This window comes from Panthera pardus, unplaced genomic scaffold (assembly GCF_024362965.1).
Source record: "Panthera pardus isolate Hobbes unplaced genomic scaffold, ASM2436296v1 HiC_scaffold_11, whole genome shotgun sequence".
In the NCBI taxonomy this organism is placed as follows: domain Eukaryota; kingdom Metazoa; phylum Chordata; class Mammalia; order Carnivora; family Felidae; genus Panthera; species Panthera pardus.
Genome location: NW_026526666.1, coordinates 91,808,485 through 91,951,202, shown reverse-complemented (window position 1 = coordinate 91,951,202; position 142,718 = coordinate 91,808,485). Strand labels below are relative to the sequence as shown.

Below are 142,718 nucleotides of genomic sequence, written 5' to 3'. Positions count from 1 at the left end.
GAAAAAGAATCTCAGTATGATACAGTGAGAAAAGTATGGTAAATTAGCTGTGCCTTGAAATGAAGATAAGAGAGTTTGAGGGTCAAGAATGTGTGTTCACAGGACAGGTCAGCAAACCCCAAAGCCACACCACTTGAAAAGCATTTTCTTGTTAAGACTCAGAAATTCTCCTCTTATGCGCCTCATACAGCTCATTTGAGAATATGTTCTTAGAGGCAGGAGCATGTCTGTGATGGTGGATGGTGGACCTGGGAGCCGGTAAAGTACTTAAATTATTTTTCATGATAGCTAAGGGGTTTGTAAAGCATGTACCTTCGGCTCTAAATAGGATTCACTGAAAGATACAATGCCAATCATGAGTAAAATAAAACAACCAACGGCTTTAATAAAATAATGCTGGTTGTCTGTGAAATCCCCATTTAGTCTGGATTTAACTTGACTCGTATGAGATTCCCCACCACATTCTTCCCCTCTCTATACTGCAAACTCTTTGAGAGTAGGGACCACATCATAATCATTTTCTCGGGTCTTGATGGCTTGCCCCAAGGTCTTATCCAACTTAGTTGTTGTACAAACATGTTTTAAACTACTGGAGAATAAATGTTGCATTCCACAAATGGAGCATCGAGGCTTATGAATGCACCAGGAAGCAGTGAGAATGGCAAGGGTGTTTTTCCTATCACTGGGTTTTTATCAACCAAAGGGGAAGGGAGGAGAGCAGCAGCCAAGAGTTCCATTTCAACATAGACAATTTTCAACCTCCTGAACTAACTAGGAGATTGAAATCTATTCCGAACCTGCCAGAGAACTACACTCAGAGCAGTTACAAATTACCAACTCACCTCAATCCCTTCGAAGGAGGAGTCAAGATACACTGCAGAGCAAGGGCAATATCAGAGCCATCTATCTGCACTGAGTAGATCCAATTCTCAACTCTTCTAGGGACTAAAAGTGGAGCCAATTGCAAAGAATCTGGCCAGAGAGACTGGGGTGACCTGAGGCCAGGAAACAGCAAAGCTTGAACTCTTTCTTAAAAAAATTTTAAGTATTTATTTTTGAGGGGGGGGGGCAGTCAAAGAAAGAGGGAGACAACAGAAGCCGAAGCAGACTCCAGCCTCTGAGCTGTCAGCACAGAGCCCCACGCGGGACTTGAACCCACGAGCCCGTGGGATCATGACCTCAGCCGAGGTCAGACGCTTAACCCACCGAGCCACTCAAGGGCCCCTTTAACTCTTCCTTAATAAAAACCACTACAAATAACAAATGCGAGTTCCTATGAGCTCACATGTGTGACGTACTTAAAAGCATGGCAGGTGCTTTCGCTCTCGCGATCTCATTTGATCTCCCCTCGACAATCTCGTGAATAAGCAGCACTTAGCGCAGTGACCGGTAAGCGCTTAATCAGTAGTCTCTGAACGCACTGGGCCACACAGGAGCCGAGCGTCCCACTACCCAGATGAGGGACCCAGGCTCAGAGAAAAGAAAAGGAAGCGAAGTTCTCTCCAGGGCTCCCGGGAGGACAGGACTCAGTCTGCGCATCTGCAGAATGGGCGCGGGCGCCCAGCCGATTCTGAGGTCGGGCCCACGACGTCTGAGAAGTTCTACATCCCACGTGCGACACAGGGGGCCCTTTCGGGTTCCACATTTTCCAGAGCTTCCCGGGGTCCCCCCCGCCCGCTCCCGCTCTGCTCCCCACCCCGACCCGTAGACCCTTGCGCGCCGGGTCCGCGGGTGGGGGAAGGGCGGCCTAACCCTCGGACCCCGGAGCTCTCCAGCTGCTGCAGGCTGGTGCAGGACTGCGCCTGCGCAGGACGCGCCTCCGTTCTCGCCCGGGTGGGAACCCGAGGCTTGAACTTCTGTTCCGGGGCCAAACTCCCGGGCCGCCCTCTCTCTAACCCTGATGAGCAAAAGCAATCGCCCTAACAGACGGTTAGAGTACTACTCCCAACTGCTAGTTAGAAAAAGGAAGTCAAAGTCTTGGGAAAATAGTAGCTCCTGGAGAGGCAGATTAAGAGTCAGACTGCCTGAGTTCAATCCTGACTTCACCACTTACTACCTAGGTGATCTTGGGCCTCGGTTTCCTCGTGTGTAGATGTACGTTTTAAATGTTAATCGATTGGGGCGCTTCGGTGACTTAGTCGGTTAAGTGTCCGACTTCAGCTCAGGAAATGATCTCACGGTTCGTGAGTTGGAGCCCCGCGTCGGGTTCTGTCTTGATAGTTCGGAGCCTGGAGCCTGCTTTGGATTCTCTCTCTCTCTCTCTCTCTCTCTCTCTCTCTCTCTCTGCCCCTCCCCCGTTCATGCTCTGTCTCTCGCGCGTGCTCTCAAAAATAAATAAACATTAAAAAAATCAAATGTGTTAATCGATGTAAATCGCCTACACTGGAGCGGCGTCTGGCACACAGTAAGCATTATATAAATGTGATATTGTATTATCCCAAATAGTTCACTGGACAAACAGGTTATCGATACTACCCTTGAAATAGCGTTTTTGAGGGGCGCCTGGGTGGCTCGGTCGGTTAAGCGTCCGACTTCGGCTCAGGTCATGATCTCACAGTCCGTGGGTTCGAGCCCCGCATCGGGCTCTGTGCTGACAGCTCAGAGCCTGGAGCCTGTTTCCGATTCTGTGTCTCCCTCTCTCTGTGACCCTCCCCCATTCATGCTCTGTCTCTCTCTGTCTCAAAAATAAATAAAACGTTAAAAAAAAAAAAAAGAAATAGCGTTTTTGATATTAACATGTGATGATGAGATTTGCTCTCCTCTCTCATAACTGCCAGGAAGCCTTCTCTCCTTCACCTGAATATTTCACCATCCCTCCTAATCTGCTGACCGCAGGCATTGTTCCAAAGGAAAGGGTCTTAGGTTGTGCTTACACATACAAGAAAGCCTATAATTCTGATGTATTGGGACACCGAAGTCGGTTGTCACTCGACATTTGGCTAGTGATTGCTCTTGTAATATTTCCTTCCTTTGTACAGTTTTTTTTTCAATAAATACAAAAGCCTTACTTTGACTTCAGAGTCTGTGGTCTTACTTTCCACAATATATGTAGTAAATTGCAAAAATCCCCCCAACCCTACATGCATTCATCTTTGCAATATGTGTTTGCTGCATTTCCCACTGAAAGATGGAGTCTATTTCTCTACCCCTTGAATCAGGGCTGGCCTTGTGATATGTTTAACAGAATGAAACAGAAGTCTCACTGTGGAAGTTCTGAGCCTAGACCTCAGAAACCTTGTTAGCTCCCACCCTCTTTCTTCCTCACTGGTAGGATGACCAACCATCCTGATTCTCCAGAAGTTTCCCATGCCATGGGACTTTCATTGCTAAAACCAAGATAGTTCCAGGCAAAGCAGTATGGCTGGTCACCCTACTTGCTGCCTTGAAGCTGCCATCATCCTTGAGGATGAGATGCCTTGAGGAGAGAATGGCCCGGTCAACATCCAGCACCACAAGCATTTGGTTTTTCCAGCCCTAGTCTAGTTGCCAGATGATAGCAGCCATGTGAGTTAATTCAGATGAGACCAGCAAAACCATCCAGCTGAACTTATCTCACACTTCTGTCCTACAGAATTGTGAGCAAATGCAATGGTGGTTGTTTTAAGCCACATAGTTTTGGTTTGTTAAGCAGCAACAAATAACTGATATGATATTGTAAACCCTTAACTAAAGGGCCTTATACTAAAAGCCTAAGGCCCCGCCTACCCCAGTAAGAATCACAGGTGACTTAACCACTCCTTTTGCTGTGTCCGTGGATGCTCCCCATTCCATATAAGAAAGCTTTGTCTCACTTTCTTACTGAACAAACAGATAATTAGTACACTAACTCCTGAATCGTACTTTTTGGAAGGTTCTTCAGCATTAAATATTTCAGCATCTGAGCATGCATTCTTTTGATAAATATTTTTTGTGCATCTATATCTGTGTCAGGCATGTCCTTGGCATTGAGGATACAGTCATGAGCAAGTCATGTCCCTGCCCTCTAGTGGAAGAGACAGATGCCAAAACAATAATTCTGTAAATATAACATCAGGTAATAATAAATGCCACAAGAAAACAAAAAGCTCAGTGTGAAAACAGACAGGTAAAGGAGAAGAGCCTTGCATTTCAAACAACAGTGATAAAAATGAACAAGGAAGAATTTACCAAGGAAGAAAATCTGTAGCTGTTGTCCCAAGTTTAGGAGATGCCAGGGAGCTGTTCTTTCAGCACCTCTCCCCTTGGCTAACACCTTTCTTCATTGGGCATTTACTCTCCCCTTGGCTAACACCTTTCTTCATTGGGCATTGGGTGTGGGATATTCCTCTGGCAGAGTAAGAGGGAAACAAAGATAAATAAACCATGGGTCCTTCCCCCAAGGGAATTATACCTGGAAGCATCACAAAAATGCACAGTACCACAGCACATTAATTTTGCTTGTGCCACCCCAGAGCAGGGAATCATAAAGGTTATCTGTTTCCTCACCAGTGCTTGCCCACCTCACCTGGTCACCTTGGCACTCTCCAGGAAATCCTGATTTCTTTTAGTTTCTTAAATGTTTGTGTCCTTCCTTCCTGAGGACCTTTGCTCATCCCTCAGCCTAGAATGCTCCTCTCCTCCTCCTTCATCTATTTCCTTTAGGTTTTACTAAGATGCCATTATCGTAGGGAATCTTGCCACTGCCTGCTCAGACTGTCAGTGTACCAGTTAACTATAAACAACAATGCTGCAAAATAAAGGACCACAGCTATCTTAGCAGCTTGCATCAATGAGCATTTATTGAACTCACAATGGTGCGGGTTAGCTAGAGGTTAGCTGACCTGAGTTGGGATTGGCTGGGCAGCTCTACTGGTCTCAGCTGGGCTTTCTCATTCATTGCTTTAGAGTACATTCATCTCTTTGTTGACCAACACATGTACATTTCTCTAACAGGGAGTGACCTGCCCATGTCATGTCACGTCTCTCCCCTCCTTTGCCCAATTACAGATTTCTTGAAAGTCCCCCAGCATAAGGATCATGATCATCATACCTCCCATATCACTCAAAGCATATGGTGTGGTTCCTTGAATGGTGTTTAAATTATCATGTGCTAGAAAAATGAATGGTTTGATGCTATGTACTTAGTATTCAGGAGATCTCGTTCATGAGATTTTTTTTTTTTGAAAACTCAGTGCTTGAGCATGGTTTATGATTTTCCTCATATTCCTCACAGATGCATGGAAGAAAACTGAGCCTTCCAAAGATGAGTTTACTTAGCCTGTAATAGGGCTGCCCCAAAAGCTGTCCGTGCACACGAGCATTGGAGTTTGAGAAGTGGCAGCAGTGATCCCCCCATGGTTTGGTGGGATTTCAAGGCACCATTCACAGGAAGATTAGTGGACTCTGTTTCAGTTCCTACAGGTTCATGGGTAGACCTAAAGTATTGTGAGTGTCTCTCACCAATCTTCAAGGCTCATGGGTCAGCTAATCGAGACTCTGTTTAGCTAGAGTGGCTCCCCTGGGGTGACTCTGCTCCACCTGCCTCTCAGCCTCCTCGTGGGAGGTGTATTTTCAGAATGATGGAGAGGCACAAGAAGGCAAATGGGAACACACCAAGACCTGTCAATACCTACACTTGCAATTGGCTCACTGTCATCCCCATTTCATCTCACTAGCCGAAGCAAGTCACATGGCCAAGCCAAAAGTCAACGGGATGTGGAAACACACCCTGTGGCTATGGGAGAAACTTCCAAAGTCATGTAATAAGGTTGAAACTACAAGGAGAAGCAAAGAATTGGAACCAGGGGTGCAATTTGCCATAATCAGTTTCCCTCTCACATCCTTTCCAGGCACCCTCAACTTCTCCACAGGGCTCACCACACTTAAAATGATGTATGCATTTATTTGTTTGATGTTTTACTCTCCCACTACAATAAATCCCACAAGGGCAAAGAACACATCAGGATTGTTCATTTCTGAATCTGCCACAGTGCCTAATGCAGTGCTTGGCACATGACAGGTGCTCAGTAAGTATTTGTCGATTTAATGAATGTAAGTGGCAGAAACAATAGTGGGAAGTGTTCACAGGAGGGAGAAATAATTTCTGAACGAATTAAGCAAGGCAAGCTTCTTGAAGGAAGGGGCTGTGAGTTAAGAAATGCATTTCTCTCTGGCTCAATTCCACTCCCTCTGACTGGTCCTCAAACAGTGATTGGACTTCAAGTGTATTCATTCCAAACAGCGGAGTGTTGGCTATCACCCCCCTCCTTTGTGCATGGTGATGAGGCCTTTGGGAAGGTCCAGAGGCATGGCTGAGAATGTCCTGGACTGGAGCCACAAAACTCTGGGTTCAAGCACTAAGCTTCCCATTCACACCCTCTCTGTTTGCCCCTTTGTCTTTAGCATCCTGCAATCCTTCCTCCTCGTGGTGAGGAAACTAATTTTGTTAAAACCTCTGTATCAAAGGCTTCTAATGGCCCATAGCATCCTCAGAAGGGCACTTCTGCCTCCTGAGTCAGCCCCATTTCTTTTTTTTTTAACGTTTTTATTTTTGAGAGAAAGAGACAGAATGCAAGCAGGGAAGGGTCAGAGAGAGGGAGACAGAATCTGAAGCAAGTTCCAGGCTCTGAGCTGTTAGCACAGAGCCCGATGTGGGGCTCGAACTCATGAGCCGTGAGATCATGACCTGAGCCAAAGTCAGATGCTCAGCCAATTGAGCCACCCAGCACTCCAAGTCAACCCCATTTCTTGACTTGTGCCCTGTCACCACCTAAGCTCTAGCAGTACTGTATTACCTTCGATTTCTAGAAAACACCAAGCCCATTTCCTGCCTGGAACTTGAATCACACAGTCTCCTCCACCTGGAACATCCTATCCCACTCTCCTCCCCAATTCTCCTGCCCCCTTCTACACATCCCCAACCTGGCACACCCTTCTCTGCCTTCCATTTATTATGACCTCTGGAAAGTTTTGCCTGACAGGTCTATAAAACTTATCTCTTCCTCCTTCATTTCTGCCTCTCAGACTTCTCTTATAGCACATGAACTACTATTTGAGGGTGCTCGTATGACATAGTGGTTAAGAGTGTGGATTTCAAATCCCTACTATGTCACTTGCTTGTAGTAGATGATAGACCTTCTTTTACAAAGTGTGAATTGAATAGGTTAAAAGCACTTAGAATATTGCTGGCATAGAGGTGATGGTCCTTCAATGTTAGCCATTGTTTTCTCTTCATTTTCTCTTCTCACCATGCTTCCTCTCTTGCCTGGGCTGCTAGGAAGCTCTGAGAAAGTGATTGTAGTAGTCAAAACATCTCTGATGACCTCCTTTGGAGAGCTTTTTGTCCAGTTATGGGAGACAGACATTAAACTGATAATTGCATAACTAAACAGTGAGCCCCAGCATTGCTGGACACTGTGAATAAGGTATGAAGCGTGTCACTTGGAGAAACTGAACTGCTTGAGGGGTAGTGTCATAGGCAGAATAATGACCTCCCAAAGATGTCTACCACCTAATCCCCAGAACCTGTGAATATGTCACCTTACATGACAAAAGAGGCTATGTAGATGTGATTAAATTAAAGATTTTGAGACAGGAGATTATTCTAGATTAGCCAAGTGGGCCCAATGGAATCACAAGAGTCCCGACAAGTGAGGGAGGGAGGCAGGAGAGTCAGAGTGAGGCAGCATAAGAAAGACCTGACGGTACATTCCTGGCTTTGAGGATGGAGGAAGCGGCCATGGCGTAAGGAGTGTGGGTGGCCTCTAGAAGCTGGGGAAGGCAAAGAAGTGGGTTTTCCCCCTGAGCTTCCAGAAGGAACAGCACCACCCTGATTTTAGCCTCTTAAGGTCTGTTTTGGACTTCTGACCTCCAGAACTGTCAGCTAATAAATTCATGTTGTTTTAAGCCACCGAGTTTGTGGTCGTTTGTTATAGCAGTCATAAGAAACTGACATAAGTGGTCAGCTGAACCATTTTTGGAAGAAGGGGAAGAAGGGAGGGAGGAAGGGAGGAGTTTAAAACCAAGGGAGGCGGGGGGCGCCTGGGTGGCGCAGTCGGTTAAAGCGTCCGACTTCAGCCAGGTCACGATCTCACGGTCTGTGAGTTCGAGCCCCGCGTCGGGCTCTGGGCTGATGGCTCGGAGCCTGGAGCCTGTTTCCGATTCTGTGTCTCCCTCTCTCTCTGTCCCTCCCCCGTTCATGCTCTGTCTCTCTCTGTCCCAAAAATAAAATAAACGTTGAAAAAAATAAAAAATAAAAAAAAAAAACCAAGGGAGGCGGAAATAGTTAAAGGAGATGGTCTCTAGGGTGTTTTGCAGCCTAGCAGCCTCTGATGCTATCACTTGCACTGCTTTATTGCAAAAGTCACCTTTAGCCTTCATTTTAAAACACTCAAAATCAAACACCCTGGTGGCCCCAGGGCTCTCACAAACATATGGAATGGAGATCCACATGGACATATTGGCAACACTTTAAATGTAAATTAATATTTTAATATGAGCCTGGCTCTGGTACAGTAATCCTCTGTGCCGCCTAGCAGACCATGGGGGAAGCTGTGATTGGTTTGGTGGGGATGCCCAGTCATCTCTGTACATAGAGGCAGCACATCTGGGTCCTGCACTGCCTGGCAGCGGTTAAGACAGGACGGAGCCGGGCTGAACTTTGCTGCCGGGCAGGCCAGTGAAGGAGGAGGTAAAGCCCAAGTACAGAGACGGCTGCTGTGTGAACAGAATGTCCTGGAAAACGGCCCACCCTCAGGAGGCCTATTTAATCTCGTTTGAAAATTTTCTTTCCAAATTCTCCTGCTCTCTACATCAGCAAAGTCTGCTCTCTGGATGAAAACCGCTCCCTACTTGTTGTTTGCTGCATTTCCTCTGCCAGGAAGGCGCTGCCCCAAACGGGGAAGTCGAGTGGTGATTCCTCTGTCTCCTTCCCGTATCTGCTTTCAAATGGCCTCCTCAGAGAGGCTGTCCCCGACCTGTCTGAGCTGGGCCAGTCCTTCTGTCATATACCAAATTTGTCACTGTTGGAAGAGTCCTGTTTATTGATCTGTATGTGATCTATCTCTTTCTTGCTTCTTCTCCCCATCCAACTAGAATGTTGGCCCTTGAAAGCAGTGATCTCATCGCTCTGGAGTGCTGCTGAGTCCCGCTGCCTTCCCCCAGTCTTACTCCTACCCAGTGATCACATCCCCATTTCTCAACCACCAAGTAACGGACTGAACTATAGCCCCACAAAAACTCATATGTTGAAGTCCTAACCCCCAGGGCTTTAGAATGAAACTATGTTGGGGGAGAGGGTCTTAAAGAGGTAATTAAAGTAAAGTAATGTCATTTGGGTGGGCACTAATCCAGTATGACTGATGTCCTCATGAGAAGAGGAAATTTGGACCCCTTCACAGACAGGGAAGACCATGGGGGGGGGGACACAGAGAGAAGAAGGCCAGCCACCAGCTAAAGAGAAAGGCTGGGAACAGATCCCTCCCCAACAGGTCCCTGGTGACCTCAGAAGGGCTCTACTGACACCCTGATCTCAAAGTGCCAGCCTTCAGAACTGTGAGGAAACAGACTGCTATTGTCTAAGCCGCCCAGTCTGTGGTGCTTTGTTACAGGAGCCAGAGTAAACTCATACACACCACCACGAGGAAAACCAGGAGCTTGCAAGAAAACCCTGGATGGAGTGTCTGTGATGGGTTCTTCTTTATCATTTAAGGTACTAGCAGCAAGTGCACCACACACTCAAATTGGATAATTTTGGGTGAGTTTAATAAAAGGACCATTTGTGGAGTTGCAGGCAGAGTGTGGGACAGCATGAGGGAGAGTGAAGGATGCTGAGGCTGGCAACCATGGGGAGCCATTACTATCTCTGGGCTGCTGGGGAAGGGGCAGGGAGAACATTCTGTGGAAGCAGAGTTGCCCGAATAAAAGCTGTGGCCTTTGGGGACTAGCCAGCTGGCTGGGGAGCTACAGGGAGGGGGGCAGGGAAATGAATACCCCTATATTACTCTCTTCCCTTCCTTGCCAGTCAAGGCTCAAAAATGGCAGAAGTCATGGATGCGGTCCTTGTGGTCCAAACTTCTGGGGGTACAGAGCAGTGGAGAGTAGATCTGGAGGGCCAAATGGAAGTTTCCAGCACAGCACCCTCTTTCCTCCTTGCTGTCTAAACATTTATCTTCTGCTTGCTAACTCTGCAGAGAAATGGAGCAAACCCACATTCACCTTCAGCTCCTGCAGTCTGGGAATGCCATTTCTAAACAACGCTGTCAATACTGAATTTCATCAGAGACCTCCAAATGAGTCCGTGCATTGAGTTTTATCTCTGCTTTATTGGCACTGTGTTCTGAGGAGGGTTGCATGGTTTGCTGAACACCTATTAAGTGTCAGACAGTTAATCACCTTAGTCCTTACAAGAATTATAAGGTCGGAGTATTATCTCAGCTTTCAGATGAGGAAATGAGGCTCAGAGAAGGAAGCTGATCAAGGTCCCTGGCCATCAAGTTAGCAGAACTAACTGACCGGAACCCTGAGATGCCTCACTTCAGTGTCTGTGTCCTTCTCACCCTACCAGATGCTTTCCAAAGAGACAAAAAGGCTCAAAGAAGAGCTAACAGGTGAAAAAAAACACTCAGAGTAACAACAATTCCAGACACATATTGAGTATTTACCATCTGCCTGGGCACCCCAATTCATGGGAATCATCACATTAAATCCTCAAAACTATTTTAACAAGCTCTGTGCTCTTGTTATCTCCATTTTGAAGATGGACCTTGAGTCTTCCAGGAGTTAAATGACTTGTTCCAGGTAAGTTATGTGCTCATAACCTGAACCCCAGATGGACTGACTCTGGAGGCCAAGCTCTTCAAGAGAATTACAGTTTCAAAGAATCAATTAAGATGAGCAAGAATTTAGGAGATGGGTGCAGAAGGGAGACCTCCCACCCCTGCGCCCCGTGCATGGGAACCACAATCAGCACAGATTACCAGCCAGCATACGGTAATGTCATTGTTTTGCACCAAGTTAAGAGTGGGAGAAGCAAGCACAGCAGGAACTGATCAGGGAATCTTTCAGAAAGAACCTGCTTCCTCAATGTGCACAGACTATAACTCTAACTCGGGTTTCTCATCCTCCACACTACTGACATTTTGGGTGGGATCATTTTTTGTTGTGGGAGGATGTCCTGCGCACCGCAGGATGTTGAACAGCATCCCTGGTCTCTCCCCTCTAGATGCCTGCGGTTGCCCACTTGCCCAGTGTGACAACCAAAAACGTCTCCAGCCCTTTCAGATGCCACCTGGGGGAGAAAAATCACCCCTTCCTCCATTGGAGAACCACTGCTCTGGCTTGGAATGAAGGTTAAGAGCAGGAGAGAGACTTAAGCAGAAACTCTTCATCTGGAACCCCCAGAAGTAAAACCTCTAAACAGAATGGCTGACCTCCAAGAATAAGGCAGAACCCAGGACAAGGAAGGGCACCAAGAAGGCCTCGTGGTTTGATGGAAGGAGTGAAGTGCAGGCTTTGGCATTGGACAGGCAGGTGCGTCACTTATTACTATGCAATAGTGGACAAACTGCTTCGCCTTGCAGAGTTCTGGTCTCCCAAGGAAGGCACATAAAAATACCCACCACACAGGGTTGTTTCAGGGATCAGATGATGCATCTAGTGGTCCTCACATGATTGGAGTTCATAAAGTTAGTTTCCCTTCTCTCGTTTCCTCAACCAGCAAAGCCAAGTTCTGCATCTGGGTCATGTGACTGCTATCCAACTTCCTGCATACATCTCACTCTGATGAAGTCCTTTCTCGCCCTCCAAACAGCTGGCCAAGGATGAGTCACCACCACAGGAGAGCCATATCCCAGAGAATGAAGGGGGAGGGGCATTCTAGGCAGAAAAAAAAAAAACCAGCTTGTGCACAGAGGGGAGGGCATGGAGAAATTACTAACTATGGAATATGCAGGAATGCTGAGTGGTCTGGGGGGCTCTAAAGCCTGCAGCATGCAATATCCCAACAGCTGAGGCTGAAAGAGATTGGAACCAGATTTTGAATGGCCAGGCTCTTACGGTTGGTCTGCCAAATTCCTACTCATCCTTCAAGACCTGTCCCAAAGAAGGATAAATAGAGCTAGTTATATGTGGGTCTGAAGCATTCAGAATGGAATAATCCCAAGAGCTGGGGCTAACAGGGAGTTTGAGACCAAATTTTGAAAGGTTGGGGCCTTGTTCTATTTACATGGCAAACTATTGCCCCATTGTCTTCAATCTCAAATGTTGAAATGTTATCTTCTTTGTCATACTGACCCAGCTCCCCCAGGTAATCCACATACTCTCTCCTTACTTTTCTGGGCTCCCACCATGTTTCTAACACTATATATGTTGTACTATAAAAGACTGTTTTTGTGTCTGACTCTGGACATCTTCATGTTCCACACGCCTAAAACAGAGCCTACATGACAGATATTGTCAGTGGCCTACTGACATCCATCCTTCCCGTCTTCCTTAACAGAATCCCAACAAAACAACATGTTTAATTAAAAATATTCACCTCCCCAGGCTCCCCTGAAGTTCAGGTGCCATGTGACCCAGCTTGGACCAATGAGAGGCAACTTGAGTTCTATACTGTGGGCTTCTAGAAAAGACATTGCTTTCCTGATAAAGGGCCAGACCCATCTGGCTCTTTGCCTTTGGTCCCTTATACCCACGCACTCTCATCTCATTTTCTTGCCTATAACCTTGGACCCCACACCTCAAGGTAGGGCAGCCATCTTGTGACCATGAGGATGAAAAATCACACTGGGGATAGCTGAGCAGGCATCTGGAAGAATCCTAAATCCTTAAGGACTTCTTCTTTGAGTAGCTGTGAGCTCCTAGGATTTTCCTCTTCTGAACTGGTTGTAAGATATAAAAATCAAACCCCAGTTTGATGACTCTACTGGACAGGCTTCTGCTACATTCTACATGCAATCCTAAATGCTATAACTGGATGCATAAGCAATGCTTAGTGAACTTTGATGATCCAATTGAATGGCTAGATAGCTACCCGCTCAGGTCAGACCATTTAGCCTCCACTAGGCCAATAAACATGCATAATGAATACACAACTGTGATGGAATCCTTAGGATTGTTCTTATTGGGTTAAAAATTCTCAGGGGTTCCCAGTATCCCTAATATGGCAAGGACCCCAGGGATTTCACCTTCTGGGGCACCGTCTTTCTTTTAAATGTTTGTTTGTTTGTTTGTTTGCTTGCTTGTTTAGAGACCATGAGCAGGGGAGAGGAAGAGGAAGAGAGAGAGAATCTCAAGCAGGCTCCATGCTCAGCTTGGAGCCTGATGCAGGGCTCGATCTCATGACCACGAGACCATGACCTGAGCCAAAATCAAGGGTCAGAAGCTTAACTGACTGAGCCACCCAGGCACCCCAGAGCACCACATTTCTTAAAAGAGGCTAATTTTGGGGGGCCTTGGGTGGCTCAGTCAATTAAGCAGCTGATCTTGGCTCAGGTCATGATCTCACAGTTCGTGAGTTCAGCCCCATGTTGGGCTCTGTGCTGACAGCTCAGAGCCTAGAACCTGCTTCAGATTTTGTGTCTCTCTCTGCCCCTTTCCTGCTTATGTTCTGTCTCTTTCTCTCTCAAAAATAAAAAAAAAAGAGGCTAATTTTGGAGACCATTCCCAACTAGTCGATGTAAATGTAAGACTGTGGCATGAGTATAAATATTGACTTTGGGATCATTTAGACCATTCATCTTTTTTCTTTCAACACTTACTAGGTGGCTGGTCTGTCAGGTGGTAGGCACTATTCTGAGAACTGGGGATGTGGGGGTATAAGCAAAACAGCCCCCCTCAAGGAACTTACAGTCTAGTGGGAGAGACAAAGCCTCCTTGAACAACAGCACTGAAGAATACTCAATTATAAAAGGATAGAAGTAACACACAGAGAAGCATACTAAAAGGATCTGTTCTGACCTGTCTTGATTTCCAGGGAAGGCTTCCAGGAGGAGGTAGAATTTAGGCTAACATCAGCAGGTGACCTGGGTTCAAATCTCCATCTGTCCCTTACTAGCTAATGTACCTAGTTAACTAATGTTAGCTAAGGTAGCTAGCTAACTCTTCTAGGCCTCCATTCCTACAATTGAAACATAGAATTCATAATATTTTCCACTTATATTTGCAAAGCTTAAATGAAATAACGTCCGTGGTATCTGGCTCCCAGGAAGCCCTTCTTAGGCAGTTACTCTTAGGATTTTGTTTTGGTCCGAGCCCCAGTATGCTTGGCACCCGTGCTCTGGGTGGGCCAGACACTGGCAATCCCCACCAGTTCAAACTTGCAAGCCCTCTGCTCAGGAAATCACGTGTTGGGAGAGGATAAGAACAAAGGCTCAGGCCAAGGTGAAGGATAATTAAGTCCCCAGGGCTGAGTCCAGCAAGGTCTCCATCTCTGATATCCTCTGACTCTGCCCCCCCTCTGGAGTTTCTAGTTACCTCAAGGCTTGGCTGGCTGATGCCAGCCTGATGGGTGGGGGGAAGTAGCAGAAACCACCCCCGTCATACCCTGGGGAGATTCAGAGATACTGGCTGGGAGGGGCCTCATAGAGCAGGATCAGCCCCTCCATCTGGCATCACTTCCTCTGAACTCCCACCTGGAGAGCTGTGGGGCAGGGCCACCCATGGTAGGGAAACTCAGATAAGTCTGCTTCCCTCCTTTGAGCCTCAACTCCCTCATCTGCAAATAGGTAATTAGATGAAATTGTGCTTCTCACACTACGCTGCATGTTAGGATCATCTGGGGGAGATTAAAAAAAAACCCAGAACCCAGCTGTGCCCCCAACGAACTCAGAGTCTCTGGGTGGGACCGAGACATCAGCCTTTATCAGACTGTCCAGGTGATTCCAATGTGCAGGCAGGTTGAGACCTGGGCTAGACAGGCCCTAAGGGTCCTTCCAACTCCAAGGTCAGATCCTATTTCCAGCTGGGTGGCCTCAAAGATGGGACTGAAAGCCCCATGCCCCCATTTCCTCATGTGTAAAGAAAGGGCAGTAGCAGCTTACCCCTCATGAAGGTGTCATGAGGATTAAAAAGATTCATTTCTATAAGGTGCTGATAATGGTGATGGGCACCACAGAAAGCCTCCAACAGTGGGAGCTGGGGGTGTTTTTATTGTGACCATGAAGAGAGAAGAGAAAGAAGAAGAGGCAGGGACTCTGTGTCAGACCCCTACTCCCTACCGTGTCCATGACTCCCACAGCCATGAAAGGAGGGCACATTCAACTCTCACGTCCTGAGGAGCCCAGGAGGTGGGGGCATGGCTTTCGAGAATGCCCCTTGGAAGAAGAAAGGATGGCTGAGCACAGCCCATCGATGAGGGCCTGGTGTTGCACTGCCCAGCATCTCTGGAGAACTGCTAGAAGGAATCTTAGACATTACCTAGTCTAGTCCTAACTTAATCAATAAAGACTCTGAGGCACAGAGAGGTTAAGTAATTCATCCAAGGTCACGCAGCCTTGGGCCTAGCCAGGCCTCAAATCCAGGTTTTGTTTTGTGTTTTATTAACTTCGGTCTAGAAGTCATTCAAAAGAAAATAATAGCTCTCCGCAGCCTTCTCTCAGAGGACAAAATCCATCAGCATTAATCAGTCTTTTTGCTTTGGCAGGGAAGCCTTATCTCTTCCTTCTAAGCAGACACTGTGCCTACAGCTGAAAGAGCAATCGTGATAATTAATAATAATATTTTGCACTTGGAATTTTCCCCTGGCAGCAGCTGCTCGGAGAGCATCCACTCATTCAGCCACACGGTATCAGCCAATCAATCAGTCCACAGGAGCCTGTGGCATATCTGCTGCCAGCCTCTTGGCCTGTGCTGGGTGCTTGGAGGGGCCCAGCAGCATAAAAAACAGTTCCAGCACTCAAAGAGCAGGGAGGGGGGAAGGGGAGGAAAAATAAACCCCAACAAGAGGCTGTCACTGTAGAGGCATCAGGCCTTTGCAACATCAGCTTTCGCGGCATGGTAATAAAAGTCAGATACCATTACAGGAGCTTCTGTTTGATTTACCACCCTGTTTCCTTCACCTGGAACCCTGCCTGAAGTTCATTGGCCAAAGGTAACTAGCATTCATTCAAGAATAACGCCAGAGAGCACCTACTACACAGAGAAGCTTAAATGAGTCAAAGCATGGAAAAGCTCTTAGAACAAGGCCACACGTATGAAATCACCCCATAAATGCTAGCCATGAATGGTGCTGCTGTCTGTATCAGTGAGGGTCCCACTCAGGAAGCAGATGGAATGCTCAAAAGGTTTGCCAGGAAGAGAATGTAATAAAGAGGCTGTTTAGGAGGTGTGGGCAGGGTTAAGGGAAGCTATGAAGGATGGCGAAGCACCCAAGGGGCCAGCAATAGCAGAATGCTGTTACTATTCCAGATCTTGAGGGACAAGAGAAGGGGCCACGGAAGAGAGAGCTCCACAGGGGCTGTGACACAGAGAAAAGCAGCCACAGCTGGTGTGGGTGAGACCCACCACAGCCAGGCAGAAGGGAGTAGAGAGAATAGAGGCCCCATTTCTCTTTCTTCTTGCCTTCCAATCCCCTCTTGGTACTTCCAACTGGAAGCTAGAAGCTATGGGCAGCTGACTGATGGGTGTGAAGTGGTCAGCCTCTGGGGACACAGAGCAGGTCAGAGAACAGCAGATAAGAACCCAGCAAGAGGCAGTAGAAGTGGAGGGGCGGGGGGCAAACAGAGATTGACCAAAGGGAAACACAACCAATAATTCAATATGGCGGTGATGTTTTGACATGACAATACTTTCAGACCATTAGCCCTAAATCTTTGTTCTAGAATTCTGGCAATGACCTTGAGCCAAAAGCTTTAAATTTTCGAAAATGTAGATTCTTTGAAATGGAAAGTAGTGTGAAACTCTGGGAAAATTTACCCCCCAGACTTGGGTTTTGGAGTAGCCAAGGAAGGGTCCTGATAAAGCTCTCCTCATATCTATGTGAGCCTCTCTTGCAGTCATGGTCCCTCTTCTGTGGGAAATGGGGCCTTCAGGCTGGGCTTCCTTCCCCTTGCTCAAAACCATGGAGTTTCCTCTGTCTGAGGCTTTGGAGTCAAACAACCTGTCTTTGGCTCTCAGCTGTCCATGGTCAGTGGCCATGTGTCACTCAGCCCCATCTGAACATGGGGATAATAATTGTTCCTTCCTTATAGGGGTGTTCTGAGAAATAAATGACATAATACACATAAATCAGTCAGCATAATATCTGGCACATCACAGGTGCTCAATAAATATTGGCTCTTGTTACAGCCTGTCGACTGCCAGTTTTTTGAGGTCAGAGGTCAGTTTGTTCAACTCTGACCTCAGTATTGAGAATGGTGCCTCACATGTACCTAGTAGTAATCAAGGCATAAAACACAACAATATTCCTATTTTCCCCAGTGAGAAACTTGAGCCTCACAGAAGTTACTTGAGTTGCTAAAGGCCACAGAGTTATTAAGAACCAGAGCCAAGATTAAACCCAGGTGATCTGACTCCAAAGCTGTACCTTCTACAACAGTGGTGTAGCAAACATCAAGGTCACCTCAGGCTAGCGAAGACTTGCCCCAAGTGTCTGGCTCAGCAGATCTGGGATGGGGCCCAAGAATTTGTATTTGTAACAAGTTTCCAGATGATGTGGGTGCTGGACCACTCTTTGAGAACCACTGGTCTACACTCTCGGCCTCCCAGTCAGTGTCCGTCTCCTCTGTGAACACTCCTCTGATTTCCTCACACTCCTGTGAGCAGTCTGCACAATCCAGTTCCAACCTGAATGCATGACCCTATCTCACTTGCCAGATGGGATCCTAGAATGTCATCTGAATGTGCCCAAAAGATGGCCGCTGCCAGTGGGTGACAACCTTGTACCTTCTTGTCCCCACTCCCACTTATCATCTTTCCCTCCCTCTCCACCCTCACCCCTTGGGGGTAGTCTTGGTGTCTACCACACTTGTCTGTGCTCACCCAAGCATGTACATGTGTAGGTTTTTCCCATTTTTTTTTAACAAAAGTAAGTTTATATTATATAATCACTCCGTGTGCACGTGCTCTCTCTCTTTTCTTTCAATTTTACCCTCCTGGAAGAAAATTTCTTCCCCCCTCCTGGAGAATCCTCCAGAAGCAACGCTCTCTGGATGCCACTCACCGCTCTCCATCCCTCACAGCTCTGCCCCACTGAGTGACCTTACTCATTGGTGAGTGACCTGGGATAAGGAACTTGGCAACGGTAGCCCAGCTGTCTCCATGGGGACCAAGGTTCTGCATGGTTCTTGCAGTCCCTTCCACGGCCCAAAGCTGCCTACACCCTAGGAGGGGGGCAAGCCTTCCTATTCCGGGTGTAACATAAGGCAGCCCACTCTCCTGCACGTAAAGCCATGTTCTCCAATAGCAGCTTTATCTTTAGTAAAGGCAATGTTTGGGGGCTCCATCTGCCTTTCCCTCATTCTTACTTCTGGTTGGTTCAGAACGTGGGTGCAGAAACAAGGGTAGTGTTTATTAGCTCCTCTGGACGGGCAGCACTTGCAATCTATCTTGGACCTGAAGACCTGGCTCATTTTAACAGCTGATTCTGTTAGGAAGCTTCTGGTTGTAAACAACAGACGGTGCAACTCAAAGTAGCTTGAACATTAAGGGGGCTGTTGTCTCATATGGTGAGAATTCTGTAGACAGATCTCTTCGCCAACCTCTTGATATTGGGCTCATTCCCTTCCTCAAATTGCAGCCCAGCTCTGGGTCACTTTTCCTGTCGTTACACCTCATGTAATGGCAGGAGGCATGGGAGAAGTTAGACCATTGGGTCCCCATGTCCACTGTGCCATCTGCTGCCTATGCATCCTGGGGTAAGTGACCTAAACTCTTTGACCCTCAGTCTCATTCTCGGTGAAATGAGGGTAACAAGATCTTCCTTCCAAGAGTGCAGTAGAGACAGAACTAAAGCATGGAGCATGCCTAGCACAGCAAGACTCAATGCCTAGTCATTCCTGTCCCCATTTTCTCACTTACAACCTTCTCAGAGGGGAAGAGATTGAGATCAGTACTTAGAAATGCTTCAAGTTATGCCTTAACTTAGCTTTGAGTGTACACATTTACATGTGCTTTCAACCAGGTCCCAGGAACAGGCCCCTCTGGAACAAGTTAGCCATTGTCCGATCTGTTTCCCCTTGGGCCAAGGGATCTTCTTGGATCTAAAAGTGAAGTGCTTAGGTACAAAAAGCCTTTTTCTTCCTCAAGGCCATCTGCCAGCACACACACATAGCAGTTACCCTGTATCCCTTCCCTAGGGATGCCGGAACAAAGTTCCACATACTGAGTAGGTTAAACAACAGAAATATATTGTCCCACAGCTCTGGGGAAAGGAGTCCAAGATCAAGGTGTCTTCGGAGCCATGCTCCCTTGAAGGCATTAGGGAAGGATCTGGGCCAGGACCCCCTCCCAATCTGGTGGCTCCTCGGCTGGTGGAGGTATGACTCCCCTCTTTATATGGTGTTCTCTCTGTGCACAGCTTTGTATTTAAATTTCCCTTTTTTCTAAGAACACCATATCATATGGGATTAAAGGCCCACTCTACTCCAGCATGACTTCACCTTGACCAATTATATCAGAAATGACCCTACTTCCAACTAAAATCCCATTCTGAGGGGTGCTGCGGGCTCAGTCGGTTAAGCTTCCGACTTCAGCTAAGGTCATGATCTTGTAGACCATGGGTTTGAGCCCCCCATCGGTTCTGTGCTGCCAGCTCAGAGCCTGGAGCCTGCTTCGGATTCTGTGTCTTCCTCTCTTTCTCTGACCCTCCCCAGCTCACTCGCTCACTCTCTCTTTCTCAAAAATAAACATTAAAAAAATAAATAAAAAATAAAGTCCCATTTTGAGATGCCCAGGATTACAACCTCGACATATGAATTGGGGGGGGGGGGAGGGACACAATTCAACACATCACCTTCCCTATGTTTCAACAGTAACATCCCCCAAATACACCCACTCTTCTCTTCCTCTGTGTTTTTGGCTCATGACCTGAAACGCCCCTTCCCTTCCATCCCTTCAAAATCCTACCCATCCTTGAAGGCCTTACTCAAACCACCTCTTCCATGCAGCCTTCCTTCAACCCTCTGGTCATAAATAGTCCCTTTTTCCTCTCTCCTCTCATACATTCTCCCAACAGTGCTCTTCCAAGTTGGCCTCACACTTGATTTAGCTGCATGTGCTGATCCCGAATCAGTCACTTTCCAGCCGGGTGATCTAGGATCTCCCAATTCCCATGTGATCTGGGCCAGCAGCATCTGTATCACCCTGGGGCCTGTTAGAAACGCAGAGTCTCAGGCCCCACCCCAGACCTGCTGGATCTGAATAATCTGGAATTGGACAAGATTATCAACTGTTTTATATGTACCCCAAAGTATGAGAAGCTCTGTTTTAGCACCAGAAACTTATTTGAGTCTCAGTTCCATCACCTGTAAGATATGGAGATGATAGTACCTGGCTCATAGGGTTTCGGGGGAATAACTGAGAAAATGTGTGCACAGTGCTCAACCCAGCGCCTAGAGCAGAATCAGCACAAAGAATGCCGACTACAATCACTATTCGTGTTAGCATAAATTCATGAAAGAGCCAAGATCAGGATTCAACAAAGTAACGCACACAAAGCTCTTAGAACAACCAGGCTGAGTGCTCAGTAAATGACAGCTCTTGTCGCTAATCTTTGTGACCCACCCCTGCCTTCCCGCTCGCCCACCTTGAGGCAGTACCTGCTGCAACATTGCTCATCAGTGTTCATCGAGAGGAGTGCAATGGCCAAGTTCACAGGCCCATATGGAGAGGGACCCCTGGGCCTCATCAGTGCTAATTACATTCACTTGCCAATGCCAAGGCCCTCCTCCCAGGCTGCTGTCACTGAGCCAGCTGCCCTCCACTCGAATCCAAGAGATCTGGACACACAGACACAGTGGTTTCATGTCCAGGGTCCACAGCAGGAGGTGGGGGGCAGGGGGAAAGAAAGAGAAAGAGGGGAGGGGTAGAGAAGGAGCTTGAATGGTCACTGAGGGTGAAATGAGGTTGTACAATGCAATTTTGGAACATGAAACGATGCATTCCTGCCAGGAAGGGAAGGGACAGGATCCACTATGTGCTGGGAATGCTCTAACACTTTCACATTCCTGATCTTATTGATGAGGAATAAGAGTCGGGATTTTTATTCCCATTTTGTAGATGAGAAAACTGAGGCACATAAAGGTTAAGGAACTTAGATGAGGTCATCAGGGTGGTTAGTGGCTGAGTTGAGAGTCTAAGACAGGTTTCTCTGATTCTGGGCCCACTCACTGCCCTGATATAAGGGGGGCGGGGAACGGAGAGGGGGGAGGAAGACACATAACACCCATCTTGCTTCCCAGTGTTTTTCACAGCAGAACAAAGCCTAGCACAGAGAAGAAGGTGGGTTTGAGGTGGGAGAAATCTTGGAGAGGGTGCTGCTCAGCCTTCCCATTGCCCCTCCCTCTCACAGATGGACACACTGAAGCCTTGTATGAGCAGTGGAAGGAAGCACATATTTCTAGAGCCCTGTGCTGGGCTCACCAAGCCATTCTGCTCCCTATCAGCCGTTATAGGAATTAGGTGGGGTATACATTTTCCAAGAAATCCTATCGCTCCCATTTTACAGATGGGGAAACTGAGGCTGAAAACAGAAGGAGACCTACCAAGGCTTCAGAGCCAGTGAATGGCAGAACCAGATTGACTTTTAACTTGGCCTCATCCTGAAGAACAATATCCACAAAATTGCAGTCATGCGATGCTCATTATTCGCGGTGATGCCCCTAGAAATAAACACCCACTATTAAAATAGAACGTGCTTATTTGTGTACCAATTGAAAGGATCTAATGCTTCACCAGTGGTAGTTGTATCCAGAAAACTCTGGATGTGTATCTGGAAAACTCTGGTACGCACTTAATCGATTCCCCCAACAACCTGTATGTGGTAGGGTTCTCATTTCTCTCAATTTGACAGATGAGGATGTTGACCCAAGGTCACACAGCCAGCAAATTGGGGAACCTGGGACCCCTTGTTAATGATACCCCTCTCCCCACTGCCCTTGTTGGGTGACAACAGTCACCCAATGTCCTATTAACCAGCCCTTCCCTGAGTCCCCAGCAGTGACTCTGCAGCCACGGCTCTGCCAGAATGACCATCAGGGGGGCTGACAGTGGCTCTCTCTTTGCTCAATGCTCTGTATCCTGGCAGCATTTGATGTTGTCATACATGGTCCAGGAACCTTCCCCCCAGCCCCCATCGCAGTGGCTTCTGGGGCAACCCAGAATGGACAGACAAGAAATTGAGAGCACGCTTGGAAATCTGTCTTACCCTCATGTAATCAAGGTATCGCAAGGGACCCTCCCAGCAGGGTCAACCTCCTTCTCCTCAAAGGACAGTTGGACTCCTCTTCATATGACTCCCATTTCTGAACCAAATCTTCTTTTCACCACCATGTCAGATTTCTGCAGCCAAGATGGATGTTAGGGATCTTTGGCTGCATGGAACAGAAATCCACACAGGCTCACTTAAGCAAAGAAGAAATTTATTGGGAAGGATTTGGCAAAGCTTACAGATCAAAGGAAGCACTGAAACAAAACAGACCAGCCAGATCTCAAGCAGAACAAGACAGCAAGAATCCAGGCAGCAGGAACCACAGCATAAGCCTAGCCAGGGCTTTTGTGGGTGAGTCATGTTCACCCTGACACTGTCTTCGTGTGACTTCCCTGGAGACTTGAGTTCCAGGAGCCTCCTACTCTCTGTTCTCCTCTTGGCTGGGGGATGGGCAGGACACCTTGATTGACAGTCCCACAGATCCTGTCCATGGTGAAGGAGGAGGACGCTCACAAAAGCAGCATCAGAGCTCTATTATCCTGAAAAGGAGGATGGGGGTTAGGCCAGCAAAACCTAGGTATCCAATGTCATCTGCCACCTTTAGAAGATGCTGAGGGGCCCATCATTTTCACACTTCAGATGATTCTAGGTCCCTGTCAGAGCTGTCACATGAGGAGGGTTCCAGCATGGATGTTCTCAAATACCCAGCTAGACTAAAGGACAGGGGAGAGAAACTCTCTGCGGGGGGGGGGGGGGGGGTGTCTTGGCTTCCATGTCTGTCTGCCTCCAGATAACTGTTGAGCCCCTTGGTGGTGACCAGAGGCCCAGGGGGGATTCTGAAGTCTCCTACTCACTCATCCTTGATTCTCACTTTCAAAGATGGGCACATGATCCCTCCCTCCTGCGTGCCCTTCTTCGGACGTGGCTTTGCCCCTCCTCCCACCAAGAGACGGAATCTATTTCTCTTGTGCCCTCCAGTCTGAGCCGGCCCTACACCCTGCTGGTGGCAAAGCTGTGTGACACTTACCCATCTACATCTTCAGAAGGCTGACAGCTTTGGTTTTTGTACCCAGTACCCAGTGCATAGGAGATGCTACCTGTTATGGATAGAACTGTGTCCATTCAAAAGGTGTATGTCACCCCATGGTGACTATGTTTGGAGACAGGGCCTTCAAGGAAAAAATTAAGGTTAAGTCATAAGGGTGGGGTCCTAATTCAATAGGACTTATGTCCCTAAAAGAAGAAGAAAAGCCATGTGAGGACACTGCTGGCAGGCAGCCTCACCAGAAACCAGCTCTGCTGCTGCCTTGATCTTGGACTTCCAGCCTCCAAAACTGTGAGGTTTAAACTTGGCTTAAGCCGCCCAGCCTGTGGTATTGTTATGGCAGCCCAAGCCGACTAATGCACTGCTCATTAGTTGGGGGAATCTCTCAAGAATTAACCATGGTCCCTCTCCTCATTCTACATTCTATTCCTTGCAGATCTATCCTAGGACTTAAATGTCACCTGTAACTTGACAACTACCGAATTTATCTTGAATCTGCCCACTTCTCTCCAGCCCCATTGTCATCACCTTAACTCAAGCCAACCTCCTCTCTCAGTACATAGCCCGGTATTGTTATGATAATGCTGTAAAACAAACACCACCACCCCCAATCTCAGTGGTTTGCCACAACAAATATGCTTTTCTTTCTTAATGTTTATTTATTTTTGAGAGAGAGCGAGTGGGGATGGGGCAGAGAAAGAGAGAGACAGAGAATCTGAAACAAGCTCCAGACTCTGAGCTGTCAGCACAGAGCCTGACGTGGGCTTGAACTCAGGAACAGCAAGATCATGACCTGAGCCGAAGTCAGACACTTAACCAACTGAGCCACTTAAACATATGCTTTTCTTGATGATGGGCTTATAAGTCGTTTGAGACAGTACTTCCTCAGGCTACAGGTCAGGTTCTGGTCTTCTCTGTAGGTCTCCCCATTCTCCGTGGACAGCAGCTACCCAGGACATGCTCTCATGGCACATGGCAGATGCATAAGAGTGTAAGCCAAACCATGCAAATCGAAACCCCTGCTTATTACACCCACTAATATTCTACTAAAGCAAGTAGTTAAGCCCAAAGATGATGAGGCAGAAAAATATTGTTCCTCTCATAAAAGGGAAGCCATACCGAGGGCCAGGAAGGGAGGCAGAATTGAAGGCAAATAGTATAAACTGCCATTCCAGAGCTACTATGGCAGCCTCTATAATGGGTATCGTCCCAAAACCTCTGGAAGAGATATCTTTTAATGGAACATTCTGATTGGGATGCCTAAGTGGCTCAGTCAGTTAAGTATTGACTCTTGATTCCAGTTCAAGTCATGATCTCATGGTTCATGGGATTGAGCTCTGTGTCCAGGCTCCAAGTGCAGGGACGGTTTGGGATTCTCTCTCTCTCTCTCTCTCTCTCTCTCTCTCTCTCTCTCTCTCCCCATCCCCTGTTTGCATGGTCTCTCTCAAAAATAATAAATAAACATTTAAAAGAATATTCTGATTGAGCTGTTCCTCGAGCCTCTGATCACGTTCTGATCGATCCTCGAAGCCATTGATGGCTTCCCACTGGTTCTGGGAGAAAGTCCAGATTCTTACTGTTGTCCACAAGGTGCTGTGTGATCTGGCATCTTCCCACTTCTTACACCATTCACCCTGACTCACTCTGCTCCAGCCACACGGGTCTTCTAACTCCTTGCACTCATGAGGACACTCCCCCACTCTTGGCCTTTCCAACATCTGTTCCCTGCATCTGGAAATTCATCCCAACTTCCCCCATCTGCCCTCCTGGAAACCCTTCCAGCTCTCCAAGACTCTAAGGAAATGCCATTTCTTCAGGGAGGCCCTCCTGGCCCATCTTCCACCCTGCCACCTTGGATCCCCTCTTAGACATTTTCTAACTTCCTGTGATGGGCTGAGATTCACGTACTGAAGTCCCAACCCCCCAGTACCCCAGTATATTTGCAGAGAGAGTCTTTAAAGAGGTAACTGAGTTAAGATGAGTTCACTAGGGTGGGTCTTATCCAATGATTGCTGGTCTTATAAGAAGAGCAAATTAGGACAAACACACAGAGTGAAGACCACGGGAGGACCAGGGAAAAGACGGCTGTCTGCAAGCCAGGGAGAGCCATCAGAAGATACCACTCCAGTTAGCACCTGAATCTTGGACTTCTAGCCTCCAGAATTGTGACAAAATACATTTCTGTTGTTTAGGCCGCCCAGTCTGTGGTACTTTGTTATGGCAGCCACAGCAAGTGAATACACTTCCGGCACTTTCCTTCCTAGCACGAACCACAATGGTAGTGATGCGTTATTGTATACGTTCTCATGTGCCCACCTTTCCCACTAGACTGTGAGCTGTGCAGCCATACAGGAACCACATTGTCTTCTTATCCCAGGCCCCATCCCCAGTGCCTAGCTTGGTGGCTGACACACAGTAAGCACTCAAAAACTATTTGCATAAATGAATAAACAAATGAGCCTCATCTCAGGAAACAAAGCAGGGGCTTGGAAGATGGTGGCCCTGCAGACCCGCCCTGTGACTCCCCTGCCTCCACTCTTCTGGTCTCAACGAGCCTCCTGCTCAACCGGTGAGACTTGCGCTTTGATTTACTCCCTGGTGACATCATAGCCATCACCATGGCAACGCCCAGCGATGCCTGTCTGCCAGACAAAGTCGCTTCCATCAGGAAAGGGCAAATGGACACCCAGGGTGGGAAGGAGTCATTTATGAGGTGCAGCGTCAGCCCTCACAGCCCTGCATGGGCAACCGGTGCCTGGTGGGGCTGCGGCTGGTGCCACAGCATCTGTGTCCCTGTGGAGGGCAGCCAGGACTGACTTCCCTGCTGTGGGAGAGAGCTCTTTATCTTTGAGACAGGCCAGCCAGCCGGAAGCCAGTGTGTAGGTGGAGGCCAAGTATAGCACAGGCACGTCTGTCTGGCCCACCTGCATCATCTGCCCATAGCCCCTCAAACACCTGTGCAAAGCACTGGCTTCCCGGCTGCACATCACTCTTTCCTTCCTGGCTTCTTACCTTCCCTCCTGCCCCCTGTCCTCCCCACTCCCCCCATTTTCTTGTTCTTTCTTTTTTTGGGGGAGAGGGGGTTGCAAAATCTACTGAGAACCTGCTGTGTGTCAGGCTCTGTCTCAGACAGGAGTGTTCGCCAGGGTTCGAAGGGGTCTCTGCCTCATAGACAAAGGAGTGGAGCTCCCATGCCTGCCCTTTTGGAGGTATTCTGAGGCTGTGGCTGGAGGGTGGGGGCATCAAAGAGGAGAGACATGGTGCTGGTATCACCAGTGATATCTTGGGATGCATTTCTTACGGGAACAGGGTTGTAAATGGCAGTTGAGTGCAGCTGAAATATTACTACTGATCCTCCAAATATTTAGGGCTCAAATGGGATTCTGAGGGCCAGTCTGGAAATCCAGCCACCATCTTGCCTAAGCAAATGGATTCCAGATTCCAAACTTTTAGACACTACCTTCGTATAAGCTAAGTGCTGTATCTGATGGTCTCCCCTGAAGCCCTCAGACCTCCTTAATCCCCACAAACAAAGGGATCAGAAACCCAGAAGACACCACAACCTTGTCTAGCACTTACCCCGCAGGTAGGGCTGCTGGGTTGCGAAACAATTTAGTACATAACTGTTAATGCAGGCTTACATCAGGGGGTCCCAGGCTCCCACCCAGCACTCCACTGTCTGGCTGTCTGATCTTGGCCAAGGTGCCCCCTCCCTCAATGAGCCTCACTGTTTTCAGCTGGAAAATGGGGATAATACCCCCTACATTCTGGGATCATTGTGGGGAGTGGTATACAGAGGTCACAGAATACCCACCAGATGTCATAGAATCTTCTTGAGGAAGGGAGAGCCCGCCTTGCAGCCTCCCCGCTGGCAGAAGTGTCGACAGGAAGGGCGAGATGTTGAGAGATGCCTCCTGAGCTGTTGCTGGCAGAAGAGCCGTGACAATCTGCCTCTAGAAAGATCCCAGCAAGCTGCCTGGGCCAGGGGAAATCCAACTGCGATGACGCTGCCCAGACTCTGCAAGATGTTTCCTAATTGTTGATGCTCATGAGGGACAAGCAACCGCTGAGCTCATTTCTTTTCCCACAGATCTGTGGCATCTGCCCCAGCCCTTACCGGAGGTGGAGAAAAGAAGGACTTTCTGGACCTGCTTTCAGGCCGTCGACGTGCAACAAGTCCCTGGGCCCTTCCAGAAATCAGATTTGCTGACTGTTCTCTATGTTGTCACTGATACCTTTGGTGGGAAGAGAACAATACTGGCCTGTGTGCTGTGCTGCTTTTTATCTGTGTAGTTCTAGAACATAGTAAGGCATGGCACACAGTAGGCACTAACAAATGCTTCTTGGATGGACAGGTGGGTGGATGGATGGATGGATGGATGGATGGATATATGAAGTCCTGTGAGCCTAAATGAAGATTGCCTCCTTTCTGCCAGAGAATTCCAGGAGCATGTGAAGCTGGGCTGGGGGAGCAGTGGGGCTCAGGCTCTGGGAAAAACTATGAAGACCACAAAAGTAATCCATCCCCTTATGACCTTGAGACCCAGGCAAACCATTCCTTGTACATACACAAGGCATATTTCATAGAGGAAGGGACTGTGGGCTTGGGGCCAGCCTAGTCCAGCCTCTTCTACTGTAGGTGAGCACTTGGCTCTGTTTCTTCTCCACCACGGGGCATAATGGCACTTCCCTTGCAGGGTTCTTGTAAAGTTTCTGTGGAGATAATGCTAGCTAAGCAATTTGCATGGAGCCTGACACAGATACATATGCATTAAATATGTTAATGCTATTTATGATGTAAATATACCATGTCAATGTTAATACTGTACAGATACCCAGCAATAATATCATTGTTGAGACAGAGGGACCTCAGGCAAAGAGCAGATATGGGGAGAATAAGAGGTTTACCTTTATTTAGGTGCATTGTTCCCTGATGTCTTCCTTTCCCAGGTGCAATGAGTCCTAGGGAGCCAATGACAACCGTCCCCCAAGCCCTGTCCCCGAGAGAGGCAGCTGCCAGATCTGTGATGAGAGAGCCCCGCATTCCAGCCTGAAGGAAGGGAGACACAGAGAATCACGGTGTAGTCCATGGAGAGCATGATCAGACTTGGGGTCTTAAATGGGGCCTTGGCCAGTCATGATGAGGTGGGAAACCACAGAGGCCAGGAGTCCGATTAGGGGCTGGTTGCACCTGTGAAAGAGAGAAAACAAGATAGGGGTGGTGGGGAAGGAAGGCAGGAAACAGATTTGGAAAATAGTCTCAGAATATTGATTGAGCACTTTTCCCACCCCCTCTGATCTCTCCATATCATCTCAGGGCCTTCCCTCTAAACCTTCATTCTGAACCTACCCGATGGCTTCAAAACGGATCTGATCACATCAGCCCCTGATTTAAAGCTTTCTGATGACTTCTTATCACCCTTGAGATTAAGGCCAGATTCCTCAGCACAGTCTTCAAGGCCCTGCAGTGTCTGGCCCTCATCTTCTTTTGCATACACACACACACACACACACACACACACACACACGCTTTGCAATGCTCTTAGCTCTGCCTCTCCTCTTCCTCCTCCTCCTCCTGCTCCTCCTCCCCTTCCTCTCCTTTTTCCCCTTCCTCCTCCTCTCCCTCCTTCCCTCCCCCCTCCTCCTCCCTTTCTCTTCCTCCTCTTCCCCCTCCTCCTCCCCTTCCTCCTCCTCTCCCTCCTTCCCTCCTCCTCCTCCCCCTCCTGCTCCCCCTCTTCTTCCTCCCCCTCCACTTCCACCCCCCATCCTCTAATGAACACCTCTGCATTTGGATCTCAACTCAAGTAGACTTCCAACTTCCCTGATTAGGTCAAATTCCCCCCATCAGTCAAGCTCCATGGAGTTCCCTTGGTGGCATTCGTCACACTCATTAGTAGCTCCCTCTTCCACTAAAATATAAGCTCTGCAAGGGTCGGTCCTGTGTGTGTTTTCACTCTCTCCCTGAACGCCCCCTGCTTGGCATGTGGGTGTGCCCAACACACGTTGCTTGAGGGAGTGAATGAGCATCCACCATTTGGAAGGCATGGTGCTAGGCACCGTGGGAGACATCAACCATCAGGGACTTTTCTGAAGCAGAGGGGCAGCCCCGAGGAGAGAGATGTCCTTTGGAACTCCTGTCCCTTCATCCCTCTGGCTCCTCATCAGTATTCACAGCACCCGAGCGTCTCGAAGGCCAGCATCCCCTTGGCAACATTGCCACCAGCCTGGCATCATCTGATGCTTATCTGGACCGCGCTGGCTGGGCCCAGCCTCAGAGGAGCTGAGACGGATGCTATGGCAACGGCCTAGCTCCTGGGAGGGCCCGGACTGCTCCTGGGGACGGCAAATCAGACTTCTCCAGTCTCTGGAGTCTGGGCCCAGGGTCCAACCTCACAGGGACGACCTTGGTGGGAACGCATCATTGCACTTAATTGCCTCTGAGAGCCCAGGGGAACCATAGACCACTCAGTCCACATGTGGACAGTGACTGTCCCCATGGGGGCGAGTTCCCAGGTGGGCATGGAGAATCATGATTAAAGAGGTCATGGAAAGTTTCCTTGCAGGTGGGGGATGGGCATGGTACCAAGGGATGGGCCGTTGTCCTGGGTTCAAATCTTGGCTGTGCCTTCTGATTCCCTTCCCCTCTGAGTTCAGCGTCCTCATTTATACACTGGGGATCATAATAGAAACTTTGCAGGGCTATTGTGAGAACCAGATCTGTTAACAAGCGAAAAGTTCCTGCAACCTGGAAAATACACGCAAAATCATAGCTGTTTTTCTTAAATGTGTATATATATACATATATATGTTTATATATATGTATATATATGTTTATATATGTGTGTGAGCGTGTGTATATATATATATATGTTTAAGTTTACTTATGTATTTTGAGACAGAGAGTGCAAGCAGGGGAAGGGCACAGAGAGGGAGAGAGAGAGAATCCCAAGCAGGCTCTGCATCATCAGCATAGAGCCCAATGCAGGGATTGAAGTGATGAACTGAGAGATCACAAACCTGAGCTGAAATCAAGAGTCAGACACCCAACCGACTGAGCCACCCAGGCGCCCCAATCATAGCTGTTTTTATCAGCAGCGCGGCAGGTAATGTAGAGAGGGCGACATGACGACGTGTGATATGTTCCTATGTGGATACTTAATAAACTGGATGGCAGCCTGTTGAGAGTGATTTACCAAAGTTTTGGTTCTGCTACAAGGGCAGAGTCCAAGTCAGGGTCAGAGTCAGGGGCGGCTCAGCCCATACCATGCCCTTGGCCTACCTGATCTCGTCTGTCTACACAACCCACCTGTGAGGCAGGTATCATTGTCCCTGCTCTCAGGGGAGGCTTTCCAGGTCCACAGAGCCCAGGAAACTGCAATTATGCAAGGTCCGTCAGGAAATGAATTCATACGTTCTCACAAATACAAGTGAGAAGGGACAGCACTAGCTGTTAGACTACATGCTGCGGAAGACCACGGTGGCCACCTTTGCCTGACAACCACAGGCCCCAGCCTCTCCCCTAACTCCTTCCCACCCCAACAGAAATGCTCCTTGCTAAGGAGGAGAGTTGTATGATTGCAGCTGCTTGGATGGACCATGGTCCTGGCTCGACTCTGAGCATCTCTGCCAGCGTGGGCGGTTCCCTCTGATTCCATAGCGGGGCTTCGGGAACCAGAGTGGACAAGCACTCACCCTGGGCATGAATGGGCATCCGGGAGTCAAGTAGGCAAATGGACATCCGTTGGTTCTTAGGCTCCATCAAACCCTTTTTTCACCTTGACAATGAAGGCTCAGCACGGGCCAGCAACTCTTCACTGGAAGCCAGTGAAGGTTATGCTTTTTGCTCATGTTACATCTGCCATGTAATGTCTGCCAAGTGAGGGGAACAAAGAACAAGTTGTGAGAGACGGTTCTGGGCACGCCTCTTCCCCAGCACAAAAGTCATGTGGCTTCAAGGAGGCCTTCTGCTTCTGTGAGAGCCAACTCTGGAACCGCGGCTGAGCCTGACTCCCTGTTGGAGGACGCAAGGCAGTGCAGACACGCTTACTGAATCCAAATACGGTTTCATTCATCAGTGAGAGCAAAGGGCCCCAGTGGAGGCGAGTGACCAGGAGCGAGTGTCCTAACATGAATACACAGACGCACAGGCTCGGGGCTCCACCAAGTGTCGCCAGAAGTCCCGGGGGAAGTTGCCCACCACACGCCTGCAAACACAGCCATGCTAGGCCACATCGTGTTGCCTGAGAGGGCTGTGGGTACAGTTTTTTTTTGTTTTTTTTTTTTTTACCTATGCTAGAGTGCTGTAGTCCAGGGCTCTCTGGGCTGAAGCCTCAAGATGCCAGAATGGCCCCTTTCTCTCTCCATCCTCACTGTATTGGAACCAGGCTGGGGACCACGAGGAGCAGGAAGGATTTGTTCATGCAATGACTATTTATTGAGCTTCTGTGTGCCAGGTGCCATGCTAAGTTCTGGAGGTGCCCCGGGGAACAGACGTGATGTGGTGTTCATTCTCTGAGGAGCGAGTGGTCTGCAGGGGGAAACGACAAACACACAAATGAACAGAGACATTTCAAGTTGTGGGAAGAGCTGCTAAGGAAATAAACACGATGCTGTTCGCTTAGATAAACTGAGGAGGGTCTGCCTTGGGATTGGTAGTCAAGGAGGACCTCTCTGAGGAGGTGACATTTATGGCGAGCGTCTAAGACAGTCTTGCTCAAAGGGAGCGGTGGAGCACTGCCCTCAGAGGGAGCAGCGTGGTGGGGAGGACCTGAGGGCTGGGCGTGAGGAAGTGAAAGGAGAGGAAATGGCTGGAACACACACACATGGGACAAGGAGGCTGGGCCTGGTCACGCAAGGCCAGGGTGAGGAGTTTGGATTTTGAGTGTGATGTCATTCCCAAAGTGTCTTAAGCAGGGCAGGGATGTGATGTGATTTATGTTTTTAAAAGTCACTCTGTGTAAGGGCGCCTGGGTGGCTCCGTCAGTTAAGCATCTGACTCTTGATTTCGGCTCAGGTCATGGTCTCATGCTTCAAGGGTTCGAGCGCTGCATCAGGCTCCACACAGACAGCTCGGAATCCTCTTGGGATTCTCTCTCTCTCTCCCTCTCTCTCTGCCCCTACCCCTCTCTCTGTCTCTCTCTCTCTCTCTCTCTCTCTCTCTCAAAAATAAAGAAATGGACTTAAAAATACATATATTAAAAAAATAAAAATAAAATAATAAAAGTCACTCTGTGGGGAAAACAAGAGGGAAACAGAGCGGTGGGAGGATGCTGCAGAGTCTGGGGTTGGTGGAGGGGGAGCTGGGGGCCAGGTGATGGATCTAAGAGGTAGTTTGGAGGGAGAATCAACGATGCCCATTGATGGATTAACAACAGGTATCGCGAATTTTTTTTTATATAGATAGAATACATGTATAGTCATCATTCCAATGCCTTTCTCAAGCAGGAAGTGCTCCAGACCATACTTTACAAGTTTTTCCCCCTCTGGCTCTGGACACTGGCACCCAAATCTTCCTGCAGTCAGTCCTCCTGCCCCACGCAGGGCTTGTGGCCACCTCAGTGGCCTGCATTAGCTTCAGCTCAGCCGGAGCTCCATGCCACCCGAATGAATATGTATAAATTCGTATACACTACAGTGAGCAAGAAATCAGGCATTGCAGATCATTCCTAGGCTGTGCTTAGGAGAAACTGAGGTCCAGAGAGGTTAAGAGACTTACTTATGCAAGAGAGATCCTTAGAGAATTTGCTTTGATAAATAGCTGCGAATTCATTTATTCAATAAGCCCATCGAGCTTCTATTATCTATCACGGGCACTGGTGGTTTATTAACTGTCACATGCCCAGCACTCAGCCAGCCTCTGGAATTAGGAAGACAAATCGGATAAAGTCCCCTAGCCTTGCAAAGCTTGGAGTTTTGTGGGTGATAGGGAGGGATGTTTGAGGGAAAGATGGTAAGGACATCTCCAAAGGAAAGGACCAGAATGCAGTGAGTCAAGGACAGTAGCAAAGACACACCCAAACAGCCTACAGAAAAGCAAAGGCAAACAGTGTATAAATCCACTGAACACATATCTGATATGGAGCATGTACCAGATACTTCCAAAGGGCTTGGAAATACCTGTTCTTAAATGTCTTCCTCACAAGTGTGCTTAGCCCATTCACTTGGACCACACATGAAGGCAGGCTAAGGTAAGGGTCCTCCCTGGCTCATCAGAATGGTCCCGGATTCCATATTGGCTCTGAGACTATTGTTCTATGCATATGAAGCTGCCTTTGCTTCTGGGTGGCCCTGTGTACCATAAGCTCCTTGAAGGAAGAGATCATGACCTTGGATTCCTTTGCATCTTTGTCTTTCCATCTTCAACGATGACTTAAATGCTTATTATGTACTGGGTTGTAGATGCTGGAGTTATAGGACAGTGAAAATGGCAGGCATGGTCCGTGCTGCCATGGAATTCACAGCGAATGCTCAGCCAATTCTCAGCCCACAGAGGGTCCCATTGCATGGTGCTAATTGTCATCTAGAGCTTAATGACTCCCGAGTGTTATCTTCGGCTCAGTATCATCTGAGCTCCAAACTCGTATCCAACTATGAACGCTCCCTGGATACTTGATTTGCCATAAACTCATTATGTCCAGGTTTCTAGATCCTCACCCATGCCACCTCCAACCTGGTCCTCCCCACCCATCTACCTGCACAAGCCCATAGCATAGGAAGTACCCTCGGTTTTTGTCTTTCGCATACCGCCCCCCCTCAAGCTATCCACTGCTCTCCATCACCACCATCTTCTGTTACTTTTAATTCCATGATAGCTTCCCCCTTGACCTTCTCCCAGCTTACCCCGCTCCAATCCATTCGCTACACAGTGGCCGGGATGACCTCATCAATTGGAAGCAAAATCCGATTTCCCCCAGTTTATCATCTTGCTGGGACTGTCCATTGCTCTCAGGGTAAAATTCCTACTCCACAGGGACAGGCACTGCTCCCATCACTCCCCCACCGCCCGTGTGGGCCGCTCTCACTTTGTTCCAGCCAGCCTGGTCCCCTTCCCTTCCTGGGGTAACCCTCCCCGACTTTACACCTGCTGCTCCTCTACTCCTCCACCACCCCATTCTCTGAACAGCTGGCTCTCTCCTCACCCTTCACGCTTCAGCTCAGACATCACTTGCTCAGAGAAGCTGCCCCTGATTTCCCTATCTAACATCCCATCCCTCACCCTAGTGACTCTGGGCCATGCCACTCAAATTGTCCCCTTTTGGGCATTTATCAAATCTTGAATGTTCTCCTGAATGGAGAATGTAGGATTCGTGATGGCAGGGGTAGCATCCATGTTCATCACTGGGGTCCCGCACGTCTAGCAGAGGAGACACAGCAAACGTTTGTTGAATTGAAACAAACCCAACAACAACAGGAAAAGCTTCCCAGAGTGTTGTGAGAATTATGTGCCACAGTGTGTGTGAGAGAAAGAGAGAGAGAAAGAGAGAGAGAGAAAGCGCCTGGCACAGTGCCAGGCTCATTGTAGGCCCTCAATGCACAAAGTGTCCCAGGCTGGCTTGCAGATTGCAGAGCCTAGAAACACATTATCCTCTTTTCCCAGACAAAGCCTGAAGAGACGAGAGGGCAAGAAACAGAAGGAAGTACTCCAGACCACATTTGAAGGAATTTATTCTCCTTTGTTCTCCTCTTTTCCTTCTTTGCAATGTGTCTATGTTTCAAAAGCCAAAGATCACGGAACAAGATTGGTAGCTTCAGAGATTCGGCCCTTCTTTTTCCCCTGAGCAAATCTTTGCCTCCTTCCAATTTCTGTGGAGCAGCCAGCCACCTGTTCCGAGACGCCAGCATCTGTCCCAGCCCCCGCCTCTCCCTGCAGCACCGAGCTGCACTGGACCCCTGGCCAGGGCGGCTGTGTTCCTGCCCCCGGGACAGCTTTGAAGCCAGGAGCTGTCGCTGCCTGTTTGTTTGTACTGAAGGCACCACGTATGGTAACAGATCATGAATAAGAAACAGGTGCCTGATTGCAGAGCAGCTGTCTCCCGCCAGCATTGACCCCTGCCAGCAGCCATCTGCAAACTCCAGGCAGCCCACCTTCTGGAGAGGCAGCAGGGTGCAGGGCACAGGCAGTGGAGGTGGCTCAGCGAGCAGGGCCTGAGCCCCTCCACATGCCAGCAACCGTGGCCGGGTCCGGGTTCGGGCCCTGGCTGTGCCACCAAGCCAGGAGACTTGAGTAAGTCCCTTAACTCTTCTGATTGTCAGTTTCCTCATCTGTAAAGTGGGTATAATAATAATTCCAAATGGGTACCCAGGATTTATATTTTTGATAAAGGTTGCTTCCATTAAGGGTTTCATTTTGTTTCACTTGTTTGGTTGTTCAAAAAATATTTCCTGATGGCCTACCCTGTGCCAGGCCCCATGCCGGGTGTGGCATATATGGCTGTCCAGAGAGAAGGAGCCTTCATTGTAGTCGGGGAGAAAGACATACGTCAAGTGATCCCATGGTGAAATGTTCAGTTGCAGCGGTGACAAGAGCCACAAAGTCTACCAAGGACAGGTCCTCGGGGCAAGGAGAGCCTGTGATTGGGGAATTCGACCTCGAGCATCCCATGAGGAAGTGATCCTTGAGCTGCCATCTGATGAAGCACAGGTGTTAATTAAGAGAGGCGGGAAGAATGTTCTGGAGAAAGGGAACAGTTAGGACAAAACCCTGAGTCAGAAGGTAGCCCAGGGACCACGATGGTCTACGAGGAATACGGTGCCTCTGGAGGACACAGAGCGGAAACGAGGTGGAAGAAGTCAGCAGGGACCAGATCTGCGGGCGTTCCTTGTTGGCCGAGGTACAGAGGAATTGTGTCTTTATCCTGAGAGCAATGGGAAGCGTTTGCGGGCCTAACCAGGGTTTCACGAGATCGGGTTTGATGCTCTGCAGCGTTCACTCTGGCAGCTGCTTGGAGAACAGACTGGAAGGGCTTGAGGAGAAGCAAGGGCCGGAGGCTATGGCAGTGCCCTGCAGGGGATGACGGTGACTTGGAAGGGTGGTGGAGCAGGGCTGGAGAGAATGTCCAGTCGCTGGCAGTGCAGCGGGAAGGAGGGGGTTGCCATTCACCAGGGGGAGACAGGAATTACCACCCCCGCTCTGGAGAGAAGAGAATCAAGCCTCAGAAAGGGGAAGCAGTCCCCGCAAATGGCAAGTGATAGGACCTGGCTCCCGACTCAGGGGTGCGGTCCCCAGGAGACCAGTGTCAGGTATCGTTATGTAGGTGAGCCCTGGGTGGCTGGGTGAAGACTGGTTCCTGAGGCCAGAGCTGGCCTCTTCCCTGAGGCTCATGCTGCCCCGGGTGATGAGGGCAGCTTCTGGGCTGACCGGCCCTGTCCTCAGCCAAGGCCCAAGGGTGCCAGCAGCAGGCAGGAGGGGACCAAAGCTTGAGGACCAGTTTGAGACAGGACCTGGAAGGGGTGGAGAAGAAAGTTTTGGGCGCACACAGACCTGGTGCAAATCCTGCCTTTGCTCCCTTTTAGCCATAAGCCCCCACGTCCTGCCAGTAGCTTCCTGGAGTCTAACCGGGACTGCAAGCCCTTACAACCCAGGCTGGGTTCAATGAGGCCTCCAGCATCCCCTTCCTGAGACTGAGCTGCCCTATCCCTCCAAGGATGTCCTTGGGGGGTACGAGGCAGACTGTCGGGGTGGTGAGCATCAGCGATCCCTTCCCTGCAGCGGGACATCAGGGCAGAGACGGCGGGAGTGGTCTGCTCGGTGGGGAGGATGATTTTATCACGGCCATTGTTCTAACTTACCACTGAGCGATGATAAAGCACGGACTGATTGTAGTCTGTGTGAGGGTTTTTAAGCTCTCCACAGACAATGCAATTTCTCTTGCTAGACTCGGAGCAGATGGCTCCCACTGCCCTGGCCCCTCAATGTCCCTCCCAGCTTCCTCCCTGCTGGGGAGGACAGGGGCAGCTTGCCGAGAGTGTCTTGGGACAGTCTTTGGGTGATGCGGTCATGTTCATTCATTCACTTACTCAACCAATCTTTATGAAGCCCTGCTAGGAGTCCGGATCAGCGTTAGATGCTGTAAATACAGGTGTGTTAGACATGATACTGCTCTTGAGCGATGCTCATTTATCCATGACCTCATTCACTTATTCATCCAACATGGTGTTAGTTGAGCACCTACTGTATGCTGGGCTCTGCATCGGGTGTGGGATAGTGCGGCCCCTTGGCCAGGCGATCTATCTGGGATGGTTAGGCTTTCTCAGGGGGCTGGTGCTTCAGCTCCGCGGGACAAATGGAAGATAGCTAGATGGAAATGGGGAACGGAGGGATTAACACGGGTTAAACTCCAGAGGTTTGAAACAACCCAAGGTTCGAAGAACCACAAGTAGTTCTATGTGGCTAGGGGAAGGGTCCGTATGGGGGACTGGGCAGGAGCCGGGCCAGAGAGAGGGCAGGGGCAATATCAGAAAGGGCCTTGGATGCCAAGCTAAGAAGGGGACTTTTTACCGAAAGCCACGGAGAGACATTGAAAAGGTTTAGGCTTGGTTGAGAAAGGGGTAATAAGTAGAGACAAGCATCATCAGGTGTTACAAAGATCTGGTGGCAGCATGGGGATAGGAAGCCGTGAGGAGGCTGGAACCAAGGCTGGGGGTGGAGACGAGGCAGGTGCTCAGAAGACATCGGGAAGCTGAAATCCACAAGAGGTGGCTTGTCGCTTAGCCATTGCCAGAAAATGCTGCTGACCAGACCACTCCAAACCCCATGACTTACAACAACAATCATTTATTCTGGATCAGCTAAGAGTTGGCTGATCTCAGCTGGGCTTGACTGGGGAATTTTGGTCCTGCTCTGTGTGTCCCTTGCCCCCCTCCTAGGGCCAGTGCACCAATCTGGGCATGTTCTTCTCACGGCAACGAGGGCAGAGGCACAAGAGAGCAAGCCCAATCAGGTGAGCACTTTCCAAGCCTTTAGTTACGTCATCCCCTTCAACATCCCATTGGTTAAGTCATGGGCCCAAAGCCAAGGTGAAGGGGCGGGGCTATATCCACCTTTTTAGAGGAAGAACTGCCAAATCACATGGCACAGAGCAGAGATACGCAGGCACGGAGCAGTAATGGGCTGGAATGATCTCACTATTTCCTGCAGGCAGATGAGGAGCTGGGAGGGGTGGCAAAGAAAGGAAGGGGGGGTCATGAGTGTTGCTAAGAACGTGGTACATGTCAGCCCCCTGCCTCCAAAGCTGGGACCTGGTCCGTCTGGCACCCCACAGCTAGACAACGGCTGCATCCAGCCCCTTCGGGAATTAAGCCTAAGGCAGGGCTCTGCTCTGATGCGCTGTGTGCGCAGCCTGACCACCCGGCCCCGGGCGTTCTGGGGAAAGAGCCAAACCCCTGCCCTTTACCCCCCAGCCAGACCTTCCCTGATCTGTCAGCCGTGCCCTGGGTCCCCAGCTTGTGTCACTGGGGGACTAGCTTTCCCGTCTCACCCAGACTGTGTTGATTACACACCCCGGAGGCTTGTTTTCCTCTGTGTGGGCAGAAACAGTCTCACGGCAGCTTCCAATCCTGCAAACAGAGGGCTGGGTGGGAAAAGAGGTGTGTGGATGTGTGGACGGGAGGAAGCTACTGCTTCCGTTCTCCCTGGGATCCTTGGTCCCCGTCTACACATACCTCCTCCTTGCCTGCTGCCCCTCCAGACCATCCACCTGACTTCTCCAACCGCACAAGAAATGGGAAGGAGATTTAATCTCCCCTGAGGGCAACCCTGCAGCCCAGCTGGCCCAACAGGGTGACCTAGGGGATATCACCTCCCCTTTCTGCAACTGAGTTTTTGCACCTGTGAAACAGTAACATCGGTCTAGGGGACACTCAATGCTTACCTGAACACTCGTGTGATGTTAAGTGCCATCCTGTCTTAAGTGCTTGGCAAATATTAACTCATTTAATTATCATGCTGACACTTCAAGTCTCCCAATGTTACAGAGGGGGTCACTGAGGCACAGAAGGGTTAAGTGATTTCCCCCCAGGACACACAGCCAGGGAATGAGAGAGTCAGGGCTTGAACCCAGCAGGTCAGTGCCAGAGTACACATTTAACCCCCTGATAACACGGCCAGTTGCTTTCCTCTCCTCTCCGAATTTCTAGAAGGACTGGCCTCTTGGGGTCATGCTAGTCCCATGCCTTTATTACCTTCTGAGTTCCTTTTGCGGGTTGAATTGTGTCCCCCAAAATGATATGCTCAAGTCCTAGCCCCTGATATGTGGACATGACCTTCCTGGGGAGAGGGTCTTTGCAGATGTAATCAGGCTGAGTTGAGAACGGGCCCTAATCAGTGGCGGATGTCTTTGTAAGAGAAAGGAGAGGGGAATTCGGAGACAGGCACACCAAGACACAGAGACACACAGGGAAGACGTCCGAGGGAGACAGAGGCACAGCCCAGTCATAAAGTGTAGGGAGGCAAAGAATGGCCAGGAGCCACCGGGGTGCAGACGACAGGGAAGGCTCCTTCCCTAAGCCTTCAGAGGGAGCAAGGCCCTGCAGACACTTGATCTTGGATGTCTAGCCTCCGGAACTGTGAGAGGATAAATGTCTCTTCTTTTAAGTCTCTAATTTTGTGGTCGTCTGTCACAGCAGCCCTGGGAACCCGAGACACTGAGTAAGGAAATCTTGGGGCTTTAAGCAGAGACAGCTCTGGAAAACACCTCCAAGCAGGCAGGCTTCTCGACCCAGCCAGTTCTTGTCTCAGATCCTCTGTCTCCGGCCACCTCGTGTTCCTCCTTACGGCCTTATCGCCATGCACCCAGGCTGACCTTGAATCCCGGAGAATTTGGGTCCTAGAACTCCGGTGTGGGGTGGCTGAGTAGAAAGGATGAGTCTGGAAATGGCCTGGATAGGGGGGCAGAGATCTTGAACTTCATGGGGCTGAGAACCGGGCTTTGGGGAAGGCTTGGAATTCTAAACGGCTGTGTCCCTTAAGCCCTAGTCCTTGACCTGCAGGTGACTCCAGGTGCCAGGTGACAGTGCCCTGTCAGCCTCCATCTCCCACCCCTCCAGAGCACGGCTGATTCTGCCTGCCACCTGGGTGACTCATTAAGGTGTTCGATAAGACAACGCCGGGGGAAAGGCTTTAGGGGACTGCCGAGTGGCCTGGAAGTTGGTTGTGAACCCCTGTGCCCATTTCCCACTTGGCCAAGTTCCTGGAACCTGTGTCCCGCTCCTCAGCACCCTCTCCAAGCACTGGACCCAAAGCCTGGCTCACTGGGTGAGCGTAAGTACTGAACTCAACTCTGCCACGTATCCGGGTTCGTCCTCCAAAGGACAGAGGCAGCGCGCCGTTCCCCAAACACCATCTTCTACTGTCTTCGGTGCTATGACACCCCAGCAGACATTCAGAGGCAAACCAGGCTAAACAACCAGGTCGGAAAAGTTCTGCTCAGGCTCGCTCCCTCCCCTCTCCGCCCCTCCACTCCCTCTGCCCAGCACTAGCCTCCCAGATCCCTCCCTCCAGACTCTCTTCCAAAATTCTCCTGCTGGGGCCTCCCTTTCAGCTGGCTGACACCTGCCATGATGGCAAAGACCTGGGGTTTCAGGTAGACATTTAACGGAAGTCTGGGGGAACTTCAGGCTCCAGGGAATCCTGAGATGTGACTCTCTAATAGTGGAATCATCGGTTCTCAGGCTTCTAAGATCACATGTCTTGGACCTCACATGACATCTCTGCTTCGTTCACACCTTTTTTACCCCTCTGCCCACTGTCCCCGCCCCACCCTCAGACTCCACCCTCCTCAGGCAGAGAGTCCAGAAAGGGGATAGGTCTTCTGCCCTGGATGTAGCCCCTGATACGTGGTGAGGGAGGCAGGGTGGAGAGATGGGGTCAGACAGACCTGGACTTGAATTTTGGGTCTTCCACTTGCTGTGTGGCCTTAGGCAAGTTACTTCACCTCTCTGGGCTTGTTTTTGAAATGAGGAACATAGCACCCACCTCCCCGTGTTTGGCACAGAGCAGGCGAGCATGACTTTCTTCCAGGCCTTGCCTGCAGTGCCTGGCACACGGTGACTGCTTGAAAAGGCCAACGAGGTGTACTGGAAAATTCCCAGGTGCCAGAATCTGACAGGTGTGAGCTTGAATCCTTTCTCCTCTCCTCCTACCACATGTCCTTGGACAAGCCGCTCCACTTCTCTGAAGTGCAGTTTCTCTCTTCACTCTGGGATTAAGCCCCTCTTCTCAGGTTCTCATAAGGACCCCACAAGATGTGCGAGCGGATGACTGTTAGCTCTGTTCTGTACCCCCAAGGCATCTACCCTCTCAGCTTAGGACTCCTCAACTCTAGACCCCAAATTAGGTTTCACGGACCCACCTGGCAGGCCTCTTGCCTTCCAGATCTACCTGTCCTTGATGATGACAATCTCTGGGTCTCTGGGTGGTCCAACTTTGTACCCCAGAGGCCAGACCTCCAGTCTGATGACTCCTGGAGCTGTGCCTAAAAGCCTAACAATTTCCCTTGTGGCTTTGGCTTGACCAAGGGCAGGAGGTGATGGCTTGGGGACGCTAAGACGGGACAGGCATGGCCAAAGTTCTTAGCAGATGACTCACCCATGGTCCATGACCACAGTCACCAGAGCCATCTGCTTGGTGGCATCATGTCCCCGGGAGGCAATGGACCTCCAGCTTATGTCATCGGGCACTAGAATGGACTTGCGGGGGGACAAGGAGCCAGCTCTGCTCTGGTCCCAGCGACAGGGGCCCCGGGGCCATGGCAGGCCCAGCACAGGGCTGAATGGCCCGAGGCAGCCTTATTCCCCCAGGGAGGGGCTGCCCAAGCCTGTTATCACTGGCCAGGCCCTTCACATCAGTCCCAGCAGGAATTAGCAGAGGCTGCTAAGTGGCCTTCTGCTTCCTCCAGTGCTCCAGAGAAGGGGGGAGGGAAGGGGTGGGGGGGTGAGCAGCACCAGCGGTGTGAGCAGGGGGTGATTGTCATGGTTACGCTCTGACAAAACAAATGGTTCTCTGCTTCCCGCAGGCCACCTAAACAGCTATCGCGATGTGGGCATCCATCAGGCCAGCTGCCAGGGCGGCGGGCACTGGGCTTGGGCACCGGAGCCCAGCCCCGGGCACCCCCTCCAGCAGCTCTGGGTGCAGGCACACAGCCTCAGGGGCAGCGGACCGAGGGAGTATTTGCCCAGACACGTGTTGCTTCTGGGGCAGGTAAGGGTGAGTGGATGAGGGGCCGCAGGGGGGCTGTCCTGAGTGTGCGGCCAGGGTGTGTTCGCGGAATTCAGGTGCCCCTGTGTGCCAGTGGCCGCGTGAGTGTGTGTGTCTGTGTGCATCAGGATGTGTACGTCGTGCGTTTGCACAAGGGGAGGGGGCAGAGGAAGATGAGGCCGGGATGTTCCAGCATTAGGAGTGAGAGGCAACACTACCACATGTTGCTGCTGGAGTCCTCCCCCCTCCCGTCCCTCTCTCCCTCCCGCTCCCTCCCTCTCTCTCTCTCCCCACTCCTTTCCCCTCTCTCCCTCTCTCTGGAGCTCTCGGTCTGTTCCTCTCTTTCTTCTGGGTGTGATTCTCTCAGCATCTCCTCCTCCCTGTGTCTCTCTCCCCTCCGTCTCTGCCTCCCTTCCCCCACCCCCCACCCATCCCAGCCACCTGTTTCCCCCGTCTCTGGGTCCCCGTCATCTCTAGTCTGTCCTCCGGAGCCCTGGGGCTGCCAGGAGCTCCGCAGACTGTCCATCCCTGGCTGCCTGGCTCGTGCCTGCTGCCCTCCAGGTGCCCGGCGTGTGACTGTCCCCAAAACCACTGGCCAAGTGCAGCGTGTGTGCCCCCCGACCCCTACTCCTGCCTGGTAAGTGGGGCTCCAGGACGGAGAAGGGGTCCTCCAGCGGTGGGAGGTGGGTGGGCGCAGGGGGGGACCTGGCCCCGAGTGCAGCATTGGTGTCAGCTAACATGTCAAGTCCCGCTGGAAGCCGTCATTACGTCTCCTGCAGCCGCAACAGTTCAGTCCGATGCGACGCTCCCTCCGCTCCCTCCGCACCGCGCAGCAGAGGAAATTTGGCGGAGGCTTGGTGGGGTGGAAGCCAGAACCTTCCCCTCCTCTCCCCCAACCAAAAGCAACAGGCACCTTCCTGTCTCTGCTCCTATGCCTCTTTCTTTCTTTTCTTTCTTTGCCTTTCTTTCTTTCTTCTTTCTTTCTTTCTTTCTTTCTTTCTTTCTTTTCTTTCTTTTTCTTTTTTTCTTTCTTTCTTTCCTCTTTCTTTCCTTCTTTCTTTCTTTCTCTTTTTTCCTTTCTTTCTTTCCTCTTTCTTTCCTTCCTTCTTTCTTTTTTCTTTCTTTCTCTTTTTTCCTTTCTTTCTTTCCTTCCTTCTTTCTTTCTTTCTTTCTTTTTCTTTCTTTCTTTCTTCCTAGTAGTCTTCAGCAGAGACAGAGCATTCTTCCTCTCCTCCTCTGCTGGCATAGAACCCTGTTCCCTGGGTTCATCTGTCTGAGCCCAGGCAGGTCCCAGGGAACTAGGCAGAGGCACCGAGGAGGTCGGATGAACTCCCGCCTCCTGCACAGTGGAGGCAGAGGGCACGGACACTCCCTTGGTTAGCTGGGCTGGGGGCCACTGAGCACGTGTGCGTGTGGTGTGTGGGATGTATGTTGAGAAGTGTATGGGGCATGTGCAGGCAGGGGTGTGTCCCTGGAGGGTAGTGATACGTATAGAGTGAGCTCCATAAGTTGGTGGTTGTGGGGGGGGGGGAGGGGCAGTGGTGCATGTATAAATGTGATTACGTGTTTAAGGGTACTTGTGTGGGATGCCCTGTGCCTGCAGGGATTTAAGAGTGTGGGGCACATGTGTGCACACACACACTTGCACATGTGCACATGTACAGATGATTGTGGATTGAACTTGACCCAGAGGTTGCTGGGCAGGACCCCCGAGGCCTGATGCAGTTCCCTTGTCACCCAGCCTTGGTCAGAGTCCCCCTCGTGGGGAGTGCTGTTTTCCATCCAACCCCACACAGGTGGTGATCCAGGGCCTAAGGTGAGGTGGGCAGTGTTCCTGATGGGTGGACCGCAGACCCGACTGCTTTTCAGACATGAGACGGGCCAAGGTTTCCAGCCTGGGTGGGTAGGTGACTAGGGATCTGTGGCCTCGCAGAAAACAGCATGAGGACCAAACTCAAATCCAGGCCAGACTAAGCTCTCAGAAGAGATTTCAGCCATTGGCCATTGGTTTGCAGCTTGGTTGAATGGGCTGTTGGTAAAGTCATCCTGGCTCAGAGGGAAGAAGCGACACTCTGTGCCTGGTGTCCCTCACTGCACACCGTTCTGAGTGGGCACCTGCACCAGCCCCCTGGTGCAGTCCCTCTTCCTCATGGACAAACAATGCTGACTCTGGTTCTGCGGGAGGCCAGCCCTACAGGGAAAGGGCACAGCCCTGGAGGAGTGGGGACAGTGGAAGAGGCACCCAGGGGCTCCAGATCAGCAGCTCCTCCAGGACCCTGGCCTCAGGCTCCTGCTCAAGTTCAAGCTGTCCTTTCTGCTGCATAAGTGGATCCCTTCTAGCACCTCCTGGCCAAGTCCCTCCACTTACATGGCCTCGATAATGAAAGGCCAAGCCAACCCAGATTTCCCATATCCTCACCGGCGTCCCCAGCCCAGCCAGACTGGAGAGGGGCTTGGGCAATGCCACGCAGAGGGTCATCATAAACAAGAAGTCCACAGACTTCCTTTCGGTCATTGGAAACAGTCCAGTGGGCTCAGGGAATGAAGTGTGGCTCTAGGTCACCAGGGATGAACAAGTCCTCTCATCTCATTTAACCTCCTTTAAGAAAATGTGGCCACTGGGCACTCCCTCATGAAAACCCTGGCCAGTGCTCTCAGGGGGCGCTCACCGAGAAGCACGGCTGGTGCACGAAGCCCTCTGGGAGAGGGGATTGGGATCAGGGGTGCTCAGTGTGGGGCTAAGAAGGCTTCCTGGAGAAAGCGGTGCTGGGGTGAGGACTTGGAGAAAGCAGTGGGGGGAGATACGGATATATGGATGGACAGAGAGGAGTGCGGGAGGCTTTATATGGGCCGGAGGTATGAGTACATGTTGGAAGGGGCAGGAGGTCATGGCCGATGGTCAGTCAGTTTGAACGAACAGACAAACTCAAGCGGAAAGAGGGAAAAGCATGGCCATCATCCAGGCGCTGGATGCCCACTTTCTGCCAGGTTCTGTGCTGAGTATCGGGCCCCTGTCCTCAAGGAGCTTGTAGTCTCTAGTGGGGAGAATGACATTTATCAACCAGCCATGATTATGTAAAATAGTCCCCAGGAGAGGAGCACTTGGACTTGAGGCCTCCTTGAGCTTGCCAAGAGGAGAATGCAAGGGAGTTTCTCTGGGCCTGAGAGGTAGAGAAGGGGCCAGGATGCAGAGTCACACTTGTGGGTCGTCTGCTCATACGCTGGAGCAGGACAGGGGAAAACCACTTTGGGACAGAAGGCCTGAGGCGGGCCCTTAAGGAATGTTGGCCTCCATGCTGGTTACTTGCCTTATGGAAGGATGAATCTGCGAAAGAGACAGAGAAGGAGAAGCCGGAGGGAGGGAACAGTACCTCGTGTCTTCCCCGCCTTGTGTTTTCCCCTTGCCGGGGACCTTACCCCTGGTATTTTATTCAGTCCCCATTTTGCAGCTGATGAAACTGAGTCTTGGAGAGCTCCAAGCGCTAGGTTTAAGGTCACCTAGCAAATGCAGAACCATTTCACCAGGAATGAAGCAAAGGATGGTCCCGAGCTCGTGCTACCTGCCTGGTGCCAGGGCAGAAACAGAATAAGAAAGGCCTCTTTGCCATCCTCTTGGAAGAGATGTTAGGACCATCCATGGAGCAGGAGGATTAGAGCAGGATATGGCTGAGGGGGTCAGCGGAGGGAGCCTCACAGCCAGCTAAAGGGATTCGGAGGAGGTGGGACGTGAAAGGGCCCAGAGACAAGAAACTGGTAGATGGGCCAATGGGGTGGCTCAGTTGGTTAGGTGGCCAACTTCGGCTCAGGTCATGATCTCGCAGTCCGTGAGTTCGAGCCCCGCGTCGGGCTCTGTGCTGACAGCTCAGAGCCTGGAGTCTGTTTCAGATTCTGTGTCTCCCTCTCTCTCTGCCCCTCCCCCGTTCATGCTCTGTCTCTCTCTGTCTCAAAAATAAAAATAAATGTTAAAAAAAAAATTAAAAAAAAAAAAAGATGGGCCAATGGTGCTCTGGGTGGAGGGAAGTGCATAAACAAGGACACAGAGTTGGGTTCACAGAGGTCTGGGGAGGAACAAACGTGCTGCTTTTCCAGGAACATAGGGTAAGAGGGGAGGTGTAAGATAGGATCAGGCAGAAGTGGGTAAGGGGGTGACCGTTAAGGAGGCTGAGTTTGGCATGAAAGAGTAGGGCTTTAGCCAAAGCTATTGGCAGTCCTGGAGTAGGAGGAACTGGTCAGATGGGGACCCCAGGAAGACAAACTGATGAACCTGAGGAGATAAAATTTCACCTCATGAATCCTCACTGGAATCGGGGGGATCACAGTCCTCCGTTTAAAACTCTTTGCTAGATGATGAGCTTTGAATGTTCTTGAGTCCCAGGTGGTCTTAATACAAAGCTCTTCTCCCTCTTCCTGTAACCATGCTGGGAATCACACTACTGGGTCCAGGACAAGAAGTGGTTCCTTCTACAGGTGCCACTCTGGAGACAGTGAAGGATGCAAGGTGAGGCTAGGCAGCTGAGGTGGATGCTCCCAACACAGCCTAGAAAGGAACCATGGGTGAGAGAGGCTGGAGGACAGGGGATGAGTCCGCCTCATTGGCCATGTATTCCCTGTTCCTTCTTCAGATCCCATACAGGGGTCTGAGTCATCATTATCTGAGACCCTACAGATGTGAGGTTGTAGGTTTAAAAAAGAGTACCCTGATAGAAGAACGTTAATGAAATGACCACTTAAAAAGTAGTCCCTGCCTGAAATCTCTCCTTCCACAATGCCAACATCCATCCCTGGCCATCACTTAATACTGGTGTCCATCAGGTTCTTTTTGGGTTTGGGGTGGTGTCAGCATCAACAACTGAACACACAATGCCAAAGGATTGCAAAGTGGAACTGAGGTCTTATGAAGGTTGTAGGATTTAATGAACCAAGAAAGGTTCTCCTCTCTTCTCATCTCACACAAAGCCACAGACAAACGAGAACCCAGCAGAGGTAGACCAGAAAATAACAGAAGGGGAAACTGGCAACAATGAGTTCATGGTTAGAGAACTTGAATGGTCACTCTGTGATGGAGAAATGTGAAATAAGAAAATGTCATATCATGCTAGCGTATGATTTTGCACAAAAAATTTATCTCCCCACCTCTGCCGCCGCCCAATCAATACTTGATTTGTTCTTCGTTCATTGGAAGGTTTAGCACATGGCTGTAATTATAATCTCATTTTGGTCCAATATAAGATTCTATTTTCATATTTTTAGTTTTACTTTTCAAAATAAAATCCCAGTTGAAACTTTTTTTTCACTCACAATTTCATATGAAATTTTGGTCCCTGTCTTCAGTGGATTCACTGGAGTGGTCTCTTTCTGGTCCAATCATTGGGCAAATATGGAGGTCATTCATTTGTTTTTTCAGCATTAATGAGCACCTGCTGATGGCCAGACACTCTGCTAAGTACTAGGGATATAACTGTCAACAAAACATACAAAAATCTCTGCCTTCATGGAGATTATATTATAGTGGACCCACTGGGCAATCCCCCCTCCCCCATCTCTTACTCCCTTCCCAATATTGTGGTTTCTGTCTCTGGACCATCGTCTTTGCTCAGAGACCCAAACATTTATGGCTCTACTTGCCAAGTTAGATTGTGCTGCAGTAAAAAGCAGCAACGTTTTCATTCTTGCTCCTGCTGCACATCAAAGTGGGTCATGCATATTGTCACATAATATAGTCACTCTTATGTCCAGGATAACAGAGGCTCCTTGTAGACATGTGTCCCCATGATCACAGTGGCAGGGAAAAAGATATGGCCAAGTACGCAGCAGCTTTGAAAGCTTCCTCCTGGGAATTGACACACCTCCCTTCCACTCAGTTCATTGGTCCTAACAAGACACACAGCCATACCTTCTAGAAGACAGCCTACCAAGTGCCCAGAGAACTGGAAAAGTCTGCCCAACAATGTGAAGATCACATGTGGGCTTCTTCAGAGAGGAGCATCATAGCCTTTATGAGAATGCAAACAGAAAATGGGGGGAAGAAGAAGAGTTATCTTGGGTTGAATCCCTTTGGGTATCTTAGCCCCCAGCCCTGGCCACTGAATACCTCACGGCCAGTGGACTCATCTTCTGCCAACCCTGAAGCCCAGCCTAGCAAAGCAGGTGGAGAGCCTTCATAGTGTCTCAGTCAGCTCAGGCTGCTTTACCAAGGGTACCCTAGAATGCGTAGCTCAAACAGCAATTTACTTCTCACAGTTCTGGAGGCCAGAAGTCTGAGATCAGGATGCCAGCATGGTTGGCTCCTTGGTAAGGGCCCTCTTCCTGGTTTACAGACAGCGGTGCTGTGTCCTCACATGGTGAGGAGAAAGAGAGAGTTCTGGCTTCTTCCTCTTTTCATCTAATTCCATCAAGGGGTTCCACACTTATGACCTCATCCACATCTAATTACCTTCCAAATGCCTCATCTCCAAATACCGTCACACTGGGGATTAGGGCTTTGAATTTGCGGGGACACAGACCTTCAGCCCATAGCATAGAGAAAGCTCTGCCATAGGAGCTCCTATTCCCCTGTGTTACTTCCCCCTCTGAGCCTCAGTCCCTGATCCTTAAAATGGGTATAATAATCTTTATTTTGCCCCAACTCACAAAGCTCCAATTTAATTCACAGATGTGAAAGTATATTATAAATCACTCCATATAAGGCTCGATGCTCATTATTCATACTCTTATGGAACAATGGTAGATTTAAAAGGGTAAATTGGTCAGAGACTAGAACGCCCTCACTACTGTAAACTCCATCATTTTCTTTTAAAAAATTTTTTTAATGTTTATTTTTGAGAGAGAGAGAGAGTGGGGGACAGGCAGAGAGAGAGGGAGACACAGACTCCAAAGCAGGCTCCAGGCTCCGAGCTGTCAGCATAGAGCCTGACGCAGGGCTTGAACTCACGGACCGCGAGATCATGACCTGAGCTGAAGTCGGATGCTTAACCGACTGAGCCCCCATCATTTTCAATTCTTTGAACCTTGAAGGGTTTTCTAAGAGATTCTTCAAGAGCCTGTCGGGAGGTCTGACCTTGACCCGGTTTGCCCCTCACCCCATCTTCCCCCGCAAGGCCAAAGCTGCCCACTCACCTTCAAGAGCCAGCCCTGTCTTCCTCACATGGCTCCAGGCCAGCCATGATACGTACCTGTGCAGACACAGGAAGCACTTACTCTGGGCCGGGCACTGGGCTCAGTGTTTCACACGCATTGCTTCACTGCCTCATGACAGCACTCGAAAGCAGACCTGCTACTGTGCCCTTTTCACAGATCAGAAAACTGAGGCTCAGAGACATGAGGAAACCTGTCCTTGTCACTCAGAGGTACGAGTCAGAGCCTGGCTTTGAGCCTAACTGTTGAGACTCTAGAGCCTGAGCTCTTGACCTTCAGGCTGGCTGACCGGGGTGGGGGGCTCTGCTGCTGGCCTCCTCTCCCTGCTTTCTCGTCCCCAGCTGGGTTAATCTCTGGTACTGACAACCCGCTTTGTACCTGGCACTCTGAGAGGGCTTTTCCTTTGCCTCTGAACGTGAGGGATATTGTTAGGACGGACTCCATGATGGCACAGTGAGAGACACAGAGGCGCCAGAAAGAGACTGCCAGACTTCCTGTCCCAGACCTGTTACTTACTAGCTTTGTGACCTTGGGCCAGTTTCTTAGCTCCCCTTGTGTTCACCCAGATCATCTGCAGAAAAAAAAAAAGAAAGAAAGAAAGAAAGAAAGAAAAAAAAGAAGTGCTACAGGCTCATGAGGAATCAGTGTGCTAATCCACATAAACTGCTTAGCGCAGTGCCTGATTCAGGAACAGTTTGTGATAAGTGTCGGGAGCCTCTAAATCCTATCTCCTTAAGCCTGGTTGGCAGTGGGGACTCTGTATCCTGGACCCAGCTCCTTTCACCGCCTCCCCACTCCCTATTAGCCTTCCGCTGGCTCCTCACCACCTGGAGCCCTCCCAGGAAAAGGGACACAGCAAACCTTCCAGAGTCTCTCCCGCACTGTCCGCCTCCCCGCCCCCCTGAGACCCATTTGGAGGCCTCTGTGCGCATCCGCTGTGTTGTTTGCCTGTTAGCTCAGATGATTTCCCAGCGGGAGCTGCCTCAAATATGCCGACTCTGTAGGAGGAGGGCATGATGCAGATCCGACATTGCTGCTCGAAGCCTGGGGAAGGAGCCCCAGAAGGGTGGGAGCCAGTGTGGCGTGGAACCTGGCCGCTTGGTGCCGAGGATGACAGCCTCTAGAATAGCAAGCAGGCTCTCAGGCGCCCTCCCTGGGCCTTGGCACCTGGATCTGACTGGGAGGCTGCAGAACGACACAGTTAAGAACCCACGTTCTGGAACCGGAAGGCTTGGGTTCAAATCCGGACTGTGCCGCTAGCGTGCTGTGTGACCTTGAGATTCCCTTAACCTCTCTGGGCCTTGGTTTCCTCTCCTATAAAGTGAAGAGTCCAAATCCCAGCTCCACCGCTTAGGAGAGTAGCACTTGGGCAGGGGATGTAAGCACTCTGGGCCTCAGTTTCATCATCTGCAAAATGGGAATAACGGTCATGCCTACTTCACAGGGTCGTCCTGAGGGTTCCCTGAGCTAACGCATGAAAAGCATTTAGAATAACGCCTGGTGGATATTAATTGCTCCGTACGTATTAGCTGTTATTATTTTTAAAGACTTCTTTCATGTGCTGGGGAATAGAACAAGGAACAAGACAGCTTGGGTCCCTACCGCTGGGCAAGTGGGACAAAGACAGACACTAAGCCAGCCACCCACCCATCTTTGTGTCCCACTAGGTGTACTGTGTGTGGGGCCCACGCGATGGATGCTGGCAGCATGTGTGATTGCAGGGTCCCGGTCCGGGGCCCATATGGAGTGGTTGGCAGAACGGGCACCTGGGCCTGGGGACCCTGTGTCAGCCCACACAGCCTCCCTGTGCCATCTGAGGGGACAGCGTGAGTGCGGTAACCTCGCAGCATGGCCCAGGACCTCAGAGGAAGTTAAGGCCGTGAATATATTCTTCAGGCAACACCCAGGCCGGGTGGTGCAGAAAAGGGGGGTCCCTGGGGTGGCCGGGTGGCAGGTCTGGGGTCTATCGATGGCCATGACCACCAAGGAGACATACGAAACACGCAGGTGCCCAGATGCAGTCTGAGCTTGTGGGAGAGTAAGACCAGAAAGGAATCCCAGAGAGGAAAGGAAAGGAAAGCCATCCCCAACATGTACTGAGGGGAAGCCCTGGGGTGAGCCCTCTACATGCAGTGTCTCACTTGTAATCCTTGCTGGAGCCCTGGGAGATAAATCGCCACGGTACATGCCCATTACACAGAGGGCAATACTGAGTTTCTGTGGGAAAGACTTGGAAAGGAAGAGGCAAGGCAGCTTCCAGAAGCAGGAAGTAAGTTCCCAGCCTGTTATTCCACCCTTAGAAGTGTCTGGGGGAGGCACGGTCCAAGGGTGCCTCTTCAACTTCCTAGGAGCCCCCAGTGCCAGACAGCAGTTCTAGAAAGGAAATGCCCGGGGGGTGGATTCTAAAATGGCCCTTTCCCGGCGCGGTTGTTCCGTGAGCCCCTTAACAACAGGGAGGCATGGAGAAGGCCAAGGCCACAACTGTTCGGTTAGTACCTTTCATGGGCCGCAGGGATGCTGGTTGCTCAGCACAGGGGGCTCGCCTTGCACGTGCGGCCCTGGAAAGATGGGCAGAAACCGAATCCGTGTACACGGAGTCCAGTTTTCCCAGCGGTGTGGTGGCTCGTGTCTGAACGGTCCTCCGTGGGCAGAGACTCCAGGGCTGGAGCCTCACGGGGCCCCCAGAAAACGGGCATCCGGCACCTGTTCACAAGTATTCCCACCGTCACCTTAATGGTACACAACAAAGACTCTTTTCGGAAACCCGACAGCCCTCATGGAGGGCTTGGGGGACACGCAGTTTTTGGCTTAGTTATGTCTATTTCTCCCTCCTGCAGTAGGCACGGTCGCAGCCTCTTAGCCGGAAGCCTCTGCAGCCGTGGGCGGCTTGGGCCTCAGCCACCTGCAGGGCTGACTGCCCTGGACATCCGGACTGGCGGGACTCCAGGTCTCCCGGCAGGGCAGGAACACCAAGCACTGAGAGGCCGGGGTGCCCTCTGTCCTGATTAGCCCCGACTCCCCACCCCAACGGGAGACCACGGCTGGCTCTGGGATGGAATCCTACAGGCTTTGGGTTGAAATAGAGGGATTTCTCTCACTGTTAGCTGCTTTAAATGAACCCGTGGCCGAGGCCTATTCCCACCCCTGATACACTCTATCCTATTTATTTATTCATTCATTCATTATTTTTCATTCATTATTCACTCATTCATTCATTCATTGGGTAGATAGAGCACACGCCATCCATCCATTCAGGCCATCGCTGAGCACCCACTGTGGGCCAGACGGTGGGGGAGATAGTCCTTGCCTCCAGTGCCAGGAGCTGGCAGCCTCCTGGCTGGGGTGGGTGGTGGGCGGGGGGGGTGGGGGGCAGTTCAGGACCATAGGTGTGGGCCCAAGGGGGGAGGTGTAGAGAAGGAGACCAGCCTGTGAGAACCCCAGAATTCTAGAAGCTTAGGACAATCAGCGGGGCCTGAGAACCCATCGACTCTGCCCCAGCTTTGAAGGGAATACTGGGGCTCATCTGTGTGTGGGGCGGTCCTTGGAGGACAGGCTCCCAGCAGGGGCATGAAAGCATAGACTTCCTAGACAGTTGGTGACAGGAAATACGATGAGGACCCCCAGCCCAAGGTGAGTGGGCAGGGTGGCAAGGCCAGAACTGCTTGGTGGGTTCACAGTCTGTGCCTGGCCCAGGCCTGGCTGAGACCACGGAGCTGGGAAGCTCCGACCCCGTGGACACAATCTGGGGGCACCTGACCAGGGGGAAAGGGAGAGGTCTCCAGAACGGCCTTCCAGGTGGAGAAAGAAGGCCTGCCATGCTGTCTCTGGAACAATATGAGCTAGGGAAGAAAGGGAACAGGGCACGTTCTGGCTCCAAGGTCACAACCAGAGGTGGGCGCTTGGGTCGGGACCCGGGGATCTTCCCAGCTGTGCGAGCTTGATGACTGTGCAAGCTCACCCAGTCCAGGAAGGGGGCCTTGCAAGGAGACTCTATGGAAAAAAGGCCTGGAAGAGAAGCCTCCAGCCTCCTCAGGACCCGCCAGCTTCCTGCCCACCACTCATAGACATCGTCTCCTTTATCCATCCAGTTTCTAAGGAGGTGGGCACCATCATGGTCCCATTTTATAGATGCAAAAGCTAAGGCACAAAGAGGTTAAGTAAGGGGCTCAAGGTCACACGATATATAAGCGGCAGAGCCCAGCTGAGTAACTGGCCCCAGGCCACCAGGGAGTGGCCATCTCGGACACTAACCCAGGCAATGCTCTGGATCCTAGGACCCGGCTGCTACCCCACAAGCAACCCCCACTTTCCAATCCCTTTCTGGCAAGTGAGCGGGAGGCCCCTCTCCTGTACCCCAGGACCCTGATGCAGGCGTTCCCCAGCCTGTCATGATGACTGAAGACAAGCAGGGACCCCGCACTCTCTTCTCCCAGTTCCTTTCCCTGCACATGTCCCCACATCACATGTAAACCAACTCACGCCACCTGCTGCAGGTTCTTGATGGCCCAGAGTGTTCTCAGCCTAGAACGCTGCATGCCAAGTGATTCCGGGACAACTGGGGCCCAGACCACAGCCTCCCCAGAGGCATCTTCTGGGGCCCGCAGCTGGGGCGGGGGGCTGGTATGCAGGGGCCTGCTGAGCTCATGGTGGTCAGGATCACAGCAGCAGCTTGAGAGGCATCACAGCCAGGGGAAGCCCGGTGTTCTGAAGCCCGGTCCCCCAGGCTCCTTGTGCTCCCTCCTCCTCACCCTCCCTCCCTTGCCAGCCTCTCCTGTGCTCAACATGGACTGGGAAGCAACTGGGGAAGAAAAGGACAGGCATTGGCCGGTGGAAGGCTGCTTGACCACCCACCCAGCCTGACCGCTCACCAACATGCTTCCAGACTTCCCCTCTGCACCTCATTCCCCTCACCCATAAAGTGAGGGTGGGTGTGAGCTTTAGCAAGGATTACAAAGCACTAGAACCTGGTAGCCCCATTTAGAGGCCCTCCTCTGAACTGAGCCCTGTGCAGGAAGCTAGGACACAGGCAGAGAAGGAGGTGCGCCCTGTTCGTACAGCACTTGGGGTCAACAAGCATTACCGACGGGCAGTTCTAGTCCGTCCAGATGAGAGATGTGTCAGACAAGTGCTCAGAGGCCGTGGAGGCCCCGAGAAGGGCGTGTCTGATGGGCCAGGATGTTGGGGTGGGGGGCTTCAGAGAGGAGGTGACAGTGAAACAGGGCTTCGAATGCTGAACAGCACTTTGAAAGGCGAAAAGAAAGCAACCATCATTCCGGGGAAAGGCCCAAGGGTGAGAAAGAACCTGGTCGGTTCAGGGCACAGTGAGAAGGTTGGCGTGGTTGAGACACAGTGATGGAGAACTCGGCAGGAGGTGACACTGGACAGAGATGGGGACCCAAATGGGGAAGAGCCCTGGGCGGAAGGCTAAGAGTTTGACCTGCCCTATCAGACGAGAGCAATGGGGAGCCATTAAGCCCAGGGGAAAAGAAGGCTGGTGTGTGTGTGTGTGTGTGTGTGTGTGCACCCGAGGTGACAGAGTGAACTGGAAGGGAGGGTAGAGATGGTCCAGGGCAGAATAAGGAAGCAGCAGCAGTAGAAATGGAGGGGAGAGGAGGCTGGCAAGAGACGCATGGAGAGAGATGGCCCAGCCCAGGAGAAGGTGAAGCAGGAGGCAGTGCAGCCGCAAGGCTAAGCGCATGGCTCTGCGGTCCTTCTGCCTGGGTTCAGCAATCAGCCCCCTTACCTTCTGGCTGTGTGGCCTTGGACAGTCTACCTCGCCTCTCTGAGATTGGTGTTTTCATCTATAAAATGGGGATACTAAGCGTATACCTACCGCTGAGGGCTGTTGCCAAATTTTATAGAAAAAGTCCATGGAGTGATGTTTCATTCATTCAAAAACAAATATATTTATTGAACATCTACGATACCCAGGCATTATTCTCTTGGTCGTGGATGCAGCAGTGAACGGACTGAAACAAAACCCTCGCCCTCATTGGGGATTACACCCTGGAGAGCTGGGGAGACATGTCGAACGAGACTATTAATAAGAAGAATATACAGTATGGTGATAAGTGCTAAGGAGAACGCAAGGAAAAGAGGGCTCAGACGTGCCAAGATTTGGAGGTTTTTAGAACAACCTATGTGGCTGCCTGCGTGGTTTTGGAGATGGGGCACACATGGGTGGTATGTCAAGCTCAAGGTGTGGGAGTGGAAGTCACCAGCTGAGCTGGAGCAGAAGCAAAGGTTACTGAGGTGCAGGGGTCAGGAGATAAAAGGGCCGGGAGATGCACCACACCCGTGGATGCTAAAGTCACCTGGTTGATGGCAGGGTTTGGGGAGCAGAGGAAGATGGGAGCCAGGTGCCAAGTGTTTGCTAAAAGAAGGGAGAGATCAGGACCTTGGGAATGGCAAGCAATGGGCGGGTACGGAGTCAAAAGGAAACAGTGACCCCAACCACCACCACGGAGAAGGGGTTTTATAGGCAGAAGCAAAATGGTGGTTTTGGAGCAGCGGCTGAGGCCAAGGAGGCCACTGTCCCACCCTTGACACTGAGGGGTGACAAGGAGTAGGCAGTCCTTCCTGTCTAGGGCTGCAGGGGAAGCAAGGTCCTTGGCCAAGGACTCTGAGAAAATCCCAGGAGAGCCCCAGAATACAGGGGGCCTGCTGGCTCCAGAGTGGTAGCCGCAGAAGGCACTGTGGTGGGCTTGAGGGATGGGAGGTGGCCAGAGGCTGGCTCAGGGACACAGGAAAGCAGCATCCACTATGGACCGATGGGCGAGCTCCAAGATGGCGGGACCTTGGTGCCACCAACGAGGGTGTATCTGGGGCCCTGATACAAACACTGAGATGAGAGTCTAATGGATTTAGCATCAATATCTTCTCTGAGGTGCTGCTCTGGGCCTGGTGGTCAGAAGACATCTCTCCCTCAGCTGGGAGAGCTGAGGAACCCCGAAATGGCCAGCCTGACATTATGACTACAAGTTGATTGATCCATTCAACAAATATTTATTCACCACCTACCATTGGTGCAAGCACTATTCAAGACACTTGGGATATATCAGTGAGAAAAACAGACCCCAATCCTTGCCTTTGTGCAGGGAAAGTAGATTATAAGCAGCAAACGTAATGCATAGATTGTATTACATCATATTATAGTGGTGCATGCTACGGGAAATATAAATGAAACGTAGGTTGAGGGATTGAACTTGAAGACGGACGAACAGGTCGCCAGTCTAAGGGTAAGCTTCCACGAACAAGTCCCCTTTGAGCAAAGACTTGAAAGAGCGAAGGAACGAGCCACAGGAATGTCTAAGGGAAAGCATTCCTGGGTGTGGAACAGCCATTGCAAAAGAGCACAGCCAGGAGAAGAGCTGGAAGGATGTCATGTCTTCAATGGGAAGAAGGAAGCAGGCCTGGGGGGCCTGGAGGCATGCGGGGAGCCGTCAAGAGGGCTGTGCCATCAAGTCACGTGACTGGATCACGGCTTCAAGGCATCACTCTGTCTGCTCCACTGGGGATAGACTGTTGGACTACAAGAAGGTGGCAGCAGGGGAAGGTGACAAGAAGGGGTCGGATTGTGAGTCTGTTGGCTTGCAGCTTTATTTAATATGTGTCTCTCCTATTAATTTATGTCTCACACCTGGCTTGTCTCCCACGGTCTCCCCGGCACCTGGGTGATCACTGAAAGTTCGTGTCCTTGGGAAGCAGCCGACGTTCATTCATTCATTTCCCTGCGTAAATATTTATTGAGCACCTAGTATATGCCAGGCATGGTACTGGGTACTTTTCATACATTACGCAATGTAATCTTCATGGTGCTGGTGATGTGCCAGCCAGGAGCCCCTCTGCAATTTCGATGTTCGACAGAGCTCCCCTCCACGAGATTCTAAGCTCCTTTTTTTTCACAATTGTAATTATTTTTTATTTTGTTTTTTTCCTAATATAATTTATCATCAAGTTTAGCTAACATACGGTGTATACAGTGTGCTCTTGGCTTCGGGAGTAGATTCCACTTGTTGGGACGAGCCCTGGGTGTTGTATCGTAAGTGCTGAATCATGGGAATCTAAGCTCCTTAAGGACAGAGCTGTGTCTCATGTGCCCCCAGTGGCTAATTCGGGGCCTTGAATACAACAAGTGCTTATTAATGCTGGATGAATTCATGAAAAATATGCATTGTTTAGGCCCCAAGGAATCTCAAGTTCTCTCTTCCTGAGAAGAGAAGGTATTGATATTGTTAAAGGGGTGAGTTCTGAGTGAGTCTGCCCCCTGTTATCACCATCACTGTCATCCAAGCCTCCCTTCCAGGGCAAGGTGCCCCCGGGACGGGCACCAGGGACTGTGTGGGAAGATGTCCTTGGCCAAACTCCACCCCAGGATGGACTGAAGCTGAAGTCCAAATATTCTGGCCAGGAGGGAACCGGGCTGAGGAGGAGGAGGGAGGGAGTGTGGGTGGCAGCTGAGACGGCTCAGGAAATGAACCCCGCCACCGTGTTCTACCCCTGGGAGTGGTGAGGCTTTGCTCAGGCCACCAGGACAGAGAACATTCCTGAGAGAGGGTGGCTGGGGATCCAGCAGCTCCCTCCTGGCTCCTTATCTGCCTCCTGCCGTCAGTCAGCCTGCCTCGATAAGGCAGGGCTGAGAGGCGTCTGGGCCGGAACCACAAGAGAGAACATAATTATAAAGACGCTGTTGCTGGGCAGAGAGGGCGGGAGCCCCGGAGGAGCCACGCAGGGCCATGAGGAAGGCTTGCAGGGGAAGAGTTCCCTTCCTTGGGAAAAGGCAGCGCAGTAGCACGCGTCGATCGGGCTTTGCTTGGCTCGCGCTCCACAGGGAGGAAAACCTGCCTTGAACTTGACCTCAAATTTGTATTCCCCACCCTTTGACTTTGCTTCCCTGCCGGAGTCCAGCTCCTGCAGGACCAGGGGTTCCCGAAGGATGAACGGCGTCAGCGAAAAAGTGAAAAGAAAATAAAACAAAAATAAAAGTGGACACAGACCACAGCAGTGTGTTGGACTGGCCGCTTTATCGTGGCAAACGTGGCATTATATTTGCTAGCAATTTCCTTGTAGCGTGCGTCATCTATGTTTTCTGGGCTTTACCTAATTCTAAAATGTTCCTGTGTGTGATCACCCTTTAAGGAATAACATGGTTATTTTCTCATAATGCTCCCTCCTGCCCTTTGCTTATTGATTAATTTCTTACATTATTTTCATGACGTATCTATGTTTATAATCTATAAAGCATTTGCTTTGCTGTTTTCATGAAAGGTCATCTATCTCTCAACATCTCAAGTGGGACAGTTACAGGGACATGACCTCTTAGTTGTTTCCCTGAACCACTTGTGGTTTGAAGAACAAGAGTGTTCGCCTCGGTCTGAGGTGCCAGGAGGGGGCCAAGAGGGCCTTAGGAACCCACGCCTTAGGCATTCTCAGAGAGACCATGCACCTAGGAACTTATGAACCATTCTGCACCTTAACCAACTAGGTTCAATCATCATCTGGAATGCCTCCTGGGGGCCAAGTGGGCCTAGGGGTTGGAGTAACTTGTGCCCATAGATACACTCCTTTGTTGCCGGAGTGGGGCTTTCAACTCCATTTGTCTCTCCTTGGCTGGGAGATATATGGGGCTATCCTTCCTTTAGGTAGAGGAGTCTTTATAGGGGGTGGCAAGGGTTAAATGTAGGGCCACGCAATTTCCTTGTGGAACCTTATTTTCTTTCCCCAATAGTTCTTTTCCCAGGGGGCCTGTCGAGGGCAATTCCCCAACAGACAATGCCCCAGGTTCTTTTATTTAAGGTCAAATTACATAAAAGCGGGAGGACAAGAAGCTTCACTGTCAGCCGGCCACCGTGCAGTCCCGATCCGTCCACCGCCCGGGCCCTGCCGTCAGGCTGGTTGGAGAGCTCGGCTTCTGGCACTTCCCGTTCCCACCCCACCCTTCAAGCCCAGGGATTACCCAGGAGGGTCCTGGGAGCCCAGTAGATAATGGACACATCACTGCCCCGTGAAGTGCTCGGTCCTTCGCGATGGAGTGACGACAGTCATCCGTTCTCATATCGGTTTAATCAGCACTGAGGGTACAATAGGAAGCACAAAGAGACACGGCCTATCCCTCCAGGAGCACACACTGTAAATGGGATGACAGACAGCAACAAAATAACGTCACACAACAAAATGTATCCCTGCAAATGGATACATTTGCTCTCAGGGAAAGAGACTTGTCTCTGCGGAGGCAGACGAATGAAGGACGCTGGGCACAGGTGGTGTCACTTCCCTGTGGGGCAACCCTCCGCTGACACTGAAGGACAAGAAGGAGGTGACTAGTTTTTTTTTTTTTTTTATGTTTATTTATTTTTGAGAGAGAGAGAGAGCACAAGCGGGAGAGGGGCAGAGACAGAGGGAGACACAATTCCAAGCAGGCTCCAGGCTCCAAGCCCAAGGCGGGGCTCGAACCCACAGACCACAAGACCTTGACCCGAGCCGAAGTCAGAGGCTTAACTGACTGAGCCACCCAAGTGCCCCAGGAGGTTACTAGTTTAAAGGTGGTGGGGTGAACCTTCCAGGGGGTGAACAGCAGAACAAAGGTGGGAGGTCACAGGATACCTCTGAGGAATGGACTGGAAGCCTGGGAGAGTCCCAAAGCCTGGGTGCAGACGTGGTGACTGACCAGCGGGAGAGGTCAGCAGGGCCAGACTGCACAGGCCCTAGGCGGGCCTAAGGGTTTCTGTCTCTGCCCCAGGAGCAGGGTGGTAGGGGAAAGAGACCAAACCAACTGGTGCTTTGCTATGGGGGCGTGGCCACTGAGTAGAGAAATGGCTGGAGGGGGCGGTGACAGTAGATTCAAGAGGCCAATGGGGCACCTCGGTCCAGACAGACGCGGTGGTGGCTGGAATGAGGGTGCAGGTGTCAGGGAGGCGAAGGCACGATGGATGCCACCGCTTTTCCAGAGGTAAATCACAAGCCTTGGCCATGGCCTGGGGATGGGAGGTGCTGAAAAAGAGTTGCCAGGAATCACTCCCAGGCTTTTGACCTGCACACCTGGAGGGGGGGTGGCCCCTTTCACCTGAGTCTCTTTTGGGGGTGTTCCTCACTCCCCTCACAACCCCGGGCTGCTGGTGGTGGGCAGATTCATTTCAGACACCCCCTGAAATCAGAGAAGGGGGGATGCGGTGAGCGATTTCAGTTCCCTCATGCTGCACAGGAAGCAGCCTCAGCTCAGAGATTATGGGACTGACATGGGACTGACAGAGATTATGGGTCAGAGCCCAAGGCCCCGGACTCCCATCCAGAGTTAGGGGAGCACCGTCTGCCGGGGAGGATTCCAGCTTGGCCGTGAGCCTGCTTGGACTCCAGCCCCGATTGTGCCCCATCTCGCTGAGTAAGCCCAAGCGGGTCACCTGTCTTCAGGCCTCAGTTTCCCTGCTGTGACATGGAGGGAAATGAAATTCCCACTTCTCTCAGGGGTGCTTGAGAGATAGCAGGGGTCACCACCCGGGAAGCGTGTGGAGAACATGGAGAGAATAGTGTGCTGGCCGCCTGTGGGGGCTGAAGTGGAGAACTGGGTTGGGAAGGGGTGGGGGTGGGGTTTCCCCACTTCCTGTCCTTCCTGTCTCTTTCTTGCAGGGTCTGAAGGCTGAGTAGCCAGCGGGATGCCTGGGCTGCTGAACCAGCTCACAGGGGCAGCCCTGCCCCTCACCGCCTCCGATGTCACCTCCTTCGTCAGTGGCTACGCGCTGGGGCTGACGGCCTCTCTCACCTATGGCAACCTGGAAGCCCAGCCCTTTCAAGGTGAGGACCCGTGTTATGGCTGCCCCAGGGCCACCCTGCTCTCAACGTTTTTTCCTCACTTTGACACACACAAGCCGATGGACGTAGGGCAAGTCATGTAACTTCTCCGAGTCTCAGTTTCCCCATCTGAGAAATAAGAATGACATTTCTGCCCCCAGAGGCGTCAGAGCCAGTAGCAAATCAGGTCGGGCTTTGGGGTCAACCCCCACCAGCTGTCCCAGGACTGCCTGTGTCCCACATGGGCATGCCCACCCGCATCAAATGGCCAGACCCAACTTTCTCAGGGAGCCCCACAGCAGGAGAGTCGTCAAGACTCCATGCAAACCCAGGAGCTCCCACTCTTAGGCGTGGCTCACCCTGGTCATCTGTTTAGGAAAATCTCCAGAGGGTGACAAAACAGAACTTGCTGGGGACCCAGGAGACTAAACGACGGGCCAATGTCAGGATGGTCCTTTGGCATGCCACGTGTGGGAAGAACCAGCCTCTGCCCATTTCGTAGATGAGGAAACTGAGGCTCAGAGGGATGGGAGCCGGGGTAGGCTCACCATCAGCCAGGCATTGCGCCGCCCTGGTGTTCGTGGCCATGTTAAATGAGATATAGCCTTGATCCCTCTACTGAATCAGAATCTGCCTTTTAACAAGACCCCCAGGGTGACTCATGTGCTCTTAGAGTCTGGGAGGCACTAAGGTCTAAACACACGGGGCACACACTCTGGGGCACATAACTCAATAAATGGTGGCTACTTTTTCCATTTGCATGACAACCTCATGAGTTTGGCTCTACTGAGCCCATTTTACAGATGGGGCTGGGAGGCTTAGAGAAGCTAAATGTCTTATCCAAAATCACCAGGCGAAGAGAGGTGGTAGGGACTGGATTAGAACCTTAGTTCTAAGGTTCTTCTTCCTCCAGTGTCCCAGCATGCAGAATAGGTCACATAAAAATCCAGATTTCCACTGTGTCTTGAAAACTCAAAAGCCCTGGCCACATGGGTCTCATGTGCCTGCACAGTCAGCTGGGACAGGGAGCAGATGTCCCTTTTCCAGTCGCCCCACTGTTCCCACAGTTCCTCTGCTGCACTTGCCTGCGTGGCTCCAGAGCCACAAGGTCCCAGCCAGAGTCCTCTGGCACCCTCTCTGTGACAGTGAGAACCAACCATCGATCTGGCAGGTCAAAGGCTTGGGTGCCCTCCGTGATGCTGATGCAGGGTGGGGCTGGGACCCTCCGTGATGCTGGGCCCTTCCCTGGCAGGCCTCTTTGTGTACCCACTGGATGAATACACCACAGTGATCGGCTTTGAGGCGGTCATTGCCGACCGTGTCGTGACAGTACAGATCAAGGACAAAGCCAAGATGGATAGCAGCCACTTTGATGGCACCCGCATCCGAGCCACAAATGTCACAGGTGAGGAGGACGGAAGGGCCGTGGCAGGGCCTGGGTCTGGCTGGGGTCTCAAGCAGTCTGAAAGGACAACAGTGGGATAGGGTAGAGAGAGCACTAAACTAGGAGTCAGGAATCCTGTGTGCCCTCAGGCTAATAATTTACTTCTCTGAACCTCATTCCTGTTCTCTCACCTCAAAAGCAGAGTGAGGATCAAAGGAGGCGACAAAAGCGTTGCTAAGTTGCCTCTACAGAGCAGAACAGCGTGTCCATTAAGCTCAGAGGTTGTGGAATGAATCACACCAGGGTCTGACTCCCCATCCTGTTGCAAATGGTATGGGCTTAAAGAAAAAATTACACTTCATCCGTAAAATGGAACAAATAATCGTACGCATCCAAAGCCGAACAGAGACGTGATTGTGGAGACGGCAGTCTCTGGTACAGAGTAAGTACCCAAATCATGGCTGCGGATGCCTGCTATTGAGGATACTGAGGCACAGAGAGGGCCCACACAGCCTCCCTGTGCCATCTGAGGGGACAGTGTGAGTGCGGTAACCTCGCAGCATGGCCCAGGACCTCAGAGGAAGTTAAGGCCGTGAATATATTCTTCAGGCAACACCCAGGCCGGGTGGTGCAGAAAAGGGGGATCCCTGGGGTGGCCGGGTGGCAGGTCTGGGGTCTATCGATGGCCATGACCACCTAGGAAACATACGAAACACGCAGGTGCCCAGATGCAGTCTGAGCTGGTAGGAGAGTACGACCAGGAAGGAATCCCAGAGAGGAAAGGAAAGGAAAGCCATCCCCAACATGTACTGAGGGGAAGCCCTGGGGTGAGCCCTCTACATGCAGTGTCTCACTTGAACTTGTCTCAGCCCAAGTTCACACAGCATGTTAGTGACAAGTCAGGAGTTGAAGTCAGACCAAGGATCATGTGACATAAGAGACTCTTACCATTGGATCTGTGATCAAAGTGACATTTGTTCACCTGATCATTAAGACAGTCAAGAAGCTTCGAATGAGCACCCACTGTGGGCAAGACACCAAGCTGCCTCCAAGTTGTTAGGGCTGCTCGCAGTCTGGAAGAAAAGCTGTACACGCGTCGGGGGAGCCGCAACAGGAGGTGGAAGGCAGCTGTGCCAGAAGGGGTCTGCGTAACGTCCGAGGAGGGAAGAGGGTCCGACTGGGGACCAGAGAGGCTTTCGTGGAGGGGCTGGTGGCTGCGTGAGGCTGGCCAAGTAGGGGCGAGGGAACGGGCCTCTCAGACAACAGCAATATTCATGAACAAAGGCATCTGCCCCAAAGGTGGGGGGATGCTTAAATGTGGTTCTTTGAGGGGAAGCAGGGTCTGCGGATGGGGGCGTGGCCTCTGTCCGGGTTGTGTGGGTCCCAGCCCCCCACTCCCAGCAGGGTGCCAGTGGGAAGTACTCCAGCCTGGCCTCGGACCCACGTGGGTTCAGATCCCGGGCCAAAGAGTTAGTTACTTGCCTAGTAACTTGGGCGAGTTGCACCCCTCCCACCCCCACCCCCGCCGCTAAGCCTCAATATTCCCATCAGCAAAATGGGCTCTCAAACCTACCCCACTTCAAGGGGACTAGAGATAATACGCACATAGCTGCTGACTCCAGGCCTGTCACTTAGGGACCACTCTGCAAGAGGGGGTTTCCGTCATCCCTCATTCCTGCACGCCGGGGAAGGTGGCTTTGGATGAGGATTTGGAGCGGGTCCTGTTCGTGGTCAACCTGGGGACCATTGTCCCCATGGAGAACGTCACCATCTTCGTCAGCACTTCCTCGGAGCTCCCCACGCTGCCCAGCGGGGCTGTGCGGGTCCTGCTGCCTGCTGTCTGTGCCCCGACCGTGCCTCAGTTCTGCACCGAGAGCGCTGGCCCCTCCAGCCAACAGGCCCAAGGGTAAGGAGCCCTGCCCAGCCCAGGGCAGAGTCTCGGGTGGCAGCAGGGAGGCGGTGGATGAAGGCGGGGAAGTGTGGGGCCGGGGAGAGAGGAGAGAAGACAAGGCTTGGTGGTACAGTAGCCACCACCCGGATAATTGCTCCCTTCTGCTCGCTTAAGAATTTCCCTGAGGGTCGCCTGGGTGGCTCAGTGGGTGGAGCGTCCACTTCGGCTCAGGTCACGATCTCGCGGTCCGTGAGTTCGAGCCCCGTGACGGGCCCTGTGCTGACAGCTCGGAGCCTGGAGCCTGCTTGGGATTCTGTGTCTCCCTCTCTCTCTGCCCCTCCCCCACTCACACTCTCTCTCTCTCTCTCTCTCTCTCTCTCTCAAAAATAAATAAACACAAAAAAAATTTTTTTTTTAAATAATCTCCCTGAAATGCCCCGTGCTGCTACTGGCCGGAAGCTCAGGTATTTGGACAGCTTGGGATTCGAATTTCCAGGCTTTATTTTTTAATGCACTCGAGGCATTTTCTGAGCACCCTAGTACTGGTGTTAGGGATACAGAGGGCGCCCAACCAACATGGCTCCTTCCCTTTTGGGACTTAGGGGGAGAGATCATTATCCAACTAATAACGTAACGGATGCGTAGGTAATTGCTTATGTATTGCATGCATAATTAATGATGTGAAAAGTGCAATGACAGGGCTGACAGTATGAAAGAGGAACCCGCCCTGGAAGGCCAGGGGCCAGGCCAGGCTTCTCCAAGTTCCGGAGACCAATATTTCAGCTGGGAGCTGAGTGATGAGAAGGAGGTGGGCACCGACAGGAGAGTTCCTGTAGGTGAGAACAGCAGGGGCAAAGGCCCTGAGGTAGCAAGGACAGACCCCAGAGAATTGAAGCTCGGTGACACGAAATGAGGCTATAGACACTTAGGACACCCTGTAGCCCTGGCTGACTTTGGATTTCTTCCAAAAGCAACAAAAAGCCAGTAATAGGGGTTTTAGGAAGGTGGGACTGGGAAAACCACAAGCCCAGGACAAGAGGGTTTCTCTGTGTTCTGCCGTGCCCCCCCCCAACAGGAAAAGAAGGTGGGTCACAGCCTGAGGCACCTGCTGCTGAAATTGGGGCTCCTCCCTTCCCCCTCACCCCGTGGGGACTGAGGCGGGTGAGCATTTCCCATGCAGGGAGAGAGGAGGCCACGGTCAAGCAGCCAAGCAGCCTGCAGCATTCAGATGTCTTTGGAGGTCTCACATTTTATCATTCACATGTGAATTTTTAAAATCTATGCCATAGTGTCTTTGTGCCACTCTGGCATAAAAATAACACTTACAATTAATGACCGGTTGAACTGCTTAACTCCCCCCCGCCAAGTCTTGTCTCAAACCTTTGGGCCAAGTTGAAATCCGTGAAGATGTACCATATACATCCAGGACTTTCATACACACCCTGGTAGGACTCCGGGACAGCCGGGAACACGTGCCCATCGGGACACAGACAGCAGTGTCAGCAAATGTCTAGATGCCACCGACCTCAGGCTGAGCCGGGGGGAGGGTTACGGCAGCTTCCCGTGTGGAGTGAGCCTCGAGTGCAATTTTCAGTCACTACATGAACAGTAATTAAACACCTACTGTGTGCCAGGCACCGTTCTGCGTGCGGGGAATATACAGCAGTAAACCAGACAGACAAGGTCGCTGTCCTCATGGGGCTGGCATTCTGACAGCAGAAGGGGGGTGGGGGGACAGACAGTTAATAAAGAAATAAGCCCATAACATGTAATATGTTAGGCAAGTTCTATGAAGCTAAATGCTGTAGAGGCTAGGGAGGATAGACTGAGTGCTATTTTAGCTAGAAAGGACAGCTTAGGCAACATTTGAAGCGTGATCTGAAGAAAGGGAGGGTGGAGATACGCTGGAGGAAGAACATTCTGTGCAGAGGGCAGCGGGAGGGGTAAGTGCAAAGGCCCTGAGGCAGCAGCGGGCATGATGTGTTGGAGGAGCGGCCGGAAGGCTAAAACATCTAGCAGAGTGCGAGACAGGTCAGAGGGATGATGGGGAGTCAGACTGTATAAGGTCTTGAAGCCTAAGTGAGGACACCTGTTGTCACAGCACAGAAACTTGAGGCACCAGCCAGTCTCAGACCAGGAACACCAGCTTGTGTGCTGTCTTTGTACGTGCTGACATTGGCCCCAAGTCTTCTGTGTTTGAGACACGGGGCCTACCGGAGCTGGGGACACTCAAGACCTCGGTGGATGGAAGAACAAGGGGCCCAGGAGGCCCTGAGAAGCTTATCCCTGCCCGTTCCAGCAGGCAGAGTAAAACACGCTCTCAGGAGCAGCCTGCATCAAATCCCCAGGAACCTCGGAGCTGTGCACACAGAGTGACATGAGAAAAAATAAGAATAACAGATAATAATACCAAGGGTTAGTGAGGGTGCCGAGAGGAGGAGACTCCTGTCCATTGCTGGCAGAAATGGAAACTTTGCAGCCTGGAAAGCAATCTGGTAAAACACAGCGGCTGTCCTTTGACCCATGAACCCCAGAGACATTGTTTCCTAAGTCCACAAAAGGGATGCAGACCTGCCGTGTCATCTGTTAACCCAGGGAGGCAGGGAGAAGAAGTACAATATAACAGATGCCCCCAGGTGACACGCGTCCCAGCAAAGACTGGTTTGCACAGCACACCTGGACGGAGCTTAAAAAAACAGCAGTGAGCAAAACAAGGGAAGTGATGGGCCACACACACACACACACACACCACAGGGTGCTTTACAAGGAGACCTGCAGATTAAGCACGTAGAACAAAGACCTTAGAGGGTGTGACCCTGAGGGGTGGGGGATACAGTAGGGTCAAAGACAGGTGGGGGATGACCCAGAAAGAGAGCCTGGGAACTTGAGCCTTCAGCAGGTGACTCACTGAGCAACTCACTGTCATTATTATCCGCATTTAATGGATGGAAAACCCAGACTTGGAGAAGCGGCTTGGGCAAGGCGCCCCCGGCTCACAAGGAAGAGCAGGGATCCGAGACATGGTGTGACGTTGTGTGAATGTCCTCAGAGTGGAGCCAGACTCACCCGGCGAGGACACGCTCTCTGCCAAGTGCTAGTTGTGGGAGCTTAGGTTAGCCGCTACATCTTGCTGAGCCTCTGTTTTCCCATATGGGAAATGGGGGCCCTGGGGGCCCTGATGCCTCTTCTGCGGGAGGTGGTGAGAACGACAGGTGCCAATGCTTTGGGGCACCAGGCCTGGCGCCTGGTCCATCCACCGTGAGTCGTTGGGCCTCATGTCGGAGTCCAGGCTCTCCCTGGGGTCAGGTCCCGTGGCCGAGTAAGGGTGTGGGGTGGGAGGAGGCTCCTCAGCCCCCTTTCGGGCTGGGCTGCAGGGAATGCCTAGGCCACTTGGGACTCACTGTCTTCTTCCGTCTTCCTGCCGCTTCCTTCCTTCCTTCCTTCCTTCCTTCCTTCCTTCCTTCCTTCCACCTCCTCCTCCTCTCGGCCACCTCCCCAGCAAAGACAAGCATTGCTTCGGCACCCGGGCCCTGGACTCCTGGAACAAGCTGTGCCTGGCAACTCTCCTGGACACCGATGTGTCCAACCCCATGGAATACGAGTTCAACTTCCAGCTGGAGATTCGCGGGCCGTGCCTGCTCGCAGGTGAGAGAGGGCCACCCAGACCTGGATCGGGGCCGGAAAGACCTGAGGCCTGGAGGCGGGGAGGGCTTCCAGCTGAAAGCTGCCAGGGATAGAGAGGAGGGCGAGGGCAGGGAAGCTGACCCGCCCAGAAGCACATGGAGCTTCGTGGACCCCCACTTCCTGCTCCCCAACGTGTGGCCCAAAGATGAGCCTCTCCCAACGACAGGCTTCAAGGCTGCCCCCATGCCCACCTCAATGGCTCCCTTGCATAGTCAAATCGGCTGGGGGGTTTTCAGATCCCACCACCCAGATCCCACCCAGAGCTGCTGATGACAGTGGTCTGGGCTGTGTCCTGAACACCGGAATATTTAAGAGCTCCCAGACGATTCTAACATGCAACCAGAGTTGGGGACTATTGTTCTGATGGCTCCCCTCCCCAGCCCACTCAAGGTTTTTCTTGTCAATGAGTGTTCTCCCAGAGCAGCGTGATGGCATTTACAGAGCGCCCAGCCATCGAGCCTTGAGCTCTTGCTTTCTTTATGTGCACTACGAGGAAGCCACCCTTCGACCCCAGTGGATCCTGAGGTCAGGGCAGGAAGGGCCACAGACATCACCAGTCTAAGCCCCCATTTTGCAGATGGGGGAATTGAGGAGGCCTGTCCATGGTTGCACAGCAGGTCAGGAGCCCCTCATCTCTGACACGGGTCTTCCTGTCCCCAACGGAGCCCCTATTTCTCCTGAGACTCCTGAGCTTATTCCATGTTTCTGTGCCACTCAGGGGTGGAGAGTCCCACCCACGAGATCCGAGCTGATGCTGCCCCATCTGCACGCTCGGCCAAGAGCATCATTATCACCTTGGCCAACAGGCACACCTTCGACCGGCCGGTGGAGATCCTCATCCACCCCAGTGGTACTACGCGCCAGGCGGGGCCCCTGGGAGGCCTGTGGGAGGGAGGAGGCGCTGATCCTGTGGGGCAGAGATACGCCGCCAGCCCGGGAGAGGGCGGGGGGGGGGGGCAGGCAGCAGAGAGGAAACCAGCAATAGTGGCTCCTGGAAACCTGACTCTAGTTGGCGGAATTGAGTGCCTCCTGCCGGATTCTAGCTCCAGAGGCCCTGGGGGTCTCATCCACCCAATGGGGAACTTGGCCCCCAGGCCAGCTGAGCAGGTAACCTTTGAAATCCCAAGCTCAGGGAGACCCTCGCAGCTCTGAACCCTCAGAGAACAATTCTTTTGTCTCTTGAAGGCTTCATAAAATGTCAGGATCTGAAAAGATCAGAGCCCAGTCTCACCCCCATTTGACAGATGGGTAAACTGAGGCCCAGAGAAGGATGTGAGTTCTCCATGGCCACTAGGCTCCCCTGCCTGACAGAGGAGTCTTCCTGAGACCCCATGCCACTCCAGGCAGCCAGGGGTTCCCTCCCCCTCCCCACATTGGGAGTCCTCCCCACTCCATGAAGATCTTCCTCCTAAACCAAGGCCCCCGGCCTTGCCCTCCCACTTGGACAAGTGCCAAGAGTTGATCTCATCTCTGCAGAGCCCCACATGCCGCACGTCCTGACGGAGAAAGGGGACATGACCCTGGGAGAGTTTGAGCAGCACTTGAAGGGAAGAACGGATTTCATTAAAGGGATGAAGAAGGACAGCAGTGCAGAGAGACAGGTGAGTGTGGCTGAAGCCGAGTCAGCGGCGGCAGAACTGGGGTGACATCGGGGGCTCGGTCATCGAGGGACCCATGAGGATGCTGAGCAGGGGAAGAGGGTGGCTTGCCCGGGTCCCTCCCTCAGCATGCTGCTGGCACATCCTGATCACTGTTTCTGTCTGTGGCTGGGGCGCTGCTGGGACATGGATGTCCAGACGCAGCCATCACTCTGTCTCCCCGTCACCCGTCAGGCACCCTGTCCTCCTGCCTTCTGCCAGCCCACCTTCTCCTAATGCCACCGAGGTGCCTCAGCCAGGCGACGTTCTAGGCTGGTGGCAGAAACAACCTTGGTCTTCTCCAGGTCGCTTCATCCCAAGGAGCCCCCAGGTGCCCTCTCAGTCCCACCTTTACCCCTGGGCCTCCATTTTCCCATCTGCTGAATGGGTCTCCTGCTCTTCCTTCCTCTGAGATCCTTGCAACTATTACCTAAAGAATAAAGGCAGAGCAGAGAAAGCCGGAAGGAGACCCTTTCTTGCCCGCCCCCTCCCCCCATGAAGTGTCAGTGTGAGAAGGCCTCAGCAAGGGGGGGGGAGGGGGCGCAGCTGGGGAAGGCTGGTAGGAGGCTGAGCCGGCATCCTCTCCTGCTCATGGCTCTGCACACCAAGCCAGGCCCTGAATGCCAAGGCAGGTGTAAGGACGATGGCACGCTTCTTTTTCTGGTATCCCCATTTTAGACAAGAACGCTGAGGTTTAGCACCCAAGAAGAACCACTCAGCTGAGAGGAAGGGAAGACCCTTGGCTTTGGTGACATGAGGTTAAGGACTCAGAGTCAACCCTGTGGGGGCGGCTTGGCTGGGTCTAAGAGCCCCTCCCTGACTGACAGAGGACCATGGCAGAGGGGGAGGGCATGAATATGTAGACCCTTCCCTGCTCGTGCCAACCCCTTCAGCAGACATCCCCCTGGCAGGGCCTGCTTGGTAGGGGGCAGGAGGGATGGCGAAAGGAAAGGGTCAGTAGCTCACTGCCCCTGTCGTCGCATGTTAGGGACCCCACTGGGAACATCTGCCTTCCCAGAGGGGCTCCCTCACCCAGATGAGTCAGTTCGGAGAAAAGGCTGGGGCCAGGTTCTCAGAGTGGGGGTGTCCCCGAGCTCTGAGGACTGTAGCATGTGGGCAACAGTGGGGGGAGTGGGTCTCCCAGGCCCGGGGCTCTTCTGCCTGCCAAGATTAAATCAATTAGCCCCGGGAGGGTGGAAGCAAATGAGAATTTGCCACCTTGGGTTGGTTATGCAAGTACCCTGTATTCTCGTGAGCTCCAGGGATGACAGGGGATCACCCAGAGCCACTAAGAAGAGATGAGTTTATTGCAATTGGATAAAGGCAGCGGGAGGAGACATTGGTGAATCCTGAGCCGGGGTCCCCACGCCACCTCGCTGAGAGGCAAAACTCAGGTTCCCAGAAGGGGCTCTTGTCACTGGCAGATGAGGCTGTTGCTGACTTGGGCTCTGTCTTCCGGAAAGCCAGGCTGGGCAGTGGCCTTTGGCAAAGGAGCTCCACGTGGGAGGGAGAGCGTGATCCCTCACGGAGGAGGGAGGCTTGCATCCAGAAGGTGAACATCAATCATGAAGAGTGGGTATGACAAGCCGTCAGAGGCTGTGATTTAGCAAAGAGGGGGGCAAATGACAGGGGAAGACGCCACGTACAAGAGACAGATGCAGAGAGAAGCAGAGACAAGTAGAGACAGCGACTGGAAGAAAGAAAAAAAAAGCAACTCAGAGATGCACACATAGGTGCCCACACAGATTCATTTCTCATTTATTTATTCAACAAACACTATGTCCCCCAGGAGATGTCAGGCTCTGTTCTAGGCACTGGGAGGACACTAAAAATGACATGTCCTTGTTCTCATGGAGCTTACATTCTAGCACAGACTAGAAGTAAACGAATGAGCAAGTTCAAGGGCAGAGAGGGCTGGGGACCAAGAAAGAAATACCGCAGAATGATGGGATATAATGCGTGATAAGCATGGGCGCTGCTTAGCCTGGTGTTTAGAGAAAGCCTGTCTGAGAATGAGGCCTGGTGAGTGGTGAACAATGGAAGACCGTGCACAGAACTGAAAGCAGAATAAAGGCGACGCGTCTGGGAAACAGGTGCCCGGCGTTGCCGAAATGTAGTGGGCAAAAATGGTGGGGACAGGTAGGCAGGGGTCAGGCACTAGGGGGCTTCATAACCATGTGCAAGGCATGGGGGAAGCTGTGTAAGCAGCAGAACGACAAGGATGATCACACTCCCTGCTCTATGTAGAGAACAGACCACAGGGAGGTAAGAGTGGTTGACAGAGGCATTAAAGGTCCAGACTAGAGACAGCACGGTCCCAAACTGGGCTGGGGGTGGGGGTAGAGACAGAGAGAAGAAGACAAGTTCAGAGCGCATCTCAGCGACAGAGCTGACAATGCTTTGCTGAACGACGAGCTGTGGGGGCGGGGGGAGGAGGATAAGAGAGGAACCAAGGACAAGCCCTAGGTCTTGGGTATGAACACACCTGGGTGGATGATGATGTCACCTACCGAGTTGGGGAAGGGGCTGAAGTGAAAACACTGAGAAACAGACACAAAGAGGCACGCGCACGCAGACACAGTCAGACGAAGAGGCAGACAGAGGAAATGGGGGTGAGGAGAGAGAGAGAGGTAGGGCGAGGATGGAGGAAATGAGATTCGGCACAGCGTGCGTGGTGAGTCTGGAAGCAGGGTTCAGCAGCAGCGTGCCAGGGCAAGTGAAGAGAACACACAGAAAGATAAAGAAGTGTGGTGCTGTCCCGCCTTTGATGTTTGAGTCCATCTTTGTACCGGGCTCTGAGGTAAGCCCTGGTAAGATGGAAAGAGACTCAGGTATGGCCTGCCTGCAAGTAGCGTACAAGCTAGGAGGAGGCAGCCAGGTAAGCAAAACATTGCAATGTGAGAAGCGCCTGGGTCCCCACAACAAACAGCAGCAGATACAGTGATGGTGGCTCCCGTGTAAAGACACTTGCTCTGCGCCAGGCGGCAGGCTTCATGGGCATTGCACTTAGTCCATATAACTCTGTGAGATCAGTACTCTTGTCTTCATTCCATGCATGAGGAAATTAAGCAATAGTCAGTTCACCCTGAAGATGCGGGCAGGCATTCTAAAGAGGTAAAATCTGAAGACGGAGTAGGAAGTTATCAGAGGGAGAGAAGCGGTAAACCCAGGGATACCAAGTTCACAGCCAAGATGAGCCGGAGGGAGTGGCTTAGACGCTGGGGGTGAAAGCCAGAGACACACTTCTCAGCTGAGGTCCTGCACGTGTCCATCCCGTAACCACCCTGAGAAGGGGATGCCATTTGCCCCATTTTATAAATGAAGAAACAGACCCAGAGGAGGGACGTGCCCAAGATCACACACAGCTGGACGGTGAGAGCTGGGATTTAAACCCCGGTCTTTCTGCCTCCAAAGTCTATGCTTGCTGTTTGTTGCCACTGTGAAAGTCTAGCAAACGGAAGAACCGGGTACGGTCGACCTGGAAGTGTCTCTCGTGCGGAGCATGAGTGGGATCTTGACAAAACCTGGTGAGTAATGGGGGACCAGCGTGAGCCCCCAGGAGCAGCTCTGGACGCCTTGAGTGCTCAAGTGAGAGAGTTTTCCTTTCTCCTCCAGACAGAAATCATCCGGAAACGTCTCCACAAGGACATCCTCCACCATTCGGTCATCATGCTCAACTTCTGTCCCGACCTCCAGTCAGTCCAGCCGAACCTGAGAAAGACCCATGGGGAGTTTATCTTCCTCATTGACCGGAGTGGCAGCATGAGTGGGACCAACATCCACCGTGTCAAGGTACCTATAAGAGGACCCACGCCCCGGGATTTAGGGCTTCAGGGTGAACCAGCTTCCTCAGCACTCTCTGTTCCAAGCAGCCCTCCTTCCACACCTGAACTACTTTCCTAAATTACTCCGGGACTAAAAGGAACAACTCAACTTTCTAAAATCCATTTGAACACAGACACCCAAACTCAACTTGTTCCCCAAATAAAACCCTGAAATGGATGAGCAGAGGTAGAACTGTTGCCCATTTACCAAGGGATAAAGTCATCATCAATAGCTTTCCTTGGCACTCTGCAAACCTTTGTTGAGTGCCTGCTTGGGCTGAGACATCTCACCAGGTACTGAGTGGAGAGAGGCACAGAGAAGAGAGGAGGGAACTCACATAGCATCAGGTTTATGTGCCAGATACAATACCAACCACTTAATGCACAGCGTGGTGTTGAATCCAGACAATAATCCCGTGAGGTTGGCCCTCTTGTCACCATTCTCCAAATGGGAAAGCCAATCCTGAAAATTTCAGTAACCTACCCAAAGTCACACAGCTAGTGTGGTCTAAGATCAAACTCATGTCTGTCTGTTCCTACCACCTGACATCAGAGATTCATTGCACATGGCCTCAGCCATTAAGGACTGTGTACAAACCACTAGAAAATATTTGGTTCATTCTTTCTTTTTTTTTCAAGTGCCTAATATGGGCAAAGTCCAGTGCTTGGCCACCTGGAAAGACAACAGATTGTAAATGTAGTTCCTGGCCTCAAGGGGTTCACAGTCGAGTGAGGGAGCAGCCCTGCTAACCAGTCATCGCTGGGAGCGTGGTCCCACTGCAGTGGGAAGTTCTGAAGGAGTACAGAAGAGTGATAAACTTTCCCCCCCACACACATATCCAGAAGCGTTTCCTCTCCTTCAGAAGATTATTCACCTCGATTATGGCATTATCTAACTCTCCTTTGTATTTTTCATTGTGGAGATGTATGTCTCCTCTGCTGGAGTTATGAACTCATTAAGGGAAAGGACCAGATCTTTCTCATCTATCTCTCCCCATGGAGCCTCGCTCTGTACTTACCCATAAAAAGCCCCCAGTTGCTGTTTATTGAACTGGGTAAAGGCTCACAGTTCGAGGAAATGAAGGATGCGGGAACAGGAAGAGAGACAGTTCTGCTGCTGTCACCTGAAACGTCATCCCTCCCCCTAGTTTGTCTCTGGAGCAAACTCTTGTTCCCAGGGCAACAGGATTGGCAAGGAGGGGAGGGGTTAGATGGGATCTGTGATGCCAGGTATCTCCTCAGGCTTTCCACGACTAGGTTTAATCTTGAAGTATGCCTGAGCAATCATGTATGAGACCCAAGCTCCTGTTTGAGGCCTCTAGACGCTGAGGTACAGGACTAGTTTTCACCTTCTCCCCACCTTTGTCTGCCATCAAAAGCAAGAATTAGAATGGGGAGCTGTCCATAGTTCTGCTGAAGTATGCTCCAGGACTGTGTGGCCATGTGTATTTCATTCCATAGCTGTATCAGTTTTTAAGACATCTCTTCAGTTATTCTTAAGTATCATGGGATCTTATGATAGCTCTTAGCATTTAAGTCATTTTTTCCTGCCATTTTCCAGGTAAAGAAACTAAGTCCCCAAGAAGCCAGGTGTTCTCCCCAGCACCACAGGGCTAATGAGGAAGTCAAAGCCTCCCATATCTTGGATCAGTGCTCATTTTCCTTAGGTTGCTGGTAGGGTATTAGAATACTCTTTTACTGAGAAAAGCTCTCTTCTCTATGTCATTTCTGCTGCATGGCTTAATAGAAAGAGCAATGCTTGGGTTTTGGGATCAGTTCTGCCACTGACCTGCTATGTGGCTTTGGACAAGTGGCTTCTCAACTCTGGGATTCATTTATCCTTTCTGCAAAATGAGCAAGAACGATTAATTCAGGGAGGGCAAACATATGTCACACGTCCCTTTGTTCCTCTCTCCTAAGGCCAGACAGACATCAATAATTGACCATGGCATTTTTTTCTCACGCTGAGCCTGGACTCATTCTCTACACCCTTGTCATCTCAGTGGTCCAGGCTGTTACTACCAGTTAAAGGGAGTCAGTTTATGAGTGGAAATCTATTTCCTGAACTAAAGACCTTTCCAAACTTTACCCTCTAGAATTTTCAGACAATGACTTCCTCTGACTCTCCTCTCAGTCCTTTCCCCCTTTGGAGTCTCCCCTGCTCTCTTTTCCAGTTCAGCTCACTGAGCTCAAGGTCATCTCTCCACAAATGGCTTTGCATTGGCACAATCCATTCTGCTACACATGCCCCTTTTAGAAAAAGGTACAGAAATCACTCAGGCACACGCTCCTTTCCCCACTGACAACGAGGCCATAGGGGGGTTGCTTGGGGCATTAATTGTGTGCCATTAGGTAGACATTTTAGGGAAAACTAGGCTCAGGAAGGTGGGAGAGAATAGAAATCCAAACAGCCACACCAAGGGGGAAAGTTCAGCCAATTTAATTTCCTGCAGCTGGTCTCATTCTTCAGCTGCCACTCGATGCCAAAAACATGGCTTTAAAAATTCTAATAGGTGTGAGCAGAGACAATCTGTATGGATCAGCAGAGTCTCCCGCTAGCGGGAATATACATTAGTGGCTAATGAAAAAAATAAGCAGATATTGACTTCTTTTGTAGAGAAACAAAATGTATTGACACAGGCAACAAAAAGAGACGGAGAGAACGGTGAAGGTTGATGTTAATGTTTGATGTTTGTGGAGGGGGATGGGAGAGGGGCTGCAGGTCTGTGGAGCCTGCAAGGCTGTATTGCTCTGGAAGTTGCCAAGACAATCTTGCAAGTGCTTCCTTCTGGATTCTGGAATATAACAGTTTGTCTCTCTGTGAAGTCAGCTGAGATCCCTGGGGTGCCATCAATAAACTCCTTGAGGGTGACAGAGAGCCCCTCATTTCTGAGCTCTGTGCCAAGGCAGAGCCAACATGAATAAGGATCTCAGAGCTATGTTTTAAAAGCTGTCTTAGGTTTTGCAATCCAGAGCAACTTCTTAACCCTCTGAGCCTCAGTTTTCTTTTTAATGTTTTTCTTTTTGAGAAAAAGAGGAAGAGAGAGTGGGGGGAGGGGCCAAGAGAGAGGGAGACACAGAATCCGAAGCAGGCTCCAGGCTCTGAACTGTCAGCACAGAGCCTGATGTGGGGCTCAAACTCACAAACTGTGAGATCATGACCTGAGCCAAAGTTGGACGCTTAAATGACTGAGCCACCCAGGTGCCCCTGAGCCTCAGTTTTCTTACCTGTAAAACAGAGGCATTGCTATTAATATGTTTCTCATTGGGGTGGTAATAATAACCATTTACTGAATGTTTACTAAGTGCCAGGCTGAGGCTTAGAGGAGGGACATAACTAACCCAAGGTCAAGTTAGTAATGGGGCAAAAGTGAGATTTAAACCAACATACATCTAACTTCAAAATGTATCTTCTTAACCACTGTGCTGTAATGCATGTTAAAGAGATTAAATGAGATAATTAATAGAAAGTGCTTAGCACAGGATTTGGCACATAGTAATTGCTTGATATTTACCACTGCACTGTTCTATCATCATCATCATTATCAACATCATCATCATCATCATCATCATCCCCCGCCCCCACCATCTCTCCACCTTTCTTCTTTGTCATTATTTATTTCAACAGACCTTCATCAAGGTCTCCTGGTGTTGTCTAGTTAAGCAGGTTAGGACTCTACTGTTCACAAACTTCAGAGGCAAGGTGACACATGTTTGAGTTTTTGACTCCACTATTGTCAGAATGCTCACCAATGACTTATCGCACCCCTCTGTGCCTCAATTTTCTCTTGTATAAAAGGGGAATAATGTTGTGCCTGCCTAAAGGGTTATTGCAAAGATTACATACAGTAATGTGTGTTAAGTATCTCCTGGCATTTAACAAATATGAGCTGAAGAGACTGTCCCTAAGAGACTTGTCCCTAGTTAACAGTGGGGAGGGGGCCCATCTGATGCAGAAGGCCCTGGATGAAAGCCAGAAGCCTGTTCCATCAACAGTGTGCCCTGGACCCAGCCACGTGCCTCCCTTAGACATTGATTTTGTTTTTGCAGAAGGGAATGGATATTCTCTGCTCTCCCCAACTCTCAGGGTCAGCAGGAGGTGAAAGGGAACTGGCAAATATAATAGAAGGACTTTGAGAAGTCAGGCTTGCTACACGGGTGAGAAGTTTTATGATGATGGCTTTGGTCCAGCCTCTGGTCTCCCTGTCAGCAAATTTCTAGATCTGAGGGAGAAGGCAATGTTGGGTGCAGGCGGGGGGTGGAAGGCCTGCCTGGAGGCCACTTCTGGCTGGGATGAGAACACTGGTGTGTGGTGGCAAAGGTCGTAGCTCCTTTCTGAATTCTGAACATCCCTTTCTTGCCTGCCAGGATGCCATGCTGGTGGCTCTTAAGAGCCTCATGCCGGCCTGCCTCTTCAATGTCATTGGGTTTGGATCCACATTTAAGACCCTCTTCCCTTCCAGCCAGACCTACAGTGAGGTAAGGAGGGGGAAGGGCTGGGTCCAGGAGTGGATGGGTGGTGAGGAGCAGAGGAAAAGAAGAAAAAGAAGGAGCAGGTAACCCTGAGGCCAGCCTCAGAAGCCATCCCTCACGTGGCACCTCAGTGATGCCCACAAGCAGAGAACCAGGGAGGCTATCTCTGGGTAGGCCGGTTTCTAACATCTCTTTTTTTTTTTTTTTTAGTTTATTTATTTTAAGAGAGAGAGAGAGAGAGAGATCATGCACACATGTGCATGAGTGGGAGAGGGGCAGAGAGAGAATGAGAGAGAGAGAATCCCAAGCAAGCTCCATGCTGGGCTCAATCCCACAACCATGAGATCATAACCTGAGATGACCTGAGCCAAAATCAAGAGCTGGACCCTCAACTGACTGAGCCACCCAGGCGCCCTGTCTCCTCTTGAAAATAAGGAATATTTTAGGCAAAGTGTAGGTGTGCACAAAGAGGGGATACAAGGAAGGGGTGGAGATAGGATATATCCTAGGCCTGCCACTCACTGAAGCCTCTGTTTCAAGAGAACGATGGACCCATGCAAGGTTGAGCTAAAGGAGGGAATGGAAAGGGGATTGTGGAGTGAATAGGTGGGGAGGTGGGCTAAGAATAGAACTCACAAGGTTCAAACTACAATTTAGAACAAGAGGGCTGGGGCCCCAGCAGCATGTTCAAAATTGGAGCATATCCTATCCAGACCTAGGAACAGGAAGAAAGAAAGTAAGGGAGGGAGAGGAGAGAGGAAGGAAGAACATTTTTCAGTGAAAAATAACTTTATGGGTTTTTAAAATATGTTTAAAAAATTATGTATTGATTGTCCCACAATTTCTAAATCTGGATAATCAAAAAGAAAAAAATCTAAATCTCCCATGATCACATCACAAAAAAAAAGAAAGACCACTGTTATAGGCTTAGTATAAAGCCTTCCAGACCTTGTTCTATGTATTTACACACATTTTTAATAAAGATAGGATTAGACCTGCCACAACACAACAGCCTATCATAAGCATATTTCCGTGCCAGTAAATATTAATCTGCAGCATAATTTAAATGGCTGCCTAGTATTTCACTACACAGGTAAATCAGGACTTACTTAAATAGATCCCTACATTTGGGCATTTAAATTGCTTCCATTTATTTTTCTATTCAGTCATCTTTGTAGCAAAGATTCTGCACCCATCCTTAATGATTCCCTTAGGATAAATCCTTAGTTCTGTTGGTTCAAAAGGGACATATACATTTCAAGACTTTTGCTATATGCCGTTACCCCAATCATGGGAGTTGAAAGAGCATCTTCATGAATCGGGAGCAGGACATCTGATGTCCAGTGAGAATCTGTTCCTGCTGCAGTGACATCCATCTGGTACAGCAGTCCTTGGCCAGTTGAGTTTCAAAGTATTGATCCAGGGGAAGGGGAATCTGAAGCCCACGTCAGGGTACTTTGATTTCCTCAAAGCACCATAGGGAGTTAGCATCCCAGGCAGGCCAGGACTCAAGTCTTGAGATTTCTAGTGTAATGTTCTTATATCACTACACCTCCTGCCTTGCTCATCAGAAAAGGACACCTCATTTGTGCTGAGCAGTTGGGGCTTGATATGCTACCTTTTAAGGGGTGTTTATATTTTTAATGAGGAACAAAGAAAGGAGAAAGGTAAGTTAACACACCATCAACAGCATTAGGGCACTGGTAGGGGGTGTTATTGGGCAGAATCACCCCAAATGAGTCGTCATCTATTCCTCCTGTGCACGGACAGGGTTGAAATTGGGAATATGAGTCAATCCAGCGAGACCCAACTAAGATCTAGGGAAACAAAGGACTTATCCTCCAGGGGGCTTGGAGTCTCAGAGCCATATGGTGATCCTGGGGACTACCTTCCCTGCCTGTGGCACTTCCCTGCAGGAGAGCGTGGCCATGGCCTGTGATAACATCCAGAGAATGCGGGCCGACATGGGTGGCACCAATATCCTCTCCCCACTCAAGTGGATCATCCGGCAGCCAGTGCACCGAGGCCACCCACGGATTCTCTTCCTGATCACGGACGGTGCCATCAACAACACCGGGAAGGTGCTAGAACTGGTGCGAAACCATGCCTTCTCCACCAGGTGGGCACAGGCTGAAGGTCTAGGGCTTGGTTATCCTGGGTGGCCCTGGGCGGGGGTGGCTGAACCAGGGCATCATGGAAAGTGCCAGAAGGGGAAGAGAGAACTCCCAATTCCTACAGTGCTTTGCGTCCAGGGTGGTGTAGCTGACTTCAGAGTTTGCCTTTTTGCCTCAAGAGTTCAGATGGAATGAGACGCCCACACCTCTGCTTCCAAAGGGCAGCCTCGTCAGAGGAAGTCCTTCCTGCTGCTTTGACTCTGTCCTGGGGTGGGGGTTGATGGGCTATTGTGAATGTCAGTGCCTGCTGCTGGACCTCTTCCTTCACCTTCACCCTCTGCCTGATGTTAGGACCAGCTCTGAGATAGCTCTGCCGGCTCATGCTCTGTCCCTTTCCCCACCAAAGGGACAAAGGTGGCACAGAGGACCAGAAGTAGCAGCCTCTCTCCTCCCCTTCTCCCAGGTGCTATAGCTTTGGAATTGGACCCAACGTGTGCCACAGACTGGTGAAAGGGTTGGCAACTGTGTCCAAGGGCAGTGCTGAGTTTCTGATGGAGGGAGAACGGCTGCAACCCAAGGTGGGCGACAGGGGCTCAGTCTCTTCTGGTGCTGGTACCTCAGGGGTGGAGCTGGAACTTCATTTCATCCAGGTCTGAGCTCCCCGCTAGGCCACACTACACCCCAGTGAGGATCAGAGAGGTGGAGGCCACAGAGCAGGTACCTTCTGGAGCTAGTCCAAGACACTAGATCCACTGGTCTCCAGTCACCGGATCTACGTGCTCCGTCCCCTGGCTGGGCAGGAGAGGGGCTTCTGAAAGAGTCACTGCCTCTATGGATACGAGTTGTGTTTGGGGTCATTTCTCACCACATTCCTGATGGTGACAAATGGTGGCTCAGAAGAAATCTAAAGGACCCAGAAATCAAGGGGATTATAGTCTTCTCTCCATTTTCTGCACAGTTGGCACAAATAACTCAACCCTTAGAAAAACCTGTGTCAGCCCAGGTCCTCCAGGAACCAGGGACAGCTCTGGAGTTAAGAGTGCAAGAGGTTCACTGGGGGATAATATCTATGAAAGAGGAAAGAGGAAGAAGCGGGACGGAGCACTCTTCAGCCCATGATGCATTTGCATGCCTGTGAAAGGGAGGAAGGGAAGCAGCATGGAGAAGGGAGAGCCTGACTGCAGGTCTGGCAAGGTCTCAGCAAGGACCCAACGGAGAGCTCTGGAGCAAAGATCTCCCATTAGGTAGTCAGATTAGGCTGAAACATCAGGTCCACCCTGCTCAGCCATTGCCTCGGGGCTTCCAGGCAGAAGTGTGGTCTTGGCTCAGAAGCTGGAGCATTACATCTGGAGACTATCACCTAACTTCATGCCTTGCTGCAAAGAACACAGTCTTCCTCCGAGGGAGATCTGGGAGTGCGCCTTTATGGCTGCCACAATCCCCAAATCATTTTTCTCCAGCTTTGCAGTACCTTTGAAGAAATCAGCCTAGCTGGTGCTAAACCACAGCTGTCGTTTTTGTTTGTTTTTTAATTTAATTTTTTTTTTAATTTACATCCAAATTAGTGAGCATATAGTGCAACAATGATTTCAGGAGTAGATTCCTTAGTGCCCCTTACCCATTTAGCCCATCCCCCCTCCCACAACTCCTCCAGCAACCCTCTGTTTGTTCTCCATATTTATGAGTCTCTTCTGTTTTGTCCCCCTCCCCATTTTTATATTATTTTTGTTTCCCTTCCCTTATGTTCATCTGTTTTGTCTCTTAAAGTCCTCATATGAGTGAAGTCATATGATTTTTGTCTGTCTCTGACTAATTTCACTTAGCGTAATCCCCTCCACTTCCATCCACCTAGTTGCAAATGGCAACTTTTCATTCTTTTTGATTGCCGAGTAATACTCCATTGTATATATATACCACATTTTCTTTATCCATTCATCCATCGATGGACATTTGGGCTCTTTCCACACTTTGGCTATTGTTGATAGTGCTGCTATAAACACGGGGGTACATGTGTCCCTTCGAAACAGCACACCTGTATCCCTTGGATAAATGCCTAGTAGTGCAATTGCTGGGTCGTAGGGTAGTTCTATTTTTAGTTTTTTGAGGAATCTCCATACTGTTTTCCAGAGTGGCTGTGCCAGCTTGCGTTCCCACCAACAATGCAAAAGAGATCCTCTTTCTCCACATCCTCGCCAACATCTGTTGTTGCCTGAGTTGTTAATGTTAGCCATTCTGACAGGTGTAAGGTGGTATCTCATTGTGGTTTTGATTTGTATTTCCCTGATGATGAGTAATGTTGAGCATTTTTTCATGTGTCGGTTGGCCATCTGGATGTCTTCTTTTGAGAAGTGTCTATTCATGTCTTTTGCCCGTTTCTTCACTGGATTATTTGTTTTTGGGGTGTTGAGTTTGATAAGTTCTTTATAGATTTTGGATACTAACCCTTTATCTCACATGTCATTTGCAAATATCTTCCCCCATTCTGTCAGTTGCCTTTTAGTTTTGCTGATTGTTTCCTTCGCTGTGCAGAAGCTTTTTATTTTGATGAGGTCCCAGTAGTTCATTTTTGCTTTTGTTTCCCTTGCCTCCAGAGACGTGTTGAGTAAGAAGTTGCTGCGACCAAGATCAAAGACGTTTTTGGCTACTTTCTCCTCGTGGATTTTGATGGCTTCCTGTCTTATGTTTAGGTCTTTCATCCATTTTGAGTTTATTTTTGTGTCTGGTGTAAGAAAGTGGTCCAGGTTCATTCTTCTGCATGTCGCTGTCCAGTTTTCCCAGCACCATTTGCTGAAGAGACTGTCTTTACTACAATGGATATTCTTTCCTGCTTTGTCAAAGATTAGTTGGTTGTATGTTTGTGGGTCCATTTCTGGGTTCTCTATTCTGTTCCAATGATCTGAGTGTCTGTTCTTATGCCAGTACCATACTGTCTTGATGGTTACAGCTTTGTAGTATAGCTTGAAGTCTGGGATTGTGATGCCTCCTGCTTTGGTTTTCTTTTTCAAGATTGCTTTGGCTATTCGGGGTCTTTTTTGGTTCCATACAAATTTTAGGATTATTTGTTCTAGCTCTGTGAAGAATGCCGGTGTTATTTTGATAGGGATTGCATTGAATATATAGATTGCTTTGGATAGTATCGACATTTTAACAATATTTGTTCTTCCTATCCAGGAGCATGGAACCTTTTTCCATTTAAAAAAAATTTAACATTTATTTACTTTTTGAGAGACAGAGAGAGACAAAGTGTGAGTGAGGGAGAGGCAAAGAGAGAGGGAATCCCAGATTCCAAAGCAGGCTCCAGGCTCTGAGCTCAACGCAGGGCTCGAACTTACAAACTGCAAGATCATGACCTGAGCTGAAGGCAGATGTTCAACTGACTGAGCCACCCAGGCCACCCCCATAGATGACATGTATTGAACATTTATCATGAGGCAGCTACTTCAAATCCAGTATCTTGGCTAATCCTCTCAATGACGTTGAGAGTTGAAAATTACTAACTCACTTTACCAGTAGGGAAACTGAGGCCCAGGGAGGCAAATTAACTTGCTCAAGATCACTCTCCAGTCCACACTTTGACACAAGCTTCCTGTGGGCCCTGGGCTAGTCACAACCTTACTTTGGGTCTTGGGTTTTCCCATTATAATATGCTAGGCTTAGAGGAGCATTCTGGTAGTCTAAGAAGCTCAGAGGCATGTTCACTGTTGGACAAGCCACCCAAAGCCCACTGTGTCTTCTCTGCTCACACCCTCTCGTGTTCATACCCACACGATCTTTGTGGGTGCTCCTCATATGTGCATGTCCCTGCTCACGCATGCCTCCAACCTGTGTTCTGACTCTGCCCAACAGATGATCAAATCCCTGAAGAAGGCTATGGCCCCAGTCCTGAGTGATGTAACTGTGGAGTGGGTCTTCCCTGAGACCACCGAGGTCCTAATCTCACCTGTCAGCACCAGCTGCCTCTTCCCTGGAGAGCGGCTGGTGGGGTATGGCATTGTGTGTGATGCCTCCTTATACATCTCCCATCCCAGATATGTAAGTATCCTAGACATTCCAGAACCTTGCCCACAACGCCATCCTTAGCTGGAAAGACTACTGGGAACTAGGAACTAATTGGATCTGGTGTTTACAGTTGTGGGGCATGGTGGCCAGGCCAAGGGCATGTGGTCATGATGACATTGCTTGGCTAAGTGCTGTCATCGCAATACGTGGTTCTTAAGATCCCCTGCAGCAGAAAACTTGGGGTAACGTCCTTAAAATGCAGACTCCAACCTCCAGCCTGGGCCTACTGAATCAGTCTTTGAGGGTAAGGCCTAGGAACCTATATTTTATATAATCTCCTCAAGGTGATTTTGATAAACAATTCATTTCAGAATAACTGCGTTCGGGTTTCTTTCCCCAAACACTCTATTCAGGTCATGTCTCCTCAGATGAGTTTCTGTTTTATTTACATGGATAATTCTCTTGTATGTGGTGACAGACGTGAGATAAAAGTGAGGAATGTCTGTAAGGAAGGTGGAGTTCATGTTAAAACGTGGGAGATTGCCCGAGAAGCTATTTCCCCATCCATCTTCCCTCTTTAGTGAGTCTCTCCTCTCCTGCTTGAAGAATTTGTCCTCTTGTTTTATTTTTAAGCAGGAGTCACAAACTCATTGCCTAGAGGGATTGTGCAGGTATAAAATGATTGAAATGAACTTATAAAAATAAAAGGGAAAATGCCATGAAGGATAGCAGTGATCACTGAGTCCATAGAAAGTCCATAAGGAGTGATAAGGAATATGGCAAATTGGACAGCATGCACCCATCTAAATTGGGTGGTCCCCTACCCATCTCTAACAAACTGTTCCCATGCAGGAATGTGGGCTCTGTGTTAAATGTGTTTTCAGTCTTACAAGAGAAGTTAGAATTTTATGTGCAATTTCCAGATTTTAGAATGTTATAGAATCTCCTAAGAATCGTGGTCAGGGTAATGGTTAATGTGTTGTGGAGAGCAGGGCATTCAAATGCAGGGAGAAGTTGGTCAGTCTTTGAACAGTATAGACCCTTCTCGGAGGTCTGGAGGCAGCAGATCACCAGCAGACCCTACCACTAGAAGGGACCATCAAATCCCTTCCCTTTCCTTACTCATGAGAATGGCAAAGTTTTCTCCCACTCTTACCAAGGCTGTTGGGTAAGAGTACCCTTGTATATCGTGGTGGAAACATGACTTTTCCCCCTGGAAAGCAATCTAGAAATACCTAATGAAATTTGAAATACATAACTTTTCAGCCCAGAAATCCCTCCTAAGAATCTAACACATAGAAATAAAAGTGATGTAATGGATTCGTGCCCAAGGGTTCACCGTAGCAATTTTTTATGGCGGCAAAAATAAATGGCCACAAAGTGAATGCTTAAAAATAAAGAGTGGGAGAATATTTATTCAGTTAATTGTTAAAAAGAATAGTTGATATGCAGGATTTCCAAAATGATTTAAGTGCAAAATTCAAGATACTGATAAATGTAAGTAATACAGTCCAGCTTTGGTAGAATAAAAGTGACCCTCCAAAGCCCTTATGTTTTATATATATATTTATATCATGGAGAATGGAATGGAAGGAACAGATGGTTCATTCTGTTAATTTTGATGACCTATTTGGAGACAGCAGTGGCATTTAGAATGACATTTTTAAACATGTTTCAATAAATAAGATAATTAAAAATATAAATAGTATAAATGATATGGAGAGCCAATGCCTTTCACCATCTCTTAAACAGAAGTCTGCCTAAACAAATCAAGCAAGCGAAAAGCTTTCCTGTTATTCCAGATCTTCAAAGATGGAATGTCCATCACCTCCTGTCACACGCTTGCTGCCCTGAACATGTTCTTTCCGACACCTAGCCTCACTCTCTGCCCTCTTCTCTCTCCCTCCCTCCAGGACAAAAGGAGACGATACAGCATGTTGCACTCTCAAGAGTCCAGCAGCTCTGTCTTCTACCACTCACAGGACGAGGGGCCCAGCCCAGACAGCAGGGACTGTGTCAGGGGCATGGGCGCACCCTGCAGCCCAAGGCAGCCCAAAGATGCCCAGCTGTCCACCGGAGACTCCATCGCCAATCTTGGTTAGCCTGTGCTCCACTCTCTCTTCCAGGGAGGCCATGGTTGCTACATTTTACTGAGCAGTTACTATGTGCTAAGCTGTTTTATACAAACAATCTCACTGCAGCTGTGCAGATGAGTACTGCTCTCCCTATCTGCAGATGATGAAACGGAGGCTTGGCGACTTTAAGCAATTTGGCCAAATCATGAAACTTGAAAGAGGGGGAGGGTACAAACAAAGGGTCTAAGAGCTGTCTGGACCCAAAGCTTCTTTATGGTGTTAATTTCTGGTCCTAGGTATTTATTTACTTACTTACTTACTTACTTACTTTGGTGGGGGGGCTCAGGTGAGCAAGGGTGGAGAGAGAGAGAATCACACGAGGGGCAGAGAAAGAGAAGGGATCACTTACTAAGGCTAGGCTACCCAGCACAGATCTGGGAAACAAAGATACCCCAAATGTGGACTCCTATCCTTCAGAAGCTCTCCACCTAGTGAAACAGATACAACTGGCCCTAACTCTGATAGAAGTAGAGTGACAGGGACCACAGGAAAGTTTAACAAGCTGTGAAGGTCCCAAGGAAAGACACATCGGTAGAGGATATCAACAAAGACATAATGAGGGCACTGATTCTTAGAAGCGGGAAGAGAGGAGATTCCAGGCAGCAGAAATGGACCTGAGATGTGGAAGTGTGACACCTAGAAAACACATACACAACTGATTACTCATCTGGCATATTTGGAGCACATAATACATTGAAAAAGGAGCAGAAAGGACAGTAGCTGGGTAGATGGATTGGGACCAGATTAGGCAAGGCTTTAAATGCCAGGTGAGCCGAGACACCTGCAAATCTTTCACCAGGCAAGAGGTAGAAAATGCAAGATGTTTCTAAGCAGGAAAGGAGCATACAAGCCCCTCTCTCCTTCCCCACTGTTCTCCACCCTGACGGCTCCCCTGTCACCACCCTACCCAGGTCTGGACTTCTCCCAGCGACGGCGGGCATATAGCACCAACCAGATCACCAACCACAAGCCTTCCCCAAGGGCCACCACAGCCAGCGACCCCACAGTGCCTGCCAGGAGATACCCACTGCGGAAAGCCAAGCCGCAGGATCTCACCAACCAGACCAGCACAGAGGCCTCGTGGTGGCAGATTGATCTGCAGGTACCGAGCAGGGCAAGTTGGAGCTGGGGGAGACCATAGATGGGGAGAGAACTGTGTGTCCTGCTTCAGCCACAAGGATGGGGCCTTTTCTGCCACATCCTATTCTGCCAAACAAGTCACTTCCTCTTCATTTTTCTGGATCTTCACCTGCCTGACCCCCTTTCTAATAATGGTACCCATTGGCCAGTGACATCACTCATTCCGTGTACACAAACACCTCCCAGCCAGCAGGGAGCATCGAGCGGGTGGGGGAGCTGACCGCCCCCACTCTGTATGGATGTGGAAATTGAGGGCCAGAAAGGTAAAGTGACTTATCCAGGGTCACATAGCCAGTCGGGGGACTGCGACCCAGGACCCTCTCCCTACAAAGCCCCTGCTTCCCTCCCTCCATCGCACTGCACCTTCTGCAAATCCCAAGTGTTGCACATTCACCCCTGGCAGAGATCATCACAGAGTTAGAGCCAGAGCAGGACCAGTCGCCCGCCATTCAGCTAGACCAGAGTGTCTCCACCTCAGCACTATGACACGATAATTCTTTGTGGCAGGTGCTGTCCTGTGTTTTGTAGAATGTTTGGCAGCAGCCCTGGCCTCTACCAACTGAAATGCACCCCCAATCACCATAACCAAAAGCAGTCACTGCCAAATCCCCCTGGGGAAGAGGGTAGAGTCACCAGAGAAACACTGTCTTAAACCAGCTTGGGGTTTCTTATTATCTGCATGCCTTTCTCCCATTTTCTTAGGAATGGGTTTCATGTAGCTTTGTCATCATTAGGTCCTGGTTCCATAAAAGCAGCCGTTAACTTCTCCCATGCCACCCACCGCCCCCTCCATCCCCGCCCCTCCGTAAGCTCCTGCCCTCCCCCCCGCCGGGGCAGAGACTCGGCCACCTAGGCCCTTCTCTGTGCTTAGCCAGTTGGAAGACACTACCCTTGGACTCAGGCAGACTCTGCTCCTTAAGGATGTTGCTTACCCTCTCTGAGCCCTGATTTTCCCTTCTGTGAAATGGGGAGAATAGCTTGTGCAGATGATTGAGCTAATAACAGCCATCAACAGATTTTTTTGAGAGCCAACTGTAGTGGAAGGCTCTTGCAGGCAATGGCTGATAAGAGATGAAGTGCCCTGGAGCAGCAGCTGGTATGCAGTAGGTGTCCCTTAGATGCACCTCTAGCTGGTGAGAGCTCTGGGCAGCTTAGCATCTGCTCCCTCCTGCTTGCTTCTGGCCCATCTTTGCTCGTCTCTCCCTGAGCCCCTGCTTGGCTTCTCCAGTCTGACTCTCCCCAACATGCTGGTACAAACGCACACACATGCATATGCAAGCACACACATGTACACACACCCTGCAGCCTCTGGCTGGGTGAAGGACTGCATCTTAGACCAATCTGTTACCATGGAAGCTGTAGCAGCGTCTGTTTCTTGCTGTGGCTGTGATGTTGGGGCAGGGGTGAGGGGAATCCCAGTCTGTCATGGGAGAGGGGGACTAAGGATCCCTTGGGACCCAGCAGCCCTGGGACCAGCTCCCATCAGGGCCATCCTAACAATGACCGACGGTCCTTTCCTTCTCCCACACCCTTGTACTGTCCCCAGCCCCAGAGGAGATGGGAAGGAGGATCCCGGCCCCTGCCCTAAGGAGTCCCCATCTAATGGAGAGGCACAGTCCTCTTCTCAGTAAATACTTGATAGAGATGAGGAAGATTCCATGGTTAACTGTTGGCCTTAAAACCTAAGAGGCGCTTTCTCTGTTTCACCTTGTAAGTGCCTTTGGCCCCTCCCAATCCGCTCCCCCTACCAAGCATAGCAAGTTTCCCAGACGCACAAAATTCATTTTTAATTAATACTCTTTAATTAGAGAAGTACTACACATTCAGAGTTTACAATAAAAACCCTCAAACAGTGCAGTCAGATATAAAGTAAAACTAAAATCAGCCCTTCCTTGTGCCCAAACCCACTGGATTTTCAGTGTTTCCTTTCAGAAATACTACAAAGACACACACACACATGTTTTGAAGAATCACATTATAAATCTCCAATCTATCCAATTATTATTGGATCTCTCCAAAGTCCATAAGTAAATCTCTGATTTACTTTGTTAACGTCTTTTTTTTTAAGTTTATTTATTTATTTTGAGGCAGAAAGAGAGAGAGAACGAGTGGAGGAGAGGGGGTGGGGACAGAGGATCTGAAGCGGGCTCTGTGCTGACAGCAGAGAGCCCAACATGGTGCTTAAACTTAGGAGCAGGGAAATCATGAGTCAAGCCGAAGTCGGGCGTTTAACTGGAAGAGCCATCCAGGTGCCCCTTTTTAATTCACTTTTCTGTATACAGTAAAGTGTACAATTCTTGGTGAATTGTTCTGTGACTTTTGACAAACGCATAGTCCTGTAACTATCTCCACAATCAAAATACCGAACAGTTGCAAGTTACTTTTTTAAAATATGTTTGATCTCGGACAGCTTCCCACGTTGGTAGGAAGAGATCTGCCACTTTGATTTCTGGGTTGTGTAGCGTTCCATTGTATGGATCGACCATAATAACTTATTTGTCAACCCCTATTGATGCACGTTTTTGACAGGGTCCAGATTTTTCACTTTTACAAGCAATACTGCAACAAATCTCCAGTACGTGCACGTAGATATCTGCATCCTTGTGTATTCCACAGAATTAAATTTCTGAAAATGGAATTGTTGGGTCAAAGGAGTCTGTGCACATTTCATGTTGATAGCACACTGCTAAAGGTTCCTCCCACAGGCGTGCACCAGTTTATACACACATCGACAGTCCAAGAGAGAGACCCTACCCTGTCTCCCCAATTAGCCACAATGTGCGTCATCAAATGTTTAAGTATTTGCCAATCTGGAAAACGGAAAAAAATCATAACTTATTTTAATTTAGAGCAATGCTCACGAAGCAGAACATTTCTTCATGGGTTTATTTGATACATTTTGAATTGCCTGTAGATACCCTGAACCCACATTCTACCTCTGCCCTCCTGCCCCAGTGATTTACAAGCACTTTTTCTTGAAAATGATCTTTGTCATGCATGTTGCAAATATATTTCCCAGTTTATCCCTTGCCTTTTGATGTTTTTTTTTTGTACTAGCACAAGAACAGACAGATTAAACGCACAAAACAGAAGAGAAAGTCCAGAAATAAAACCAAATGTACATGAGAGCTTTGACAGGAGAGAGGCAGGGAACTGATAAACCCTAGAAACTGAATGAATGGACCATATTCAGGAAGCAGTGTTGAGATCTGTACTACTCAGAAAATCAAGGAAAAGGCTGGTTTCTATTTCTTGACACCAAAATAAATTTCATGTGAATCAAAGATTTAAGCAAACAAAAATAAATCATAAAAATTCCAGAAGAGTTTTTCTGAGTGGGAAAGACCTTTTAAGCATGACATATGAGAAGACATAAGGAAAATGCTGATAATTTTAGCCTCCTCCCAACACACACACAAAGTTTTAAACTTTATGGCAAAAAAAAAAAAAAGTGGATTTAGAATATTATCCATGGTATGTGATTTTCCATGATTTTCCATGCTTTGGGCTTTATCCATGCTTTGGGATTGTTTGTGTTGATGGTTCCTCATGGGTAGTAGAGAGTAGGTAATTTGTCCTTGGGAACCGCAGGAGCTGAAGTGCCCAGGGAAAGAGCTGTGGCTAGGGGTGGAGGGAAGAGGGCAGCCACCAGGAGCTCAGCCTCCTCCCTTCCCTCTTGCACTCCTAGCCCTTGCTCAACAGCGGTCCGGACCTGAGCCAGGGCCCCAAACTCCGAGGCCCAGGTGCCCGCAGGCCGTCTCTGCTGCCCCAAGGCTGCCAGCCCAGCCTGCCCTCCAGCCAGGAGACCCAGACCTGGAGCCCCATGAAAGAGCCCGATCTTGGGTTTAACCTGAAGCCTGCTTCAGACAGCCGTAGCCCTGGGGATCTGGGTAAGTGCCTGCAGGGTCCAGGACCTGACTGGGGACAGGAAGGAATCCTTCACCTTCAGATGATAGGACTGATGGCAAATGCCTTCCTCTGTGCCCTTGAGGGAGAAGGATCCGATATTGCCCATCCCTGCCAGAGAACCTCACTCTCCCAATCAACCTAGCCCTTGGGCTGGCTGTGAGGATCCCAGATGTCCCTGAGGCTGCATTCTTGCCGCCCAAGTGTCCCCACACCATTCTATCTGGCCACCTCAAGTACTGGATTCCTGGGAGGTGGGTCTGCCCCATTTTGGGGAGAAGCCATACCCTCCAGCTGTCCGAGGGAAGGAATCCTGTGTTCCTTGAGGTGGGAAGGGTCGGGGGAAGACAGTACTTGCTTAGGGATGTCTGCGCCCTGGGGAGGAATGATGTCCCTAGGGACTGACCCTCCGTGCCCCAGCTCAGAGCACCACCTGCTTGTCCCTCCACTCGCAGAACCGTCCCATCACCCTTCCACCTTCGAGACCGAGACGTCCTCGGACTGGGAACCCCTGGCCGAGTCCGAGGATCGTGTCAGTCCCAGCAGGCCCCCTACCCCAGCCCCGGTGCTGGGCAAGGCCGTGGTCAAGGGCCTGCGCGACAGCCAACGTTTGCAGTGGGAAGTGAGCTTTGAGCTGGGGCCCCCCGGCCCGGAGAGGGGAGGGGCACACGAGGCCGACCTGTGGAGCGAGACCTTCCACCACCTGGCGGCCCGCGCCATCATCCGCGACTTCGAGCAGCTGGCGGAGCGCGAGAACGAGATCGAGCAAGGTGAGCCCCACGGCTTGCGCACTCCTATCTGCCCTCCCGGAGCCCCTCCTCTCAGCCCCGCCCAATGCCCATCCCACTCTTCCCACCATGATCCGCCCCCTCTCCGCAGCCCCGCCCAATGCCCATCCCACTCCTCCCACCATGATCCGCCCCCTCCCCGCAGCCCCGCCCAATGCCCATCCCACTCTTCCCACCATGATCCGCCCCCTCCCCGCAGCCCCGCCCAATGCCCATCCCACTCCTCCCACCATGATCCGCCCCCTCCCCGCAGCCCCGCCCAATGCCCACCCCACGCTTCCCACCATGATCCGCCCCCTCCCAGCTGTTGCGTTCCGCCCCCTCCCCACAGCCCCGCCCAATGCCCCGTCGCCCTCCCGGCCCACCCACCCGGAGATCTGCTCCCTTCCCCTGGCTTCAGGTGCCATTGTCTTCCCACAGCTGCCATTGTCTATGCTCCACCTCTTCTCCCTACACTGCAGCCTCCAAGTGCCTCTCCTCTCCCCCAACCCCCCAGCCCTCCCTCCACCTCCCCCCGCCCATACACACAGCCAGGTGTTCCATCCTCTCCTGATCAGCCCCCATCCCCCAGCCGCCTTCTCCTCCCCAGGGACCCTTCCACCCCTCTCACCCCCTCCAGTGATCCGTCCTTTCCTCTCTTTCCTTCTTCCCCTCTACTACAGGTCCCCCATTCCCCCTCACTCCCCACGGCTTCCCCTTACAGCGCCCCCTGTAGGGCTCCGGAGACAGAACGATGGAGCCAGCCCTGTCCCACCTGACCCGCTCCCCTGGGACGCACCTTCTTAGGGACCCCCCCCCCCAAACCCAGTCGGTCCACTCCCTCACTCATCAAGGCCATTTTATTGATTTTGGATCAGCGGGGGGCCAGGCTCGAGGCTGAACAGTGCGATGACCACCACAATTCCTACCCTTACTTACGAGTGCTTGATTGACAAGGACTCGCCAGGAAGCCGACATCAATCAAATAATTATACACACAATTAATTGAGTGCATTTGTCCTAAGTGCTATTAAGAAATACAGGGATCCAAGAAATCCTATAACGGGAAGAGAGGGGAGCTAATTTAGCTCAGGAAGTGGGACAAACTTTCCTAAGATGGTGACTCCTGGGATCAGGGTGGTGCACACTTAGAGAATAGATATAGATATAAATAGAGAATAGTACTTGTTTATAGGCTCATGCTTTGTTTATACAATAATGTATTACTTATATTTTATATTATTTGTACTTTCGTTTAATATATATCATCATTTTCTTTCCATGAGCACCTCACCTTACAGTTTACGAAACACTTGTACACCTTTTATCTCCTTGGATCCTCACACAGACAGCCCTCTGGAGGCAGCAAGCCAGAGACTGCTCACCTGTTCCATAGAAAGGGCTTGGGCTTTGGGGTCAGACCATCTTGGATTCAGATCCATCACTGACTCGCTGTGTGACCCTGTGTTCGCCCCTCTCCCTCTCTGGTTTTCATTCTTCTCGGCAAGATTGTCCCAATGGGCCAGACCAGGGGTCCCCACCCAGTCAGGGAAGCTGCAAAGTCCTGCTACAAAGTTTTTACCAGATAGCTGCAAAATGAAAATGGAAAATACAGACAACAGAAAGGTTTTGGGGTTTTTTTTTGAGATTTTATTTTTAAGTAATCCCTACACCCAACGTGGGGCTTGAACTCACAACCCGAAGATCAAGAGTCACATGCTCAGTAGACCAAACCAGACAGGCGCCCCTAGAGGATTTTTTTAATAATGCTGAAATTATTTAAGGAGTGTAACTATCTTTTTTGTCTTAAGACGTCTTAGCTCTTTGACATTAAAATGTCCTTTTAGGAAATGATGACAGAGGTTAATAATCTGGGGTGGGGGCTAAGGTCAAGGCATCCCCTCAATTTTAAGGGCTTATTTATTTATTCATTTATTTAAAGTTTATTTATTTTGAGAGAAGCAGTCCGAGTGGGGGAGGGACAGAGAGCGAGGAGAGGGGGAGAATCCCAAGCAGACTCCACGCTGCCAGCACAGAGCCCGATGAGGGGCTCAAACCCACGCAGCCGTTGAGATCATGACCTGAGCTGAGATCAAGAGTCAGACGCTTAACCAACTGAGCCACCCAGGCACCCCTGAAAGGCTTATTTAATCCCAAAGATGAGGACCACTGGTCTAGCCCTTCTTTTAGCTTCCAGAACTTCCGCGTCAAGGGGGACTTTCCGAGCCTGCACACTGACCCCCAACTTCTCCCTCTGCAGGGTCCAGCCGCCGCTACCAGGTAAACGCTGTGCACACCAGCAAGGCCTGCAACATCATCAGCAAATACACGGCCTTTGTTCCTGTGGACGTGAGCGAGAGCCGGTACCTGCCCACCGTGGTGGGGTACCCCAACTCTGGTAAGGCGGATGGGTGGCTGGGGCCTGCCTGAGGAACAAGCAGTGCCCCCCTTGGCTGGCAGAGGGGAACTGAGACACAAAGGAGCATAGGCCTACCAAGAGGAGTACAAGGAATGACCTAGAAGCAAAAGGGGCCCCTGGCAGATGACTTGGTCACCATAGGGTGGGGGGCGCATGAGCCCCCTTCCCACTGCTCTGCAGAAGGCCATGAAACCACCCCACTCCCTTTTACCCACCAAGTGAATATGATTTTATTGTATTTTTCCAACTGGAACAATGTGTGCTCACTGGAGAAAGTTCCAAAATACAGAAAGACCTAAAATAAATAAAAGTGCTTGGAACTGACAGTCCTCCAGAAATGAGTACTAATTACTTCCTTGGTGTGACCATCCTTCCAGACTTCTATGAATATCTACATGTAGCGAAATCAAAAGACAGATAATTTTTTCATGAATTGGATCATACCAATATGCGCTACATTTTCCAAACTATGGGTGTAGAAAATATCTTTCCACGAAGCTGAATCTACATCACCATTTTAATACCTGCAGGGTTTTCTACTTTCATCATTGTAACAGCCAGTTAGACAGCGTCCCAAAGCACTTTACAGCAAATGACTTAATTCTCAAAACAGCGCTGCAACCCAGATGCTGTTATGAGCCCCCCCCCCCCCACTTTACAGATGGGAAGACAGAGGCAGAGGGAGTTAAGTTACTTGCCCAAGGTCACACAGCAGGGAGGGGCAGAGCCAGGCTTTGAATCCCAACCATCTGCCTCCAGCACGTGTTCCCTCCTGCTCCTCTCCGCCGCCTCTTAAGGTTTATCAGAACCTATTTCACCAGCCCTGTGTTATTAGACCTTCAGTTTAACCCCCTTTTGATTATGGTAAATTACAGTGCAAAAAACATCTTTATGCCCCTGTCTGGTTATCTCCTTGGGGCCAATTAACTCTCAGAAGTAAGAGTGCACATCCAAAGTTCTGCCCGTTGAAAACTGTGATGTATTGTGCAAAATTGACCCTGCCCAGAGGTTGTTCAGAAATCTCCCTTCCCCAACACTGCATGCTGCTTATCTTTCTAAATGCTGCCAGGCTCATAGACAAGGAAAGATTCTCTCTTCGGGGAATTATTCTAGGTTTTTTGGTTTTTGGTTTTTGGTTTTTGTTTTTGTTTTTGTTTTTTTCTTGGTGAGTTACTCTCCATAGGGGCATAAACTATATGTACTTTTTCTTTCCTATATTTCATTTTCCCGTCCGCTGCAGCTCCATTTTCTTTTTTTCTTTCTTTTTTGTTTCCTTTAGCAAACCTCCTGAAAGAATGTTTGAAAACAAAATGTGCCTCTCCTCATTTCTCCTGTGCACCCCCCCCACCCCACTCCCCCTGCTGTTTTTCATCTGTGGTACCAAAATAATCAATGACCCGTTCCCTCTTTCAGATGTCTCATTTCAGGTTCTGGCCAGAAGCCCAGGCTGTTCCTCCACTGGGCATTCTCATTCACGGGGCTTTTGTCATCCTGAATGACATTCAGGATGTCTCTCCCTCCCCTCCCATCTCAGACTGTCCTCCTAGTGTCTGTAGCCCACAGCCTGTAAGGTTTGGGGACCTGGCCCACGTCTTAACCCAAGTCCCCCAGCCCCTTAAGACCTGGATCAGTACCTCCCAAAGTGTGCTCCAGGAAATCAGTACCCTAGTTCCATGTGCCGTTCATGGCCATTCAGCACAAAACTAGGAAGTACTAGTTAGGAAATACATTTAGGAACCACTGGATTAAGCTCGGAACTTTTGATTGCAGAACTTGTCAGAGCCTTTTTTAGTACGTTAATCTACATCAGGAGGCTCAGAGAATGGACTGCAGTTTGCATCTTCTAAACTTACCTCCCCATAGAACTCCTTGGTATTTTTTAAGACATAATTTACAGACTAGTGTTCTCCAAAAGTGGGGTTCCCCAAAACATACTCGAGGGTGCTATAGTTTCATCTGTCTTCTACCCATCCCCCATTGGTGGGGCCCTAGGACTTCAGGGGCCTTCCCTGTGGGAGAGGAACTGGGACCTCAGTCTCTGGGACAGTAAACTAAGAGAGAAGGAAAATGGGGTGTTCCTGAGAAAACAAGCCTTTTAACTAACTAGAAAACATTGCTGCTTTCTGAATGCTAGCTCAGCAATAGCATGTACCCAGCAAGGTTATTATCCCCATTTTCTAGATAAGAAAACTGAGGCACAGAGTGGTGAGCACCCCATCCAGCTGCTAAGAGATGGGGCTGAGGTTCAAATCCAGGTCATTCTGGCTCCAAAGCTCACGGTCTTGCCTTGTAAAATGTCTCTCTGCCTTTGGATAAGTGACAGACTGAAGCCAGAATCATTCCCGCTAGCCTCGGGGGAGAGGCAAAGGACTGACACAACGGTACCCATCTGACCCCCTTCTCCTTGTCCTCGTGAAGGTGCTGCATGGCGGATGGTCAGCTCTCAGGTCCTGACCCGACAGTGGAGGGGAACCTCTGCCGGCTTCAGACGGTCCCAGACCCTCCTCGGGGACTACTCGGCGGCAGCAGGAGATGGCAAATTCCAGAACCTAAGTAAGAGCTGCCTCAGGCGTGCTCTGAAGCCTGGGCCCCGTGTCCAAGGCCGCGGAGGCCAGTCTCTGAGTCTGCACTCTGGGTCCTCACAGGGCCTGGGTGGGGCCAGGCCTCCTGGGCTCCCCGAGGCTCAGCATGGCCCAAGCATGCCACCATCAACACAGCCTCGCGGAGCGAGCTGCGGGGCACCTGCACGCCCGCGCCATCCCTCCACGTCTCCCCCTTCACTGTTTGCCAAGCCGGTGGCTGTTCTCTGACTCCAGTCTCCCGAGTCCTCCCAGGCAGCAAATGCCAAGACAGCTAACAAACCAGGGGGAAAGCCAGGAACAAAGAGGCAGTTTCATCTGGTTGGGTCCTACCATCTGCTTCTGTCAGGATTCCCAAAGCTTCCTTTCTGCCTTCGCCTGATTTCCTTGTGCCTACAGCTTGGGTCCTTAAACATTCATGATTCGACCCTTTTGTGACCTTGCACTAATTCACGGGATCGCTTTCACCCTGCATGTCTTGAATGTACGTGCGTCCTTTGGTCCCTCCAAAGACAGCTTAACTGCTGCACTGGTCCTAACCCTTTCCTTCGTGCCCTCTCATGTTCAGTGAGGATGTCCTGCCTTCTTCTGTGCATGGGAAGGACGTCAGAAGTCCCACCTGACCACTAGGCCAGGCACCCAGATCCTGATTGTTTTTTACCTGAGAGACTAGAAAGTCCTTACAGACATTGGTGGGTTAAAAAAGGAACAGTGTGTGAGGGGTAGAAGAGAGTGTAACTCCAGAATTAAAAAGCTCTGCCATTTCTTTGGTCCCTCAGAGCCTCCAAAACTGGGGGGAGCATGCTGTAACCCCTGAACCAAGCCGGGCTTCCAGTCTAGAGGAAATTTCTGTCTACCTTTTCATTTCTCCGTAGCTCAGTTCTTGGTGGCCCATGGCTTCCTTCAAAATCACAAATCCCTTCTTTTCTCTTTTTTTTTTAATTTTATATGTTTTTAAGTTTATTTTTGAGAGAGAGAGAGAGAGAGAGAGCGTGAGCAGAAGAGGGGCGGGGGGGGGGGGTGGAGAGAGAGAGAGAGAGAGAGAGAGAGAGAGAGACAGAGACTCCCAAGCAGGCTCCATGCTGTCAGCACAGAGCTGGATGCGGGGCTCGATCCCATGAACTGGGAGATCATGACTGGAGCCAAAATCCAGAATCAGACACTTAACTGGCTGAGCCATCAGGCGCCCCACAAATACCTTCCTTTCAGTTGACCTCTGATTCACACCCAAGTGTCTATAACTTCTACACTCTGACTCTATCCCAAGCCCTTTCCCTCCCCAAGGATGACAATGGCTGACATTTCCTGAGAACTTTCTGTGTGCTGGCCCCTGTTCTAATTATCTGACACGGTTTCTCTTCCTCATTGAGAAATGAGGAAACTGAGGCTCAGAGGAGTTAAGTGACTTACTCAATATCACACAGCTGGGAGAGCCGGGACTTGAACCCAGGCAGTGTCTGGCTCCAGAGCCATGAGGCTAACTGCCATGTTGCCTCCCAGTGCCTCCGTCACTCAGGCGTTCAGTCACTGGTGCACTGTTGTGCTATTCCCGCACCCCCAGCGATAAACGGATCTTCCTGGCCCTCACAGAGCCACTAATGGCCTCCTAGGGAACATAGAGGCTTTGATAAACATTTATGCATGAAGCTTTTTCCATATTTTGGAAATTCCCTTATGGTATATTGCCCATCGCTGTCCAGCCCTTGAAACAATCATAAGAATAAGCACCGTGAGTATGCATTTTGAACCAGCTATGTTCAGTTATTATCCCCATTTTACAGATGGGGAAACTGAGGCTCAGAGCCCTCTGACAAGTTAGTGCCATGTTCTCGTGCCTTCTGGAGAGCTGGCAGGAGCCCCTTCTCAGTGAGGCACAGACCTGGTGAGCGAATGCCCACCTCGCCCCCCACCCTCAGACCCCCGGGCTGCTTGCATTTCTCTGCTGGGTCTGAGCTCAGGGCTTTATTGAGCACTTACCATGGGCCAGGCACCCGGCACTGTCATCTGTGTATTGTCTCCCTTGATCCCTAAGACAACACTGCGAGGTAGATACTATTATCCTCAATTTGCGACCTCAGTTTATAAAGGAAGTAGCTTTCCCAAGGTCACACAGCTAGTCAATGGTTGAGTTGGGATTTGAACCCAGGCTTCTCTGACTCTTACGGTGGAGCAATGGTGTTATCTTTGGAAGACGAAGGACCATAAAACAGGGATGGAAACCCTGGCCTTGTTCGTCCAACTTACCCCCAGGGACTGTGAATTCTTGCCCTCGCTTTCCTTGGGGGGCAGGAGAGGTGGGGAAAGGGAGGGCCCAGGGGGCTCAGGCCTCACCGGTTCCTCTGTTGTAGATGTGGAGGAAAGCCCCAGTGCGCCCTTCAGAGAGACCACATCCCCGGGCCGCGAAAAGTATGCCGCTTCGGAAGGTGAGTAGGCAGTCAGCTGACTCTCTCTTTCATTAAGATAGTGGAGTGATTGATCCTTGAGCCAGGAGAGTGTTAGCCCTACAAAGTCTTTGGTGGTTTATTTATTCCTCAAAATGCCCCTGTGTGAGATAAATAGGAGTATCCTTAATTGAAAGACATGGAAACTAAGATTCAGAGAGGTGAAGTGACTTCCCCAAGGTCACACAGCAAGTTAGTGACAACACGAGGCCTGGAATCAGACCTCCCAATTCCCAGCGGAGGGAGCATTCTAGCACCTAACTCTGTTTAGAATCCTCCAGCAATATGCCAGGGAAGGAAGCTCAGTGTCCCCACTCGGGGGTGAGGGGGGCTGATGAGAAACTGTCACTGCCCCCACGGGTAACCTTCCAGAAGATACCAGCGGCCGCCAGCCAAGGAAACTTGGAGGCCTATTTCTTATATGTGGACACACGTTTCACCCTTCCCCACACCACCTGGGTCAAAAACAGCCTAATGAGGGGCGCCTGGGTGGCTCAGTCGTTTGAGCGTCCGACTTCAGCTCAGGTCATGATCTCATGGTCTGTGAGTTCAAGCCCCGCATCAGGCTCTGTGCTGACAGCTCAGAGCCTGGAGCCTGCTTCAGATTCTGTGTCTCCCTCTCTCTCTGCCTCTCCCCCACTCATGCTCTGTCTCTCTCTGTCTCAAAAATAAAGATAAACATTAAAAAAAGTTTTTAATAAATAAATAAATAAATAAAAACAGCCTAATGATCAGCGTGGATCCCTAGGGACCTAGGCAGGACCCTGCCCCGTTCTGGGTTGCTGTTTCCCAGCTGGGGAGTGAGCCATTGGACAGGGTCATCTGTCAGGTCCCAACTGTCATTCTGTGGCTCTCCAGGTCCCCTGCGCAGTCTGGCCACCAATACCCTGTCTTCCTTGAAGGCCTCAGAGAGTCTCTTTGGATCCAGGTACGTGGGATCAGCTTCCCTGTGGCCACCCCTAGTGTGAAAGGCAGAAAGCAGGCCCAGCCTGACATTTAGACAAAAACGAACAATCCGAAAGGGATCCAGGAGGCTCCCTACCCAGAAATATCACCATCTTCCCGTCATCACACAGCAGAAGCCCCCACACGTCCATGGTCTCTATGCAGGTGCAAATCCCCTGGGAGGGCTGCCCCAAGACTCTCTGACCCCCAGGGCTGAAAGGAATACATGATCAGAAGAGGGTCAAAAAAAGAATACGGGACGTTCCTTGTCCAGGCTGCCGCTAACTCACTGAATGTCTCGGGAAATGCAAACCTCCCTCCCTGGGCCTCAGTTTCCCCAGCTGTCAAATGAGGAGGTCGGAGGAAACCATCTGTCACATTCTTTCTGGCCCTGACTTTCAGAAGCTGCTGAGTGAGCACGGGGGGAGGGGGGAGATTCCCAGGGACACCATGGGGGCAGCTACGGCCACCTGTCCCCGGTTCCCCCCACACAGGCTGAATCTGCACAAGTCCAGGCTGCTGACTCGAGCAGCCAAGGGCTTCCTGAGCAAGCCACTGACCAAGGCTCCGGAGCCAACCCCAGGGAGCCAGAACTTCGACTACATTCCGCTGGTGAGTGGCCCCAGACCCCAGACCTCAGCCCCCCACACTCCCCGAGGGGCCTTCCTGTGAGCCTCCTGCCCACCCCTCCCCCTTCACAAAGGGAAGAAGACCTACACCTTCCCACCCAAGTAGCCAACAGGGAAAGGGCCTGGGGCCCTCGGAGTGTCGCTCGAATCCAGCACCAGCATCGTGAACATTCTTTGCAATCCGCTGTCTTTGCTTTAAAAATTCACGGGAATTTTGCATTCTACTCCACCACCTATGTGTGTTTATTTTTCAAGACATAAAAATAAGCCTTGGAATAGCTCACAAGTGAGTAACATTAACACCCCAGGGACACGCGATGTGTTTAGTAAGCGGCTCTGCAGACAGCCCGGCGTGTTGCGGGCAGGGTGAGGTGCCCAGGTCTGGCGGGGGCGTCTCTGAATTGAGGAACAAAGGGGCCTGGCCCCAGCATATCTGGGGATCAGAGGGTGCTGGGAGACGGACGCGGTGTGAGCTTTTCACCGCACAGACCCAGTCCCTACACTCCTGAGGCATAGTGTCACTTTGAATTTCCAAATATCCTGAGCAGCACAGCACTGTGCTTACAGTAAGTATTTGTTGAGCCAGGCACAGTGCTAGACCCTGGGAGACAACCTTGAACTGGATGAACAGAGTCCCTAAGTTCATGGCACTAAGTGTCTTGTGGGGACACAGACCAGGAACCAGGCAATCCTGAGAGGCTTAATTGGCCTGGGTACCCCTCAAGTCTCCCAGGCAGGAGGGGCAGGCTGGGGGGGGGGGGATGAACGGGCGGGCGGTGTGGACCCAGGCTTTTGCCCGGCCCGGGGCTGCACAGGCTGAAAAGTTTGAGGCCCACTGAGGGGCTCCCCCCCACACAGGTGTCTCTGCAGCTGGCCTCCGGAGCCTTCCTGCTCAACCAAGCCTTCTGCGAGGCCATCCACGTCCCCATGGAGAAGCTCAAGTGGACCTCACCCTTCACCTGCCACCGAGTGCCCCTCACCCGCCAGCCCGAGCCCAAGACCCCAAGTCCCCAGCTGTGCACCGCCGGCCCCTCGGCCCGGCACCCCTCCTGTGATGGCTTCTCCCCAGAGCCTCCGGCGGGGGGCAAGCCAGGCTGGGAGACCAGGGCTGCGATCGAACACACAGGGAAGCTTTGGGCTACGGTGGTGGCACTGGCGTGGCTGGAGCACAGCTCGGCCTCCTACTTTGTAGAGTGGGAGCTGGTGGCCGCCAAAGCCAACTCGTGGCTGGAACAGCAGGAAGTGCCCGAGGGCCGCACGCGGGGCACGCTCAAGGCGGCCGCCCGCCAGCTGTTCGTGCTCCTGCGGCATTGGGACGAGAATCTGGAGTTCGATATGCTTTGCTATAACCCAAATTATGTGTAGTGGGGGGTGGGGGGGGGTGGGAGGAGAGGGAGGGGACCATTTGGGCCTGGGTGGGGGGAGATTTTGAAGCTACAGCCAATATATCGGCTGCTAGAAAGAGCCCTGGACTGGCAGCCGGGAGGCCTGAGTTCAATCCCAACTTTGCTACCACCTAGCTGTGCAACTTTAGGCCGGCCCCTGCCCCCTGTCTGGGCCTCAGTTTCCCCACCTGTAAAATAAGCGTGTGAGGTGAGGGAGGTGGACTAGATCTCTAGAAGCTCTGGAGGTTCCTTTCTGCTGGACATCCAGGGAGCCGTGGGTGGGGAGAGAGAAAATACAGTTTAAACCCAAGTTCTCCTGGAGGAGAGTCACGTAGGCAAAGCCCCCCACCCCCGCCAAATAAAAGGGTGGATGAGCGAACCCAAAGGCTGCCAGTAACCAGAACTGCAAGCCTCATCTAAGCACGAGGAGACCACCTCTGCTCGCTCCACAGTGACGGTCCAGGACCCCTAAATCCCAAAATCCCACCTACAGACCGACTGGAGAACCATCCTTCCCAACACGTTACAAAAGAGTCGGTTGGGGGCCTTTTCCCTGGGCTAGGAAGCCCTCGGTCTTTTTTAGTTTGCAGATTTACTGTGACTTCCTATCTAAGGAGAGGAGGCAGGGAAGATAAGGGGAGACCCCCTATGAGCTGAGGTGTTGAAACGAAGCTTCACTGTGGGCAAAAATAGTCCCAAAAGAATAGACATGCTGGCAGAAGTCAGAGGAGAAACCAGGCGACCCCTGAAGTCATTTGCACACTTTCCAGAATTGTGCGAGGCGAACTCAGCTTGCCCTGAGGGGCTAGAGGGACCCCCGTGTTGGCTGCACCGGGGGGCAGTTGGGACCTTCTCCAGCCACACCACTGTGGGGGAGAGGGGCCCCCTTTGCACAGAGAACCAGTGCTCAGCTGCCATGCCTTTGGGGCCACCAGCTCCAGCGGGGAGGGGAGATTAATTCAAAGACAGGGAAGGCTTGAATTGTAAAGCAGACAGCCCCTGGGGACTTCCCTGTCTCCGGCCCACCTGTGACACCATGTGGTGGCGGGCCTGTGGCCGCCTCAGGTTCCCTGGGGGCTGGTCCCAGTCATCTCTGCCCCGAAGACTCCCTTGGAAGTCCACCAGCTTGAGACCCCAGGCTGAACCCACAGGCCCCCCTCCCTAAGGCCTTAATGTCTCCATCAGCTGTCCCTTCAGGCCCCATGGCCCCGGCACAAAGCCCCCTCAGGGAGGTCTGGAGGTCCCCACGGAGCAAACTGACCTGTGGAGGAAAGGAGCCATGGGCTCTGGCACAAGTCCCGGCCTCACGAAGCCTCCAGAAATGCCCGGTCTGCAGCAGGGGCTGAGGGAGAGAGGGCGTCCAGCAGAATGCCCTTCGGGCATGGAGAAGAGGAGTCCCCACTGGATGTGCCCCTTGTGCAGCCCGCCCTTGAGCAGAGCTCTGCCCTGGCCTTCTGCTGAGGCTCCAAAAAGCAGGCAATCGATCTATCCCCAGGGGAGGGAAGGGGCTGGAGGCTTCATATAAAGTCCCGCCTGCTGCCCGGCCCACTGTTCTGCTTCCGAATCACCCTCTGGGGAGGAACCAAGCCGGGCAGTCACCAACACCGTGGCCACCACGACCCCAGCTGGGGCAGGGTGACCGTCTGGGGTGTTGGCTTAAAATCAGTGCCACTGAGAGGGACAAGGGTCTTAGGCTCTCGTGCCCAAGGCCTCAAGCAGGTGTAAGGACAGCGTTATCTCCCTACACACACCCCTGCCCAAAAGTAGTGGTTCTGCAGCCGGCAGCCAGCAGCCAGCAGCCCAGCTTCAGGGTCAGGAGAGAGGAGTGTGACATCCCCCTTTGGCTCACCATGAATGGAAACAACAGTCAGGCTGAGAGTGCAAACTCCTGGCACCAGTTTGGGCAACGGCTTCCCCGTGCTGGGTGCCCTAGAGCTGGGAGGCTCCCCCGTGCTCGGACGTTCCCAGATTTTCTGCCTCTGAGATGTTTCCCTCTTAGCGACCGTGGACTTGCTCTCATTATCTGTGTGATCTTGAGCCAGTGGCATGGGCTTCCTGGGCCTCCTCCCTCCTCTTACACAGTGAGGTTGGACTGGGCTGTCTGGCCTCGTGATTCACCTGATTCTGGGCCTCCAGGCTCAGTGTGGACAATGAACAGGTTCGAGGTGGCCCAGTGTGGAACTGAAAGGGGTAATCGAGCACCCAGCAAGGTGGTGGGTGGACCACCCCCTTCTCCGGGGAACGTCCTCAGTTCCTACTCCTCTAGCGGCTGCTGGGGCTCCAGGCAATTTTGATGCATAAGCAAATTGCTGACCTCTGACCCCCTGGCTCTCCTGCCCAGCACCCAAAGGTGCAAAGGGACAAACTCTCATTGATTGCAAATAACCCAAGGGCTCTGAGGGACATCTGGAAAAGACATTTTTTTTTAAAACCTTCAGAGGCATTGAGATGGCATGTTTCTCTAGAATCTGCCCCTAGGATTGCCAAGCAGAGAACCGAAGGGACTCGCTTTAAGGAAAAGTTAAGAACGTTAGGTAATTAGCACAGGCGCGGAAGCTAAGACGGTTCCAGAAATTCTCAAGGAGGGAAACATCATCCCTGCACTTGGGATTAACTTGGATTAACCTGGATCCTTTGTTAAACTAACCCTTGCATTCTAGGTCACGGAAAGAAACGTTTGTGCCCTGCCTGGCTGGGGAATCAGGAGACTACAAATGCCTAGTGGTACTGACCAGCGAAGGCTGGACACTTCAGTGGGGAGAACGCTGAGGAGAGTGGGGGATTTCAGTGCTGGTCTAAACTCCACCAGCGTGCTGTGTGACTTCCGGCAAGTTGCTTGCTTTCTCTGGGCCCTGTTTTGTCTGTTGTAGAATGAGGAGCTCATGCTCCATCACCATTTCCAACACTATCCCTTGGTGGATATGTGAATTAGCAATTCATGAGAAACTGTCAGGGCAGACAAATATGTTGGGGAAACACTAGGAAAACAGATCTCTTTAGGTCAAGACGACTCAGAGTCATGAATATGTAAATATGTATTGTCAGGCTCCAATGAGGTGATTCCGAAGGTTGCTGTCCCCTGGGTTATTCAGCTGGGAACATTCTGGTGGAGATCTCCCTCAGGGGTTTGCAGACACTGATATTCAAAGAGATCCTTCTGGATGCCAGGTACACCGGGCGGCATAGTGAACATGTCGGGTGGTACTCCTGTGCTTTTGGAGCTTGGCGAGAAGTATTTGAAGAATGTCTCCTCCGTGAACCATTTCCCCACCCTTGGGGGGCGCTGTATCTTAAGCTGCCTGAGCTGCGACATCCCCGGCCTGTGGTTCTGTCACGTGCAGGTGTGGCCTCAGACTGTGCTGTCTGGGCATCATTTGCACCGAAGGCCAGCCCCTGAGCTTTCTGACACGGATGGCACGATAGAGCTGCCCGCAGCAGCGCGTGTATGGTGTAGCCAGAATGGAGGCGGCGTGGCACTCTCGCGGGAGCACCGGCAGTGAGCCTCCTTGGCCAGGTGGAGCAGGGGAGTCCCCGCCACAAACGTGTCCCGAGGAGCCAGCCTCCCGCCACACCCAGAGTCCTCCCTCAGCGGAGGAGATCAACTCTGGATCCCGGGGAAAACTGGGCCCCGCACTTAGGCAGGCCTGCACTGGATTTGAGAAGAGGCATTGGTTTCCAGCCGACGCATTTGCGGTTGCCCAGTCCTTCCCCTGCCTGTGGACAAACGACATCTACTGGCCTGTGCTGCTGTGATGGATGAATGGAGTAGCTAGTTCCAAAACTACCTGCTGGGGGTGGGGGTAGGGGTGGGGGTTTCACCTGCTCTCTAGGAGGGGAACCTTCTCTCTTTCTTGGCAGGGACTCCCGGTGAAAGGAAGCGAGGAAACGGGTCTCCCCTGATCTGTGTGACCGGCCACCCCGTTCACCTGCCCCACTACAGCCTGTGACACAGCACCTGCTGTTGCAGTATCCAAATGCTGCTGTCCCCTACTTGAGTCCTGGAGCATCCCCAAGTGGCCCCCAGACACAAACGCATCCTGTATCCTAGGGCTTTGGGAAGGGAAAGAGAAGGGCATTGCTACCAGGAAAGGGTTGTGTTCATGACCCGTGGGAGATCTTTTTTTTCTTGCCACCAACTAGCAGGGACCAGGGAAATCAACAACCCCCCCCCCCAACCAAACGGGCGCATTCCTCAGCCGGAGCACGCACCACAGCTCCAGTACAAAAATAACCAGGGCAGGGGCGTGTGTGGCATTTTGCAGCTGGATAATCTGATCTTCAGAGATCTGTCCTAAGGTCAGGAGCTTGGCTGCATCTCCCAGCCGGGCTCCCAGCCCCCCTCCAGTGGAGCCCCCTGACCTGCGTGTTCACCCGGCCCCCAGCCTGTTGACTTTGGCCTCTCAACAGCACTGCCTCCCAGGTTACCCGCCAAAGTGGGATTTCTCCTGTTCATGCTGCAAACCTCCTTGGCTCGGAGCCAGCTGCCTTGAGCTTACAGCCGCTTCCCGAGGCAAAGCGCCTTGCCTCAATGTGGTCGAATGTGGTGACACACGCCGTGTAGTTTCACTATTTGCCCAGGTGGCTTTGGCTCAAGTGGCATGGCCGGTGCTTGTCCCCCTCGGAGCCTTAAGTGCCTACACCGTGCTGCCCCATCCCCTTGCCTGCTCATCTGTAATGTCCCCACCGTGCCTGTGATACTTCTTGTCCTCAGAATACACGTTGCCTTTTTCCCGGTAGCCGGTCATGTCAACACTGTGGGAGTCCTGGATGTCAGCCGTCTTATGTCCACCAATAATTAGCAAACCACGCTCTGGGGCTGTATGACCGTGTCTGTCTTCAAAGGAATGGCTTATTTGTAAATGGTGGCTACTGTTCTCTTATAGGCATTTAGCTCATAAAAACTAATGAACCCGACGATATGGCAAAATTATACTTGTGTCTGTTCTTTTGTTCTCGAAACTGATACTGGGCTTTCAAACTCGTGGTTCAGTGCTCTGTCTGCCTTGCTTAGTGTGGTCACATCTGTCTTGGTTTGGGATCCCCCTTGATCAAGTGTCCCTGTTTGCCTGGGACTGAAGTGTGGGGCAGTCTCAGGACGTGGGGCTTTCACTTTTAAAACTGGGGCAACCCCAGGGAAATCGGGACAAGTTGGTCACAGTAGTTCAGCCAGAAGAGGAGCCTGAGATAAGGATTCAGTGCAAATAGGGTAATCGTATGATCCCCGGGAAGCACACCCTTAGGCAAGTGAGGAAGTGAAATCGCAGCACAAAACACCAACAAAGGGAATCCTGTGAGCAGGTTACTACTATGAGTGTAGACTTTCATCCCACAGGGCTCTGGAAACCAAAGTACATGCCCATCTCAAAGCTCACAGAGAAGGAAGGAGTGAGCGCAGGCTCCAGCTCCACTCGGTCACTGGTTGAGGGTCACTCCCAGGCATTCTTTCCTTGGCACGTCTGGCCTGCCACGGGGGGCCGAGCTGGGCTCACTTCTGCAACTAGAGAAAGCCTCCGGTCAAAGAAGTACAGGTATTGGCAGGTATCTAGCCCCCATGCCCCGGAGCTGAAAACCAGCCGTGGGGATACAATGCAAGGTGCTGACAGCACCTGCTACAGTCGTTCTGCACAGCTGACGTCCACGTTTCGTATTTTCCCCAGAAGCAATTAGCGATCACAAATATATTTCTTCAAAAATCATCGCCAGCCACCGTCTTGCCTGAGAGCCCATACAAACGGACCCCCAAAGCAAACCTGAGTCATCTGGAAATCCGTTAGCAGCTTACATTGTATCCTTGCATCGGTCATCCCTTTGCAGCCTCCAGGGAGGATGGCTGATTAAAACAGGAATTCCTAAGGGGCCAGAAACATGGCCGTGACGTACTAACAGCCCCTAATAGGAACAATCTGAGAAGCCAACGGGCTGAGACTACAAAAGCTAACAGAAATACTGCTCACAAGCATGGCCCTCTTGGATGACTTTCAGATGAGTAATGGGCCTTCGCTCACATAGACAAGCCCTTTCTCTGAGCCCCCAGCAGCTTCGACCTGAGGTTCCTTTAGCATCTCACTAATATGTGAGCAGGCACTACTCCATTTTGTATGAAACTTGCTTCTTTGCTTTCTTCTCCGGTTGTGCATTCTGTAAAAGCCAGTGTGTGTGTGTGTGTGTGTGTGTGTGTGTGTGTCCTGCTGGGATGGCAGTAAGGGTCTCCTAACTCCTCATGCTATGAAAACATACTCAAGAAAGCAGAAACTCAGGACCCCTGGGTTCTCTCCAGGAACTCGGTGGACGGAGACAATGAAGAGAGCCCAGTGGTTCAGGTCTCTTGGCCCCCTAGGTCCTCTGTCCTGTGGCTGCCAGTCCTCTCCAAGGCACTACTGACCCCCTGGGAAACTTGAGCTCCATTAGGCTTGATTAGTCTTAATCCTGGTCTGAAATGGGGAGAACACATCACGGTGAGTCCCGGCCTAGCTCTGCCAAGCTCTCTTGTTCTGCCCCCAGCACCAGCCACCCTCATTCTCAGCATCACCTAGAATCTCCCAATCCTAAATCCCTCCTGGAAGGATCCAGACCACCCACCCAAAGTCTAGCCACCCCACACCCACGGTTGGAGAAAGAAAGGGACACATCCTCTTTGATATAATGAGACATGGGTAATCTGTTGGGAGATGGCCCTCTCCTAGCCTGGGGGGAGGAGGGTCCCTAGATACTCAGAGCTCCTGAGCCTCCCGGTGTGATCTGGGGTGGGTGGGGGGAGTTGTCTACCATTGCTCCCTTGGCCACTCCAAGCAGAACTGACCACCCCTCCACTACTCTTAAACTCCAGGATCTTCCAGGTCACAGATATGGACCCTCCCAGGCACTAACCGAGGTCCTATCCTTCACTCCTGGCTTCGGAATCTGGGGCTGCCGCAGAGCAGGGACCCCGGGCTGTTGGCACAAACGCCTCGGCGCGCGGAGCCTGCAGAGCTGTTCAGGTGCCTTCCAGCAGAGGGCGCTGTGGGCGTGCCCTGCCTTCCAGACCCGGGCCCCGCAGAAACATTCCGGGAGAGAGGAGGGGCAGCAGGGGCAGGGATGGAGAGAGGCTTCAGAAGCTATTCCCGTCCCCTGTCAACAGTCTTTTTTCCCTGCTAAAAATGGGTGATTCGTGATAGCTAGGAAGCCCACTGAAAGGCTGCGCCGGTCACGTACTCACCCGTGAGTCCAGACGCTGGGCCAGCTCCCGGGAACTGGAAAGGGGACTACTTGGGCTTCCTTGCTCTGCCCATTGTTCCTCCTCTCCGCCATATTAGCACCCCTCCTTTTGCAGACTCCGCGAGAACCCACCTCCTTCGGGAAGCCTTCCCAGGTCTTCCCACAGCAGCAGCTTCTTACGGGATATTTACTAGTGTATACATATGTGTGTTCTGTCTCCCCCATCAGACAGGGGGCTCCCAACCATATTTGCAGATCTCTCCCGGGGCAAGGCTGTGTAGCTCCCATCAGACTGGAGGGTCTTTGAGGCCACAGGCCTTACCTCCTCCATCTGACCAGGGGTTGTCTCCCCCATCAGACCCTTCACTCTCTGAGGTAACTCTTGTGCACCTCCAGTGACACCTGTCTTAGGTCTCTGTCCCCAGGCAATCATCAGTCTGAAGACAGCCCTCCTCCCTCCTCCCCTAAGGGGAGATCAGAGAGCTTTGCACACTGGGTGGGAGAAAGATGGGTCTGATCAGAGGAGAGATACTATTCAGGAAAAGAACAGAAAGCAGGCAGGTGAGATCGGAAAGGATTGAAGACACCAGACTCCCTGTTTGCACCACATGTCGGCTCTGCCTCTGCAGGTTCCCCCGTTCCATCTGTGTGGTCACCCAGAATTTGGCCCTCATCACTGCATGTCACAAGCCAGGGTAACTCGTTCCAGCCCGGGGCCACATAGTGAGCCCAGCAGCCTCTGCCTGTATCCACAGGCACTGACCAGAACATTTCATGTCTCCTGTTCTGGAGGCTGGAAATCCAAGTTCAAGGTGCTGGCAGGGCTGGCTCCTTCTGAGGACTACAAGGAAAGGGTCTGTTCCAGGCTCCTCTCCCGGCTTCTGGTGCTTCCTTGGCTTGTGGCCCTAGAACCTGTCTTCACATGGCCGTCTCCCTGTGATGTGTCTGTCTTCAAATCCCCCCTCTTTTTTTTTAACATTTATTTATTTATTTTGAGAGAGAGCATAGGAGGGGAGGCAGAGAGAGAGGAAGAGAGAATCTTAAACAGGCTCCATGGAGCCCCATGTGCAGCTCGATCCCACGACTGTGAGATCATGACCTAAGCCAAAATCAAGAGTCAGATGCTTAACCAACTGAGCCACCCAGGCACCCCTCCAAATTTCCCTTTAATAAGGACCTCAGTCATATTGGTGAATCAGGGCCCTCCACAATGACCTCATTTTAACTTGATTGCCTCTGGAAAGATCCTATCTCCAAATACGGTCACATTCTGAGTCCTAGGGGTTAAGAGTTCAACAAATGGATTTGGGTGGAGGGACACAATTTCACCCATAATGCTACACTCGTGGGGCTGATGTTCTAGTGGAGAGAGATGGACAAGAAACACAAAATCAAGTAAATATACATTAAGGCAAAAGGTGATAAGGCAGAAAAATGAAGCGTTATTAGGGAAAGGGGAGCTCCAGGGTGGGCAGAAGGCTACTATCCCAGGGCAGTTCAAGTCCTGGGGCAGCAGAGAGCACTAGGTGACCGGGAACAAGAGCTGGAAAGAAGGCTGGGGGACACAAAACAAATTTTGCTGCCCTCCCCCACTTTGTGGTAACACCCATCCCCCCCCATGCTGAAATAAGGAGATGGGGGGCACGGTTCACACACCCCAAAAGTCCTGCTGTGAAGGCCCAGGTCACGCCAAGCACACAGACTCTGGGCCTCAGTTTCCTCATTCAGGGAATGAGGGAGGAAGACTGGACAAGGTTCCCTCCGACTCTGAGGCTGGTGACTTTACCATCCTGGTTCCAGACTTCAGAACATTCCAGGATGAGAGGGGTGGTGGGGATTGCCCAGAGGTTGTCAGCTCTCCTGGAGACAAGGACTCTTCCCTCGGGCCACAAGGCCCCAGCATGCAGGTGGCAGAGTCCTGTGCCACCACGCCTGGCTCAGGGGTGGAGACACGCCCTCTGGGAACCCAGAGAATGTGCAGAACAGCCACCAACCCCGCAGACCCACTGGGTGCAATTCCAGGCCACCACAACACTGTCCTTCAGGGCCGGAGGCCCGATGAAATTACAACCACCATCAATGAAAGGTTTGGCCCCGAGTAGTGGAAAAAGTGTGAGTTTCTGGGCCGGCCTTTCCAGCCAGCCTGTCTCCTGTCACTGGCTGGGCGATTCACCTCACCTCTCCCAGCCCCCGTGTGCCTATCTGGAAAATCACCATCCTTCCCTTCACGGTGTTCGCAGGAAGAAAGTGTTTGTCCCTGTGCGGCTCGGAAGGGGGACCCAGGGGCCCCTGAGTAGCCCGCCCCAAGTCAGCTTTTACAGAGTTGGGGGTGGGGGGGAGAAGGGCGGGAGGCGCAGGGCACAGTTCCCTTGGTTTTCTTAAGCTGCGATTCCCAGCCCGGAGAGAACTTTCAGGGTGACACCAACAAGGCTTGGGAGTTGGCAGGCCCTGTACCCACAATACTAGTAATAAAATTAAATGAATAAATGTCCCAAACTGCCTGGGATGGGCCTGGGCTAATACAGGGAGGGGGTGGTCCCAGGCAAGAAGCGGGGCGGGGGTTAGAAGCCAGCCCGCCAGCGCCCTCTCCTGGCGGTCTCTGCGGCCTCCGTGTCGCCTCTGTTCTTCCCCAGCTGTATTTGTCGCACGCCTTCATCCGCTTCTCGCTCCCACTGTTTCCCACCCCGCCCCCCCCAACTCTGCCTTTGTCCCCTCTTTCTAGGGGCGCCTAGCCTGGGTCTCTCTCAATCTGTTTTCCCCGCTCCCCTCCCCCCCATCCGCCCAGCACCCTCCCCGCCCCCGCGCGCCCTGCCTCCAAACCCGGCGAAGCCACATCTGTCCTTAACCCAAAATCCTGCCAATTAAACCGCTCCCTCTGGCTCCCGCGGCCGCTGCTGACGTCGGGAGAACCGGGCGAGGCGAGGCCGCCGCCTACGCGGGTGGGGTGGGGGGAGGCGACGGTCCCCTCCCGGGGCCCAGCGGTCGTCCGTCTGTCCGCCCACAAGGCAGGCGAACCTCGCGAGGCCCCAGCGCCGTGCGTCCCAACCTCACTCCCGCCAGGCCCCGCGCTCGGGGTCCCCCATCCGCTCCAAAACCCCCACCTGGGTCCCCTGCACCTCCCCTCCGTCCTGATGTCCCCCATCCGTTCCGAGAGCCGCACCCGAGTCCCCCGGAACCGCCCCCTCGTGCTCGGGGTCCCCCACCCGCTCCAAGACTCGGTGTCGCTCTCCTGGCGGGAGCTCCGCGAACCCCAGCCCGCTCCCCGGCATCCCCCACCTCTCCGACTGCGCGCTCCCAGCACCCTCTGTGCCTCCGGCGCGCACCCCGAGGTCACCCGCTCTCCCCGCACCCTCCGCGCGCTCGGGCCTCGGTTTCCCCGCTCCGAACCGCGCTGGCTCTGCCGCCACGAGGATGTCGCCTTGTGAACCCGAGGTGGGGGTGGGGGCACATTAAGAACAATCAGCGCGCGCATAGCTGACAGTGTTACCTTAATAAATAATAGTCTGAACGGCATGTAAATAAATAGAACGCTTTATGTGGGCAGGAGGTGCAGCCCCGAGGCCCGCAAGCTGCTTCCAAGACCCCAGGACATTGGCAGGTGCCCTGCGCCCCAGGGGCCTCACCTGCAGCGGGGCTGGGCCTGGAAGCTGAGGCCCAGAGAAGGAGCCCAAGGGAGAGAGACTGGGAGGAAGACAAAAAATGCCGTGGGGAGAGAGAAAACGTGAGTGGGGGGCTGGGAAGGAGAGGGATAAATCCGAAGAGCGGAGTGAGGACAGTAGAAGAGGCAGAATCTGGTGTCCCAGGATAACACAGGAGAGAGCTCCCTCCCTCCTGCTGACACACTTCCTCCTGGGTTTCTCCTCCTGTGTCTCTGCTTCTTTGCCCGCTCCTCTTCACCGCTCCCCACCCCCCCCCCCCCCCCCGCCCCCGGTCCCTTAACCCTGGGAGACCCCAGGGCTGGGACATGGGCCTCTCCTCACCTGTCCCCACTGGCTCACTAGATGAGTGCCTTCACTCTAGATGCTTTACATGTTGTCCCCGTGTGGAAGGCTCCCTCATGTGCGCTCCAGCCAGACCTGTCTCCTCTGAACCACAGACTAGCACCTCTCTCGAGCATCCAAGACCTGAACATGCCCCCAGCCCAGCACCCACCCTCCTCCCAAACCTGCTTCACCCTCCTCTTTCCCGTTTGGTAAGTGGCAACTCCCTCCTTCCAGTTGTTGAGGCCAAAAACCTGCATCCTTCATGCCTCTCTCCCCTCCTATTGGGAAATCCTGTCCTCTCTGCCTTGAAAACATCTCTGGAATCCTTCCACTCCTCCCAGCTCCATGGCCAAGCCCCCACCATTTCCCACCTGGGCTGCTGCAACAGCTCAGGCTTACTGGGCTCCCCATTGTCTCTCTATGGACAGAGTAGAGACACAGAAATACTAGTCAGATTAAGCCCATCCTCTGCTCAGATATTTCATGCAGAGGAAAACCAGCATCCTTAAAGGGACCACCAGACCCTACCGGCCACTGTTCCCTTTTGGCGTTGACCTGCTCCCCTCCCCATCCCCTGCTCTAGCCACCCTAGACCCCTCGGCTGTTCCCACCTTTGAGTTTTCACACTAGCTGCTCCGTCTTCCTAGAACATTCTCTCCCCACATATCATCATAGGTTAACCCATCACCTACTTCAAGTCTTTGTTCAAGTGTCCCATTCTCCATGAGGCCAACCCAGGGCCATCCTATTAAAGCTATGAATTTCTCTAACCCCTCCCTCCTCTACATCGTCATCATTCTGCTTTCTATTCCTTCAACCTCCAGTGCTCAACCTCTTCTAATAACATGACTTACTCATTTTCTTCTTTCTCTCTCTCTCTCTCTCTCTCTCTCTCCCAAATAGTAAGCTCCATGAAAGCATGGGTTTTGTCCCCCGCCCCCAACACTGCTGCTGTATCTTTAGTACCAAGAATAAAAGAGACTCAAAAATATTTGAAGGAAGGGAAGAAGAGAGGGTGGGTGGTTGGAGGGAAGGAAGAGGAGTGCATGGGGAAAAGAGAGCCCCTGGAGGAGGGAACAGCATGGCAGAGGCAGGGTGGCATCAGACAAGCGAAACAGGGTGGGGAGCACTTGGCCAGGCTGGAGCTTGGAGTGGTCCGAGGGCTGTCGGACGTGAGCAACTCTTCACCAGCCTGGTGCCCAGGCTGAAGGAGCACCCAGTGGGGGGTGCGGCAGCCCTGTGGCAGGCAAGGTCCCCCCCGCCAAACCCTGTGGCAGGGAGCACCGGCACCACCTCAAGCCCCAGCTGGGTGTTGGACCCCGGGGCTGCGGGCGGTACTGCCTGGGTAGGCCCCTGGTAACAGCCACAGTAATTACTGGTTGTATGCGATTAGGGGATAATTATGCTTAATAAGTCCAAAAGTAATTACCATGCAGGCTGCTTGCTGCTTTGGAAAACAGAGGCCCCTGGTGAGCAGGAGCCAGGGAATTGAGAAGGGGGAGAGTGGGCATCACAGAACATCAGAGGCGCTGGTTCGTTTCTCTAGCAGATGCCTGAATCCTCTCGGTGGTATCCCCACCAGGGGCTTGCTCACCTCCAGTGATGAGGCAGCTCCTTCCATCTTTGGACGGCCACACACACAATTTCAGCTGTTTCTGGCCACACCATAACCTCTTCACTTGCACGCAGCATCTTAGCATATGCACAGACACAGAACTCAAGTATCATTTGGAAAAGGAGCAAAGCGCATCATCACACGCATTGCCACTGGCTGTTTTATAGACTCACAACATCACTAACGTAGTATTTCCCTTTAGTCCCACTGCACAGGTGAACAGACTGGGTCTCTCAGAGGCCAAGCTCACAGAAGTGGAGGACAGCAGAGCCTGAGTTCACATTTCAGTCTGTCTAATGCCAAAATCTATGTTCCCAGCACCTAAGTTTACTGATTCTCCCTGAGGTCACACAGAGCCAATCCAACCCACCTCCCCAGAAACCAACCCAGGACCTCGTGAGTCTTGTCTTTTTTACTCTACACAGACTCAGTGGCTGCACTCTGTGCTGTGTCCAGGAGGCCACGTGGGGTGATGAAAAGGACACCAGCTTCTTTCCATTGGTTCTGCTGCCAACTAACCCTGTGGCCCTGAGCAAGCTGCTCGTTGCCTTTGGGCCTCCATTTTCCCATCTGTGCAAGGGGGGTAAAGGGACCCCCAGTTTATGACTTTTGGTTCTCTCCCCTGAGCCCAACCCTAAGACCTGAGCAGCTCCAAGCCCACACTGGCCCAAGGCTTCCACACCTGGGACCTGGGAAGACTCAGTGACCTTCTCCAACCCCTGGGACAGCTTCTTTTCTTCCTCTGGATTGGAATGCCCTGTAGAGGCACCCCGAGAAGATGCCTTAGAGGGGACAGTGAGCAATACTCTGCTCTGGACACACACCCCCGCCCTTCCATGACCCCAAACATCTACTTTCAACTTCATTCTTAGAACTTGATTTCCAGGGGAGAGGATGGAAGTGGAAGTTTGCAGGACACGAAGAATATTGTGTTAACATACAAATGCCCTCCTTAAAATTGCTGCCATCACCTGGATAGAGATTCGTATGTATGATGAGAATAACTTATGGTGATATAAAGGATGACACTTTGATGTCCATTTTCTCCCATATCTCTATACCAACCTGCTGGGGCATGGGTAGCACTGTGCACATTTCACACATTAGGCAACGGAGACCCAGGAAACGGAAGCAACTTGTCCCAGATCACATGATTAGCCAAAGACAGAACCAGACTTTGAATCCAGATCTGACTCCAAAGCCTGTAATTGTGATCACTACTCTGTATCTCTTCACAGCCTCAGAGCCAGCTGCTCTGGCATCAGGGAAATCGGAGGTGATGAGACTTCAAGGGTCAGATCCAAATTCCCCACCAGCATTAGAGCCCAAGGGTGTCATCAGAGGCTGGTGAAGCTATCTGGCCCCTGCCTGCATCTTTCTTGGTAGAATGTCCACTGCACCTGCTTCTCCACTGAGGATTATCCTTGGGGTCCCAGAGGGAAAGAGAAAGATTTGAAAAGAGTAAATACAGCAACAGAGGCATCTCATCGATGCCTGGAGCATTACAACGTGGGGACAGAGAACACAGAAACATAATTAAAACCGCTCTAGCGCCCTAAATTGCCAGGCCTGCAGGCCGAGGGAAAGAATGGATTGGACTTCAGAGCACTGCAAATATGGAATCAGGAGGGACTATCCACTCTCAAGCTCCAACAGTGGAAAAAAATCGCTACTGCTGTAAAAATAATGGAACTGCCAACCACCCATAAAATCTGCTCCATTGATATAAAACATATAAAATGATTTATTTCCTGTGAGAGTATCGAAATTACAAATTGTTTTCAGGAAATAATATCACTGAAAAACAATGATCCGTGGGAGAAGCAGGCTGGGGTTGGGATACACAAATGCTCCCCAAGGTAGTGGGGTCCCAAGCCACCCCTCGGAAGATTTCCAAACATGAGGAAGCTAGGTACTTATCTCAGGAGATTCTGAGTGAGCAGGTGAGATGCAAGGCCTGGGGATCACAGTACTGATGGACTCTCCTTAGGAGATTCTGCAGCGGCCCTTCCAGCCAGGTCTGGGGTTGAGGGACCACCACGCAGGGGCCAGACATCTTTCAGCACCAGGGACAGGGGCACATGCACAGGCTCTCTCAAAAGCTCCTGGTCACTGCCCCTGCTGGGAATTTAGCTCTTTTACTCTTTTCAGTGGGGAGAGATGAAGAGGATCTTCTTACCTCCCTCCTCCCTCTCCCTAGTTGGGAGGAAAGCATATGTTCTGTGTGGCCACTGAGGCCCAAGACTTGCAGGACATGAAAAGCCAATGGTGCAGGGGAGGGGAGGGTGGGCTCACACATGGCTCAAAGATGAGGGACACCACCCCAGCCAAAAAAAGGCTTCCTGCTTTTACTTGACAGTGAGGGAGAAGCCAGGAGGGAAGTAGAAGGGTCCTGGACTAGGAGTCATGTGCATCAGTCTTGAGTCTCTCCCTTGGGCAAGCCACTTCCTCTCTCTGGCCCTGACTGCACCATTTCCTGGGCCCTGTGGCTGGTACAGCAAAGCTGGGGTTTGACCCCAGATCTTTTTGATGACTGAGATAATGCTTTCTACCTCTACCCCACTCACCATGGTCTCAAAACAGTGAATAATACAAACCAGCATTTCTCAAACTGTGACCCTCAAAAGTGAGCGTGTCCCAAGAAACGGGCATTTTTGTGCTTCCAAAGAAGGGAGGGGAAATACTACGATAAAAGCAAGTTTGAGAATTATGATGGTAAACAGAAACAGATCTGTTTGCTGTAAGACTTCTGGGCCCTCGAATGTGCTATTGTGTGTTGATTGTTTCCGAGATGGCGGGCAAGAAGTTCTCAGTGTTTCTCAAACATCCTTTCATGGAACACCTACAGGAATAGCTAACAGTATTATATCTATATCTATATCTATATCTATATCTATATCTATATCTATATCTATCTATATCTATCTATCTATATCTATCACTTATCATGTGCCAGGAGCTATTCTAAGATCTTCCCAATGTTAAGGCACTTAATCTTCACAACAGCCTATGAAGCAGATACTATTATTACCTTTTTGCAGAAACAGAAACTGAGGCACCGGGGGTTAAGTACTTACCCAAGGTCATGTGGCTAGTGTGCTCCAGAGCCTACACTTAAATTGCATTACTGAAATGCATCTCCCACCTTGAGGACTGGAGTTCACATGCCGCAGTCTGGGAAGCGCTGTCCCAGGTGCATGTCTATTTAACCTGGGATTTTAGCAATAGATTTTCCTTTTCAGTTTTATTTGCTTTGGGCTGCTGTTTAGATTCCCTGAGCAAACAGTGGCAGGCCCAGGTGATGACTGGAAGGCAGGAAGAGCCCATGTGGTTGAATGTACGTACATGTGTATGTGTAAGGTTCAGATTGGCTTTGCTGCAGGGAGGCTGAGAACTGCGGAGTTTCTAGTCACCTGGTGAGGGACCAGAGACAGGAGAGAAATGGAGAGTGCCTTCAGGAAAGAAGGAAGGAGGAGCAAGGAGGTAGAGAAGAGGAAGAGAGGGGCAGAGGAGGAAGAAGGAGGGCAAGAGAGAAGGAAGAAAGCAAAGGGTGGAGAGGGAGAGAGGGCAGACAGAGTGGAGAGGAAGGAGTTGACAAGAAGCAGGGAACAGAAGGGAATAGAGAACAGCAGGAAGTGGGGACCACCTCCCCTCAGTCCCAGGGCTGTCCCACCTTCCTCTGAGGGCCTCACTTGCCCCCATTCTCCTCTGTGGCAGCACCTTCTTCCTTCACAGCTTCAGCCTGGGTGAGGCCCCCAGTGCATAAGGGCTCTGGGGACATCTGGGGAGCAGGATTTGGGGGCTGGTCCTGCATGTGAGCCCCAGGACTTTGGCTTGGGAGCCTCTCCATCCCTGGAACCCTATTCTGCGCCTAGCCTCTCTCCAGGCGCTTTTCTGTGCTCTTTCCCCTGAACAAACCAACACCTGCCACTCACCAGCACTTCCTGGAGCTTCGAAAGAGTCTGACACTCTTTCTCTCCAGTGGCCTTTCCCTGCTTAGGTGGCTTATCTGCTCCAGGACTCAGCTCTAACTCTCATTTTCTGGTCTCAAAAAAAAAAAAAAAATCTAAAACATAGACCCTGCTTCTTTTTCCACAGAAACATCAACACCAAATTGGAACATCATTGGTGACAGTCCCTGCTCCAGGCCCAGCCCTGGGGCTTCCTTAAGGGCATCAGGGTGATGTCATCCTGCCAGCCTGAGACACCAGTGGGCTCCAGCCCCATCCAGGTCAGCTCTCACCCAGCCTGAGGTCTCTCCCAGCCCAAGCCCCATGCCCAGCACTTCTGGGAGAACATTTGGGGCCAACGTTGCCATGGTAACCATGATACCAGCGGTTGTATTCATTATGCTCAGGGTGTAGAATTATATGGCCTAGAATCAAACAATGAGAAGCAGCTAGTATCGTGGGTAGAGCAACGGACTGGGAATCAGTGCCTGCCTCTGGCCGCAGCAAAGTTACCATCAGGCAGAGTGACTCTGACAAGTTACTTCCTTGTCCTTGCTGGGACCTCACCTGTCAAACGCACACCTGTGTGAACATGGGGAGCATTGGATGGGATGATCCCAAAGATCTCTGACTTGTTGGATGCCTCCAGTAGCTAAGTGACTACCTGAAGTTCCCCACGCACCCCTCCCCCCCACAAAACCACCCACCACCAGCTCCAGGGAGAGACGGTGGGGAAACAGTCAAAAGCGTATCAACCCAACCTGCGTTTTAGGTCTCATTCCCATGGCCAGAAATCAGAAACATTAGTCCAAAGGAAGGGAGCCTCCCTCATGAGTTGGTCTCCCTTGGAAAGAAACCAACCTCCCAGGGGCAGATTGCCTGGAACCTCGGACTCCCCTTCCCACTTACCCAACCCTGAGAGCAGCCTTTCTTTCTTTTCTTTTTTTAAGCTTATTTATTTATTTTTGACAGAGACAGAGACAGTGTGAGTCGGGGAGGGACAGATAGAGAGGGAGAGAGAGAATCTCAAGCAGGCTCCATGCCACCAGCACAGAGCCTGATGCGGGGCTCAAACCCGTGAAACTGTGAGATCATGACCAGAACTGAAACCAAGAGTCAATGCTTAACTGACTGAGCCACCCAGGCACCCCGAGAGCAGCCCTTTCTTTGGTCCAGTCACCCCCCTTCCAGGGATCTGTGCTCAGGCAAGGAAAACTTGGAGTCCACATTTTGGCTGCTAGGGAATGGCTAAGGGAATTGGGGTACATATCCCCAAACAGAACACTGTGACAACCGTTAACAATTATAGTTACTGGGAGTATAAAATTGCTTGTGCTCTGGTGTTAAGTAGGAAAAACAAGATGCCAAATGTGGAGAGCTGTACGGTTCTTTTTAAAGGGCATAGGAAAAAATACTTGGCTTAGAATAAATTCTGTTTTCCTTTTTGAACCCTACTTTCCAAATCTCTACAGCTAACATGTATTATTCTATTCTAGAAAGATTAATAAAACGCTTTTTTCTTTTAAGTTGGCCTTGATAGGGAGGCAGCAGGGCTTGTCAGTCCTTGGTTCAAATCTTGACTCTGACATTTGCTACCCATGGGCATGATGATTTCCTTGACCTGTCTGAGCTGTGATTTCCTCACATGGGGATAGTGGTGATGCTTCGTGTAAGGATAAAGTGAGATAAGGCCTCTAGAGCACGTAGCATGGCCTGGCACCGAGCGGGTGCACAGGAAACAACGGCTATTAGCTGGACTTTGTGTGGCCATCATCACGCACCCACTCTGGCTCCGGCCTCAGTCCCCTTCCAGAGTCTTGGCCTCTGTCCCTCAACCTGCAGTTCTGACTCTCTGCCGCCCTCTCAGCCTGCCTCCAGCCCCATCTGGAGAGTCTGTCCCCTGCCCCCAGCACAAGCCCATCCCCAGATACCAGCAGCCCCAAATCATGCTCAAGGAGTTGCCCATAGGTTTCTCCCAGGATGCCCAGCTGACTGTGCACCACTCCCCCAGGCCCCCTCCAGCACCGAGCCCCCCACCCCTAGCCAAGGACTCTCCAGCCCCAAGGACTGTCGTTTTTCGTAGGCTTTGCCACTTTCCCCAAGTCTTCTGAGGAAGACACAGTCAGGCCTGAGTCAGCCTCTGGACCCCAAGCCCTGCCCTGGGGAGAGGCGTGTCTTTGGATGAATCCACTGGTGGCAGCACCCCCACTCCCCAGGCCTGGTGACAGACGTGTTTTACCTCTGATAATTCCACCATTTTTGGCACCTAAGGGAGCAGAACAGGCAAGAGAACAACGAATATTTTGTGGGAGCCGGAGGCAACTAGGGTTCTGCAGAGTGACAGGCAGAGAGGACCAGGCAGGGAGAGAGGACAGGCCTGAGGTGGCAGTGCTGTGGCAGGGGGGTGGGGGCCTAGGACACACCCCCGAAACTCATCTCCCCTCTGTCTGTCACTCTCATGTCTTTTCTCCCCGTTTCCTTCCTCCTCTCCCTTCCTTCTTTCCCTTCATTTGTTTTTTTTCCCTCCTCCCTCCTTGCCTCCTCATTAATTCATTCCTATTTTTAATTCCTCTCCCATCTATTTGTTCAAGTGCTATGCTAGCCCTTTTCCTCCTGCTCTGTGTTGAGTCCTGTGCTGGGCGCTGGCGACACGGATGAACAAGACACAGCGTGGGTCCTTAAGGCACAACATGGACTTTTGCAACCCCATCACTCCAGAGCACTCCAGAGCTCCCACCAGAGAAGCCAGGGATGCCCAGCCCTCTGGGGTATCTGGGAAGGCTTATCTGAGGAGGTGCCCACCATGCAGGAGGATGAGGCCTTTGCCCGGGCAGGCAAGGTAGGGCAAGGCGAGAACAGTGTGTGCCAAGGCACAGAGGAGGACTCAGCCAGCAGTAGCCCACAGTGACAGTATGGCCAGATGCTGAGGAGATCGTGCCTCTAGCTTGATTTCCTGTGACCAGGCATTCTGCTAAGTGCTTTCCCCTGTACAGAGAGGGAAACTGAGGCTCACAGAGTTGTGTGACTTGCCTACCATCACACAGCAAGTAAGTGGCAGAGCTAGGACTTGAACCCATACCTGGGTAGCTCTAAAGGCCATGATCTTGCCCCTTGATCCTGATAAACCTCAGCCCAGTGGTTCTCAGAGTATAGGCCACCCCTGACAGGCGATGCATGAAGGCCTATCCCTGCAGGCTCAGGGCACATGTGGTACTTCTCTGATGACCACAAAGACAAGGAGCCTCTGCCCTGTGGGTGGGATGCCTCAAGCTGCCCTCCCTACACCACCAGGGAGAAATCAGGTCAGGCCTTTACCCTCTCCCCATTTGGAACATCGTGCCGGGTCTGGCTGGGAAGTGAGCCCAAGTGGTTCTGAGAGCACCGCTGTCTATCCCATGGCCCAAAACCTTGTTCAAACTGGGCATCTGTCCCTGGCTTCTACAGGAGCAGGGTGGGTGGACAACACTCCCAGCCCTACCCTGGGCATCCCCGAATCACAGAGTTGCAGAGGGTGGGAACCAAGACCATCCATGGAGGTCATCACCACCAAAGGCCTGTGGGTGGCAGTGCTGAGTGCCACCAGCCAGAGCTGGCGATCCACCCTGAACCACCACCTCCTGTCTAAATGCAAATAATAACTCCCACTTCCTCCTCATTGCCTGTGTCTCCTCTAAGCTCAGCAAAGTGTGGGGCAGCCCAGGGTGATGGAAAGACTGAGGGCTCTGGGGGCAGAGTCCTTGGTCTGGGCCTCCGCTGCTGGCTTTACCTCTCAGAACCTTGGCTTCCTCATGTGTAGGATGCTGACCATGTTACCCCCCAGTACCTAGTGAAAGTAAGTATTCATAATAGCTACATGAACTGACACAAACTAAGCACTGACTGCTTTTGCTGCATTTCATTCACTCATTCATTCATTGTGTCTGTGTATGCTGGGCACCGAACAAGGCATGGGGACAGGACAGGAGTGGAATACCCAAGACTAAGAAGGACAAGGTCCCTGTCTTAATGGACTGCACATGCTGGGGGCTGCAGAGAGTAGAGTGACAAAAAATACAAACCGAGTCATACAATCACAAGTGACTAGAGACAGGTGTTCTTGGAGGAATGGCAAGAAGGAGCCAGCCATGCAAAGACGAGGGGGAGACATTCTGCAGAGGCAAGAGCAGGCAAGAGAGATTGAAGACAAGGAGTGGTAGGAATTGGCAGGGGCTGAGATTGGGTCAGGGAGTGTGGCCAGGTCAGGATGGGTCCTAGAATGCTTATAGAAGTAGGACACTTATAGAAGTAGGAGCTCAGCATAATAGCTGTAGGTATGATCTTCTGCTCCCATGTCCTCATTTTCCAGCTGAAGAAGTCCTACAGATGGGCTCATGTTACTGCCAGTCCATTTGCTAATGGCCCAGTGGTCCATTCCGATCCAGAGGGTACCTAGGGCCACCACATGTCAAACATGGCATTCTGAATAAGATAAGGTGGAACCCTAGACTGCACCGGGACTGGCATGGCCACCTTTTCTGGCAACCTCCAGCCTTGCCTGCTTCCTGTGACTTAACACCGTATAGTGTTGGATGCCAGGAAGGGGTGGCCCTTGTGTCTAGGAGAGCCCTTGGGAGTGGCCATCCCAATCAGACAAACAAGGAATCCTGGACAGATGGGGTCTGTGAAGCTGCAGAGAAGGGGGCTCTTTCCCAGCAGCTGAAGACTTGAACCTGGCTGAGAGTGTGGGGAAGGGGGGGCAGACATCTTCTCACCACCCCCCTCAACACCTGTAAGCTATGCTCGTGTTTCCTGGTGACCCCTCAGAGCCCCTCCAAGAATGGCTGGGAAAGTTGGTGCCTTGCCCAGAACTGGCACTACTCAGGACTGTCCCTGCAGAGCCACCCCATCCCCACCTTGTGCCTTCTCTCTCCCCTCTCAGTCTCTCTCTCCATTCTCTTTCTCCTCTCCCTCTGTATCCCATCCTCTCTCTCTCCATCTCCTCTCCTATTTTACCTTGTTCCCTTGTCTCCATCCTGCCCTCTTCTTCCTCTCTTCTCTGGATTGGCTAGTTGATTGGTTGATAGACTGATTGATTCATTTCTCTCCCTCCTGGTTCCCAACAGACTTCTAGGAATACATGAAACTCGAGGTCAACAATGATCCAGTCCAGGGTTCTCGGGTGGTCAGGTGGTCGGGTGGTCAGGTGGTCAGGCTCAGTCCAGGAACTGAGCTCTGCATTCCCCAAAGAAGAGGGCTGCTGGTCCATCAGAAGACCGCCTACCAAGAGGGTTTCTCTCCAGAGCACTGTAGGTAAACACTGTAATAGGAGACAGTGAGATGTGTCTCCCAGCAAGTGTCTGAAGGGCAGCACCCTACCTTCATGTGGCCCGTTGCAAATCAAACTGTTGGCTTCTAAGGTTACCCAGGGGACAGCCAGGTCAGAATTACCTGGGCAGCTTACTGAAAATACAGATCTCCAGGCTTAGCCAAGTTACTAAACTGGATTTTCCAGGGCTGGAGCCCCAGTATTTATATTTTTAACAGGATCCCTGGGGATTTCAATGGACTGTGGCAACTAAGGAAGCCAAGCAGGGCAAGGGCTGGAGAGAGGGGAGTTCTCTCCCTCTGTACTCAGCCATTCACTATTTCCTACTGTGCACCAGGCAGTGTGCTCACAGCTGGGTACCTATGGTGAAGAAAGACAGAGTGCCTGCCCTGTGGAGCTCATTCTGCCACGATCTTGACCCAAACCCTAATGCTCCTACCACGCCCCATGCAATCTGGCTCTGCCCATCCCCCCCTACCTTCCTACCACTGGACCCCTCATGTTAGCTGCACTGGCCCTCATGTGGCTCTGTGAACACTCTGCACTCTTCCTACCACCCATAATTTTCCATGGAGCTCTGTTCCACCTGTCTGGCACTCACCCCTATCCCCACGCCCATGCCAACTTTGCCTTGTTAAACTCATTCATCCACTGGAAACATTGGGAGTGAAATGGCTGAGAAGCTAGCTTGCAAAGCCAGAGGGCCAGGGTTCAAATCCCTACCCTGCTACTTACTAGCTGTATACATTGGACTCGACTCAATATTTCTGAGCCTCAATTTCCCAGTCTGTAAAATAATGATTGGTCATTACTTCCTCAAGGAAGCTCTGACTCTTAAAACCACTTTGAGTTCCCTGTTATAACTTCTCTTAGCAGCCCCTGCTTCTTTGGGGTAGAGCTTAAAAGTGTTTGTAACTACGTTCCCATTTGTGTGACTACCGGAGTCATGTCTGTCTTCCCCACGAGAGCAAGGACCACTTCTACTTTGTCCTCGCCACTGGGACCACAATGCTTGACGCTTTGTGGGAGGTAAAAATGTTTGTCATGGGAGCCAATGAAAGAATCAAGTGTAACCCTCTTCAAGCCAGACCATTTTTCCTCCTCCCTGAAGTCAACATCAGCATGAGTCACAGTCAGAAGAACATTAGTCTTATACCCAGAAATCACGAGAAGGCAAGTTGAAGGCTTTATGTAGTTTCTTGAGAGAATGCCAGAAGTATGGGTTACATCCATCACTCAGACCAAATATCTTTAAATCTCTCCAGCTCTGCCTCTGGCCTGCTCTAGCCTCTCAGGAAAATGGGCCAGTCTAGGCCAGAAGCCCAGACTGAGATGCTGCTGGTCATTTTTCTCGTTGAGGGATCTAGAGACGCTCTGGAACCTTGTGCTCTGGAACCTTCCTTCTCTAAGGGAAGGATTCCCTGGCCTGCCATGGGAAATATGAACCCCTGAAAGACTGGTAGACAAAGAGCTCTCAGTCCCCTACCTCCAGGTTCAACCAGCCTGTCCTGAGGTCCCCTTGGAAGGGACTGAGGGAGGAGCCCCTCCCCTACCATCTACTGTATAAACCAGCAATGAGGAAAGACAGGATGAAAGGGGTGCCTTTCATCCCCTTTCATTACAGATAAACCTAGAGTCCATACAGTCCTCACAGAATGTCTGTGTTATAAGGGAGTTGACAAAAAAGAAATATACTCTGAGCCTTCAATAAGTTTCTTCCCTTCCCTGAGTTTCAGCTTGTCCATCTGTGAGAGGCTGCTAGACTCCCTTCCAGCTGGAAACCAAGATGGGGTCCTCATAAACCTAGAGCAGCAAAAGAAATTGGCCTGGGACTTTGGGACGTGGAATTAGAGAGGACCAAGTCTTCCCTGGGGTTGGTCACATTTCTGGGGCAGGAATACATGAAGATGAGAAGGCTCCTAAGTGACCAGAAGCCTAGGATGGCTTTTGTCAAAATGTATGTGGCACAAGAGTGCCTCTAGGTGTAGTCTTAACCGCATATCACCTTTCTTTCCCATTGCCCTCAGGTAGCTTGCCCAGGACACACGTTTAGGCTGCTTAGTATTGATGATATGCATCCAATCTCCCTCACAGGGCTGTAAAGACCCCCACAGTCAGTAAGCACATTCATTTTGGGGCGCCTCATGGCGCCTGGTTAAGCATCCGACTCTTGATTTCAGCTCAAGTCATGATCTCACAGTTCATGAGATTGAGCCCCGCATCAGGCTCTGCACTGACAGCAGGAGTCTGCTTAGGATTCTCTCTCCCTTTCTCTCTGCCCCTACCCTGCTTGCTCTCTCTCTCTCTCTCTCTCTCTCTCTCTCTTTCAAAACAAATAAACTTGAAAAAGAAAAAGAAGCACACTCATTTTTGCAACCCTGGTAATGGCGGGGGGTGGGGGGGTGCTGTAACCTGTGTGCCAATGGACGCTCATTAAATGTCTGCTGACTTGATTTTTTTGAAAAACTGACTTCAGTGCCTGCTGGCTGTGTGATATTGGGCAAGTTTCTTTACCTTTCTGAGCTTCAGTTTTCTCATCTGTAAGACAAAAATAAAAAACATACATACCTATGAGGTCATTTGGAGGATTATATAAAGTTATGCATGTAAGATGTTTAGCTCTACATCTATCACAGACAAGGTTCTCAAAATGTTAATACTTAATAGTATTAATCGTGGTAGTGAAGATGGTGGTGATGGTGAGGGTGGTGATGAGGATGATGGTGGTGATGGTGATATAGGTGGTGATGGTGACGGTGGTGATGAAGATGATGGTGGTGATGGTGGTGATGGTGGTGATGAGGATGATGGTGGTGATGGTGGTGATGATGGTGATGAGGATGATGGTGGTGATGGTGGTGATGGTGGTGGTGGTGGTGATGGTGATATAGGTGGTGATGGTGACGGTGGTGATGAAGATGACGGTGGTGATGGTGGTGAAGATGACGGTGGTGATGGTGGTGATGAAGATGATGGTGGTGATGGTGGTGATGAGGATGGTGATGGTGATGGTGGTGGTGATGGTGATGAGGATGATGGTGGTGATGGCGGTGATGGTGGTGGTGGTGGTGATGGTGATATAGGTGGTGATGGTGAGGGTGGTGATGGCGGTGATGGTGGTGATGGTGGTGATGGTGATGAGGATGATGGTGGTGATGGTGGTGATGGCAGTGATGAGGATGGTGATGGTGGTGATGAAGATGATGGTGGTGATGGTGGTGAAGATGACAGTGGTGATGGTGGTGATGGTGGTGATGAGGATGATGGTGGTGATGATGGTGATGAGGATGGTGATGGTGATGGTGGTGATGAGGATGATGGTGGTGATGGTGGTGATGATGGTTATGAGGATGATGGTGGTGATGGTGGTGATGGCGGTGATGGTGGTGATGGTGATATAGGTGGTGATGGTGAGGGTGGTGATGGCGGTGATGGTGGTGATGGTGATATAGGTGGTGATGGTGAGGGTGGTGATGGCGGTGATGGTGGTGATGGTGGTGATGAAATTGATGGTGGTGATGGTGATGAGGATGATGGTGGTGATAGTGGTGGTGAAGATGATGGTGGTGATGGTGGTGATGAGGATGGTGATAGTGATGGTGGTGATGGTGGTGATGATGGTGATGAGGATGGTGGTGATGGTGGTGATGAGGATGATGGTGGTGAGGGTGATGGCAGTGGTAGTGATGGTGGTGTTGATGGTGGCATCGGCAGTGGTGACGACTGTAATGGTGGTGATGGTGGCGTCAGTGATAAAGAGGATGACGCCATGATGGCAACGACAAGTCAGCTCAGGTTAACCCAGCTGGCCTGTCAGCTCCCACTGGCCCCTTGAGTCCAGATAATATTTGGCAAAGCAGGTACTTGAAACCCTGACAAGGCCTTTTGGCCTCAAGAACTGCCACTGAGGTGGCAACAGAAAGCATACAGCCACGCTCAGTAAGAGGTTGGGATGTTTCATATGGCATGTTTTGCCAACAAAAGGTGAAGGTAGTAATTTTGAAAGGAATATCTGTGCACTTGAGCTACTAAACAACCATTTAACACAGTGTTCAGCAGGGAAGGCAAGACACGTGGGCAATGAGAAATACGTATCCATTACACCCCAGAGGATGGCTGACGCCTGTGTGGATCAGGGACTGAATCCCACTCGTCTGGGAAAGGAGCTGCCTATGGAAATAAACCACAGACCTTTGTTGAGCACCTGCCGGGTGCAGGGCTGGGCTCTGCAAAGGGGTACAGTTGAGTATGGAACCCAAATGTTACCTTGAAAAGCCAGGTGTGGAGAAAGGAAGCAAAATATAGAGAATAAAGATGCCGGTGTCTGTCCATTCATTCAACAAACATGCACTCATCACCTGGAATGTATCGGGTCTATGGTATGTACTGGGAATACTAAAATAAAAGAAGGCTCTGTTCTCAAGGAGCTCCCTGCCTGGTAAGGAAAACAGAGTAAATAAATACTCGCAAAAGAATGGGCTCCAACCCATACAATGGCCTTCCCTCACAGAGGACTCACTATGTGCCAGGCACTGGGCCCAGGGCTTTACTTCTGTCATCTCATTACATTAATCTTACCATGAGCCTGTGAAGTTGGAGCCATTAGGATCCCCACTTTGCAGAGAAGCAGCCAGGGAGCCACAGAGGGGAAGTCACTTGCCCTAAGTCACAGAGCTCCTAAGTGGAGGAGTCAGGATTTGAGTCTGGCTTTGAGGCTTTTAGGAACCCTCCTGGCCTAGGAGATAGGGGGCCAACTCTACTTGGGGGATGAGGCAGGGGGGTTCAGAGGAGACCACTGAGCCGGGTCACAAAGAATGAGGAGAACTATGCCAGGAGCTGGGATGCAGAGGGCAGGCAGGGCATGGGCAGAAAAAGGCTTTCTAGAAGTAGCCACAGTGGGAACAAGGGCATGGAGGTGAGAAAGCAGGTAGCATTCCCAGGGGACAGTGAGGAGAGCAATGTGGCTGGAAAATTCCTGCAGACAAAGGGGAGTTGAGACTGCTAAGTGAGGGGCAGGGCCAGGTGCAGATCCCTGGTCTGAAAGCAGGGCTACTGGGAGCCTCACACAGCCTGTGCTGAGCCCTGCACTCCTACTGGGCAGTGCCTCCTTGCCCTCCCAGCATCTGGCCCTTAAGAAAGCCAAATCCTTCCTGGGCACCAGCTTAAAACTCCACTTTCAGGTACGGCTGATGTGGTGGAAAGAGCACAAATCTGGGCTAGAATTCCAGCTCCGACCCAACTTGGGGCAACTGATCTAACCTTTCTGAGATTCTATTTTCTCACCTATAAAATGGGCTGATTTATAGCTACCTCACTTTTGTAAGAAGTAAACAGTATGATACTACTAAAAAGAAAAAATGCTAGCCTAAGGTCTGGCAGCTGGCAGTTCCTAAATAATAGATCTTTTCTTTCTCTCCCCTCCCTTCCTTCCTGGTTTCTCCTGTTCCTAAATAACATGGAAACCACAGAGCCTCCATTTTCTGAATGTCCTGATCTCAAATATTGTCCCTTTGTCCCGACAAACCATCAAAGATCCCAGGAATCCTAAAGTTTCTACATCCGAACCATGTTCTCCAGAATGTGCAGCCTTCCTAGAATTCCTTTGTGGGTGCTTGGGGTTCAGAATATACCTTCCCCATTTAGGGAGGATGCAAGTTTAACACAGGTAATGTGGGAAGATGCTTGCCACATTCCCCAGTGTTCTGTCTATCCTTAGATTAGAAATAAGTCTAGGGGATGGGCGCCTCAGTGACTCAGTCAGTTGAGCATCCGACTCTGGCTCAGGTCATGATCTCACGGTTTGTGGGTTCAAGGTCCACGCGGGGCTCTGCACTGAGTATGGAGCCTACTTGGGATTCTCTCCCTCTCTCTCTGTCCCTCCCCCCTCAAAATAAATAAGTAAACTTTAAAAAAAAAGAAAGAAAGAATCTAGGGACACCTCGGTTGAGCATCTGACACCTGATTTCAGCTCAGGTCACGATCCTAGGGTCATGAAATCGAGCCCTGCATGAGGCTCCACATGGAGTGCAGAACCTGCTTGGGATTCTCTCTCTCTCTCCATCTGCTCCTCCCCCATTCTGTCTCTTTCTCTCAAATAAAAAATTTATAGGTACACCTGGGTGGGTCAGTCAGTTAAGCATCCAGCTTCAGCTCAGGTCATGATCTCGTAGTCCATGAGTTCAAGCCCCGCATTGGGCTCTGTGCTGACAGCTTGGAGACTAGAGCCTGCTTCAGATTCTGTGTCTCCCTCTCTCTGCCCCTCCCCCACTCATGCTCTGTCTCTCTCTCTCTCTCTGTCAAAAATAAATAAACTTTAAATATATGTGTGTGTGTGTGTGTGTGTGTGTATAAATTAAGAAAAGAAATAAGTCTAAAATACTAAAGACAGATGAGGTTGGTTCCTTCTGGAAGGTGCTAGATGCAGAGGAGATCCTGAGGAGTCCCCTACCTGGGTCTGAGAACTGGGAGGACACAACGTCCCCATCCACCCCTTCCCTGAGCTCCAGATGCTTCTACCAACTGCCACTGGGATGCCTCAGAGGCAGTGTAAACTCAACATGACCATAACTCAGCTCCTGCTTTTCATCTTCAAGCCTGCCAGTCCCACATTCACTGCCATGGCCCCAAGGCTGTTCAGATATCAAGAGGGCGTTGCCAACACCCCTCCCCCTACCGGCCTCCTACTCACCTATCACTGAGCCTGGTCTGTGCCACCACCTGGTGGCCCCATGCCTCCCCTCCTCTGCATCCCCACCCTTGTGACCTAAGCCAGGCCCTAGCTTTCTCCAGCGACAATCCCACCCTCCTGGCTGGTGATCCTGCATTCATCACACCCATCCTTGCAAAATGCAAACCTGCTTATGTCACTTCCTGGCTTGATGGTTCCTACTGCTCTTAGAATAAAGGCATCAGTGCTTTAAAGACAACCTTCCCTAGTGGGTCAGAAGGGTCCTGTGGGTTGGCCCCATCTTCCTGTCTATTCTTCACACCCCTCTCACTCAGACAGACACAGCACCTTCCTCTCCCTTCTGTACACTTGCCCTGCTCCTTCCCACCCCAGGGCCTTTGCACACGTTTTTTCTTCTCCCTGAAAAGCTCTTCTAGCCCCTGTTACCTAAATAGCATCTTGTACTTAACATCTCAGCCAAAGGATACTTCCTCCAGGAAGTCTTCTGTGACTTTCCAGACTAATTCTGGGTTCCCATAAAGCACCACATATCTCTATGGAGCACTTATCACAGTTGTGATTGTGCATTGATTTGTGTGGTCATTTGATTAATGCCAGTCTCCCCAGAACTCCCCAGAGGCAAGGATCGTGGCTGGTTTTGTGATTCCAGAACAGAGGGCACTGGTACATCTTAAGCACACGACGCATAGAACAAAATGAACGAATGCCATGATGCTTCTCCAGGTGTACACCCTCCACTTCCTGATCTTCTGTAAACCTTAGACTTCTACAAAGGCAGATGGAGACATTGAGAGGAAAGGGGACCTGTCAAGTCACAGAGCAAGTAGACATCTGGGCCAGGACCAGGAGAATCCAGGCTCCCTGACTGGGACACCCTCCCCACCTGCTGACTTGGGGGTTCAAGCTCAACAGTGAGGGGAGGGATGCAGGAAAGACTGTCCTAGAGGACCCCAGAAGGGAAGAACTTTATAGGCTGGGTTTCTGCACACCTGGGCTCTAATCCAGGCTGCAAGCACCCTGGCGAGAAAAATGTGTTTTTCCCGTGTTATGCTGGGCCCTGCCGACACCACATGCAAATGTATGCAAATTATGTGCAAACACAGTCTCTGGCTTGGATGAGAGAAACCAAAAGCCTGGTACCAGGGGGAGCCATCTGAGATTAGACGAAGCTGGCAGGCCCTTCTGGCCATAAAGTTCTGACGCAACCCGTTGGCTACACAACTAAGGATGGGGGGCATTAGCAGGTGTGAGCATCTCCTCCAAAAAATCCCCCGCCCTCCTGTCCTCCCATCAACTCCGGGGGACTTGGGTGCTGGGAACTTAGGGCTATTTTTCCAGGAGTGGGGTCACCCCCCTGCCCACCCATCCTCAGCACAGCTGTAAGAAGGGTCTGCTCGGAAGGCACACCTTTTGGAGGAGGCAGTAGCGGCTCCTTATGCCCTCACTCAAGTGCACCCCAAAACAGAGCCCGTGGCCCCAGCTTCAGAGACAGAACTTGTGGGTCCAGAAGGGCCCTCACCTTTTGCTTAGCTGATGCATTCCTATCCCTCGAGACTCAGCTCAAGGATCCCCTGGGAAGCACCTCCCCCATCCCCTCACTGTCCCCAGTTGGCATGGACCTCCGCCCTCCTTGCGTCTCCCTGGATGCCGTCCAGCAGAGCGCAGCCCCCGGGGGAAGGTTGCCGTGTGAGGATCTGTCCCTCCCCCTGGGCTGGGAAAGCCTTGGAAGCTCATGACCAAAAGTGGGGGGCAATCTGATGTGTGAATGAATGAATGTGAATGAGTGAATGTGAGTGATGGGGAAGAAGGAGAGAAGAAATCAAGCATCGCTGATCTCTTCAGGGAAACCCTAGAAGGTCTGGGAGGCTGGACGGTGGGGGCTGGGTAGATCCGGCCTCTAGTCCCAAGGTGCCCCTGAGGCCTAGCCCTGCCTTGGCTGACACCTTCCACACCTCCTGCTCCCCTTCTCCCATCCCAGGCTCGGCCTAATCGGCTGTCAGCACCAGTCCTTCGTCCAGAAAGTGAGCTGTTCCTTGAAACCTCATGGCCCATGATTAGATCTATGGCAGCTTTCTAAGCAGCTCAGTGGTTTCCATGGCAACCCAACTGGTACCCAACTGGCAGCGGGCCACCTGGAGGAGAGGGAGGGAGGAGGGAGACAGGTGTGGGGTGCTGCTTGAGGCAGGGAGAGGCAGACAGGATGGAGATGTCAGGAGAGGCCTGGGGAGAGGGAGGGGCCCATGTCACAGAGACCTGGGATGTGTGGGGGTGAGCTGGGGAGGTGGGGTGCAGGACCCAGGAGAGGTCAGACAGGGGCAGGTCTGGGAGGCCGCAGGGTCTTGCGAAGCTGGGGGTGGGTGGGAGAGCGGAGCTGGGGGAGACGGATGGAAAGCCAGGAGTGATGGCAGAAGGCAAAGAGAGCCTGAGCAGGCTGAGGAAAGAAGCAGGAAGCCAGAGGCCCGCACACTGGGGAAGCTAAGGCAGAAAATGCCCTCCGGCCTGCCCACACCTGCCCGGTCCTGGCACAAGGTCAGCCACCCCCCACGAGGTCCATCTGCCTCTGACCTCAGCCCATCTCCAGGCTGGGGGTGAGGGGCCTGGCAGAAGAGAGACCTACTTGACCTTCAAAAGGCAAAAGGGCCTCTTCAAAAAGCCCCCACGTGGCTTAAGTGCCCAGGTTCCTGACGAGGCTGCCTAACATGCAGCTGGGACTCAGGCAAGCAATGATGCTGGCAAGAAACGCAGTGGGCCTGCAGCAGGCCTCCAGCGGGCAGGGCGGCCTGAGGCTGCCTGCCAGAGAGAATGACAGGGGCGGGGCAGGAGATGAGGCCTGGGGTCGCTTTGTCAGGATGAGACAGCCATGAAGAGGTGCCGGGCTGGGGGTCAGAAATCCAAGAACCTCCCTGTCTCTCTGTCCGGTCTTAGACTGACTTGAGTCACTTCTTTGCAAAAACGGTTTGAGTCAGATTAGGCACCTGGTGGGAGTCCTTCAGGGATGAGGGACAGGAGCCCAGCTCAAAGTGGCTAAAGCCAGAACAAAATGTATTTGCCCACGACATTGAAAAGTCTAGTGGCTTCAGGCATGGACCAGGCACTCGAGAAGTGTCCCAGAGGACGCCTCTCCCCTTCACTTCCTTCTTGGCAGCTTTATTCCCAGGCCACCCTTCCCCGAGGCAGTACAAGGTCACCAACGGCAGCTCCAGGCTTAATCCTAGTTCAGCAGGAGACTCTCTCTACCGGTGCCAGCAAAAGTCTCCGGGCTGATGCTCACTGGGCAGGACTGGGTCCCCTACCTGTCCCCGAGTAATAACAGAGTGACAGTGAACCCTCCCGCAACTGGACACACGCCAGGGACTGCTCTAGGCACTTTGCATGTATAAGCCTATTCTGTCCTCAAAAATGCCAGGACCCCTCTTATTTCCACTTCACAGATGAGGAGACGGAAGTACAGGAACCTTCTATAACTTGTCCATGGCTTGTGGCTGGTGGGGCTGGATTCCAGCCACCCAGGCAGTTTGACCTCAAGGTCCACATCCTCAAATGCACAGGGTCACCTAGAGGGCTTGTGGAAGCAGGCTCCCGCTTCCAGGGGTTTGGGCTGCATCCAGGAATGGATGTTGCCATCTGCAGACCACGCTGTCAGTAACATTGAACTACCCCCAGATGCTTCTCATGAGCCGCTTGGCCCAGCTGCTGGAACCAATCACAGTGGCTCTGATTTGCCACACGTGGGTCCCACAGCCAACCCAGGTGTGGGGGACGTGGGGGCCAGTACCTAAGTCACATGGACCCAAAATGAGGAAGGCAGCATAAAGGACGTAAAGAGTTTCTGTAATCACAAAGAAGGGATGTTTGGACAACTTGGTACCCTCCCCGTGCCTCAATTTCCTCATCTGTGATTTGGGGATGTTAACAGTTCCTGCCTCGTGGGATTACTATGAGAATGAAATTAGTCAATACCTGTAAAGCACTTAGCTCGTGCCTGGAACATAGTGAGAACCTGATGAAAATTAGATACACACTCCATGCGCATTAGCACGAACACACACACACACACACACACACACACACTGATACTTGTGAACAAGAACATAAAAGCACCCAGTCCCACACTTGCAAATACATGTGAGCATGCAAACACATCCAGAACATACAACTTCGAGCACGTGGGCATATGGAACACCTCAAGGACACACGTGAGGACACGGATGTGAACACAAAAGGACACGTGCCCTAAGACCTTTGCACACACGGTAAGCTGGCCCCCTCAGTTTGTTCTTGTGGATCCTCTCCGAGTCCACTGCTGCTGGCTGTTCCCCCAAGTTAGGTCTCCTTGTGGGTCTCAGAGAGAAGAGGCAGGTCGGGGACAGGACCACATCAGAGCCAAGAACCAGACATTTAAATCCGTCACAGTCAGATTTGTGACCATCTCCAACAATTACTTCAACAATAGTTGGGTGACCTTGAGTGAGTTGCTTAACCTCTCTGAACCTGTTTCCACCTTCATAATAACGTGGGGATGACACATACCTATTTCCAAGGGTTGTAGTGAGAATTAGGTGTCTGGGCTATAGGAAGTGCTCAATGAGAGGTGGCTGTGTGCACGGTTTTAGTATAATAAGCATCTCTAGTTTCTGGATGGGCTTCCAGACGTGGGAGGGAATCAGTGCAAATTTGCACAAGTAGCTGGGATGGGGTCAGCCTTCAAAGCCGCAGCAGAACCAGGTTCTCTATCCCGCCACCAAGACAGTGGGAGCAGCTACGATGCCGACTCACTGTCCCCTCCCAGAGCTGCAGCGTGCCCAGCAGGGCTGAGAGCTGTTGACAGTGTTCCCTGAGGCTCAGGGCTTCCCCCTGCAGCTCCCAGTGGCAGGGAAGTGTTTAGAAATTACAACAATCTGTAATTTGTGTTCAGTGATGTGTGTAAATGTATAGGATCCATATTGGCTGTGGGCAGACACGATTTGCTTTGCAGAATGGCCTTCTTGGTGGGCAGGCAGCAAGGAGCAAGGTCTGAAGTCACCCGTGACAGCTTCACAATCAAGGACAAGAGCGTGTTAGGGCTAAGACAGCATCCAAGGTAGCGCTCTAAAGTTCTCCACGGCCAGGCCCCGTCCCTGTATAGGCTGCAGCTTGCTACCCCCTGCCACCCTCCCTGGCATTCAAGCCAAGTGGTTAAGAATTTGAGCATAGGACAAGAACTTGGGCCTAGGGCATCCAAACAGACCTGGAATCAAATCCTGGCTTCACCACCCTCTCCCCAGGTGGCCTTGGGTGAGTCCCAGCTTGGGTGAGCTTCTGGGGCCTCAGTTCCTCCTCTGTAAGACAGAGGAAATAAAAGAGCCTACCTCCTAAGGCAGAGACATCAGAGAGAGATCCTATATGTTGGCGTGTAACAAGTACTCAGTCAACAGCACCTAGGATTTTTCCACCAGGCTGGCCTCCTCACTAGGTGCTCTTCACCGTTTTGGGAGGGCTTTGTTTTTGGTTTTGGGTTTTTTTTGCCCAGAAACAACCACTGAGCCTTGGTTCCAAGACAACCATCTCCCACTGGCACCTGGAAACACCACTTGGCACAGACTCTCAAGAAACAACAGCGGCAGCATCTGCCCCACAAGAGGTGTGACTCACTTCTGTTTTTTAAATACGTTGAGCATTAAACTGAGATCCACGATGATGGGGCGTTTGTCTTGTGTACTGTTGTACCCCCAGCTCCTAGAACAGTGCCTGACACACAGTAAGCACTCAATAAATGTTTGTGCAACTAGTGGATACATTTGTCCACTCACTCATTCTGGAAACATTGCTACTATATCTCAGACACTGAGTGCAGGCTGAAGTCAAGTACAGGCTGTGGGGAGAAAGGAACACGGAGGCAAAGAGAAGGTGACAGTTCCTCCAAGAGGCCTGGCCCCTCTTGCAGGTCCAATCTTGGCTTTGACCCTGAGCTTTTGGAAGTCACCCCCTCCCAGATTGTTTATTCATTCAAAAAGTATTTGTTACTCAGTCCTGAACCCAACAGTGGTGCCAGAAAGCCTAAGTAGGTACTCTCCCTTTTAAGAACTTTTGAGAGCCAATCCAGATCAATCTGTCTGCTGTCCTATACTCTAGAGTTAGTATGAACTGGTTAATAAGTGCATAACCCGGGTGTTTGCTCATGAGAGTTGCTATGTCCCATCTGCTTCCCATCTCTCTCTAAAACTAGCATGACGGTGTGCAGAGGTCCCTTTCTGACTATCCCAGCTTAAGCCCAATTAGCTTCCAGCATGCATTGGGGCTGTTCATGCAGATTAACCTCCTCTCCTTGACAGCTGTCACAGAAGATAGCTTTCAGTCTAAAGTCCTGAGGCTGGCATTCAACAACAATGAACAATGTGACTCGGATGGATGGATGGATGGATGGATGGATGGATGGAGGGATGGAGGGATGGATGGATGGATACATAAACACACAAATTAAAGGGTCAATAGTGGATAGATGGATGGGTGGGTGGGTATATGGATGGATGGATGAAATGTGGACACTCTCCTCATCTCTCCCATCTGATGGGCCCACCCCTCTGGTGATGAAAACCAGCAATGTCTGGTCCCAACTCAGGATAGGTAGGTGAATGGATGGGTCAGTCAGTATATGAACAGTTGACTCCCTGATCTCCTCTTCCCTTTCAGTTGGTCTACTCCTCTAAGCATGAAAACTTATGCACTGTTGCCTTGAGGGTTCCTCATAAGTCACTTATCCAAAATCCCAAGAGAGTAAGCCTCCAATGTTTCTCGGTCAATGAGGAGCCTCCAATCAGCAAAATCTACTGAAATAAGTGAGACAATACAGATACATATTCATTCATCCACTCATTCATTCACTTATTGAGCACCTTGTGTGTTAGGCACAGAATAATAAACCAGCCACTTACTAGCTTTAGGAACCTGACCAAGGTCAGCAAAAGAAACAAAAGACCTCCATATTCTCACATAGAATTTTGGATATGCACATTTATACAAAATGCCCAACCTCTCACTCTCCTCCCCCATCCCCCTTGGACCTCCCCAGTCAAACCCCATTGAGGGTACCTCCACATAGAGACATTGGGCGGACCCATGGAAAGAGGGTCAGGTCATAGTTACATGGTGAGGTTGATTTCCACTGAGCTCGGTTTAGTTCCATTCTACAAACATCCTCCGAAAGCCCTTCTGTGTCCATCTCTGTGGGATAGAAGATGGGCTCCTACCCTTGGACCCTCGCAGAACAATGGCAGGGCAGTGGGAAAGGTCTCAGCTACAATTAGAGGTAACGATCTAAGAGGGGCTCCTCTGGGGCAGGGGCTGTGTTTGAGTCATGTCTGGGTCCTCATGTGGTACGTTGTGGTACACAGGAGGTGTTCAATACAGATCTGAAGAATGAATGAATCTACCATTTTCCCCTTTGAGCTTCACCAGACATACCCTAAAAAAAAAAAAAAAAAAAAAAAAAAGCCAACATGGGAATCTTTTTCCAACTTCAGAGATGCCAGTGATGCTTCTCCAGAAGGAAAGAGGACAAGGATGAGAAGGAGATTGGAAATGAGATTGAGGTGGGAGTGGAGTTTCTCTGGAGTGGCTCCTTTGGACTGGATCCTCAGGCAGGAACACCCTGGCCCAGGCTGTGAGTCCAGAGTAATGTTGACGTGTGTCCAGAGTGAGCAAGCTGGTAAGGTCCCAAGACCCCGGCTTCTGAGCCTACAAATCTCTACCCAGCTCCCTGGCATCTTTGCTCATGCCCAATTTTGCTTTTCTAGATTTTGAGTAAAACTCTCACTAAAAAAATGCTGCTGTTTCTCTGCTGGGCCCAGGGAACCCAGGAAAGTGCTGAAAACTTATACTGACCCTTTGCAGGGAGCACTGGCAACAAGCAGCAAATGCGGAAAACCGTAAGGGCAAGTGAATCAGGAGCCCCAAGCAGCTTGGTGTTGCTAAAAGAGCTGACCAAAGTTGGACCAGGCTCCTCTGCTTACAAGCTGTGGATAATCTTGGCAAGTTGCTTTACTTCTCTGAGCCTCAGGTTATCTATCTGTAAAACGGGGATCATTGTAGCAACCCATAGGGTGCCTGTGAAGATTCTCCACAGGAAAGAAGTGATTTTTGCTTGCGTTTGTATTTCAGGGTGAAAATTAAATGGAATGATGAAAGGAAGGCACTTAGCCCAATTCTTGGCACATGGCTGGCACCTCATACTTGCAGCATCTCCAGTGCAAGGGGCAGGTATCTGGGAAAGAAGAGGGCTTTGAAGAATGATGATGAAGATGGTGATGATGATGATGACAATGGGGATGGATATGACGATGACAGTGGTGAGGATGATGATGACATTGGGATGAAGGGGATGATGACGGTTATATTGACAGAGGTGATGATGAGATGTTGGGTTGAACGTGATGATGATGGAGGTGATGATGATGGGAGATGAAGGGGATGATGTTGGTTGTAATGATGGAGGTGATTAAGATGATGTTGGGATGAAGGAGATGATGACGTTGGTTATAATGATGGAAGGGGATGATGATGATGGAAGACGATAGCAGGAATAAAGAAGAAACTTGTACTGAGCACCTACCTTATTGCAGGTTAGGCTCTGCTCTAGAAGTTTCCCAGGCACTAGAGTACTGATTCCTCATTTTAACGATATTGTTTGCCCATTTCACAGATGAGGAACCAGAGGCTCAGAAAGGTTCAGTGACTTACCCAAAACCACACATCTCAATTCCAGGTCTGTCTAACTGCGGGCCGTTAGCTCTCAACCTGAACCATCCTTCGTGAGTGGGATGCAGACAAAGCTGTTCGGCCAAGACGTGGCCTCTACCCAGAGAGAACTTTTTCTGATCTGCCATTCTCTGCCGCTTCCTGATCCATTCTTACTCATCTGCTCGGCCTCGGGGCTGGGGACACAGGAGAGGCTCACCTAGTTCCTTTCCCCCCGGGGATCTTTGGGTGATGTGAAGTGAGTTGGGGAGAGTACCACATGAGCAAGTACCTAAGAAACTATGTGATGAGAACCACTCTCAAGGCCAAGGGAGCATCGTGAGGGACTGATGTTCCGCCAGGGACAGGCACAGAAATCTTCACAGAAGCAGTGACTTTGGGCTGGTTTCAAGGGAGGAATAGGAGTGTGATGATAAAGTGAAAATGGCAGAGGGAGCTGCCTGAGTGAGGGCATGAGGGAGGAGAAGAAAATTTGTCCAGAGAATGATGTGGCCAGGGTAGAGGGACTCTGGAGGAGCAAGGGGCTGGCTTACAAAAGGGCCCTGAATGCCAAGTTAGGCAATTCGGACTTTCCCCAGAGGCAGTGCAGATCCATGAAGATTCCAGCTGGGGAGCGGATAACCAAGTTTGCTCATGTTTTCCAAAGGCCAGCGCTGGTGGCAGTGGTGTGGAGAGTGGATTAGGCACGGGTGGGCAAGAAGGCATCTGGAGAGGGGCCTGGACTGGGTCTGGGCAGAGGTGAGAGAAGAGGGCTGAAAATACTGGCTTGTGTGTATCCCCAGCCCCGCTCTGCCATGCAGAGCCTCGGTTTCCTCATCTGAAAAATGGACCATCTCAAGGTTGAGAAGAATAACATATGAAAGTGATCGCTCCAGAGCTTGGCATAAAATTAGCACTTGGTAAATGCTGCTGCTGATTGTCCCCGTGTGATAAATGAAGAAGCTGACGCCCAGAAACATGCTGTGACAAAGTCATACAGCTCGAGAGCATCCAAGCCTGGGGCAAAAGCCGTGTCTTCCCTCTCTCCATGCCTCAGTTTTATCATGTTTCTCTGTCATGAGGGGTAAGTGGCCTCCCCTCAATTTCCTGCTCTGTGTAATGGTATCAGGGACCTTCCTGGTGCCCAGAGTCAGGGCAAGGAAAGCAGCCAACACGCCAAGAACCAGGAGGGAGAGACTGGGGGTAGCCCCGGTGGGACCCAGTGGCTATAGAGCGTCCTCTCACTCCCCAGTCACGTCTTCCGCTGTCATCTGGCCTTGATTATGAAATCCTGCCCTGACTTCTTCAACGAGGTGGCATCGGTGGGCACAGGAGGGGCCTCCTCCTCCCCAGCCTGCCTACAGGGCAGATAAAACTCCCCTACCTGGGAGCAGAGCCTCCGTGAGCAGGACTTCCCTGGGAGCCCAGATGAGAAGCTCGTCCAAAATTGCTCTTGCTTGGGGGTCAAGCACTCTGGGTTCGAGTTCTGGCTCTGCCTCTAACTCCCTTTGTGACCCGGACATTCTCCTTCTTGGGACCTCAGCTTCCCCATCTCAGAGTCAGGGGGTTGGACTCTAAGCTTTGTAAAGGCCCTCTCGCCCACATTCTGCAGCCCCTTCAACCTTCATTCCACCTCCTCCCTCCTCCCCTGCTCTCTCCAGGTTCCTCCTTCCAAGCCTCCGACCTGCCCCCTGCTGTCATGCTCTTCGCTCAGGCTCCGGGGCTCCCAGGGTCCAAGGGGCACAGACCCCAGCCGGCGCTGAGCATCTCCCCGGCTGAAAACAGTCCCGCTGACCAGCGGGGTGCCTCCTGATGCCAGTGATGCCCCCCAGCCCTCCCACTCAGGGTCAACAGTAGCCACAGAAAAACCCCTGGCCCTGTCTGAATTGACTTCAGAGCTTGGCCAGAGCCAGGGTTTAAAAATACAAGTGCCCGTGTGCCCACACAGCCTGCACTGCCCACTTCCCAGATGCCATCGTGGACGCCGTGGGTGGCACAAAAGGAACAAGGGGGGGTGGAGAGTCCAGAGAGGCCCGGGGGTGGCTAGTGAGGGGGACGGACATTCCTCAGAGCCTAGACCACGGAACAGGGCTGTTTACACCATCTGGCCGTACCCAGTTCTCCGGTCTCCAGAGAGGAGCAGGCCCGCATTGTGCAGACTTGTAGTATCATGGGCGCTAAAGTCGGATGTACCCGGAGTCACATCCTGGCCTGGCCGCTGACGGGCTGTGTGAGTTCGGGTAGGTCACCTGCCCCCCTCTGAGCCTCGGCCCCACCGGTAATATAGAGGTAAGAAAGGTACACACTTCCCAGGGCCCTTGTGAGAGCTAGTTAGGACGACGCACGCAGAGGGCCTGAGCACAGGCCTGACGGGGCCATTGGAGCTGTCTTCGTCCTGACTGTTACTGTTTGGGGATGTGGGGGCTCTCTGCAAGGACTCCAT

General features: G+C 51.3%; 1 protein-coding gene across 2 annotated transcripts; it reads left to right on the top strand.

The window, feature by feature from the left end:
• The first annotated feature begins 42,893 nt into the window (after positions 1-42,893).
• On the top strand, positions 42,894-102,808 carry VWA5B1 (von Willebrand factor A domain containing 5B1). Of its 2 annotated transcripts, XM_019461612.2 has the most exons (22): positions 42,894-43,195; positions 61,315-61,479; positions 62,729-62,881; positions 64,496-64,766; positions 68,251-68,396; positions 69,154-69,285; positions 69,912-70,036; positions 73,688-73,864; positions 78,265-78,375; positions 80,286-80,488; positions 80,947-81,061; positions 84,330-84,515; positions 86,396-86,579; positions 87,529-87,719; positions 91,446-91,647; positions 92,119-92,433; positions 94,691-94,828; positions 97,268-97,402; positions 99,777-99,851; positions 100,728-100,797; positions 101,309-101,426; positions 102,302-102,808. In XM_019461612.2, the coding sequence occupies exons 2-22, from the start codon at positions 61,341-61,343 to the stop codon at positions 102,806-102,808; spliced, it is 3,693 nt and encodes a 1,230-aa protein (XP_019317157.2). In that variant the 5' UTR covers positions 42,894-43,195; positions 61,315-61,340. The 2 variants fall into 2 exon arrangements, with proteins under 2 accessions (XP_019317157.2, XP_053754868.1); XM_053898893.1 differs by lacking the exons at positions 42,894-43,195; positions 61,315-61,479 and adding an exon at positions 63,063-63,302 and having other exon boundaries at positions 62,788-62,881.
• The last annotated feature ends 39,910 nt before the right edge of the window (positions 102,809-142,718 follow it).

Excerpts from the sequence above, each read along its gene's own strand:
- VWA5B1 (XM_019461612.2), top strand. The coding sequence starts at position 61,341 with ATGCCTGGGCTGCTGAACCAGCTCACAGGGGCAGCCCTGCCCCTCACC. Across the intron at positions 61,480-62,728 it reads GGAAGCCCAGCCCTTTCAAG|GCCTCTTTGTGTACCCACTG; the intron begins GTGAGGACCCGT and ends CTTCCCTGGCAG. Across the intron at positions 94,829-97,267 it reads GGTGGGGTACCCCAACTCTG|GTGCTGCATGGCGGATGGTC; the intron begins GTAAGGCGGATG and ends GTCCTCGTGAAG.